This window comes from Oncorhynchus gorbuscha, linkage group LG02 (assembly GCF_021184085.1).
Source record: "Oncorhynchus gorbuscha isolate QuinsamMale2020 ecotype Even-year linkage group LG02, OgorEven_v1.0, whole genome shotgun sequence".
NCBI lineage: Eukaryota > Metazoa > Chordata > Actinopteri > Salmoniformes > Salmonidae > Oncorhynchus > Oncorhynchus gorbuscha.
Genome location: NC_060174.1, coordinates 55,556,528 through 55,700,706, shown reverse-complemented (window position 1 = coordinate 55,700,706; position 144,179 = coordinate 55,556,528). Strand labels below are relative to the sequence as shown.

The window sequence follows — 144,179 nt, the reverse complement described above, 5'->3', positions numbered from 1 at the left end:
ATGAGTTACATGAAACATTGAGGGATTTAAAACGAATGATGTGAAGGGATTATCATAATTATTAGGTTTTGTTGTTGTAGTAAATGTTTGGGTTACGGGGATTTCCCTGAGACAAGATATCTTAAAGGGGTACGCTCACATATGGAACTTTATGAGTTTTTATTTTATGAGTAGATATCTTAACCTCTTGCTCCTACCTGACACGCAGGCGTCCCATCTAGACATCTGGAAATGCAAATGCGCTACGCTAAATGCTAATAGTACTAGTTAAAACTCAAACGTTCATTAAAATACACATGCAGGGTATTGAATTAAAGCTACACTCGTTGTGAATCCAGGCAACTGCTTTTCGGCGAAAGCATGAGAAGCTATTATCTGATAGCATGTAACACCCCAAAAGACCCGCAGGGGACGTAAACAAAATAATTAGCATAGTCGGCGCTACACAAACCGCACAAATAAAATATAAAACATTCATTACCTTTGACCATCTTCTTTGTTGGCACTCCTAGATGTCCCATAATCACTATTGGGTCTTTTTTTTCCGATTAAATCGGTCCATATATAACGTCTTATAACGTAACGTCATTTTTTTAAATTAAAAAAGTCGACGATAAACTTTCACAAAACACTTCGAAATACTTTTGTAATGCAACTTTAGGTATTAGTAAACGTTAATAAGCGATCAAATTGATCACGAGGCGATGTATATTCTATAGGGGTACGTCTGGAAATAATGTCCGGGTAAAGCTCAACCAAAATATCCGGTCCGAGACCTGAAGAAATGGGCTGTCTCTTCTTCGTTTGACCAAGAAACAAAGCCTAGGCAAATGACAAGACTGTTGACATCGTGTGGAAGCTGTAGGAATTGCAATCTCGGCTCCAGGTAATTTACTTTCCCATAGACAATACATGCAAGTGGCGTATTGATATATTTTCCAATTTTCAGTGATCAGATTTTCCTGCGCTTTTCGATGAAACGCACGTTCTGTTACAGTCACAGCCGTGATTTAACCAGTTTTATAAACGTCTGAGTGTTTTCTATCCACACATACTAGTCATATGCATATACTATATTCCTGGCACGAGTAGCAGGGCGCTGAAATGTTGCGCGATTTTTAACAGAATGTTCGAAAAAGTAGAGGGTCGACTTAAGAGGTTAAAGGGGTACGCTCAATATGGAACTTTATGAGTTTTTGTTTTATGAGTAGATATCTTAAAGGGGTACGCTCACATATGGAACTTTATGAGTTTTTGTTTTATGAGTAGATATCTTAAAGGGGTACGCTCACATATGGAACTTTATGAGTTTTTATTTTATGAGTTTTAATTACACAAGTGATTTTTTTATTTTTAAGGATAAAGGGTTCTTTAATATGTCTAATGTAGTATGGAACATGACTCTAAAAGGGTGGTATGGCCTATTGACTTTATCATGGCTATCTTTTGGGGTCTGATCAGCCTCGGGGGAGAGCCATTTGTATAATGAATTGTGGTCAGTTGGGTTACTAATTTTAAGGTAAATTAATTATAATGGAGTTTTAGTTAGGGGTTTAGAATTATTGTTTGAGTCACTGAAGAGAAAGTGTTTCAGGATTCTGTTGTACAATATTAGTTGTGAAGTTTTTGAATTGGCTATTATGGATTTGATATTACAACAGAAAATAATTATATTTATCATTGAGAATAAATAGAGGTGATAAATTACTGTAGATAAGGTATTCCACACTATGCAACATATATTAAATTCATGTTATTGTCAGATAGAATACTGAGGATCCCTGAAGGAAAGAGCTTGTAAGTGTAGGAAGGATTTTTGATATAGTTAGCATTTGTTTAGGCTCTGTTTAACTATTAGGAGTTTTAAAAAATATATTATTACATTTAACAGGAATATAGGACATCTGTGGTGATTATTGTAAGGATTAAGATAGATTGATTAAGGAAATGTAAGGACTTTAGAGATTGCCACTTATAGACATGTTCTTTTTCTTCTAAAATCAATGATTTTAGATAGTCAAACAGTGAGACGCTTAGTGGCATATTGAGAGATAGGAGAGAAAGGAATTACTGCTTAAATCGGTAAATATATATTTAAGAACATATATAAATAGCACAGATACTTTTTAAACTAGATAAGACACTTAACAGAGAATTGATACAGGATTGAGATGAATGGATGCCCAAGGGAGAATTGGACATACATGATAATGTCAGAAAATAAGGATAATTTACTAATCCTACCTAAGTCATTATTTAGGGTATATAAAGTTGTTACCTGGGCAGAGCCAGGTATCAAAGGGGGGTGGGTAAGTTAGTGGCCTATTGGAAAATAAACTAATAATTTTTAAAAAATGTAGCTAACAAATAGGCATAGAAGTTAAAGATATAATCAGATAAAACATTTGAGACACTGTTTGTTAACCAAGCCTGTATGTCCAGGATTTTATGCATTACAGGTGAACAACAGGTGAAGTCACTCAATCCAGTCCCAGAGGCTTGTTGGAGGGACCATACCAAGGACTCCTGGTGACAGCTAGCTGAAAGAGCTACCCGGATTCATATCGCACGGCGGGAGGGTAAGACACTGTGACACTGTCGAACAATAAACAGTGTTCAAGAGGAGAACTGGAATTAACAGAATTCCGGGGGCCATCTCTCGAATGAAGTAATCCTCCCTGTCCTATCACCCCTGTTTTTGTTCATAGAAGTGAAGGTGTGTCTGGCTCTTGCTAGTGATGTGTTCTCGGGGAGAGGGTGGGTCTTCACATGGAAGCTGTTCGTCTGAGCTGTCTTATAGTGGGTGCCATATTCCTGATACAGCACGTCCTACTTGAGTATGCGTAGAGTGGTAATTTGCTCATAGCTCATTTGGAGAGAGAGGGCTATATGAATCCACTCACCCAGTATGGAAGGAGGTGGAGGATAGTGAAGGTGAGAGTTTTTGATTGTAATCCGGAGAGAGGGATGTATTGCATAAAGATACGCCTAACCCTTTAAACAGAAATGAATGAGGATCTAGGGTTGTGGTATGATGGATATGACCAGGTCTTGGTCGACACCCTAGTACGGTTCTGGGTAGAGGAGTTTAGACCAGTATGGTAAAGCTGTTCACGAAAGCAGGAATGCCAGAAAATGACAGTTGCATTGACTTGCACGATTTATATCCACAGGTTCCTTCCTTTACAGTGACCGGAGGAGATTATTACTGTTTGGCCCGGTACAGTACTCTTGGGAAATGATGTCAGGGCGAAGTTTTACCGGCAGATTGGACAGGATTATGCTCCCTTGTAAATTTGGGAATGCCTTTCACACTCATTCAACACCGATACATGAAGTTTAGCCAATGGGAGAAAAGACATCACTGGGTCTCTTGATGAGAAAGTATACATTGATAACATTGGGGTTCCATGGGGGGTGCCAGATGAGTTCAAAGCAAGAAATAAGATCCTAGCAGGATTAGAGTTAAGCATTTCCGGGTGGTCTACTCTCAATAAGAACATGGACTGGATTAATTATATTTATTATAATCAACAACGCTTTAACAATTATACCAGAGATGCTATTAAAGGTTTTGCAGAACAGACTGAAGCAACCAGCCTGATGGCTTGGCAGAATAGAAATGCATTAGATATGTTATTGGCTGAAAAGGGAGAAGTATGCGTGATTATCGGGACCATGTTTGTGCTTACATCCCAAATAACACAGCTCCGGACGAATCAGTGCCCGAAGCCTCAGCTGGTTTGACCACCCTGGCTCACGGTTTGACAGAAAACTCTGGGGTGGATACTTCTCTGACTAATTGGTTTGATAGTATGTGCGGAAAATGGAAAAAATATTATGATCACTGTATTATGGTCTGCATTCACCTGTGTGACTGTTTTAGTTTGATGGGGCTGTTGTCTAATTCCCTGTGTACGAGGCCTTATTTCCAGGACTCTGGAGAAATCGATGACAATAGATGGTGAGGTACCAGTGGATTCCAGGTTCTGACCCGTGGAGTGCTGAATGCATGTCTACAGAACAAGTGGACGAATCTGGATCCTTCATTTGCGGGGAATTTATGTTTGAGGAGACCATTTTTGATGTGTAGGGAGGCTAGGTTGTATCCTGTTTCAATATTAGACCGTTTCGGGTGAGGCGGTAGTTGAAGACCCTGTTCCTCCTAGGGATGTTTGCTCCTGGGAAGGGCCGCATGAGGTTTCTCCGGAGAGGAAAGGTCTCATCTCCCATGGGTCTGGGGTCCCCGGTGCTTTGCTCCAGGAACACAGCTGTCTTCGGAGAGGTCGAGGGTGCCATGTCTTAGGCCATAACCGAAGGCAGAGTTGGCCAGAGTGCCTCCCTCACTTGTCCTCCCATAGCTGCCGACATCCAAGAGGTAATTGGCATCCATATCCGCCAAGAGGACAATGGAGAATGTCCCCTTGTAGTTGTGGAACAGGGAACCGGAATTTGGGGGTGCTTGCAGGACCACATACTTGACATTCACTGTTCCCAGATAATGAGTAAAGTTCCGCCCTTCTTCAAAGTCAGCAGCGATGGGTCTTCAGTCGTCCTTGGTTGGGACAGGCATGAATTCCCACTCACGACGATGCACCCAAACGTGCAGTGCCCTACACGGTAACTGTAGATATCTCCAGTTGCAAGGTATCTGTAGGAATATCGAAGATAATGTCATTATTAGACATTTATACATCACCCGGTCATTGTGGATGTATCACGTTTCAGTGAATACCCAGATGCAGACAGTGTCGAAGTATACAAAGTGTATTACTAGAACAGGGGGCAGGCAAAACGACAGGTCAAGGGCAGACAGACATCAGTAATCCAGGTCAGTCCAAAATGTACAGAACGACAGGCAGTCTCAGGGCAGGGCAGGCAGCGGTCAATAGACCAGGGTAGTGGGACAAGGTACAGGGCGGCAGGCAGGCTCAGGGTCAGGGCAGGCAGGAAGGTCAAAACCAGGAAAACTAGAAAAAATGAATTTTAGAAAAGCAAGGGGGGAAACGCTGGTAGGCTTGACGGACAAAACAAACTGGCAACAGACAAACAGAAAACACAAGTATAAATACAGTGGGGATAATGGGGAAGATTGGCGACACCTGGAGGGGAGTGAATAAAAATCACAAAGACCGGTGAAACAGATCAGTGTGTGACAGGATTACTAAAGTATAATATCTCCTACACCAAATCATGATAACATTGGACAGATAGATGCATGGGCACACACATGAGCATGTATAGCATGTGACAATAGCAGGATCATATCAAGGATAGCATCACAAATTAATGCATAAATACCACAGTAGCATCAGTAACCTCAAAGATGTAATCAATAAATATATTTCATGTAAATTAATCCCATAAAGAATATTTCCAATGTAAATTCGGAAGCATTTTGCGTCACAACGTTATTTGTTATTGTTTTGATCTATTCATATGGGCTATTGTCTCACTCCTTTTTATTGATCAATAGTAACATGTCAGGATTCTAGAATTGATTGACAATATTTACCTTTAACAAATGGTGAGAAGTTCAGCTGGACAAATATCATGTCAAAATGTCATGTCTGCCCTTGCAATGCGAGGTCCCATCCTGGACAGCAGCTCATCGAACTGGGCTTTATCAAGCCTGAAATAGCCCTGGAACATCACATCGTCGAACCGCAGCTCCTGCACCAGATGTTAGTACTCTCCATACTGGATGCGTGGCATCAGATGGGGTGAACCCACATGGAGAGCCATTGCTGCAGGTTCCACCATTGATCAGGTCACAAATTCTAGAATTGATTGACAATATAAAATCCACAATAGCCAGGAGTTTCCTCAGTTTTAAATTGATGATGGAAAGTAAAAATATTTTAAATGACTACTTAAGTAGTTTTTTGGGGTATCTGTACTTTACTTTACTATTTATATTTTTGGTTATTTTTACTTCACTATGTTCCGAAAGAAAAGAATGTACTTTTTACTCCATACATTTTCCACCCAAAGTACATTTTGAATGATTAGCAGGAAAGGAAAATGGTCCAGTTCATGCACTTATCAATTGAACATCCCTGGTCATTTCTACTGCCTCTCATCTGGAGGACTCACTAAACACAAATGATTCGTATGTAAATAATATCTGAGTGTTGGACTGTGCCCCTGGTTATCCCCCCCCCCAAAAGAAACATTGTGCCGCAAGTTTTGCTTAATATAAGGAATTTAAAATTATTTATACTTTTACTTTTGATACTTAAGTATATTTTTGCATTTACATTTAGTTTTTATACTTAACTACGTACATTTAAAACCAAATAATTTTAGACTGTTACTCAAGTAGTATTTTACTGGGTGACTTACTTGAGTACGACAATTGGGTACTTTTTCCACCACTGGTGGATAAAATCACTATTTGTAAGCAAATAGCCTACTCTCCCTCCAAAAATATTTGTAAGGGCTCTCTTCGTAATGAGGATCGGACCAAAGTGCAGCGTGGGAAGTGTGCATGATTTTATTTGATCAGCAAACACTCAAACAAAAATAAGCAAGAGGGAAAAACAAAACAGTTCTGTAAGGTGCATAAAGTATACAGAAAACAACTACCCACAAAACACAGGTGGGAAAAATGTCATGTTTTGTCATATATAGTCATGTCTTGTCCCTGTGCTTTCTCTTCTATTCGTTTCCCCCTGCTGGTCTTATTAGGTTTCTTTCCCTCTCTCTCTATCCCTCTCTCTCTCTATCATTCCGTTCCTGCTCCCAGCTGTTCCTCATTCTCCTAACGACCTCGTTTACTCTTTCACACCTGTCCCCTATTTTGCCCTCTGATTAAGTCTCTATTTCTCTCTCTGTTTCTGCTTCTGTCCTTGTCGGATCCTTGTTTGCTGTTCGCTGTGTACTTGTTCCGTCCTGTCGTGTTTTTGCCTTCATCAGATGCTGCGTGTGAGCAGGTGTCTCTGTCAGCTACGGCCTGCGCCTACCCGAAGGGACCTGCAGTCTGTGGCCGCTAATCCTGTTATTCCCCTCTACAAACTAGAGGATTTCTGTTATCCCCGTTTGGACATTTCCTGTTAAGGATTCAGGATTTGTTATTTTTCTGTTTGGACTTGAATAAACTCTGTTTCTGTTAAGTCGCATTTGGGTCCTCACTCACCTGCATAACAAAAAAGGCTGCCTAAGTATGATTCCCAATCAGAGACAACGAAAGACAGCTGTCCCTGATTGAGAACCATACCTGGCCAAAACATAGAAATAAAGAAACTAGAATGCCCATCCTAGTCAGACCCTGGCCTAACCAAACTAGAGAATAAAAGCCTCTCTATGGCCAGGGCGTGACAATATTTGACAGCCATTTTATTTCTCTATTTCGTTAGGTCAGGGTGTGATGTGGGGTGGGCATTCTATGTTTTGTTTTCTATGTTTCTTTATTTCAATGTTTAGGCCGGGGATGGTTCTCAATCAGGGACAGCTGTCTATCGTTCTCTCTGATTGGGAATCATACTTAGGTAGCCCTTTTCCCTCCTTTAGTGTGGGTAGTTAACTTTGTTTGCTGCACTAAGCTTCACGGTTGTTCAGTTTGTTCTTTGTTTTGTTGGTGTTATTCCGAAATAAAAAGTAATGTATGCTCACCACGCTGCTCGTTGGTCTTCCTTCAATGACAGCCGTGAAAATATTAATATTAGTGGGTAAAATTAATTTGGTGTCAAGGTATCAATTAATGTTATTTTTTTATTTATTTGCCTATCATAGGCAAATAAACAATTAAATACATTTTCTGATTTTTATTAATCATTTAAAAAGCTTAAATGATTATTTACCTGTGAATAAATTCAGGAAATAGAGATGGATTAAAGTATTTATGTAACGATATTCTTCGTCCTCCTCGGACGAGGAGTATGAAATGTCGGACCAATGCGCAGCGTGGTATGTGTTCATGATGATTTATTATAGTGAACACTGAAAAATACAAAATAACAACGTGAAAATAAACGAACACCGAAACAGTCCTGTAAGGTGCGTAAAACAGAAAATAATCACCCACAAAACATAGGTGGGAAAAGGCTACCTTAGTATGATTCTCAATCAAAGACAACGAACGACACCTGCCTCTGATTGAGTACCATACACATAAACATAACATATAAAAAAGAACACAGACTACCCACCCCAACTCACGCCCTGACCAAACTAAAACAAAGACATAACAAAAGAACTAAGGTCAGAACGTGACAATTTACCAGTTTAATAACCAGACCTTCATACAAACTTGCTATGCTCAGTCTTGATGCACAACTGAACTTGCTGCTATATGCTGCTAGCACAACCACAAGCGAGCCACACTGGGCGGATACAGTTTTGCACCCTTCGATGCCCACCATTAGTTTTATACAATGTAATGTTAACATTTTAAAAACTTTTAAACATTTTTTAAAAAACATTTTAAAAAAAACTTTTTTACTTTATTTACTTTTTTTAACCTTTATTTTATGAGGGTGTCCCATTGAGAGTTTTATGTAGCAAGGGAACCATGCATATGACAAGTCCAGCAGCAATTAGACATTCATGTTTGAGACTCAAATACTTAAATTATGTATATTGGCCATTAACCAATATTGTCATCTTGAGTATAGTACCTAAAAGAAATGAGCGCAGCAGCTTCTTAATACAAAATTGTTCTTCATTGTAATGAAAAGTTAGATATTGTCACGCCTTGGTCATTGTATCTTGTGTTTTTGTTATATGTTTGGGTAGGCCAGGGTGTGACATGGGTTTATATGTTGTATTTCGTATTAGGGTTTGTATTAATTGGGAGTGTGTATTATTAGGGGTGTGTCTAGTTAGGCTTGGCTGCCTGAGGCGATTCCTAATTGGAGTCAGCTGATTCTAGTTGTCTCGGATTGGGAACCGTATTTAGGTAGCCTGAGTGCGCGTTGTATTTCGTGGGTGATTGTACCTGTCTTTGTGTTAGTCACCAGATAGGCTGTAATTAGTTTCACTCCTTTGTTGTTTTGTATTCTCAGTTATTTCATGTACAGCATTTTCTTCATTAAATGTCATGAGTAACCTACACGCTGCATTTCGGTCTGACTCTCTTCAAACAGCAGACGAAGTTCATTACAGATATAACCAACAATAGCCAATAATAATGGATTTCCTCAGATATATCCAGTTCTCAGTCTGTAGTGGACCTTCTTCACAAAATCAGCAGCACTGCCAGCACAAAGCGAGAGGGGAATTATACCATTAAAAAAACTATTAGTAAAATACCTCCTGTATAAGTCAAGTTAGACCTAACTGAATCATGAGAAAACAAAAAGATCATTACTTGACAAATTGGAAAGAAATAATACAAAAACTGAGCAAACTGGAATGCTATTTGGCCCTAAACAGAGAGTACACAGTGGCAGAATACCTGGCCACTGTGACTGGCCCAAAATTAAGAAAAGCTTTGACTATGTACAGACTCAGTGGGAACAGCCTTGCTATTGAGAGAGGCTGCCATATTAGAAACACATATTTCCTTCAGATTACACAGACCCACAAAGAATTGGAAAACAAATCACATTTTTATTAGGTGAAATGCCACAGTGATCCATCACAGCAGCAATATTTGTGACCTGTTGCCACAAGAAAAGGGCAACCTGTGAATCACAAACACCATTGTAAACATCAACCCATATTTATCCGTTTATTTATTTTCAGTTTTGTACTTCAACTATTTGCACATTGTTACAACACTGTACATAGCCATAATATAACATTTTAAATGTCTCTATTCATTTGAAACTTTTGTAAATGTAATGTTACTGCTCATTTCTGATTGTTTATTTCATTTTTGTTTATTATCTGTTTCACTTGCTTTGGCAATGTAAACATATGTTTCTCATGCCAATAAAGCCCTTTGAATTGAGTTGAATTGAGAGACAGAGAGCGAGAGAGGCTGCTATTGAGAAAGCATGGGACCATTGTGCAAGTTTTCCAAAAGTTACAGGTTGTTTGCAATTTATGTAGAGGTAGACAGCAATAAATACAATATAACTATGGCTGTGTACCAAATGGAACCCTATTCCCTATATAGTGCACTACTTTGGACCAGGGCCCATAGGGCTCTGGTCAAAAGCAGTGCATTATGTAGGAAATAGGGTGTCATTTGGACACAACTTATCAATGTCCTTGAAGTCATGGCTTAAAACTGCATATTATTATGTTTCACTGGCACACGAGAACAGTTGCATTTAATAATTAATGTTGTACATTTAAAATGAGAAACACAAGGAAATAAACTAGCTCATTAAAGACAATAATGGTTCAAATACCATATTACCGGTATGGTAACTAGTGTCTAGTGCTGCAGCTTAGAGGATTCAAGAGCTCAAAGTTGGTCAGCCAACTGTATTTATATTCTTACAAAACTATGATTATTTTGTTGTGCAAATGTATGGCATTATTAACTGTTTCTTAAAGCACACAGTGAATAATGTATTACAGTTTGTTCACAGACATGTTCAGGGAGTTGAATCACATGTTTGAGGAGACACATTTGCTATGAAAAAAGGACTACTGCTTCCATAAGTAAATTGACATTCTCTGATGTAGAAAGAAGATCTCTTTTTCCCTTATTTTCTGATGACAAGATTGTTTGTTCCTTCCACCATGTTGAAACAAAGGGACCTAGTTCCCTTCTGTATCCTATTAAATGCATGATCCCCCTTGCTAAAAGATACATCAACATGAGAATATCAAATTATTAACAAAAAACTCTTAACTGTGAAATGTGATAATTACTGTGACGTTATGATGACACCATCATAATCTAACAAGGATTTTAATGGCCTTTGGCACATGATGAAATATGATATCAGAATATTTGAAAGGACAATTTATATATCATCTATAACGATATAGTGATCATTATACAAACAGTGTCAAAATGTGATAAATTCAATCAAATGCACACTTGTAGAAAATCTAAGAGGAAAAAGTTGAGGACAGAACAAATTAACATATAAATTTTGGATTTAACACAGGATCTTTCTTTCAATAAAAATATTACTCCCAGACAAAATCCTTTAAAACATACCATTGTGTCGTCTGGAATCAAACGTACACATTTTGTCTTACCCTATCTAAATCACTAATGGTAACATACTGTGTTTCACATTTTCTGAACGGAAAACAATACTACCCACTGGTTTCGGGCAACTTTATTTGACACCCAGCGTCATTATGTCATAACAGCTGTAACACTGTCATGACACATATTTAGACCCGTTGTGACATATATTGCATTATTTTATGGCTGGTTATGACACCTACATAAGGGTGTTTAAAACCCACAAAACCTACCACATAAGGCAAAACATTCCATTACACCATAGCTTACTTGTCAACAGTATGTTTATGTTATAGAACATTTTATGAAACTGATCATATTAAATTATCATTGTTATTGCGCACAAATTGATGTCAGACATCCCTACCCAATGCTCTGTTGCTGATGACAGATGAATACAGGAGCAGATTTCAGGAGCAGGACAAGACACCCTTTTGACTGATGACTGACATAAGAGCATGTACGTGATAGGCCTTTCTGGCTTATATGATTATGATAGTCATAATGCTTCTTCACAGGGTCATAAAGAGTATTTTCTTAGTCCGATTAAAGTGACACAGGGTGGGCATAATGCTTCATTACAGTGTCATAAAGTGTATTTTCTGCAATTTATTTAAAATATGACAGAGAGAGAAAAAAAAGGAAGCTTCTTGGCAGGGAAAAAACAAAAACATTCTTATGTAGGTGTTATAACCAGCCATAAAATAACGCAATATATGTCACAACAGGTGTAACTATATGGGTCATGACAGTATTATGACCATGTTATTACATGTTATGTCAGCTTTTATGACATATGACATGTTTATGACCATGTCATAACATGTTATGATCCTGGGTGTCAAGTAAGTGTTATCCTGGTTTTTCACATCTTCTTCATAGTGCATCTCACTTAGTCTTTTTTCCCTTTCTGGATTTCATAGTTTTTTTCCCTCAATGTCAGTGGTGCTATTTCCAAACAACGTGACCAGCTGATCTTCGTAATTTGCAATGTTTCTCTTCATGATGTCCATGCAGGGGCCCAGCAACCTCTCAAATGCCTGGACGTCCATAACTGGTAAACATAAGAGGAGAGGTGTCAGACACAGGAAGGGATAACTCTAAACAGATTACTTATATCCATTGTAGGTCCTGATCTGACAAAGATCCACATTGACAAAGAATAAGAACAGCCCATGATTGTGTTTGGAAACATTATTAACCCTTAAATCTTTATGTCTTCCATCCTTGTTTCTCCAATTCCTCTCAAACCGAATTGGAGGAGACTCTAATGAGCTTTGAGAAAAATGTAGGATAAGGACAGAGGAGTATATAAGGATTTGAGACACAGCCCACAGATGAAAGGCAGTATACCTAAACATTTAACACTTCCCACAGCAAAAGCTGAAGCAGCTCTGGGTTTGTTCGTGACCAAAGCCAGTTCTCCAAAGTACTGCCCTCTTGAGCATGTGGCTATATCGACCTCCTCATCCTCTTGGTCTTTTTTCGTCTAGAGAGAAGACATAAGAGAGTAACATAAACAACATAATATCCCACAAATGGCCTCCTGAGTGGCGCAGTGGTCTAAGGCACGGCATCGCAGTGCTAGAAGCGTAACTACAGACCCGGGTTCGATCCTGGGCTGTATCACAACCGGCCGTGATCGGGAGTCCCATAGAGCGGCGCACAATTGGCCCAGCATTGTCCGGGTTAGGGGAGGGTTTGGCCGGGGGGGGGGGGTTACTTGGCTTATCTCACTCTAGCAACTCCTTGTAAGGGCCGGGTGCCTGCAGGCTGACCTCGGTTATCAGTTGAACGGTATTTCCCCGACACATTGGTGCGGCTGGCTTCAGGGTTAAGCGGGCAGGTGTTAAGAAGCGCGGTTTGGTGGGTCATGTTTCGGAGGATGCATGACTCGACCTTCACCTCACGAGCCTGTTGGGGAGCTGCAGCGATGAGACAAGGTCGAAATTGGGGGTAAAATCCCCCACATAATTTGTATTTTATTTTAAATATCACACAAATCCATCTTAACTAAATTTCTATGTATGATACATTCAAATCTGTAATATCTTAGACACAAACTTACCCTGCTTCTTTTCATGGTGATTCTAACTTGACCAGATTCAACTATATAAAAACTATCTGCTAGATCACCCTGCAACAGAACATACATTACAGTATTTCAAATAGCAAATAAACAATACATTAGCATGAAAGAAATACTTGCAAGAAGTACAATTACCTGGCATGATCATATAGAATAGAATAGAATAGAATAGAAGATGGAGAAAACAATACCTGAGAGATGATCTGTTCTTCATCGCTGAATGGTTTAGAAGACAGCACATCCACTACTTTCATTCTCTCTGAAAGCTGGGGATAACAGGGAAGGCAAACTTGGTTAAGACTGGTTTGCAGGGATGAGTTTGTTCTATACTTTAAAATACACATAATCTGAATGCTGGGGATAACAGGGCACACACTAATTGGATTGCAGGGACGTGTTTGTACTAATGTGAGAAAGAAAATGCACTTTGCGTTCACAAAAACATATTCTACTGATAAAGACAGAAACACAATAGATCTATACCTCTAGTGATGTAAGGAATGGAAGTGATTCAATGAACTCCTCATAAAGTCTTCTCTTCAACGCGTTGTTCTTCACAATGATCCTCCTGAATGTCAGACGATCCTGAAAACAGACACAGTTGTCAGTATATCTCTAATCATTTATAATGGTAGGATGAAAACAACAAGTCATGTCGATGTCTGGCAATGGTGAATGATATAGTCAAGACAAACAGTCCACAATTCGGGATGGTTTTGTTCAGTGCAGTACTATTTCCACTCCTATGATTCATTTTTCCTTTTAGTCACTGTGTCCAACATAACATTTTCCAGCAGAGGGAGCTGCATCTCTAACCAATGTCAAGATTTTCCCCAAAAAGCTGTAGAAGTGTCCTATTATTATATCAAGCTATTATCATTGGTTGGTTTATCCGTATCCCCATTAGCTTTTACCGAAGCAGCAGCTATTCTTCCTGGGGTCCACACAAAAACATAAAACACGACAAATAACAGAACACCGATACACTCATCGTCACATAAATCTATAATACAACAATATACAAACAATACAGCTAAATAATAATGTATGTGTAGATTGCGTGTTAGAGTGTGATTATGTGTGGGTGGCAGGTAGCCTAGCAGTTAAGAGCGTTGTGCCAGTAACTGAAAGATTGCTGACTCGAATCCCTGAGCCAACTAGGTGAAAAATCTGTCAATGTGCCCTTGAGCAAGGCCCAAGTCGCTCTGGACAAGAGAGTAAGTTAAATGACTAGAATGTGAATGTTTGTGTGTGTGTCATTTCACAGTCCCTATTGTGCCATGAGATTTTGTTTTATACATTTTTTATGGTAATTTTTCTCTTTGTTTGAGTAATTGGGATTGCTCTGTATAATACTGTGGTGGGTGATTCTTCAACCAGTTTTAATCATGGCAGTAACAAAGTGATTTAGAAAGCCATGATGCATCTGCAGCAATAAGCTATCATTCTGAAGACTAAGATGCTTAGTTTATGGCACAGTGTTTCAATTGAAATATATTTAACATTTTGTGTCTGAATTTTGTACATTTTCACCCCAAATTCTCATTAACGAAATGCGTCCGGATTAAATTCTCTGGTCATTTGTTACAATTTTACTGACTTATTTGAATAAAAACACTAAATATGTTGCTGTAGTTTGTCCATAAATCATAAATGTTTTATACTGTCATGTTTGTCATTTATTATCATGTCTTGTCCCTGTGCACCCCATGCTATTCGTTTCCCTCTGCTGGTCTTATTTGGTTCTTTCCCTCCTTCTATCCCTCTCTCTCCCCCTCCCTCTCTCACTCTCTCGCTCTCTCTTCTCTCTATCGTTCCGTTCCTGCTCCCAGCTGTTCCTATTCCCCTAATCATCATTTAGTCTTCCCACACCTGTTCCCGATCCTTTCCCCTGATTAGAGTCCCTATTTATTCCTTTGTGATCCGTTCCTGTCCCGTCGGTTCCTTGTATTGTATTCACCATGCTGTGATTGCGTTTCGCCCTGTCCTGTCGTGTTTTTGCTGTGATTGTGTATCGCCCTGTCCTGTCGTGTTTTTTTTTGCCTTCATCAGATGCTGCGTGTGAGCAGGTGTCTCTGTCGACTACGGCCTGCGCCTACCCGAGTGGCCGCTTCTCCAGTTATTTCCCCTCTACAAGTCTAGAGGATTTCTGTTATTCCCTGTTTGGACTTAAATAAACTCTGTTTCTGTTAAGTCGCTTTTGGGTCCTCTTTCACCTGCATGACAGAAGGAACCGACCAAGGAATGGACCCAGCGACTTCAGACGCTCGTTACACTGCCGTCAGGATCCAAGGAGCCATGCTCGGCAGACACGAGCAGGAATTGTCTGCTGCTCGCCATGCCGTGGAGAACCTGGCCGCTCAGGTTTCCGACCTCTCTGGACAGTTCCAGAGTCTACGTCTCGTGCCACCTGTTACTTCCTGGCCTGCCGAGCCTCCAGAACCTAGGGTTAATAACCCACCTTGCTACTCCGGGCAGCCCACTGAGTGTCGCTCCTTTCTCACGCAGTGTGAGATTGTGTTCTCTCTCCAACCCAACACATACTCTAGAGAGAGAGCTCGGGTTGCTTACGTCATTTCACTCCTTACTGGCCGGGCTCGAGAATGGGGCACAGCTATCTGGGAGGCAAGGGCTGATTGCTCTAACAAATTCCAGAACTTTAAAGAGGAGATGATTCGGGTTTTTGACCGTTCAGTTTTTGGTAGGGAGGCTTCTAGGGCCCTGGCTTCCTTATGCCAAGGTGAACGGTCCATAACGGATTATTCTATTGAGTTTCGCACTCTTGCTGCCTCTAGTGAGTGGAACGAGCCGGCGCTGCTCGCTCGTTTTCTGGAGGGACTCCACGCAGTGGTTAAGGATGAGATTCTCTCCCGGGAGGTTCCATCAGATGTGGATTCTTTGATTGCTCTCGCCATCCGCATAGAACGACGGGTAGATCTTCGTCACCGGGCTCGTGGAAGAGAGCTCGCATCAACGGTGTTTCCCTGCTCCGCATCGCAACCATCTCCCTCCTCTGGCTTTGAGACTGAGCCCATGCAGCTGGGAGGGATTCGCATCTCGAATAAGGAGAGGGAATGGAGGATCACCAACCGCCTGTGCCTCTATTGCGGAGTTGCTGGACATTTTGTTAATTCATGTCCAGTAAGAGGCCAGAGCCCATCAGTAAGCGGAGGGCTACTGGTGAGCGCTACTACTCAGGTCCCTTCATCTAGATCTTGTACTACTATGTCGGTCCATCTACGCTGGACCGGTTCGGGTGCTACATGCAGTGCTTTGATTGACTCTGGGGCTGAGGGTTGTTTCATGGACGAAGCATGGGCTCGGAAACATAACATTCCTTTCAGACCGTTAGACAGGCCTACGCCCATGTTTGCCTTAGATGGTAGTCATCTTCCCAGTATCAAATTTGAGACACTACCTTTAACTCTCACAGTATCTGGTAACCACAGTGAGACTATTTCTTTTTTGATTTTCCGTTCACCGTTTACACCTGTTGTTTTGGGTCATCCCTGGCTTGTATGTCATAATCCTTCTATTAATTGGTCTAGTAATTCTATCCTATCCTGGAACGTTTCTTGTCATGTGAAGTGTTTAATGTCTGCCATCCCTCCCGTTTCTTCTGTCCCTACTTCTCAGGAGGAACCTGGCGATTTGACAGGAGTGCCGGAGGAATATCATGATCTGCGCACGGTCTTCAGTCGGTCCCGAGCCAACTCCCTTCCTCCTCACCGGTCGTATGATTGTAGTATTGATCTCCTTCCGGGGACCACTCCTCCTCGAGGTAGACTATACTCTCTGTCGGCTCCCGAACGTAAGGCTCTCGAGGATTATTTGTCTGTGTCTCTTGACGCCGGTACCATAGTGCCTTCTTCTTCTCCGGCCGGGGCGGGGTTCTTTTTGTTAAAAGAAGGACGGTACTCTGCGCCCCTGCGTGGATTATCGAGGGCTGAATGACATAACGGTTAAGAATCGTTATCCGCTTCCCCTTATGTCATCAGCCTTCGAGATTCTGCAGGGAGCCAGGTGCTTTACTAAGTTGGACCTTCGTAACGCTTACCATCTCGTGCGCATCAGAGAGGGGGACGAGTGGAAAACGGCGTTTAACACTCCGTTAGGGCATTTTGAGTACCGGGTTCTGCCGTTCGGTCTCGCCAATGCGCCAGCTGTTTTTCAGGCATTAGTTAATGATGTTCTGAGAGACATGCTGAACATTTTTGTTTTTGTCTATCTTGACGATATCCTGATTTTTTCTCCGTCACTCGAGATTCATGTTCAGCACGTTCGACGTGTTCTACAGCGCCTTTTAGAGAATTGTCTCTACGTAAAGGCTGAGAAGTGCTCTTTTCATGTCTCCTCCGTTACTTTTCTCGGTTCCGTTATTTCCGCTGAAGGCATTCAGATGGATTCCGCTAAGGTCCAAGCTGTCAGTGATTGGCCCGTTCCAAGGTCACGTGTCGAGTTGCAGCGCTTTTTAGGTTTCGCTAATTTCTATCGGCGTTTCATTCGTAATTTCGGTCAAGTTGCTGCCCCTCTCACAGCTCTTACTTCTGTCAAGACGTGTTTTAAGTGGTCCGGTTCCGCCCAGGGAGCTTTTGATCTTCTAAAAGAACGTTTTACGTCCGCTCCTATCCTCGTTACTCCTGACGTCACTAGACAATTCATTGTCGAGGTTGACGCTTCAGAGGTAGGCGTGGGAGCCATCCTATCCCAGCGCTTCCAGTCTGACGATAAGGTTCATCCTTGCGCTTATTTTTCTCATCGCCTGTCGCCATCTGAGCGCAACTATGATGTGGGTAACCGTGAACTGCTCGCCATCCGCTTAGCCCTAGGCGAATGGCGACAGTGGTTGGAGGGGGCGACCGTTCCTTTTGTCGTTTGGACAGACCATAAGAACCTTGAGTACATCCGTTCTGCCAAACGACTTAATGCCCGTCAAGCTCGTTGGGCGTTGTTTTTCGCTCGTTTCGAGTTTGTGATTTCTTACCGTCCGGGTAGCAAGAACACCAAGCCTGATGCCTTATCCCGTCTGTTTAGTTCTTCTGTGGCTTCTACTGATCCCGAGGGATTCTTCCTTATGGGCGTGTTGTCGGGTTAACAGTCTGGGGAATTGAAAGACAGGTTAAGCAAGCACTCACGCACACTGCGTCGCCGCGCGCTTGTCCTAGTAACCTCCTTTTCGTTCCTGTTTCCACTCGTCTGGCTGTTCTTCAGTGGGCTCACTCTGCCAAGTTAGCTGGTCATCCCGGTGTTCGAGGCACTCTTGCGTCTATTCGCCAGCGCTTTTGGTGGCCGACTCAGGAGCGTGACACGCGCCGTTTCGTGGCTGCTTGTTCGGACTGCGCGCAGACTAAGTCGGGTAACTCTCCTCCTGCCGGTCGTCTCAGACCGCTCCCCATTCCTTCTCGACCATGGTCTCACATTGCCTTAGACTTCATTACCGGTCTGCCTTTGTCTGCGGGGAAGACTGTGATTCTGACGGTTGTCGATAGGTTCTCTAAGGCGGCACATTTCATTCCCCTCGCTAAACTTCCTTCCGCTAAGGAGACGGCACAAATCATTATTGAGAATGTATTCAGAATTCATGGCCTCCCGTTAGACGCCGTTTCAGACAGAGGCCCGCAATTCACGTCACAGTTTTGGAGGGAGTTCTGTCGTTTGATTGGTGCGTCCGTCAGTCTCTCTTCCGGGTTTCATCCCCAGTCTAACGGTCAAGCAGAGAGGGCCAATCAGACGATTGGTCGCATACTACGCAGCCTTTCTTTCAGAAACCCTGCGTCTTGGGCAGAACAGCTCCCTGGGCAGAATACGCTCACAATTCGCTTCCTTCGTCTGCTACCGGGTTATCTCCGTTTCAGAGTAGTCTGGGTTACCAGCCTCCTCTGTTCTCATCCCAGCTTGCCGAGTCCAGCGTTCCCTCCGCTCAAGCGTTTGTCCAACGTTGTGAGCGCACCTGGAGGAGGGTGAGGTCTGCACTTTGCCGTTACAGGGCACAGACGGTGAGAGCTGCCAATAAACGCAGGATTAAGAGTCCAAGGTATTGTTGCGGCCAGAGAGTGTGGCTTTCCACTCGCAACCTTCCTCTTACGACAGCTTCTCGTAAGTTGACTCCGCGGTTCATTGGTCCGTTCCGTGTCTCCCAGGTCGTCAATCCTGTCGCTGTGCGACTGCTTCTTCCGCGACATCTTCGTCGCGTCCATCCTGTCTTCCATGTCTCCTGTGTTAAGCCCTTTCTTCGCACCCCCGTTCGTCTTCCCTCCCCCCTCCCGTCCTTGTCGAGAGCGCACCTATTTACAAGGTACATAAGATCATGGACATGCGTTCTCGGGGACGGGGTCACCAATACCTAGTGGATTGGGAGGGTTACGGTCCTGAGGAGAGGAGTTGGGTTCCGTCTCGGGGCGTGCTGGACCGTTCACTCATCGATGATTTCCTCCGTTGCCGCCAGGATTCCTCCTCGAGTGCGCCAGGAGGCGCTCGGTGAGTGGGGGGTACTGTCATGTTTGTCATTTATTATCATGTCTTGTCCCTGTGCTCCCCATGCTATTCGTTTCCCTCTGCTGGTCTTATTTGGTTCTTTCCCTCCTTCTATCCCTCTCTCTCCCCCTCCCTCTCTCACTCTCTCGCTCTCTCTTCTCTCTATCGTTCCGTTCCTGCTCCCAGCTGTTCCTATTCCCCTAATCATCATTTAGTCTTCCCACACCTGTTCCCGATCCTTTCCCCTGATTAGAGTCCCTATTTATTCCTTTGTGATCCGTTCCTGTCCCGTCGGTTCCTTGTATTGTATTCACCATGCTGTGATTGCGTTTCGCCCTGTCCTGTCGTGTTTTTGCTGTGATTGTGTATCGCCCTGTCCTGTCGTGTTTTTGCCTTCATCAGATGCTGCGTGTGAGCAGGTGTCTCTGTCGACTACGGCCTGCGCCTACCCGAAGCGACCTGCAGTCTGTGGCCGCTTCTCCAGTTATTTCCCCTCTACAAGTCTAGAGGATTTCTGTTATTCCCTGTTTGGACTTAAATAAACTCTGTTTCTGTTAAGTCGCTTTTGGGTCCTCTTTCACCTGCATGACATATACTAGCTGAAGTTTACATTAAACTATAATATTTGTTATGTAAAAACACAATGTCTTTCTCATTACCGTAACATGTTTTTTGATTTGCTGTAAAAACACTAATACATTTTTTTATGGGGTTGTATTCACCCATGATGGATCATCTAGAAGTGTAGTCCTTAGATGAGCACGTTCATTGAATTTCTTCACTTATATGTGGGAATGAGGATCTTATTCTCAAACACCCTCTTTACGACGCTTGACCTTCTCATTACCGAAATGATTAAAGAGCTCAAATTGGGAAAAACTTAAGAGAACCATTACCTTACCAAAAATGGAGGCATGAATGGGCCTCAGTGACTTGTTCAATTGTTCGCTGACTCGTGATGGCTGTCTCCTATTACTTGCAGATTGAGCTAAAGCCCTTCTCATTACCATATAACTTTTCGTCTGTTTCGGTAATGAGAACCTTTTTAATTTCGGTTACGATAATAAGCTAATTCTAATGTATAGTCAATGGGTGTGCTGTGCTGATAACTTAGATCTTTTACCAGGACCACTATTGTATAGATTTTTTTGTAAAACACCAGTTATTTGATTAAGTAGAAGTTGTCAAAAAATATGCGTGTATAAACCCCATTTAATTGACTTAAAGCCACAATCTGGAGTTTGTGTTTCAGCAAAGAGCAACACCCCCACTTAAAGGAGGATATCCCTTATTTTTACATGTGTACTTGTTTGTTTTAGCATTTACCTGTACTGTTGTTTGATATCCCACATATATCGATTAGAAGCATATCGTGTTATTCTATTTGCATATTGGATGCCATTAAATGTATAAATAGATCTAAAATACCTTAGAACAACACATATCCATGTCTTAATACACCAATGTTACCTGTAAAGACCTTGGAGAAATGTAAAAAATACATTTAAAAAGTAGCCTTTTAAACTTTTGAAAATACATACACGTAATTACAGTATTTATACTTATGCTAAAATAAGGGGTATTTTAGTCAATTGCATTAAGATCCGTGATTTTAGTATTATACAAGTAATTTGAGATTAACAAATAACACAGTTTGATGTATTAGGTTACTGAATCTCTAATAGAGGCCAGGACAGTTTTTCAATGGCAATCTATGCAACACTCATTACCAAAACATGCATTTTCATCTACGAAAGCTGCTTTTCATTACCATAATGCACTGATATTTAGGAAATATTCCGTAAAATAAATTGTATACTTTAGTAATTTTGACTTAATCTGATAGTGTGCCTTTTGTTCTTTGTGTACATAAACATAACATGAATACACAAGTAATTATGACAAAAGAAACTAGATTCAGAAAAGGTTATGTGTTTCTGTAATGAGATAAATTACAACATAAATGTGTATAATTAAATGTTTAATATATTTGTTTGCAGTGTTATGCTTAACTCAGGCCTCTTCAATCAGTGAGAAATATTTTAAAAAATGTATTCAAATTATGTTTATATCTTTTTTTCAATAAACACAACAATAAGTATTAATTAAATAGCTAAAGATCCTAATCTTAGTAATCCAAGAGGAATCATGGTTGAAAATGTGTTTCTTTTTTAAAACTATTATTTTGTCAAGTGCCAGTTTCTTGAGAATCACCCATGTGTTCCCGTAAATTGATTTTGGACTTGGGGACTGTGAAGAGACCCCTGGTGGCATGTCTTGTGGGGTGTGTCTGAGCTGAATGTTATTTAATTATGCAGACAATCTGGAATTTTCATCACAGTAATATTTCTCATAAAAACTAAAAGAGAAGATGATAATCTCTTGTCAAACCTCAACCGAGAAAGACTGACATGCATGTTGTTGATGTTAGTTCTGTATGCAGCAAGGCATGCTGCTCTGTTTGAGCCAGATGCAGCGTTGCTTGGTATTTTCTGTTGCTGCACTTCACCATTTTACTGGACAGTAATCAATATTGGACAAGAACAGAGCCTGAACAACTAGTACAGTTGATTTTTGTGTAAATAAAAACGCAGAACATCTTTTTATAGACATACCCCTCCACATCTTCACAACTAATTTGTCAATATGACTTGACCATGATAATTGACCATCCAACGTTATACCTAAGGGTATAGCTTCCTCAACTTGCTCAATGGTCACACCCTTTATGTACAACTCCAGTTGAGTTTTACATCTTAGAGAATGTTTTTAACCAAATACAATGCTATTATGAATTACCCATTCTGATTTTCCCAAGTACTCAATGCCATGGTCTGGTAGCATTTGGGGTTTATCACCTGTACAAGGACTCAAGTGCTGCTAATGTACAGAGTGTAATCCTTACAGCTCAGAGAGGAAAGATTCTTGGAGTCTCTTTGTACAAAACATGGCTTTTCCCTCACTGAGCTTTCTCAGATGTTTATCGATAGCTTAATACATACAGTGCATTCGGTAAGTATTCAGACCCCTTGACTTTTTCCACATTTTGTTACATTACAACACTTATTCTAAAATTGATTAAATTATTTTTTCCCTAATCAATCTACACAGAATACCCCATAATGACAAAGCGAAAACAGGTTTTTAGACATTTGTGCAACTGTATAAACAAATGTGTATGTTATGTATCAAGTAAGTATTCAGACCCTTTGCTGTGAGACTTGAAATTGAGCTCAGGTGCATCCTGTATCCATTGATCATCGTTGAGATGTTTCTAGAACTTGATTGGAGTCCACATGTGGTAACTAAATTGACTGTACATGATTTGGAAAGGCACACACCTACAGTATCTATATAAGGTCTTACTGTTGACAGTGCATGTCAGAGCAAAAACCAAGCCGTGAGTTTGAAGGAATTGTCTGTAGAGTTCCCGAAACAGGATTGTGTCGAGGCACAGATCTGGGGAAGGATACCAAAATATGTCTGCAGCATTGAAGGTCCCCAAGAACACAGTGGCCTCCATCACTCTTAAATGGAACTTTTCCTAGAGCTGGATGGCCACCCGGCCATACTGAGCAATCGGGGGAGAAGGGCATTGGTCCGCGAGGTGACCAGGATCCCAATGGTCACTCTGAGTTCCTCTGTGGAGATAGGAGAACCTTCCAGTAGGACAACCATCTCTGCAGCACTCTACTAATCAGGTCTTTCACTGAGGAAATGGGAAAAGGGGATAGCTAGTCAGTTGTAGAACTCAATGTGAAGCATGGTGGAGGCAACATCATGCTGTGTGGATGTTTTTCAACGGCAGGGACTGGGAGACTAGTCAGGGTTGAAAGAAAAATGAACGGAGCAAAGTACAGAGAGATCCTTGATGAAAAAAAAAATATCTAGTTAACAGAAGAAAGGAAGACAAAATAAGGACAAAAGAAGGACAGAAGAAAAAAGGAAAAGAAAGAGGACAACAAAGTGAAACAGTCAGCACTTCTATTGCAACTTCGTATTTCGTCGTCCTAACGTAGTCTACACTGCTATCTGCCCAGCAGCTAGCCAGCTAGCAAACGTCCACCGTCTACCGAATAGCAGCACTGTAGAAACTATTACACTCAACTGAACGACTTGATTAGTGTAGTGTTAGCTAGCTACATAGTTGTCTTTGCTGTCTTCGTATCCAAGATAATTGTGTAGTTTAGAGCGTGTAGTCTTAGAGTGATTATCTTAATTTACCGAGGTTAGCTAGCCAGCTATTTGTCGTCCTTAACGTAGGAGACACTGCTAGCTAGCCAACAGCTAGCCAACGTCTACTGAATAGAACTTCCGCACTCAACAACCCGGTCGCATTCCGCTTCGCTCCACAGGTAGTATCACATTTTTCATTTCATTTCATTACAGCACAACGGTTTGATTTGTTTGATCGTAGCTAGCTACATAGCTAGCTACATAGCCGTCTGTGTATCAAAGATAATTGTGTAGTCTAGAGCGATTTTCTAGGTTAGCTAGCCAGCTATTGTCGTTCTTTTAACGCAACATAACGTAATCAACAGTGCTAGCTAGCCAGCTAGCCCCCCATAGCAGCACTGTAGAAACTACTACACTCAACGGAACGACTTGATTAGTGTAGTGTCAACAACGCAGCCACTGTCAGCTAGCCTACAAAGTCAACAACGCAGCCACTGCCAGCTAGCCTACTTCAGCAGTACTGTATCATTTTTAATAATTTCAGTCAATAAGATTCTTGCTACGTAAGCTTAACTTTCTGAACATTCGAGACGTGTAGTCCACTTGTCATTCAATCTCCTTGCATTAGCGTAGCCTCTTCTGTAGCCTGTCAACTATGTGTCTGTCTATCCCTGTTCTCTCCTCTCTGCACAGACCATACAAACGCTCCACACCGCGTGGCCGCTGCCACCCTAATCTGGTGGTCCCAGCGCGCACGACCCACGTGGAGTTCCAGGTCTCCGGTAGCCTCTGGAACTGCCGATCTGCAGCCAACAAGGCAGAGTTCATCTCAGCCTATGCCTCCCTCCAGTCCCTCGACTTCTTGGCACTGACAGAAACATGGATCACCACAGATAACACTGCTACTCCTACTGCTCTCTCTTCGTCCGCCCACGTGTTCTCGCACACCCCGAGAGCTTCTGGTCAGCGGGGTGGTGGTATAGGGATCCTTATCTCTCCCATGTGGTCATTCTCTCTTTCTCCCCTTACCCATCTGTCTATCGCCTCCTTTGAATTTCATGCTGTCACAGTTACCAGCCCTTTCAAGCTTAACATCCTTATCATTTATCGCCCTCCAGGTCCCCTCGGAGAGTTCATCAATGAGCTTGATGCCTTGATAAGCTCCTTTCCTGAGGACGGCTCACCTCTCACAGTTCTGGGCGACTTTAACCTCCCCACGTCTACCTTTGACTCATTCCTCTCTGCCTCCTTCTTTCCACTCCTCTCCTCTTTTGACCTCACCCTCTCACCTTCCCCCTACTCACAAGGCAGGCAATACGCTCGACCTCATCTTTACTAGATGCTGTTCTTCCACTAACCTCATTGCAACTCCCCTCCAAGTCTCCGACCACTACCTTGTATCCTTTTCCCTCTCGCTCTCATCCAACACTTCCCACACTGCCCCTACTCGGATGGTATCGCGCCGTCCCAACCTTCGCTCTCTCTCCCCGCTACTCTCTCCTCTTCCATCCTATCATCTCTTCCCTCTGCTCAAACCTTCTCCAACCTATCTCCTGATTCTGCCTCCTCAACCCTCCTCTCCTCCCTTTCTGCATCCTTTGACTCTCTATGTCCCCTATCTTCCAGGCCGGCTCGGTCCTCCCTCCCGCTCCGTGGCTTGACGACTCAATGCGAGCTCACAGAACAGGGCTCCGGAAGGCCGAGCGGAAATGGAGGAAAACTCGCCTCCCTGCGGACCTGGCATCCTTTCACTCCCTCCTCTCTACATTTTCCTCCTCTGTCTCTGCTGCTAAAGCCACTTTCTACCACTCTAAATTCCAAGCATCTGCCTCTAACCCTAGGAAGCTCTTTGCCACATTCTCCTCCCTCCTGAATCCTCCTCCCCCTCCCCCCTCCTCCCTCTCTGCAGATGACTTCGTCAACCATTTTGAAAAGAAGATCGACGACATCCGATCCTCGTTTGCTAAGTCAAACAACACCGCTGGTTCTGCTCACACTGCCCTACCCTGTGCTCTGACCTCTTTCTCCCCTCTCTCTCCAGATGAAATCTCGCGTCTTGTGACGGCCGGCCGCCCAACAACCTGCCCGCTCGACCCTATCCCCTCCTCTCTTCTCCAGACCATTTCCGGAGACCTTCTCCCTTACCTCACCTCGCTCATCAACTTATCCCTGACCGCTGGCTACGTCCCTTCCGTCTTCAAGAGAGCGAGAGTTGCACCCCTTCTGAAAAAACCTACACTCGATCCCTCCGATGTCAACAACTACAGACCAGTATCCCTTCTTTCTTTTCTCTCCAAAACTCTTGAACGTGCCGTCCTTGGTCAGCTCTCCCGCTATCTCTCTCAGAATGACCTTCTTGATCCAAATCAGTCAGGTTTCAAGACTAGTCATTCAACTGAGACTGCTCTTCTCTGTATCACGGAGGCGCTCCGCACCGCTAAAGCTAACTCTCTCTCCTCTGCTCTCATCCTTCTAGACCTATCGGCTGCCTTCGATACTGTGAACCATCAGATTCTCCTCTCCACCCTCTCCGAGTTGGGCATCTCCGGCGCGGCCCACGCTTGGATTGCGTCCTACCTGACAGGTCGCTCCTACCAGGTGGCGTGGCGAGAATCTGTCTCCTCACCACGCGCTCTCACCACTGGTGTCCCCCAGGGCTCTGTTCTAGGCCCTCTCCTATTCTCACTATACACCAAGTCACTTGGCTCTGTCATAACCTCACATGGTCTCTCCTATCATTGCTATGCAGACGACACACAATTAATCTTCTCCTTTCCCCCTTCTGATGACCAGGTGGCGAATCGCATCTCTGCATGTCTGGCAGACATATCAGTGTGGATGACGGATCACCACCTCAAGCTGAACTTCGGCAAGACGGAGCTGCTCTTCCTCCCGGGGAAGGACTGCCCGTTCCATGATCTCGCCATCACGGTTGACAACTCCATTGTGTCCTCCTCCCAGAGCGCTAAGAACCTTGGCGTGATCCTGGACAACAAACTGTCGTTCTCAACTAACATCAAGGCGGTGGCCCGTTCCTGTAGGTTCATGCTCTACAACATCCGCAGAGTACGACCCTGCCTCACACAGGAAGCGCGCAGGTCCTAATCCAGGCACTTGTCATCTCCCGTCTGGATTACTGCAACTCGCTGTTGGCTGGGCTCCCTGCCTGTGCCATTAAACCCCTACAACTCATCCAGAACGCCGCAGCCCGTCTAGTGTTCAACCTTCCCAAGTTCTCTCACGTCACCCCGCTCCTCCGCTCTCTCCACTGGCTTCCAGTTGAAGCTCGCATCCGCTACAAGACCATGGTGCTTGCCTACGGAGCTGTGAGGGGAACGGCACCTCAGTACCTCCAGGCTCTGATCAGGCCCTACACCCAAATAAGGGCACTGCGTTCATCCACCTCTGGCCTGCTCGCCTCCCTACCACTGAGGAAGTACAGTTCCCGCTCAGCTCAGTCAAAACTGTTCGCTGCTCTGGCTCCCCAATGGTGGAACAAACTCCCTCACGACGCCAGGACAGCGGAGTCAATCACCACCTTCCGGAGACACCTGAAACCCCACCTCTTTAAGGAATACCTAGGATAGGATAAAGTAATCCTTCTCACCCCCTCCCCCTTAAAATATTTAGATGCACTATTGTAAAGTGGTTGTTCCACTGGATGTCATAAGGTGAATGCACCAATTTGTAAGTCGCTCTGGATAAGAGCGTCTGCTAAATGACTTAAATGTAATGTAAAAATGTAAAAACCTGCTCCAGAGCGCTCAGGACCTCAGACTGGGTTGAAGGTTCACCTTCCAACAGGACCATGACCCTAAGCACGCCGCCAAGACAACGCAGGAGTGGCCCAGCCAGATCCCGGACATGAACCCGATCAAACATCTCTGGAGAGACCTGAAAATAGCCATGCAGCGACACTCCCCATCCAACCTGACAGAGCTTGAGAGGATTTGCAGAGAAGAATGGAAGTTTGAACAATTACAGGAGTGCCAAGCTTGTAACGTAATAACCAAGAAGATTTGAGGCTGTAATCACTGCCAAAGGTGCTTCAACAAAGTATGAGTAAAGGCTCTGAATACATATGTAAATGGATATATTTAAGTTATTTAGTTTTTATTTCTAAAAACCTGTTTTTGCTTTGTCATTATGGGTATTGTGTGTAGATTGATGAGGGAAACAAATATTTAATCCATTTTAGAAAAAGGCGTAACGTAACAAAATGTGGAAAAAGTCAAGGGGTCTGAATACTTTGCACCACCTTACAGGCATTTTGTCCATGTGATTGATGCAAAATTGACGACTGAGCCATGCTGACAATGACCGTTTCCCAGAAAACTCCCAGACAACTGCTACTGCATCATACAATATGCACTGTACAGTACTGTCGGTTACTGCATGTACTATGAGGAACAGTTTAGGGGGCAGAAAATAATTCACTCACCAAGCACCAGAGAGCCCCGGGCGAGGTGGCTATGATGGTAGCAGCCCTGGGGGTGTTGTACATCAGCGCCAGCTCTCCAAAGCTCCCCCGGTTATCATAGGCTCCCACAATCTTCTCAATGCCATCAACCCTCATGCAGATATCAAATATCCCTCTGAGAGAGGGGGGAGAGAGGACGAGATTTAGAGAGAACAATTTGGATCATATAATAGTCCTTTCAAGACAAAATACAGTGATTAACTGAAATGAAACTATTGCCAAATATACTATGATGTATGGGAGGAACATTTGGGGAGTAACCCCGAAAGGTTGTCAGTCCAACAGTTTAACCATTTACGCCAAGAAGTTCAAACCTCTTGATGAGGTTGTTAGGTGTTAAGGTTACTATAGTATGTCAGGGTTTACCTTTCTATGACATAGAAGTTATCCCCATCGTCATCTTGATCTATGATGTGCTCTCCTACCTCAAAGAACTTCTCAAACATGGCATCAAGTACTTGGGAAAATTGTTCCTGTGGTGTGAGATAACAAACAATAAATAAAAATACAGACTGAAACAAAGACCTGAGGAGTATATCAAACTAGCAGTCTATTCAAATAGAAAACATTGTAGGCCCTAGGTTACACATGACTCATTACACATTGCACAGCATCATACATACAGTACGTAGGATACATGTTTCAACTTGATTCCTCGCTACATGTTGTTACAGTACTTAAACATAATTGGCAAAACAATCCCACAGTGCATCGGGCCATGGCACAAAGCTACTGGCCCCAGGCTACACTCTGTTCTCTTTTCTGTGTATAGCGTGTGTGCGTGTGCGTGTGTAATGAACCATAGCAGATAGTGAATGGAGGGAAAGGGAGACCCACTACAGTACGACGAGGGACTAAAAATATAACATTCTTCATCTTACCGGGTCCAGGTTTTTAAACAGGAGGATATCTCTGCAGGCCTCCTGTAGTCTTTGCCTCTGCTCGTCTGTTTTAGGGTTGGTCACCAGGGAAAGCTATTGTTATATGGAAAGTTATTGACAAAGATATTTTGAAACAACACGTCTTTTGTCCTTCACATCCAATTATCTGTATACTCCACACACTAATACCAATACTCATCTAGTACAACATCCTTTAGAAAACATAGCTGACATTTAACTTGTCATCATTTTTTTTTATCTCCAGAATTCATTTCTTCAACAGTTCCTCTGTAGTCTCTGTAATAGTTTCATGTACAGTACCAATTTTTGAAATGCAGGGCCATCTTACCCTCTGCTCTTTGTCCTCCTCGTCTTCATCAGGGTTGAATGCCTCGGCACACACTGTATGATAGAAGAGGTTATTGAAAGTTACTGCAAGACATTCACATTCACTGAAAATACAATATGCTGACCAGAAACACACATTCTGTTGAAGACATATGTTGCTTGTCAGAAAAGGTTAACAAAAAAATCTAAGAAAAGTAGAAATACAAGATTGTGCACAGAAAGGTGTCACTGTATTTAATCCATTACAGATCCTATAAGCAACTGTCTTCTTCATGGTGGATTTAGAGCCTTTGTGTAAAATGATTTTATTAAACGCAACCTTGTTTTAAAGTATTGGGCCTATAACGAACTTCCTCAAGATGTACGTTGTCTGTGTAAGAGATTCATTAAAGATAATACGAGGTCCATGTTCCAACAAAGGAATATATTGTAAAAATACGTGGATATCCATGACATCTCTGAGAGATTTAGTAATCCTAATAAAATATCACTTTTTAAACAGATCAAAGAGATAAAAAGTGAGTTAACACAACCATAATTGAGCCAGAGTTCAGACCCTACTTGTGACTAACATAAAGCACATACTGTATTTATTATGGGGTGATAATACCTTCATTTTACACTTGAAGTTGACACAATAAAGACTTTTTGATTGAAGATGCCATAGACCTTTTTCAGAGTTTTTCACAGTTCAGCTTCTCTAATACCACACAAAAACAAAGGCACTGTGCCCAAACCTTAAGACTTTAAAGATGGGTGGCCAGGGGGCCTCTCTTTTCACCTTTCTTCTGTCATGAGTGCCCAACAGCTAGCCTGGTCAACCAGACTGAGTGCTACGATCATTGGTGAGCTTAGTGGTCAGTATCGTTGACCGGCCTAGCCAATCAGCTCCTAGATGCCTCCAGTCAACCATCCTCTTACTAACTATCCAGATAACAGCACAGTCACTCCTCTGTCTGTCCGTCTTCATCAATAACCTCAACTTCCCACACAACAGACTAGGATGGATCCTCATATCAACACGGTCCTGCTGCCGCAAGTTTCAACTCACATCATTTTGTGATTGACTTCCTTCCTGGGGTTTGTTAAAGGAAGATCGAGATGACGGTGATAATTCATCTCTATTGTAAGCGAGGCTGGGTAAAATGAAACACAGTGGAGGAAGAGATCGGATTAATGGCCTCGGTGAGTGTTAATACCGACCAGTTACATTATCCAGGGGATTTTCATATCCACAACGACCGGAGACTTTACCTGTCCTACATACTCATTCTTACTCTAATGTTAAACAAAATCAAAATAATATGATAGAATAGAACTAAAAACATTCTGTGATCTTTACTACAGAGTGGACCTAAAAAAGTCTGGAGCCTGACTACCTGTGTAACTTCAGAAAGTATCCTTGAGTAAGAGACATCTCTGTTTTGTAAGTAGACTGCTGACTAAACTAACAGTCCAGACAGAGAAGTACCGTACTGTAGAAAATTGAAGATTCCTGGTAAAGCAAGTCAATTATTGAAATGGTGGTGTGTTGTTATAAGAACAGACACTACAGTGCTGCTGACTAAATCACTGCTGATTTCAGGCTCTCTGGGACTGGGTATTTCACGGTTGAAAAGTTAAAATAGACTACAGCAGAAGCATATCCCTACAGTGGTTTGTCCTTTAAAAGTTGCAGCGTACTGCGCCACAGCTTACTTGGTGCCACAGAATTCTATGGCACGTTATTTAAGTGCCAGACACTAGTACCATTAATGCTAGTTAGTGCTAGTTTGACCACCAGAGTGCATCTTTGAGAAGCATTTGATAGCCTTCAATAAAGGCTGTACTAGAGAATTTAAAACATTTTTTTGTAAGAACATAGTATATGGGAATGATTTTAAGACATTTTTTCTTAATTAATTTGATTAACATTATGGTGTTTCTATTTCTATTCCAAGCTCTGGAATGGAAAATATGACGCTGTACAACGTGACGGTCGGGAGTAGGCTACAGTACTTGGCTATTTGTATAAAGAATCCCTGTGTTGTGTAGGCACGTGGGAGACCGGGGTTCAATTCCCCAACTGTCCTTGTAAATAAGAATTTGTTCTTAACTGACTTGCCTACTTAAATAAAGGTTACACTAAGAGCATAACATTTCTACACCCTAATTGTATAATTGTATTCTATCCAATACCCAAATGGAGATTCAGTGAAAATAAAAATCACATTGATTTATCAAGACCAGTCCCCATGCTTGTCTCAGAGCAGTGCAAAATGGTGCTAAAATAGTTGTAGGCTATTGCTTCAAATCCTATTGCTTCTATCTTCAATATGCTCTTTAAATAAATAAGGCATACATCACTTTTAACAGCACATTACTCAACACTAGTGAGACTCATGTTGCCTACGGTTGGCCTCCAGACCATTTCCGGAGACCTTCTCCCTTACCTCACCTCGCTCATCAACTTATCCCTGACCGCTGGCTACGTCCCTTCCGTCTTCAAGAGAGCGAGAGTTGCACCCCTTCTGAAAAAACCTACACTCGATCCCTCCGATGTCAACAACTACAGACCAGTATCCCTTCTTTCTTTTCTCTCCAAAACTCTTGAACGTGCCGTCCTTGGTCAGCTCTCCCGCTATCTCTCTCAGAATGACCTTCTTGATCCAAATCAGTCAGGTTTCAAGACTAGTCATTCAACTGAGACTGCTCTTCTCTGTATCACGGAGGCGCTCCGCACCGCTAAAGCTAACTCTCTCTCCTCTGCTCTCATCCTTCTAGACCTATCGGCTGCCTTCAATACTGTGAACCATCAGATCCTCCTCTCCACCCTCTCCGAGTTGGGCATCTCCGGCGTGGCCCACGCTTGGATTGCGTCCTACCTGACAGGTCGCTCCTACCAGGTGGCGTGGCGAGAATCTGTCTCCTCACCATGCGCTCTCACCACTGGTGTCCCCCAGGGCTCTGTTCTAGGCCCTCTCCTATTCTCGCTATACACCAAGTCACTTGGCTCTGTCATAACCTCACATGGTCTCTCCTATCATTGCTATGCAGACGACACACAATTAATCTTCTCCTTTCCCCCTTCTGATGACCAGGTGGCGAATCGCATCTCTGCATGTCTGGCAGACATATCAGTGTGGATGACGGATCACCACCTCAAGCTGAACTTCGGCAAGACGGAGCTGCTCTTCCTCCCGGGAAGGACTGCCCGTTCCATGATCTCGCCATCACGGTTGACAACTCCATTGTGTCCTCCTCCCAGAGCGCTAAGAACCTTGGCGTGATCCTGGACAACACCCTGTCGTTCTCAACTAACATCAAGGCGGTGGCCCGTTCCTGTAGGTTCATGCTCTACAACATCCGCAGAGTACGACCCTGCCTCACACAGGAAGCGGCGCAGGTCCTAATCCAGGCACTTGTCATCTCCCGTCTGGATTACTGCAACTCGCTGTTGGCTGGGCTCCCTGCCTGTGCCATTAAACCCCTACAACTCATCCAGAACGTCGCAGCCCGTCTAGTGTTCAACCTTCCCAAGTTCTCTCACGTCACCCCGCTCCTCCGCTCTCTCCACTGGCTTCCAGTTGAAGCTCGCATCCGCTACAAGACCATGGTGCTTGCCTACGGAGCTGTGAGGGGAACGGCACCTCAGTACCTCCAGGCTCTGATCAGGCCCTACACCCAAATAAGGGCACTGCGTTCATCCACCTCTGGCCTGCTCGCCTCCCTACCACTGAGGAAGTACAGTTCCCGCTCAGCCCAGTCAAAACTGTTCGCTGCTCTGGCTCCCCAATGGTGGAACAAACTCCCTCACGACGCCAGGACAGCGGAGTCAATCACCACCTTCCGGAGACACCTGAAACCCCAACTCTTTAAGGAATACCTAGGATAGGATAAAGTAATCCTTCTCACCCCCCCCCCCCCCTTAAAATATGTAGATGCACTATTGTAAAGTGGCTGTTCCACTGGATGTCATAAGGTGAATGCACCAATTTGTAAGTCGCTCTGGATAAGAGCGTCTGCTAAATGACTTAAATGTAAATGTAAATGTATTGAAAAATATGATGTGACTCTCCGCCGATAATTACATATAGAGGATTGGAGGATTCCAAATTAAAAACCAAAAGCCACCTCATGGGTCTCCCGGTGGCGGCCAGCACTTGTATCGAACCTGCATCTGTAGCAACGCATTTTGCACTGTGTGTGCCCCCATCCACTCTGGAGACCCCATCCAGAAAGTATCAAAATACAGAGAGGTGTTGGTAAAGGTATATCATCCTGCTAATAGCCCATAATGGGCTATTATACAGTGGGGCAAATAAGTATTTAGTCAGCCACCAATTGTGCAAGTTCTCCCACTTAAAAAGATGAGAGAGGCCTGTAATTTTCATCATTGGTACACTTCAACTATGACAGACAAAATGAGAAAAAAAAATCCAGAAAATCACACAGTATTGAAAGTGCAGACTGGCACTAAGAACAGCGGGAACGTCTCCCTAGTCAGCCCCATTATTAGTGCAACGCCCCCTAAAGTGTTGCTCTGTGCCACCCAGTGTGGTGGGTTGGCGGTCCACCCCCCCTCCCTCCCCCCCCCTTCCTCCTCCTCCCTTCCCCATGGGCTAGGTCTGTCTTCTGTGCGCAGCTCTTCGGCCCATCCAGTGCCCCCTGCCCTCGTGTCTTGAACCTTGTGTGCTTTCAGGGGATACAGCTTGAGAACTGCAAGGCAATCCCATTGTGCGCCACTCGGGTGCCATGACCAATATGACCCTTATACACTGCTCAAAAAAATAAAGGGAACACTAAAATAACACATCCTAGAAAACCACACTACAGGCGGATCCAACTTTGATGTAATGTCCTTAAAACAAGTCAAAATGAGGCTCAGTAGTGTGTGTGGCCTGCACATGCCTGCATGACCTCCCTACAACGCCTGGGCATGCTCCTGATGAGGTGGTGGATGGTCTCCTGAGGGATCTCCTCCCAGACCTGGACTAAAGCATCCGCCAAGTCCTGGACAGTCTGTGGTGCAACGTGGCATTGGTGGATGGAGCGAGACATGATGTCCCAGATGTGCTCAATTGGATTCAGGTCTGGGGAACGGGCGGGCCAGTCCCTAGCATCAATTCCTTCCTCTTGCAGGAACTGCTGACACACTCCAGCCACATGAGGTCTAGCATTGTCTTGCATTAGGAGGAACCCCGGGCCAACCGCACCAGCATATGGTCTCACAAGGGGTCTGAGGATCTCATCTCGGTACCTAATGGCAGTCAGGCTACCTCTGGCGAGCACATGGAGGGCTGTGCGGCCCATGACTGACCCACCGCCAAACCGGTCATGCTGGAGGATGTTGCAGGCAGCAGAACGTTCTCCACGACGTCTCCAGACTCTGTCACGTCTGTCACATGTGCTCAGTGTGAAACTGCTTTCAGAGCACAGGGCGCCAGTGGCGAATTTGCCAATCTTGGTGTTCTCTGGCAAATGCCAAACGTCCTGCACGGTGTTGGGCTGTAAGCACAACCCCCAGCTGTGGACGTTGGGCCCTCATACCATCCTCATGGAGTCTGTTTCTGACCGTTTGAGCAGACACATGTACATTTGTGGTCTGCTGGAGGTCATTGTGGCTCTGGCAGTGCTCCTCCTGCTCCTCCTTGCACGAAGGCGGAGGAAGCGGTCCTGCTGCTGGGTTGTTGCGCTCCTACGGCCTCCTCCACGTCTCATGATGTACTGGCCTGTCTCCTGGTAGCGCCTCCATGCTCTGGACACTATGCTGACAGACACAGCAAACCTTCTTGCCACAGCTTGCATTGATGTGCCATCCTGGATGAGCTGCACAACCTGAGCCACTTGTGTGGGTTGGAGACTCCGTCACATGCTACCACTAGAGTGAAAGCACTGCCAGCATTCTAAAGTGACCAAAACATCAGCCAAGAAGCATAGGAACTGAGAAGTGGTCTGTGGTTATCACCTGCAGAACCACTCCTTTATTGGGGTGTCTTGCTAATTGCCTATAATTTCCAACTGTTGTCTATTCCATTGGCACAACAGCATGTGAAATGTATTGCTTCCTAAGTGGACAGTTTGATTTCACAAAAGTGTGATTGACTTGGAGTTACATTGTGTTGTTTAAGTGTTCCCTTTATTTTTTTGAGCAGTGTATATTGTCCTGCTAATAACTGTGTTAATAATATATCTGTGAGAATATCCAAGGGGATTTTATATCATTCTAAATTAATAACAATAATAATCGCTTTGTTAAAAAAATATATATAAAAATATATATATTTTGGAGATTATTTTGTTTTCAAATAATGTAAAATGAGTGAGAAAAAGGCCAATCTTGAACATGGGGTGAGACATGGTTACTAATTTGTAAATAAAGCCCGTTTTATATTTATTTATGATTTTAGAGGGAGAGAACCAAATACCTACAGTCATCTCATGGGTCTCCCAGTCGAGGCCAGCACGGGTATTGAACCAGCATCTGTTGCTTGCACTGCTACGTAGTGTCTTAGACCTTTGCGCCACTCAGGCACTGTACAACGTGACTGGTCGGGAGAGGGCTACAATACTACTGTAACAGCAAAATAATCCTAACAAAATAAAATAATAAAAACCTTAGTGTAGCAATAGTTTTAGTAAGTAATACTGAAGTCGTGCACAATTATCAGTTTCTATTTAGGTTTATGTCGCCCATTCATTGTCAGTTAGAGACACAGTAGGACCCAAAAGCATAATCAGTGCTCCAACTCCCCCTTGCGCTGGTCAGGATCAATGAAGTGGTGACGCAGGGTACCGTACTAAACCACAATATTACCTCTAAGTCCCGCAGCATAATAACAAACCTTTAGTGGAGCAACCACTGTACTCATAATGTCCAGGCTTTTGTTCTACCCTAAACACACCAGAAACAACTCAAATAACACACTCACCTGATGCTCTTCTAATAAATCGACTCATCACAGGAGCTGAAAAAAAGTGGAAAAGCGAGGTGATCATATAGGATTATATTGGAATCTGTTGTGGTGAAACTGCCATGTCAGTTTGCAACAACAAATAGAACTTCAAACAACGAACACTGTTTTATTCCCTCAGACATCATTGCATATCATTGCACACGCGATAGAACAGCAGAGTGTGTCCTACGATTTTTTGAAATGACTTTTCTGGAAGCTCATCTTCTCCTTTTCCGAAACAAATCAAAAACAATAACAAATGCGCCTGGGGAGACCATTGGCACTGTTTCACCTTTTGCAGATCTCAGCTTTAAGGCCAAATCAAGAAATATTGCAGTGTATGGTATATACATGTTCTAATCTTTTTATGTTAAACACAGATGTTACCTAATGCTGAATGCATATCCCCTCTTTTTGATAACTTCATCAATATTGCCCATGTGGAGCTAACATGGCAGCCATGGAATCAGTCATAATACTTTTGGTAGAAACCTCAATGTCCAAACTCTCTATTATATATTTGCTTTGCAAAACACCAGGGAAGAAAGCACCCTTTGCTAACCAAAAACTCCTAATAAGGAAGTGATGCTGAGTCCTTTGTGTGTTTTGCTTCTCTGATCAAGAATCTGTCCAATGAAAATCTAACTGTTAAAAGTTCATATTCAATCAAATGTATCTATAAAACCTTTTTACATCAGCCGATGTACAGAAACCTAACATAAAACCCCAATATTCTGTTAACTCATACACAAATAACTCATCCTATACTTTTATTTGCGGCCAAAGCATGAATTGGAGAAAAAAAAAACACTTAAAAAAGCCCTTCTCAAACTTGTATCTCAAACAGACTTTTTTAAAATGCTTTCTGTTGCCTCATAGAGGATGGTTAGCTGGCCAATCAGCGGTCTACTCGCATGAATATTTTTAATGACCGGTATACGCCCACACCATTCTATTGTTGGGGTACGCCTACATCATTCTAACACAGAAAAGCTGCATTTTAATAACACACTTAATTCACATTTTATGGAAGAAAAAACATTTCTCTCATATCGTAATTCATTATAGGTCAAATTTCATAGAAATCTGGAAACACTGGACAGTTACTTTAAATGAGAACAAAATGTAATCTTAGTGAACTACACCTACACATGAAAAATACCAGCCTTGTCTCATAGACTAGACGTAACATAGTAAATGTAAATCCGGGACAATCAAATTAGTATGACGTTTGGTATGTTTCCTAAGACAGAAGGTTACTTTTGGAAAAAACGAAAGGAAAACGAAAGGAGGGTGGTCGGTCGCAGTGGATGGGAGATGTATAATGTGAATGTCTAGCAACCTAAAGGTTGTATGTTTGAATCTCATCATGGACAATTTTAGCTAATTAGCAACAGTGCAACGACCGAATAATTTTTAGCTACTAGTATGTTAGCTAACCCTTCCCCTAACCCTTTAACCTTTTCACAAGTGAGTTCCACCCAGAGTGAGTTTTTTTATGCACGTCATGTCAGAATGCACACACTGTTCCAAAATGTGATTGTTACGCAACCCGTGCAGCCTGCTAATTATCTATAGGCTATTAACTACTTGTCAAATTCAAATGATTTTCAAACAAGTTTTATTTACCTGCCATTTCCTAGTTGCAAAAATTCAAATAGTTTGCCTAATTTCAGTTTTTATGACAAAACAAGAAAGTATAGTGTAGAGAATAATTGAACCATCTAAACCGCTGTGAAATAGTTTCTATAACCCAAAGAATGTGAAATGTCAGAATAATATTTATTTCAGCTTTTATTTCTTTCATCACATTCCCAGGGGGTCAGAAGTTTACATACATTCAATTATTATTTTGTAGCATTGCCTTTAAATTGTTTAACGTGGGTAAAAACTATTCGGTAGCCTTCCACAAGCTTCCCAGAATACGTTGGGTGAATTTTGACCCATTCCTTCTGACAGAGCTGGTGTAACTGAGTCAGGTTTGTAGGCCTCCTTGCTCGCACACGCTTTTTCAGTTCGGCCGACAAATGTTCTAATGGATTGAGGTCAGGGTTTTGTAATGGCCACTCCAATACCTTGACTTTGTTATCCTTAAGCCATTTTGCCACAACTTTGGAAATATGCTTGGGGTCGTTGTCCATTTGGAAGACCCATTTGCGACCAAGCTTTAACTTCCTGACTGATGTCTTGAGATGTTGCTTCAATATATCCAAATAATTTTCCTGCCATCTATTTTGTGAAGTGCACCAGTCCCTCCTGCAGGAAAGCACCCCCACATCATGATGCTGCCACCCCCGTGCTTCACGGTTGGGATGGTGTTCTTCAGCTTGCAAGCAGCCCCCTTTTTCCTCCAAACATAATGATGGTCATTATGGCCAAACAGTTCTATTTTTGTTTACTCAGACCAGAGGACATTTCTCCAAAAAGTATGCTCTTTGTCCTTATGTGCAGTTGCAAACCGTAGTCTGGCTTTTTTATGGTGTTTTTGGAGCAGTGGCTTCTTCCTTGCTAAGAGGCCTTTCAGGTTATATCGATATAGGACTAATTTATATGTGGATATAGATACTTTTGTATCTGTTTCCTCCAGCATCTTCACAAGGTCCTTTGCTGTTGTTCTGGGATTTATTTGCACTTTTTGCACCAAAGTACTTAATCTCTAGGAGACAGAACGCATCTCCTTCCTGAGCAGTATGACAGCTGCGTCATCCAATGGTGTTTATGCTTGCAAACTATTGTTTGTACAGATGAACGTGGTACCTTCAGGCGTTTGGAAATTGCTCGCAAGGATGAACCAGACTTGTAGAGGTCTACAATTTTTTTCCTGAGGTCTTGACTGATTTCTTTTGATTTTCCCTTGATGTTAAGCAAAGAGGCAATGAGTTTGAAGGTAGGCCTTGAAATACATCCACAGGTACACCTCCAATTGATTCAAATTATGTCAGTTAGCCTATCAGAATCTTCTAAAGCCATGACATAATTTTCTGGAATTTTACAAGCTGTTTAAAGGCACAGTCAACTTAGTGTGTGTCAACTTCTGACCCACTGGAATTGTGATACGGTGAATTATAAGTGAAATAATCTGTCTGTAAACAGTTGTTGAAAAAATGACTTGTGTCATGCACAAACTAGATGTCCTAACCGACTTGCCGAAACTATAGTTTGTTAACAAGAAATCTGTGGAGTGGTTGAAAAATGAGTTTTAATGACTCCAACCTAGGTGTATGTTAACTTCGGACTTCAATTGTATTGGCCTAAGGCCAAGACAATAAGAAGACACAGTGGCAGAAACATAACAATCGGAAATCGTTTTTTGGACACCGGTTTGGACAATTTTTTTTACACCTTTATTTAACTAGGCACGTCAGTTAATTAAGAAAACATTCTTATTTTCAATGGGGGTCTAGGAACTGCCTTGTTCAGGGGCAGAACGACAGATTTTTACCTTATCAGCTTGCAACCTTACAGTTAACTAGTCCAACGCTCTAACCACCTGCCTCTCATTGCACTCCACGAGGAGCCTGCTTGTTACGCGAATGCAGTAAGAAGCCAAGGTAAGTTGCTAGCTAGCATTAAACTTATCTTATAAAAAACAATCAATCAATCATAATCACTAGTTAACTACACATCGTTGATGATATTACTAGTTTATCTAGCGTGTCCTGCATTGCATATAATCGATGTGGTGCGCATTCGTGAAAAAGTACTGTCATTGCTCCAACGTGTACCCTAACCATAAACATCAATGCCTTTCTTAAAATCAATACACAAGTATATATATTTTTAAACCTGCATATTTAGTTCATATTTCCTGCTAACATGAATTTATTTTAATTAGGTAAATTGTGTCACTTCTCTTGCAACAGAGTTGCAGCAGTTTGGGATGTTTGGCTCGTTGTGAACTGTGTGAAGACTATTTCTTCCTAACAAAGACAGCCAACTTCGCCAAACGGGGGATGATTTAACAAAAGCGCATTTGCGAAAAAAGCACAGTCGTTGCACGATTGTACCTAACCATAAACACCAATGCCTTTCTTAAAATCAATACAAAGAAGTATATATTTATAAACCTGCATATTTAGCTAAAAGAAATCCAGGTTAGCAGGCAATATTAACCAGGTGAAATTGTGTCACTTCTCTTGTGTTCATTGCACGCAGAGTCAGGGTATATGCAACAGTTTGGGCCGCATGGCTCGCTGCGAACTAGTTTGCCAGAATTTTACGTAATTATGACATAACATTGAAGGTTTGTGGTAGCAGAATCATAATTAGTTAGTTAACATTGATAAATAACATGTTTTATTTACATAATAATGCTTATGTGAGATATTTCTCATTAGGATGTTTTCTTTTGGATAATACTGTTGGCAGTTGCATTTTCCTCTCTTCTCCCAGGGCTTAGTCATTCGGGGCCCAGAGAGGGGAGAGGTCAGGCTTGTCTTCATATGTCAATATATCTGTTAAACCATGTGATGCTATGAAGAATATCAGAAGGGGATAGGACAGAATGCAGCCTTGTCTTCTTATGGGAATGTGTCTGTAACTATTGTATGTCCCCTCTGAGGTTGCCCTTATCTTGATCTAGTATATGACCTAAGAGGCTCACTGTCTTGGTGAGCTTACATTTACATTTACATTTAAGTAATTTAGCAGACGCTCTTATCCAGAGCGACTTACAAATTGGTGCATTCACCTTATGACATCCAGTGGAACAGTCACTTTACAATAGTGCATCTAAATCTTAAAGGGGGGGTGAGAGGGATTACTTATCCTATCCTAGGTATTCCTTAAAGAGGTGGGGTTTCAGGTGTCTCCAGAAGGTGGTGATTGACTCCGCTGTCCTGGCGTCGTGAGGGAGTTTGTTCCACCATTGGGGGTCCAGAGCAGCGAACAGTTTTGACTGGGCTGAGCGGGAGCTGTACTTCCTCAGTGGTAGGGAGGCGAGCAGGCCAGAGGTGGATGAACGCAGTGCCCTTGTTTGGGTGTAGGGCCTGATCAGAGCCTGGAGGTACTGAGGTGCCGTTCCCCTCACAGCTCCGTAGGCAAGCACCATGGTCTTGTAGCGGATGCGAGCTTCAACTGGAAGCCAGTGGAGAGAGCGGAGGAGCGGGGTGACGTGAGAGAACTTGGGAAGGTTGAACACCAGACGGGCTGCGGCGTTCTGGATGAGTTGTAGGGGTTTAATGGCACAGGCAGGGAGCCCAGCCAACAGCGAGTTGCAGTAAGCTTGTCCAGGAGGGGGTGTATTTGAGATGGGCGTATCTAAAATTGACAATTGATATATGCCATTGGATGAGGTAATGGTTTGGTACCATGTTGTACCAAGAATGAGATAGGAACTTTATTTAGGAGACCAAACTGAATGATAATTTATAGCTAATGCTATCCGGCTATGGGATACTCCTCTTTCAAGTAAAATGTTCTTTGTGAACTGTTCCTGAGATCTGTGTTTCGTCATGTGAGTTGAGATGTATGTGTCTTGGCTATAAATGATACTAAGAATTGTTTTGTAAGTGTCACGTTCTGACATTTATTTCCTTTGTTTTGTCATTATTCAGTATGGTCAGGGCGTGAGTTGGAGTGGGCAGTCTATGTTTTGTTTTTCTATGATTTGGGGATTTCAATGTTTCGGCCTAGTATGTTTCTCAATCAGAGGCAGGTGTCATTAGTTGTCTCTGATTGAGAATCATACTTAGGTAGCCTGGGTTTCACTGGGTGTTTGTGGGTGTTTGTTTCCGTGTCTGTGTTTTTCCACCACACGGTACTATTTTGGGTTTCTGGTTCATTCCACGTTTATTGTTTTTGTATTCAGTTGTTCATGTGTACTATGTCTTATTAAAAGAACCATGGCCACGCCGCATATTGGTCCTCTGATCCTTCTCACCTCTCCTCTTCGGAAGAAGAGGAGGAAATCCCTTACAGTAAGCACTCTCAGAGAATTCATTTCTAGACACTGAATTGATCTGAGAGTCACAGGGCTATAGTAAAGCTCATATATAATTAAAAGATGGACTTTATAATATAACTCTGACTTGTGTGTGGTTTGCTCTCTCAATGTTTAGTAATACAGGAAATTACCACGACAGGTTCTATAATGTAACAGCAATATTTAGACTTAGGGATGCCACCCGTTAGATAAAATACGGAACGGTTCCGTATTTCACTGAAATAATAAATGTTTTGTTTTCAAAATGATCGTTTCCGGATTCGACCATATTAATGACCAAAGGCTCGTATTTCTGTGTGTTATTATGTTATAATAAAGTCTATGATTTGATATTTGATAGAGCAGTCTGACTGAGCAGTGGTAGGCGGCAGCAGGCTCGTAAGCATTCATTCAAACAGCATTGTTGTGCGTTTTGCCAGCAGCTCTTCACTGTGCTTCAAACATTGAGCAGTTTATGACTTCAAGCCTATCAACTCCTGAGATTAGGCTGGTGTAACCGGGGTGGGCGCTAATAGCTTTTCAAATGTCACTCGCTCTGAGACTTGGAGTAGTTATTCCCCTTGCAAGGGCCGCGGATTTTGCTTCGAGGGTGGCTGTTGTCGATGTGTTCCTGGTTCGAGCCCAGGTAGGGGCGAGGAGAGGGATGGAAGCTATACTGTTACACTGGCAATACTAAAGTGCCTATAAGAACGTCCAATAGTCAAAGTATATGAATTACAAATGGTATAGAGAGAAATAGTCCTATAAATACTATATTAACTACAACCTAAAACCTCTTACCTTGGAAAATTGAAGTGTCATGTTAAAAGGAACCACCAGCTTTCATATGTTCTCATGTTCTGAGAAAGAACTTAAACGCTTTTTTGCATGGCACATATTGCACTTTTACTTCTTCAACACTTTGTTTTTGCATTATTTAAACCAAATTGAACATGTTTCATTATTTATTTGAGGCTAAATAGATTTTTATTGATGTATTATATTAAGTTAAAATAAGTGTTAATTCAGTATAGTTGTAATTGACATGATTAAATGTTAAAAAGTCGGCAGATTAATTGGTATCAGTTTTTTTTGGTCCTCCAATAATCGGTATCAGCATTGAAAAATCATAATCGGTTGACCTCTACCACAGAGAGTTGGTTCTAAGGAAAACAGGAGCTGCCTCCACTATTCAAGCACCATTTCAACATCATCTAATCACATATGCTTAGTCTGAAACACTGACTAACTAAATAAATACCAAAAACTAGTTAGTCCAATCAACATAATCTAATTACAGTATGATGTGGCTCTCCATGGTATTGAGTTCTGTGTGTTTGTGTGTGTGCGTACATGCGTGCAAGTAGAAAAAGCATGTTGACTCACCCTATTTGTAGAGAAATGCCAATACCATCCTCCTCTTTCACGTTGCCTAAATGGTTTGTGACTGATACAGTACACACTTTTAGTTTTAGTTGTCCTAGGCAACCTGGCATAAAATACTTCCTCGCTAGCCTAACTTCCTTTCATGGGCAACGATACACCAGGCCAGCTAGTTAGAATCACCTTTGGAACTGATTACAGCCGTGAGTCTGAAAGAGCTTTGCACTCCGGGATTGTACCATACAGTATGTGACTCACCACCTGGATTCGGGCTTATGTAGCAAAATGTGAAATTGTGTTTTTTACATTGGATAAAAGTAGAAACTCAGAGCTACAAAATGGTATATTGTACACTGCATTTGAAGAACAATCGGAAAGTAATTCTGCTTTGAAAATTGATCAACTTGTAAACTCACTTTTGAGAAAATCGCCTTTGAATGTTTTGGTATCTCGTGAAGAACTCTTCTTTGTCTACACATATTCAGCATCGTTCACACCCTCTTAAGCTTTAGCAACACCCATCTCTTTTCGCTCTCGGAGCGAACACTTGACGCTCTGGCCAATCATTTGTTTACCTCTGGATAACATGAAAACAGCCTAACCAGCTCTGCTGGCAACAATTTCATTACACTTTTTTGTAGACGTTTACTGACACCGGCCATATTCAACGGGTGTTGTACACACGTCACGTAACATTAGCTAATGAGCCAACCAGCTAACATTAGCTAGTTAAACAACAATGAACAAAGTGCCAACACTGCCTAACATTAGGCTCTAACTAGAAAAACAAACAGCTCTGGGAAACGAATAATAATGTCCGCTAGGGAGCCAGCCAGCTAACATTAGCTAGCTAGCTAACTGTACACTTTAGCTTAAGACATATAGCTAGATGAACAATGACCCTAGCTAGGTAAACAACTAAGGTTATATATGTAACCACGTTATGTGAGCTATATGGATCACTCCAATATATTGATATCACTCCACGGCGGAGGGATACATCCGAGGTGAGAATTTACAGATTTACTACCGTGTACACCTGTGTCATGGCTGGGGTCCGCCCCTATGTATATACCCCATGGCCGCGACACACATTCTCTACATAATTTTTGAGGCACCTCTAGCACAATAGGGGATTGGAGTGATCCATATAGCTCACATAACCATGATTACATAAGTAACATTTGTTATGTTTCACAATTTTGGATCCCTCCAATATATTGGGATACCCCCGGAAGGGGAGACAACGCCCAGAACCGCTGAACCAACCACAGAGGGAGGTGCCACATTTACCCGATAGTACCTAGCAAAGGTACAAGAGGAAGCCCAGCTGGCCACAGCACAGATATCAGCAAGGGGCATTCCTCTCAGAATAGCCCAGGATGCAGCCACACCTCGTTTTGAATGTGCTACCACAGATCCCAGGACTGGCCTGCCAGCCAGGCGGTATGCTGTCGTGATTGTGTCCAGGATCCAGTAAGAGAGCCTCTGCTTTGATAACCCAGTCCCCAGGAATCTCTCATCATAGCAGACAAAGGAGGACATAATGCACACCCCGCATGACTCGGCACAACCTCAATACCAGCGCACCAAGAGCAAAACAACCGCCAGTGCAACTGGTATGCCGCGGTTGTAGCCGATGCCCTTGCACTCTGCATGGTGTACATTATGCCCTCCTGTAGTCCTTACATTGACCATTGGTGCCGTTCAGCAGCCAAGTCCACAGACTGAGGCGGTGCGAGTTCCCCCGGCCTAAGACAGCATGTCGGGTCTCATGGGCAGATGCTAAGGTGTCACAGACAACAGGGATAGGAGAAGGCTGAACCAGGGTTGTCTGGGTCAGTATGGGGCCACCAGCAGGAGACGATGCTACGCCATCCTGGTCCTGTCCAGCACAGCCTGGATTAGGGGAAAAGGGTGGAATGCTCACCATCGTGAGCCAGAACATCCAAGCCCAGAGGCCCTGGTGGCTCCAACATGGAGTACCACATGGGGCAGTGTGTATTGTCCGAGGAGGAAAACAGGTCCACCTGCACCCTCCCGAACTTGTCCCACAGGTGCTGCACCACCTGGGGATGTAGGCTCCAGTCCGAAGCAGTCCGAAGCGAGCAGGCCCTCCCTCGAGAGCATATCCGCTGCCACATTCAGGATGCCAGGTATGTGCCCTCCGCATAGAGACTCTAGACGTCCCTGAGCCCAGAGACGGAGCTCCAGAAGATGGAGGTGGTGGGACCTCAGTCCATCCTGATGGTTGATGTAAGCCCCCATTGTGGTGTTTTCCGTAATCTCACCAGGACGTGTCTTCCCTTCAGATGTGGAAGGAAAGACCACAGGGCCAGCAGTACAGCTCTTAGCTCTAGTGTATTGATGTGCCTGCCGCAACAAGGGGGTGGCCAACAGCCTCTGTCCGACCTGCCCTTGGTCAGCCGATCTGGGAGGCGTCTGTGCTGACCAGCTCCAGGCTGCACATCCTCTGCATCTCCACCCCACTTAAGAAAAAGGAGCAACAGCGCCACCTCAATAATGCCCTGAGGCACTGTGCGGTCACTCGCAGTTGACGGTGGCACTTCGGGTGCAGCTGGTGGGAGTTGAACCACCGTTGAAGAGGCCGGAGATGGAGCAGGCCCAGGGGAATCAGCAACAAGGCTGCCATCAGCAAGCACAACAGGCTTTGGCAGGTTAGAGCGGATACGACCGACGCCTCCCGAAAGTTGTTGAGTCAAGATAAGATCGCCTGAACCCTTCTGGTGGGCAAGCGTGCTCTCATGAGGACGGAGTCTCGTTCCATGTCAATGAAGGCCACCCTCTAGGTGGGCGTCAGACGACTCTTCTTGTCGTTTACAGTAATACCCAGCCCGCCGATGTGGGTAAGGAGCATGTCTCTGTCTGACAGGACCTCGGTCCTGGTCGGGCACAAATCAGCCAATTGTCCAGGTAATTGAGGATCAACAATCCTCGGGACAGAGTCCATGCACTTTGTGCTTGGAGGAATAGGAACCTGATGAGGGAAAAATTACCCAGTACCTCTGCAAAAAACGGGGAAGACCCATGTGTGAAAAGGCCACTCAATGTTGTCTTGGTAAGCAACTCCAGTGTATATTTGGCTTTGTGTTTTAGGTTAATTACATTTACATTACATTTAAGTCATTTAGCAGACGCTCTTATCCAGAGCGACTTACAAATTGTTGTCCTGCTGAAAGGTGAATTTGTCTCCCAGTGTCTGTTGGAAAGCATACTAAACCAGGTTTTCCTGTTACGTCCGTCATTTGTGGTAGAATGACCGGACCAAGGCACAGGGTGGTAAGCATACATCGTTCTTTATTTGGATGAACACCAAAGAAACAACAAAAGACAAAACGAACATAAAGTTCTGCAGGCTATACAGCAACTAACAAAAACAAGATCCCACAAGCTAAATGTGGGAAAAAGGGCTGCCGAAGTATGATCCCCAATCAGAGAAAATGATAGACAGCTGCCTCTGATTGGGAACAACACTCGGCCAAAAACAAAGAAACAGAAAACATAGAATGCCCACCCAAATCACACCCTGACCTAACCAAATAGAGAAATAAAAAGTCTTTTCAAGGATTTTGCCTGTGCTTTGCTCAATTCCTTTTATTTTTATCAACCAAAAAAACTCCTTAGTACTTGCCGATGACAAGCATAACCATAACATGATGCAGCCATCATCATGCTTGAATTTATGAAGAGTGATACTCGGTGATGTGATGTGTTGGATTTGTCCCTCTGTATTCAGGAAATTATTTTCTTTGCCACATTGTTTGCAGTTTTATTTTAGTGCCTTATTGCAAAGAGGACGCAAGTTTTAGAATATTTTTTATTCTGTACATGCTTCCTTCTTTTCACTCTGTCATTTCACTCTGTCATTTAGATTAGTATTGTGGAGTAACTACAATGTTGTTGAACCATCCTCAGCTTTCTCCTATTACAGCCACTCTGTAACTGTTTTAATGTCACCATTGGCCTCATGGTGAAATCCCTGAGTGGTTTCCTTCCTCTCCGGCAACTGAGTTAGGAAGGACGCCTGTATCTGTAGTGACTGGGTGTATTGATACATCATAGAAAGTGTAATTAATAACCTCACCACGCTCACTGTCTTATCCGGTGTCCTGTGTGAATGTATGTATGCTCTCTCTAATTCTCTCTTTCTTTCTCTCTCTCGGAGGACCTGAGCCCTAGGACCATGCCTCAGGACGACCTGGCATGATGACTCCTTGCTGTCCCCAGTCCACCTGGCCGTGCTGCTGCTCCAGTTTCAACTGTACTGCCTGCGGCTATGGAATCCTGACCTGTTCACCGGATGTGCTACCTGTCCAAACCTGCTGTTTTCAACTCTCTAGAGAGAGCAGGAGCGATGGAGATACTCTTAATGATCGGCTATGAAAAGCCAACTGACATTTACTCTTGAGGTGCTGACTTGGTGCACCCTCGACAACTACTGTGATTATTATTATTTGACCATGCTGGTCATTTATGAACATTTGAACATCTTGGCCATGTTCTGTTATAATCTCCACCCGGCACAGCCAGAAGAGGACTGGCCACCCCTCATAGCCTGGTTCCTCTCTAGGTTTCCTCCTAGGTTTTGGCCTTTCTAGGGAGTTTTTCCTAGCCACTGTGCTTCTACACCTGCATTGCTTGCTGTTTGGGGTTTTAGGCTGGTTTTCTGCACATCAGCACTCAGCTGATGTAAGAAGGGCTATATAAATACATTTGATTTGATTCAATGTCTGCTTTTTTTACCCATCTACCAATACTTCTTTGCGAGGCATTGGAAAAACTCCCTGGTCTTTGTGGTTGAATCTGTGTTTGAAATACACTGCTCGACAGCGGGACCTTACATATAGTTGTATATATGGGGTACAGAGATGAGGTAGTCATTCAAAAATCATGTTAAACACTATTATTGCACACAGAGTTGATTCCTGAACTTATTTAGGCTGGCCATAACAAAGGGGTTGAATACTTATTGACTCAAGACATTTCAGCTTTTCATTTGTAATTCATTTGTACACAATTCTAAAAACATAATCCACTTTGACATTATGGGGTATAGTGTTCAGGCCAGTGACACCTTTCTCTGTCCAGTTTCAATTGAAATTGTCCAACATGAACTGCACTCGCTAGCTAACTAGCTTTTATTTCACCTTTATTTAACCAGGTAGGCCAGTTGAGAAGAAGTTCTCATCTACAACTGCAAGCTGGCCAAGATAAAGCAAAGCAATGTGACAAAAACAACACAAAGTTACACATGAATAAATGTACAGTCAATAACATACAGTGGGGCAAAAAAGTATTTAGTCAGCCACCAATTGTGCAAGTTCTCCCACTGAAAAAGATGAGAGAGGCCTGTAATTTTCATCATAGGTACACTTCAACTATGACAGACAAAATGTGATTTTTCTCCAGAAAATCACATTGTAGGATTTGTAATGAATTTATTTGCAAATTATGTTGGAAAATAAGTTTTGGTTAATAACAAAAGTTTATCTCAATACTTTGTTATATACACTTTGTTCGCAATGACAGAGGTCAAACGTTTTCTGTAAGTCTTCACAAGGTTTTCACACACTGTTGCTGGTATTTTGGCCCATTCCTCCATGCAGATCTCCTCTAGAGCAGTGATGTTTTGGGGCTGTTGCTGGGCAACATGGACTTTCAACTCCCTCCAAATATTTTCTATGGGGTTGAGATCTGGAGACTGGCTAGGCCACTCCAGGACCTTGAAATGCTTCTTACGAAGCCACTCCTTCATTGCCCGGGTGGTGTGTTTAGGATCATTGTCATGCTGAAAGACCCAGCCACGTTTCATCCTCAATGCACTTGCTGATGGAATGAGGTTTTCACTCAAAATCTCACGATACATGGCCCCATTCATTCTTTCCTTTACACGGTCGTCCTGGTCCCTTTGCAGAAAAACAGCCCCAAAGCATGATGTTTCCACCCCCATGCTTCACAGCAGGTATGGTGTTCTTTGGATGCAACTCAGCATTCATTGTCCTCCAAACACGACGAGTTGAGTTTTTACCAAAAAGTTATATTTTGTTTTCATCTGACCATATGATATTCTCCCAATCTTATTCTGGATCATCCAAATGCTCTCTAGCAAACTTCAGACGGGCCTGGACATGTACTGGCTTAAGCAGGGGAACACGTCTGGCACTGCAGGATTTGAGTCCCTGGCGGCATAGTGTGTTACTGATGGTAGGCTTTGTTACTTTGGTCCCAGCTCTCTGCAGGTCATTCACTAGGTCCCCCCGTGTGGTTCTGGGATTTTTGCTCACCGTTCTTGTGATCATTTTGATCCCACGGGGTGAGATCTTGCGTGGAGCCCCAGATCGAGGGAGATTATCAGTGGTCTTGTATGTCTTCCATTTCCTAATACTTGCTCCCACATTTGATTTCTTCAAACCAAGCTGCTTACCTATTGCAGATTCAGTCTTCCCAGCCTGGTGCAGGTCTACAATTTTGTTTCTGGTGTCCTTTGACAGCTCTTTGGTCTTGGCCATGGTGGAGTTTGGAGTGTGACTGTTTGAGGTTGTGGACAGGTGTCTTTTATACTGATAACAAGTTCAAACAGGTGCCATTAATACAGGTAACGAGTGGAGGACAGAGGAGCCTCTTACATAAGAGGTTACAAGTCTGTGAGAGCCAGAAATCTTGCTTGTTTGTAGGTGACCAAATACTTATTTTCCACCATAATTTGCAAATAAATAAATAAAAAATCCTACAATGTGATTTTCTGGATTTTTTTCTCATTTTGTCTGTCATAGTTGAAGTGTACCTATGATGAAAATTACAGGCCTCTCTCATCTTTTTAAGTGGGAGAACTTGCACAATTGGTGGCTGACTAAATACTTTTTTGCCCCACTGTAAAAGAAAAATAGAAAGATCTTTGTACAGTGTGTGCAAATGTAGAAGAGTAGGGAGGTAAGCAATACATAGGCCATAGAGGAGAAAATAATTACAATTTAGCATTAATACTGGAGTGACAGATGTGCAGATGATGATGTGCAAGTAGAGATACTGTAGTTAAAAAGAGCAAGAGGGTATGTAATAATATGGGGATGAGGTAGTTGGGTGTGCTATTTACAGATTGGCTTTGTACAGGTACAGTTTTCAGTAAGCGGCTCTGACAGCTGATGCTTAAAGTTAGAGAGGGAGATATAAGACTCCAGCTTCAGAGATTTTTGCATTTCGTTCCAGTCATTGGCAACAGAGAACTGGATGGAAAGGCGGCCAAAGTAACTGTTGGCTTTGGGGATGACCAGTGCAATACACCTGCTGTAGCGCGTGCTACGGGTGTTGCTATGGTGACCAGTGAGCTGAGATAAGGCAGGGTTTACCTAGCGAAGACTTATAGATGACCTAGAGCCAGTGGGTTTGGCGATGGATATGTAGTGAGGGCCAGCCAACGAGAGCATATATATTATTATTAAGTCGCAGTGGTGGGTAGTATATGGGGCTTTGGTGATAAAACAGATGGCACTGTGATAGACTACATCCAGTTTGCTGAGTAGAGTGTTAGGGGCTATGTTGTAAATGACATCGCCAAAGTCAAGGATCGGTAGGATAGTCAGTTTTACGAGGGTATATTTCGTGCCATGAGTGAAGGAGGCTTTGTTGCGAAATAGGAAATGGGGTTGAATACTCTAGCTGATTCTAGGTTTCATTTTGGATTGGAGATACTAAAGTGAGTCTGGAAGGAGAGTTTACAGACTAACCAGACACCTAGGTATTTGTAGTTATTTGTAGGTGTACAAATAGGAAAAAAAATTACGTAGCTTGCTAAATTGTACAGCCAGCATTTTGTCTATAGTGATGCTGTTACAATTACCAAACATTTGAATGAACAAATCATTTTGCATCTGCACCAGAGATGTATTCGTGTGACACGGGCTTAAGAGGTGCAGGAGCTCAAGCAGTAGAAGAATTAGCTGCCAGTACTCCGCTATGGTGGGGTCCTGCCCAAGCCAAGCACTGTATACTATTATATAATGACATGCCATTTAGCAGACACTTTTTTCCACAGCCAGAATCAAACCCACTACCATGGCATTGCAAGAGCCATGCTCTACCAACTGCGCTACAGAGGACCAGCATATATCTACTGAATTAAGTAATGATCCACTGGGCTTGATATATTCCATTCTATTCTTGTCTGTGTTTTATCTGCAATTGTTTAGTCATAGGCCTCTGGCAGCAGCCCTCTGCCTATCCTCCTAGTAGCAGCCATTAAGACTTCTTTCTCAAGCACCATAACCACTGAGGCATGCAATGCTAACCTGTCACATACACTTGTGCTTTTTCCCCCAACTACTTTGCTTTCAGACCTACAGAGGTGTATGCCAACCCCATACTGCTGCGTACAGATGTAGGATTTTAATTGTATCACTTTTTTCATGATGGAAATGTTCCTGCACAGCAGAAAATGCAAACTTGTAGTGCATTCAAGTATAAAAAGGTTTCTAACGTTTGTAATTTCCACTATAAAATGTCAGACTTGATTTGCCCTTAAGAAAAATGTATCAACCCCTCCACAAATTGCCTACTAATTAAAATCCACATAATAATTCCCATTTCCTGTTGCTGCAGGATTATTTTCCTACTGTAGCAAACTGGCTCAATATAAGATCCTACATCTGTATTGACTGTCAAAAAAGGCTGGTCATTTAAACAACCGGTCAAAAGTTTTAGATCACCTACTTATTCAAGGATTTTTCTTTATTTTTACTATTTTATACATTGTACAACAATAGTGAAGACATCAAAACTATTAAATAACACATATGGAATCATGTAGTAACGAAAAAAGTGTTAAACAAATCAAATATTGATCTGGTTGAAAAGCCAAGAGTGTGCAAAGCTGTCATCAAGGTAAAGTGTGGCTATCAAAATATATTTTGATTTGTTTAACACTTTTTTGGTTACTACATAATTCCATATGTGTTATTTCATAGTTTTTATATCTTCACTATTATTCTATAATGTAGAAAATAGTAAAAATAAAGAAAAATCTTTGAATGAGTAGGTGTTCTAAAACTTTTGACCGGTAGTGTATAAATTGAGTTTTTCACTCTATTTTTTATGTAAATTATGACAGAGCGCCACCCTGTTTTGAGCCCCACCTGTTTAGCAAAAACTAAATAAATTGTTGCCTGTTTTGCATGTTATTTTGGCATTAACACGTGTCACATATCATATTACTAACACAGTAACAAAAAAAATATTTAAAAAATAAATATTGATATATTTAGAGTTAATAAAGCCATATACAAAGATGTCTCTTTTTTGATTTCTTGTGTAAGGCAGCTCCAAAATGCAGGTGTTTCAGCCTAATTCAGTGCTTTCTGTGGTGGAAGGGCAGCCAGTGGAAAATACAGAGCGTAGGGGTTGGTAATCTTCTCTAGTTGCGCAGTGATTGGCTCAGTGTTCTGTCACTCATGGGGACACTACGTCACCACAAAACCTACAGGGAGAGCTCGAAAGTTCAAGCCCCCTTGGGTGCTGCCATAGATTTACATTAGAAGTGCCCATCCAAGAAGGCTCAAGTTCATTGGTCACAGATAAAATGACGTCAAATCACGTTATATCTATCGTAGCTTTGATTGGACTGATCATGTAAACGTCATACTTTCACAATCTTAGCTAACAAGCTAGACAAGCAGTTATAATCATGAATCACATCGATAATCTACTGGAAAATCCCCTTTCAAATCATTGTCATATGAAGAAATTATAGATAAAACTTAGCGGTGCTCATCGGCCACTGGACATGAAGATTATACAACAAGTTGGAAATCGCAAATTCAACATTGAGTGGTTTGGAAGGAATCAGAGGCTAACTGCAAGCATTGCAAAGCAATCACTATTTTGCTTCCCCTGCCTGCTATTCGGTGGAGAGGGGGTGTGGTCCAAGTCTGGGTTTAAAGGTCTCTTTTCCAAGCTTAAAAAGGATAAACATTCACACGCAACACCATGGGGCAGAAAAGGTTGAATACATTGGCCATGCTGTCAATCCAGCATGACTTCTGCCATGTTCAACAGGGAAATCCTCAGACTTCAGTGAGTTCAAGACACATGGGAACTCTGAAACAATTTGCTCCGACTAGGAAAATACTTTTTGAACGGTCGGTCATCCAACTCGGAATTCCAAGTTGGGAACTCTGGCCTCTTTCTTGAGCTCTGACCTGAAGATCACTGACGTCATGATTCAGTCTTTTTTTCAGTTGTCATGAAAGCACCATAAATCCCGAGAATGTCAGACTTTGATGACAAAGTTTCATGACAAAATTTGCCCACAAGAAGAGCCGCAGCGCCACCTTCCTGCTCAAGTGAGCACAGCACAACGGTGAGTCCAAAAATGTCTTCTATGCTGCTGCATAAATGACGTAATATGCCAGGGAGATATGTATACTGTAGCTAAGAAAGTAATACTACGTGTATGTTATATAGTAAGCTGTTAGTAGCCCAAGTGTTTCAACCTAATAATTTGGTCCATTTCCCCCTCATAACTTAGCCCTAATGTTCTGACTTTGTGGTGCACATGTAGCCTGTTTCAGAGAAATGTCATCATCGAATGTTGTCTGCTTATATGCCCCCTTTATTTATCCTACAGTTCTGACTTGGTGTACAGGGAGAATACTGCAAGAACGACCCATGTTCTGAATTCTATCACTGTACATTTCGAAAGTGCTGTAACAAATAGTTATTTTGACTCTGTCCGTCTTAGCTCGCTCATTAATGACTTAATCGAAATTACGGATTGCTTCTTATCGGCTCATCGTTCCATTATGCCATAGTTTGTATGTCTCAATTGTCAGTAGAGACCACATTTGTTTAAGCAAGTCAGCAATATCAGCTATGTTTTTAAAAAGGCAGTGAATTAGGCTGAATTAACGGTTTCGCTACCAGACAAGGCTCCGCTGATAGCCAGGTGTAGCAGTGGTAAGGACTTACTCTATGGTGCTAAAAAAGAAAGCTCTGCTGTTGAGACAGCTTTATGTAGGCCTTAGCAGTATGTGGGCACCGTTTGTCACCGTTATAGTGCACTTAATGGATTGTTTAGCATTGTGTTGTGTAGTGGCTTTGCTGGCATGTATCTACAAAAAATATATATGTTTTGCCCCACCAAGATTTACATGCTAAAATCGCCACTACTAAGGTTTATGTGATTTTCATGAGGACTGTGTACTCTATTGTTGCTCTAACTCCCTCTCTAGTAACTTGGCCTATATGCATTGTGTAAGCCTTATGATGTCAAAAGAAATTCTCAGGAATCAGGAAACAGGATAAACTGTTGGCTAGAGATCAAATGCTACAGAGTTGCACTGGATGTTCATTTCGTGTCAATCAGCCTCTATCACCACTGTCCGTATTTGGCGAAGGACAGCCCAGACAGAATCATCATGGCATGGTGTTGTTACAATGTGGAAAACAATTTGAAAGCTCATCACACATCACTGGCTACAGTGGCTACATTTTCTAAGAGGCAAACATGTTGCAATTGTAGAATTTTATTCCATCTCATATACAATGTATTGTGTTCTATTCCATTCCGATATTCCACTGGCTGAATAATATAATAAAAATTGAATACAATTTAATAGAATGGAGCTCAACGTGGTTATTGTTCATATATTAGCCTACCTGTGAATTCCTCGTCGTCACTCTCCTCCTCTCCATTTTCAGAATCAATCTGCATGGCTTCCTCAATGAAATTGACCGCTTTCCCACTGGGTCTCGTGGCCGAATTTTGGTCATTGCCAAACGCGGCTCCTCTAATTTCACTGTCCTTCAGTTGGGTGAAATACTGCAAAGCGAACTCGAGCAAATCTCCCGGCTGATTCCTCAGCACTTCCACGGTAAAGCTCTGCAACAGCTCCGTCAATCCTTCAGGAATTTCTATACTCATTCCTGATGTCAAATCTATGAGAAATACGAATAAAATGTATATCTTTGTGCTTCCAACAAATGAAAGAATTCTGTTTAATTCTACTCTAAACAAAATACAGATTTTTGTTTTACTGAGATATGCGCTTAATTGCCCGGGGAATGTTCTATAATCCCCATGCAATGCAGAGAGTCCTTTCAATGTGCTGAATGAAAATGGCTCTGAATTTTTGGGACTCAGCATCTTCTGCTGCTTCTGGCTACACATGTGACCAAAGAAACCATGGCAACCACCATCCCAGGGATTGCGTATGAGAGCAAGCTGCAGCAATGCAATGGATGGCAAAAACTGCAGTGGCATAATGTTGGAGGCCTAATCAACTCTGCAATTGAGGGCAAAAACTGCAGTGGCATACTATTGTAGGCCTAATCAGATGACAGCCGTTGCATCAATGCTGCTTAATAAATAATACAGTCAAACTTTTTTCATTATGTAAATCAAACATTTTTACTTAATATGTGTGCAACAAAAGTTCAAAATTCACCAATGCCTTGTGCACACCAGTTGCATCAAAGTCCATTAATTTCAATGGGATACAATCCGCACTGCTGCGACTCATCTGCTAGACATCTGCCAGACTAGGCTGCAGTGCGTGCAGTGTATTTTTCCAATGTGTAGGTTGTATTGCCGTGCAGCAGAGATTTGTATATAATGACTAGATGCTCATATCTCCGCCCTAACAATGTGAGTCCTCCCAAAGGCGGGAAGGCAGGTGACAAGTTTAGGTCCAAAATTAACCCATAGGAACGCTTAGGGTTTATTATGAACAGATTTTGGCGAGAGTGAAACCTCCCACTTCACCTCTTCCTCTCTGAGTGGGGTCTTACATGCTGACCCATTATTGCAAAATACATTTAAACATACATGTTATTCAATTATTGCACCCACACTACTCGTGCGCGCCAACGAGCGTATGCATTGCCAAGTGCTAAAAGAGAAGTCAGTTCTATTTGTGACACTGCATAATCCCAAACGGCGTTCCATAGAATGCCGTGCAAGTCCTGCCTCTCCCATCTCCTCATTGGTTTATAGAAGCAGATACACACGTGCCATCTCCTCATTGGTTATACCCACGTGGGTGATTGAAATATGAACTTCAGTCGGTTGGTCGTGATAATACACCTATGAAAGTTAGATGCCAATCGCCATATGAAGTCCAAAGATGAAAAAGCCTGGAAGGAGGAGAGATGATTAGAAACGATTCGGTTGACTGGTTTATGTGTGGATTAATTGTCAGAGTAGAGGACCTTGTGCATTTCAGGTAAACTAACAACTCAACGTTTATATCCCAGGACAAATTAGCTAGCAACTGCAAGTTGGCTAGCTAAATTACCATAACTGTTTAATGCTTTTCGACCTTTCCCCAAATTAATATAATTGGTTCAGAGTTTGTTTTGATATTTCTACCTGCATGTCGTGATCACGTTTGGTGTGGGGGGACAAAATCAATTTGCGCACGATTTGGGTATGGTGTAACAAACTGAAGTAGCACCCAAGAAGGTGCTTACATGTAACTTTCAGCTATGTGTTTCAAATCAAATTCAAATTAAATTTATTTATATAGCCCTTCGTACAACTGCACATTTTTAGTGGCCTTTTATTGTCTCCAGCACAAGGTGCACCTGTGTAATGATCATGCGGTTTAATCAGCTTCTTGATATGCCACACCTGTCAGGTGGATGAATTATCTTGACAAAGGAGATATGCTCACAAACGGGGATGTAAACAAATTTGTGCACAACATTTGAGAAGCTTTTTGTGCGTATGGAACATTTCTGCTGTCTTTTATTTCAGCTCATGAAACATGGGACCAACACTTTACACGTTGCGTTTATATTTGTGTTTAGTATAATGCAAATCACATCAGCTTAAAAAGGGTTAATTAACCAGTTAAATGTAATCTATGTAGTACCCAAAAGTAATTATGTAATGAAAGGGCCATAAACAATAACTAGTAATGCTGCATACTCAAAATGTTTAAATATGACCTTTCTGATAAGAGGTAGTAACTTTTGAGGACATAAGCTCAAGTACACAGTACACATATGATAAAAATATGAAAATGTAAAATGTTTTCTGTTTTTCCTATTCAACAAAAAGCTTGAAAGGACTTGCATATTTTCTAAATATAGCACAATGAAATGATACAATTACTGACTGTCAACTTCCTTATAACTGTAACAAATATTTGTATGTTTAGTGCTAGAGAAAATGTGCATATTTTCTAAAGGTCTCTCTTGACCAAAACGTCTAACTCATCGTCTAACTCAGGGAGTACAGCAGGGGGCTGAGCACGCACCCTTGTGGAGCCCCAGTGTTGAGGATCAGCAAAGTGGAGATGTTGTTTCCTAACTTCACCATCTGGGAGCGGCCTGTCAGGAATTCCAGGACCCAATTGCACAGGGCGGTGTTGAGAACCAGGGCCTCAAGCTTAATGATGAGCTTGGAGGGTACTATGGTGTTGAATGCTGAACTATAGTCAATGAACAATATTCTTACATAGGTATTCCTCTTGTCCAGATGGGATAGGGCAGTGTGATGGCGATTGCATCGTCTGTGGACATATTGGGGCGGTAAGCAAATTGAAGTGGGTCTAGGGTGACACCTAAGGTGATGTTGGCTGCAGGGTAGCCTAGTGGTTAGAGCGTTGGACTAGTCACCGAAAGGTTGCAAGTTCATATCCCTGAGCTGACAAGGTACAAATCTGTCGTTCTGCCCCTGAACAGGCAGTTAACCCACTGTTCCTAGGCAGTCATTGAAAATAAGAATTTGTTCCTAACTGACTTGCCTAGTTAAATAAAGGTAAAATAAATCAAAATGATCCTTGACTAGTCTCTCAAAGCACTTCATGATAACAGAAGTGAGTGTTATGGGGCGATAATCGTTAAGTTACCTTTGCCTTCTTGGGTACAGGAACAATGGTGGCCATCTTGCTGCATGTGGGGACAGCAGACTGGGATAGGGAGAGATTGATGTCTGTAAACACACCAGCCAGCTGGTCTGCGCATGCTCTGAGGACGCCGTCTGGACTGGCATTCTTGCAAGGGTTAACACATTTAAATGTCTCACTCACATGGGCCACGGTGAAGGAGAGCCCACAGTCCTTCGTAGCGGGCCGCGTTGGTGGCACTGTATTATCCTCGAAGCGGGCAAAGAAGGTGTTTAGTTTGTCTGGAAGCAATACATTGGTGTCCGTGACGTGGCTGGTTTTCCTTTTGTAGTCCGTGATTGTCTGGAGACCCTGCCACATACGTCTCGTGTCTGTACCGTTGAATTGCGACTCCACTTTGTCTCTATACTGACATTTTACTTGTTGATTGCCTTGCAGAGGGAATAACCACACTGTTTGTATTCAGCCATATTCCCAGTCACCTATCCATGGTTTCTGGTTAGGGTAGGATATAATAGTCACAGTAGGTACAACATCTCCTATGCACTTCCTTATAAACTCACTCACTGAATCATATTTATAAATAAATACAAATACGTCAATATAATTCCCTGAGGCTACCCGGAACATGTCCCAGTCCGCGTGATCAAAACAATCTTGAAGTGTGGATTCCAATTGGTCAGACCAGCGTTGAATAGTCCTTAGCAAGGGCACATCCTGGTTGAGTTTCTGCCTATAGGAAGGGAGGGGCAAAATAGAGTCGTGGTCAGATTTGCTGAACAGTGGGCGGTTTGCATAAAGTCTAGTGGAGTTCCTTGAGGGCCGTCGTGGTATCGGCTTGTGACAATAACCTAGGAGAATTCCCTTGAGAGATAATATGGTTGGCATTTGATTGTGAGGAATTCTAGATCAGGTGAACAAAAGGACTTGAGTTCGTGAATGTTGTTACAATTACACAATGAGTCGATCATGAAACATACACCTCCACCCTTCTTCCCGGAGAGATGTTTATTCCTGTCGGCGCGACCCACAAAGAATTCAGGTGGCTGTATCGACTCCGACAGCATATCCCTGATGCTTCTCTGGAAAGCAACCCTTGCCCTAATTTCATCTACCTTGTTATCTAGAGACTGGACATTAGCGAGTAATATACTGGAAGCGGTCGGTGGTGTGCGCACCTCCGAAGTCTGAACAGAAGACCGCTCTGTCTACCTCTTCAACGGCGGTGTTGTTTTGGGTCCGCCGGCGGTGTTGTTTTGGTTCAAATGCCCTGGGTTGTTCGGACAAAGGATACGCAAAGTTGTATTCCTGGTCGTGGTGCTGGTAAGTTGACGTCGATCTGATATCGAATAGTTCTTCCTGGCTGTATGTAATAACACTTCAGATTTTGTGGGCTAACAATGTAAGGAAGAATACATAAAACTATTCTGCAAAGTTTCCTAAGGACTAGAAGCAAGGCAGCTCTCTGTTGACTCCATTTCATATTAATCTTGTTCGTCTATGACAAAGGGTTTTGTTTTAAATCTATGAATCATTCTTGATTAATCTATCTGAATTTGCCTCTGCGTTGAAACCACTCTTTCCTGTTGCCCTACGATGTAACGATTGCAGGCATGTGCTGTGATGTAGGGTTGAGCCAGGAGTTAGTTGGACAGTCGGAAGAGCGAATGAAATGGTAGGAGGGACATCCGAGCTTCAAGTGGTTTCAGATTTTATTTTCTACATCACAGTCTGACTAAATACTACTGTATCCGTTAGAACCAGGACAATCACTCAATGCAAGACATTAAGATCTACAGTCCCTTCAAGAGTTCCAAATTAGGCACTATTACAAAAACAATATCCCACATCGCAGGTGGGAAAAAGGACACACTAAGTATGATCCCCAATTAGAGGTAACGATAAACAGCTGCCTCTAATTGGGAACCATACACATACACCAATATAGAAACAATCAAGCTAGAAATCCCCCTAGTCACGATCTGACTTATTACACCATAGAGAACACCGAGTGCTCTCTATGGTCAGGGAAAGGGCGGGAAAGTGGTATTGGAGATTCTGACATTAATTCTCAACTCTAACCCAAGTACTGTGTAACCAGCAATTCCCAGTGAGATTTGTTCCATTTATAGCCGTTCAGTTCTGTGTTTTGGTACCCTATCGTAATAATACAAGTCATATCAGCTTAGGTGTTCATTAAGTCTTTCGGGTGTGAAAAATGGTATGGGAAAGTCTGACATCTCAACTCTAACCCGAGTTCTGTGTAACTAGCAATTCCCGTGGGATTTGTTCCGTGTCAAGCCGTTCAGTTATGCATTTTGGTACCCTATCATAATACAGCCTAAACAGGCGTCATTAACAATATTTGGGGTGTAACATGTTGGGAAAGGTGGTATTTGGCGAGTCTTGCATGAAATCTCAACCCTAACTTGAGGGTTTCAGTACACTGTTTGACCAGTGCCCCTTCCTACCATCAAGGTACAGGACTCGGTCTTTGCCAATAAGAACCAAGAGGGACTCAGCTTTGTGATGGCCTCTAGTAGGCTACTGAGTGAGAAGGGCTGCGTTCTGTTGTACTAGGCCCATCTGCACCACCAACTCCCCTGATGTTCTTCCACATATACTACCCCCAATTCAGTAGTGGTCTTCAGTGCGATGCACTGCTGCAGGTTTTTGTCCTCCATGACTGGGAAAGGCCCAGAATATCCTACATCCACCTCATTAGATCATAACAGGATGGATCGACAGTGATTCATATACATATATATATGCCATTTAGCAGACGCTTTTATCCAAAGCGACTTACAGTCATGTGTGCATACATTCTACGTATGGGTGGTCCCGGGAATCGAATCCACTACCCTGGCGTTACAAGCGCCATGCTCTACCAACTGAGCTACAGAAGGACCATAATACCTGGTTTGCATCCCAACATATTGTGTTCAGCACCCTTTAAGTCTTGAGAATAAAGACAATGACCATACAATTAGGAGTCAAATGTGTGGGCTACTACAGTATGCCTACTGCTACCCACATTTACAGTACATGTTATTCTATCTGGACTTTGGATGAAAGGACAGTTTTAAACATACAGTGTAGTTCAGTTGGTATGAGCAAGACAGAGAATGTGTTAATCATTTTTATTTGGATTTATGGGATAAGACAGTTGTACTAAGGACAGTCATCAATAAAAATCACAAATAGTGGTAAAAACAGTATCAACACATTTGCCTCAATTCAAGCTGATGCAACATGTTATGGTATCCTGTGCCAGAGTGTCAGTTGGCTGGGATTATACACTGCATACAGTTAACCACATATTGAAAGGGGGAATCTCCTTAGGACCTATCAATTGACCAGGAGCATCATTCTGTCCTGGGGATCAAACAAGTCAATATCAACTGCAACACTTACTAAAAATGCAAATACCAATTGTTTTGCAACATCTGTGGTGAGTAACGGCACAATCAGCAATCGGGAATTCGGTTTCACAATAATTTGGGGTAAACAATGTGAAGAAATAATAACAATAATAATAATTGTACTGCACAACATTAACAACCTTAACATTAAAGTATAGTAATAAATTGTTGTGAGATCACGTTACAAATGGGTGCATTATAATTAGCCAAGGTCTATCTCCTGTTTCACGGGGCAAGTTGATGTACAAGAGATTGTGGGTGTTTGAGGATAGTAGCGTGTGGGTGGGATGGTGGTGATGGACTCAGTCATGGATGGCTGGAGAGAAGGAGTTCCAGAGATTTGGTGCAATACTGGAGAAGGCCCTGTCACCAAAGATCTGGAGCTTGATCCTGGAGATGACAAGTGGCCAACTGTGTTAAAATGGAGTGAGCGTGTGGGTAGTGAAGAAGGTCTGGGGGGGTCCAGGTGGGGAAGGGCTTTGTAGGTCAGAAGGAGGATCTTGTATTCAATGCAGTGGGAGACAGGGTACCAGTGGAGTTCTCAGACGACAGGGGTGATGGTGGCAGGTAGCCTAGTGGCTGGAACACTGGGCCAGTAACCTGAAGGTCACTAGTTCTAATAATCCCGAGCCAACAAAGTGAAAAATCTGTCTATGTGCCATTGAGCAAGGCACTTTGAGCAATTAGAGGTTAAGGTCACCATTGATAATGGCAGTCCCTGGCTGTGACCCCACTCTTCGAGGGAGTCTCAGAGTTTGATATGCAAAAAAACATTTCCAATTCACACATGTATCAATAAACACTTGTAGATGTGTGAAATATGATAAATAATATAAGCACCCACCAAATTATGATTCTGTGCTGTCAGGAATTAGTGGGGATGCAGAGTTCTACACCATTTGAAACTTATGGAGAGAGCTAGAGTTGATGCCGGAGAGTAATGAGTTACAGAAGTGGAGTTGGGAGGAGATGAATGCACAGACAGTTTTCTGAAACAATTTTCCCTTCAACTGTCCTCTTTTTATGTCAGATGGTTCAGCACCATCCTCAGAATTGCTTTCATTTTTTGTGTAATTCTCATTTCTAGATAAGGCTTAAAATACAGGATAAAGTCTTGCTGTCACATAGCGCAAAACACAGGGCCCTAATTATAAATAGTACAGTGGGGCAAAAAAGTATTTAGTCACCCACCAATTGTGCAAGTTCTCCCACGTAAAAAGATGAGGGCCTGTAATTTTCATCATAACATTCAACTATGACAGACAAAATGAGAAAAAAAATATCCTGAAAAATCACATTGTAGGATTTTTTATGAATTTATTTGCAAATTATGGTGGAAAATAAGTATTTGGTCACCTACAAACAAGCAAGATTTCTGGCTCTCACAGACCTGTAACTTCTTCTTTAAGAGGCTCCTCTGTCCTCCACTTGTTATCAGTATAAAAAGACACCTGTCCACAACCTCAAACAGTCACACTCCGAACTCCACTATGGCCAAGACCAAAGAGGTGTCAAAAGACACCAGAAACAACATTGTAGACCTGCACCAGGCTGGGAAGAGTGAATCTGCAATAGGTAAGCAGCTTGGTTTGAAGAAATCAACTGTGGGAGCAATTATTAGGAAATAGAAGACATACAGTGCCTTGCGAAAGTATTTGGCCTCCTTGAACTTTGCGAACTTTTGCCACATTTCAGGCTTCAAACAAAGATATAAAACAGTATTTTTTTGTGAAGAATCAACAACAAGTGGGACACAATCATGAAGTGGAACGAAAAAAATTGGGCGTGCAAAATTATTCAGCCCCCTTAAGTTAATACTTTGTAGCGATTGCTGCGATTACAGCTGTAAGTCGCTTGGGGTATGTCTATCAGTTTTGCACATCGAGAGACTGAATTTTTTTTCCCATTCCTCCTTGCAAAACAGCTCGAGCTCAGTGAGGTTGGATGGAGAGCATTTGTGAACAGCAGTTCAGTTCTTTCCACAGATTCTCGATTGGATTCAGGTCTGGACTTTGACTTGGCCATTCTAACACCTGGATATGTTTATTTTTGAACCATTCCATTGTAGATTTTGCTTTATGTTTTGGATCATTGTCTTGTTGGAAGACACATCTCCGTCCCAGTCTCAGGTCTTTTGCAGACTCCATCAGGTTTTCTTCCAGAATAGTCCTGTATTTGTTAGCTGTCAAGAGTCAGTGGAGTAGCTAGCTAGATAGGTTGTGCTAACAAGCGAACTGGTAGTATGAAACATTCAGAACCTTTGTCCAATAATGATGCAGAAAAATTAATCCATGCTTGTGTTACTTCTAGGGTAGACTACTGCAATGCTCTACTTTCCGGCTACCCGGATAAAGCACTAAATAAACTTCAGTTAGTGCTAAATACGGCTGCTAGAATCTTGATTAGAACCAAAAAACATGATCATATTACTCCAGTGCTAGCCTCCCTACACTGGCTTCCTGTCAAGGCAAGGGCTGATTTCCAACATACAAAGCATTACATGGGCTTGCTCCTACCTATCTCTGATTTGGTCCTGCCGTACATACCTACACGTACGCTACGGTCACAAGACGCAGGCCTCCTAATTGTCCCTAGAATTTCAAAGCAAACAGCTGGAGGCAGGGCTTTTTCCTTTCGAGCTCCATTTTTATGGAATGGTCTGCCTACCCATGTAAGAGATGCAAACTCGGTCTCAACCTTTAAGTCTTCACTGAAGACTCATCTCTTCAGTGGGTCATATGATTGAGTGTAGTCTGGCCCAGGAGTGTGAAGGTGAACGGAAAGGCTCTGGAGCAATGAACCGCCCTTGCTGTCTTGCCTGGCCAGTTCCCCCCTCTCCACTGGGATTCTCTGCCTCTAACCCTATTACAGGGGCTGAGTCACTGGCTTACTGGTGCTCTTTCATGCCGTCCCTAGGAGGGGTGCGCCACTTGAGTGGGTTGAGTCACTGACGTGATCTTCCTGTCTGGGTTGGCACCCCCCCCCCCTTGGGTTGTGCCGTGGCGGAGATCTTTGTGGGCTATACTCGGCCAGGATGTTAAATTGGTGGTTGAAGATATCCCTCTAGTGGTGTGGGGGCTGTGCTTTGGCAAAGTGGGTGGGATTATATCCTTCCTGTTTGGCCCTGTCCGGGGGTATCATAGGATGGGGCCAGTGTCTCCTGACCCCTCCTGTCTCAGCCTCCAGTATTTATGCTGCAGTGGTTTGTGTCGGAGGGCTAGGGTCAGTTTGTTATATCTGGAGTACTTCTCCAGTCTTATCCTGTGTGAATTTAAGTGTGCTCTAATTCTCTCTTTCGGAGGACCTGAGCCGTAGGACCATGCCTCAGGACTACCTGGCATGATGACTCCTTGCTGTCCCCAGTCCACCGGCAGTTTCAACTGTTCTGCCTGCGGCTATGGAATCCTGACCTGTTCACCGGACGTGCTACCTGTCCCAGACCTATTATTTGACCATGCTTGGCCATGTTCTGTTATAATCTCCACCCGGCCCAGCCAGAAGAGGACTGGCCACCACTCATAGCCTGGTTCCTCTAGGTTTCGGCCTTCCTAGGGAGTTTTTTCCTAGCCAACGTGCTTCCAACACCTGCATTGCTTGCTATTTGGGGTTTTAGGGTGGGTTTCTGTACAGCACTTTGAGATATCAGCTGATGTACGATGTACGAATTTGATTTGAAGTGAATTAGATTTCTTAATCTTGCGAGATAGCTAAGCTTGATAAAGCACTTAGGGTTGTGTGCATTGTGCTGCACTTTGTACCCCATTTGTTTCATATGAAATATACCGAAGTGACTTTTTCATAGCAGTTTAGGAGACTGAGGTTAAGGTTAGGAGAAATGATCTAACCTGCTATGAAAATCCCTTTGTGACAAGCCCCCCCCCCCCCCGCCTCTTTAGCTAGCGAACTAATGAGCAGGTGCACATTATGAAACTGAACCTAAAAGAAAGTTCCTTCAAGTGCAAAACTCAATCCCTAGACGTAAATGGTCAAGAGTATAGCCTATTCTTATTGCCAGATCTGTTTTGTGTCAGTCACTGCATGTGCTTCTTAAAGAGTGGTGCGCCTCCCGAGTGGTGCAGTGGTCTAAGGCTGTTGGGGAAGCTATTCTTCAGAGCCGTATCACAACCGGCTGTAATCGGGAGTCTCATTGGGAGGCGCACAATTGGCCCAGCGTCGTCTGGGTTAGGGGAGGGTTTGGCCAGGGTAGGCCGTCATTGTAAATAAGAATTTGTTAACTACCTAGTTACTTTTTTTTTTAAACAAAATATAAAAAGTCACTCTTTTCCCAATAAATATTTATTTAATGGGATCAAGTGACAGTATCGATCACATCTTTCATCTTTTCCAAAGACAGCTCAGTGAAATATTAACAAATTTACAATCATGAGGAATGTAACAAAACAAAACCCTTATAAAAAATCAGATCAGGACCTTCCCGAGTGAGTGAAAGGTGGCCAATGGCCATCAATGTCTTGACTTAGCCTGATCTGTTGGGCAAGACCACACAAACCGATCTGGGACCTGGCTAGTCTTTACTGACCATTGGTGTTCTGGGCCAGCTGGTGGTGGTCTTGGCTATCCAGACTGAATCACAGTTTCACTGTCGTAATGACTAATTCATAGATAATGGAGTGAAATGTACAGAATGAAGCTAAATTCGGTCTGAATTTCAAGGCTAGGACTTGGTTGGCCATGGGTAGTCTTGGTTGTGGCTCAGCTCCAGGATACGTCCATCATGACACCCACACTCATTTAATGCTTTATAATTCATCTTTATCTGTTACCTGTATGGGAAAGAGGAAGGAAAAGTTAGTAACAGAACTTAATGTGTGGATACTGGCCTAAACATAGTTGTTGTACTTAGAAACATACCACTTCATCCTCATCTTGAATTTCCTCTTCTTCCTCAGCCTCTGCCGCCTCTTCAGGCTCCTCCTCTGGCTCCTCAACCTGTTCGTTGAGATCTACGTTCATACTGAGCCGCAGCATGCGTTCAATCCTGTCTCCATAGGCCTTGGTGTCTTGAAGCTGGTAGCCTGAACGCAGCGTGGCCGTCTCAAACAACACCATGGCCAGGTCTGAGGCAGTCTGGTCCTCGGCATCAGTCTATGGGGCGAGGAATACAAAATAAGTTATATTTACGGTTCGAGTCATTTAGTAGCAGTGTTGGGGAAGTTATTCTTAAGAGTTTACCAAGCTACCAATTACTTCACACGGAAAGTTTGGCTTAACTAAAGCAAACCTTAAAAAGTAAACTATTTAACTGAAATTCTCTTTGAAAAAAAAAAAGCTGTTTGCTACATCCAAACGACTTCATTTAACCATCATATGTCGATCGGAAATGTCAAGACTACAAATGGTCACTTTGGGGCCATATGTTAACAGAATGTGTAACAACCTAAACACCAAAAACAAAGGGACTAAGTGAGAATTAGGCAGGGCCCGGTTTCCCAGATCGTGATGGAACTTAGGCTCACAAGTGTTTTAAAGATTAATCGTTCCTACAACGGCCCGAAGACGTAACATGCGTTACCCAAAACACCACACAGATAGAAAAGTCAAAGTGAGTCATTGGAGCATGTGTCGATGCTGATAGGTTCGAAAAAAATGGGAGCGCTGCCCTCCGATCTGCTTTCTCCATTCAAATCTTACCTTTACATTATTTCACAATACTGACGAGGGATCAGCTCCTAGATAAACTACCAATATTAAAGTGGCTTATTATAATACTTAATTTTAAAAAATGCACTAAATCCCCGATTTGGCACATGTTCAGCTACACATGAAATATATTGGAGACAAATTACAGACATAGCCCACAACTAGCAAAATAGAACATGAAATGCATTCCAATATGACTGAAATAGGCCTATATTCTAGCGTTTATATTTTAATTCAGCCATCTCAGTTAATTTGAAGAATCTTTTTATAAGTTGGTTGTATTAAGACATTGACAACTTTGTTTTCTTGTCAATTTTGTTCTGAAGTTAAGCAGTCAGAGACATAGTATCACATGGTTTATGTTTGATTACGGGCATTTTCAAGAACGATAATAACGATGATTTTGGGAAACCGCTCTGAGATTTAACGATGCTACTACGAAGGTTCTAACGACCAACTTAGCCTTAAATATGCTTTTGGGAAACTGGGCCCGGGTCTGATGCCGGAGAAAAAAGAAATAGCCTACTTCACAACTTCTTTAGCAGTTTGTAGTTTGCTACACTGTTACATGGAGTGTACATGTACTGAAAACACTACCTAGATACGAATTCTGTTCAACTACCGCCAAGCTACTGCAAAATTAAGTTAAATTACATGTAGTTCACGACTCCAACACTATTAGCAGACACTTGTCTAGGGTGACATCCAGTTAGTGTATTAAACAAAAAAACAGTAATACCTGCCCACAGATCAGACTGACAGCAACATTTACCATTTCAGTTGTCAGTGTCTATCAGTGAGCTCTAAAAGTATTGGGAGAGTGACACGTAAAGGATAAAATTAGGTTAAAGTGCAGACTCCGCTTTAAATTGGAGGCCATCCATATCATTTGAACCATTTAGAAATTACAGTACTTTTTGAACCTAGTCACCATTTTAGGGGACCAAAAAGTATTGGGACAATTTTACTTTAATTAAAGTAGTAAACCATTTAGTATTTGGTCCCATAGGCATAGCACACAATGACAAGATCAACCTTGTGAGTACAAATTTGTTCGATGCTTTGTTTTTTCAGATTGTACCCAAATATAAATTAATGATTAATAATGTATTGTGTAATTTTGGAGTCACTTATTGTAAAGAATATATGTTTCTAAACACTTCTACATGAATGTTGATGCTACTATGATTATGGAAAATCCTGAATGAGTGCGACTCACAAAAACTACCCCATTACAAAAACGTTATCCTCCCCTGTTATTGTAATGGTGAGATGTTAGCATTTCTTTGGGCGTATGATGTATTTAACTTTCTCACCTCATTATTCACGATTCAGTCAGGATTATCCGTAATCATGGTAGCATCCACATTAATGTTGAAGTGTTTAGAAACATCCTATTCACAATAGAAGTGACTCCAAAATGAATACATTTACCATTCACTTCTAATCGGGCACAAAATAAAACAAAAACACATTTGTAGAGTCACAAGCTTAATGTAGTCATTGCATGTTATGAACATGGGACCAAATACTGAATTTGAATCCACACAAGTGAAATTGTTCCAATACTTTTGGTCCCCTAAAATGGAGAGGTGGGGGGGGGGCAATTATGTACAAAAATACCCTCAGATGAATACTGACAGTCTGCACTTTAACCGAGTCATAACATAATTTCAAATCCGAAGTCAACACACAAAAAAGGGTACTGTCCCAATACCTTTGGAGCGCTGTATAGTGGATCAATAATATTGTGTTATATTACAGACATCACTCAACTTTCTCTGGCTTGGACCACATTGGCACCACTCAATAATCAGGTTGAGATGGGAGTATTATGAACACAGCTTCACATGGTTGTGTATGTGATACTTACAGAAATGCGTTTCAGCATTTCCTTGATGAGAGGGTGCTTTGGGTTGATTTCTAATGTTTTCTTCTGGCTTGCATAATAACTGGAAATACAAAGCAGAACACAATATAAAGGAAGAGATCAAGAAGTGTCACAAAACAAAGGGTGGTAATTATAAAGTGAGATCCAGGTTTACCTCAAATATTCATGCAAGTCTCCCATTGACAGATTGAGCTTTTGTGTTACATCAACACCTCAGAATGCTACCTGAAGTGCATAGTGATCACTCACTTTGTGGAGATGTCTTTTCCTGTCTGGTAGGCCTGTGCCTTCATGATCCTCTCCATGTTACCAGACCAGCCGTACTGGCTGGCTACCAGGGCACAGGGAGACTTGGTCAGCCTCTGGGACAGGATGGCCTTCTCAATCTAAAGAAAAAATAAAATTGGCAAATAAGAAAAGGTTTCCCACAATATATGACAAGTAGCCTAGTGGTTAGAGCATTGGGCCAGTAACCAAAAGGTTGCTAGAGCGAATCCCCGAGCTGACAAGGTACAAATCTGTCATCCCACTGAAGGCAGTTAACCCACTGTTCCTAGGCAGTCATTGTATATAGGAAATATACTTAAGACTTGCCTAGTTAAAAAAAAAAAAAAATACAATTAAACATTTCATCCCAAAACATTTAGGGTCACTGGCAGTGAGTCATACGTCGTCTTTGGAAAGTATTCAGACCCCTTGACTTCTTCCACATTGTGTTACGTTACAGCCTTATTCTAAAATGAATTAAATGATTACAAGTCTTCAGTAATCTACACAATATCCCATAATGACAGCAAAAGCAGGTAAAAAGAAAAAAGAAATACCTTCACATAAGTATTCAGACCCTTGGCTATGAGACTCAAAATTGAGCTCAGGTGCATCCTGTTTCCATTGATCCTTGAGCTGTAGCTTCACCTTGGAGTCTACCTGTGGTAAATGCAATTGCTTGGACATGATTTGGAAATGCACACCTGTCTATTTTAAAAAGGTCCTACAGTTGGCAGTGCATGTCAGAGCAAAAACCAAGCCATGAGGTCGAAGGAATTGTCCATAGAGCGCCGAGACAAGATTGTGTCAGATTACAAATATGGGGAACGGTAGCAATACATTTCTGCAGCATTGAAGGTCCCCAAGAACAGTGGCCTGCATTCTTAAATGGAAGAAGTTTGGAACCACCAAAATGCCTAGAGCTGACCGACCAGCCAAACTGAGCAATCGGGGGAGAAGGGGAACATTATGTCAATGTAATATTTCAGTTTTTTAAATTTTTTTTATAAATAAGCAACATTGTCTTAACCTGTTTTTGCTTTGTCATTATGGGGTATTGAATGTAGGTTGAGGAAAAAAACAATGAATACATTTTAGAATAACGCTGTAACCTAACAAAATGAGTAAGTCACAGGGTCTGAATACTTTCCGAGGCACTAACTGCAGTAAAATCCCATGTGACCATTGAGTCACAGTAATGTATTTTTATGCACTCTGGACATCATTTGGTAGTACCCAACCTGCTAACGACCATCCTGTCCTTATGGCCTGGTACTTCGGGCTCTATCGTCCTAACCACCGACGTCAATGCTAATGAAAAATCTAAATGTCTATCCACGAGTCAGAATGTATAGCCTTACGGGCTGCTGTTGGTTCATTGTGCAGGGCGGCTTATGGAGTTAAGCAAAAATTTGTGAATTTGAATAACCTAGCAATTGGGCATTTTTTTTCTTTTCAGTAAGGATGTATCGATCCTGTGCAGGTGTCGTTACACGTGGTCTGCCACTGCGAGGAAGATCAGCTGTCCATCCCGTCTCCCTGTAGCGCCGTTTTAGGCGTCTCACAGTATGGACATCGCAATTTATTGCCCTAGCCACAACTGCAGTCTTCATGCCTCCTTGCAGCATGCTCAAGGCACATTCACACAGATGAGCAGGGACCCTGGGCATCTTTCTTTTGGTGTTTTTCCAGAGTCAGTAGAAAGGCCTCTTTTAGTGTCCTACGTTTTCATAACTGTGACCTTAATTGCCTACCGTCTGTAAGCTGTTAGTGTCTTAATGTCCGTTCCACAGGTGTATGTTCATTCATTGTTCATGGTTCATTGAACAAGCATGGGAAACCGTGTTTAAACCCTTTACAATGAAGATCTGTGAAGTTATTTGGATTTTTACAAATTATCTTTGATTTTCAAAATTAAGCACTAATTTGACATAATATTGAAGACAAAATTAAATTGAGATCGATCTGATTGGTGAAAAGATGATCACTTACCAAAACAGCTGTGCAGCCTGATGCAAGGAACAGAGCACAAGCTTCCCCCCCCCCCCCCCCCAACTTTCTCAATAGTCAATAGTCTAGTCACATCATGCAACCCATATACATTTAGATCAAGTTTGTATCATTCACAACTCAATTCACCGAATAACTGAATCTAGCCTATAGGACCCGTTTCAAATGATCACTTTTCCACTCAACATAGCCACTTCATATGCACACTCCACAGGAGGCTGCTGAGGGAAGAACAGCTCAATATCTGTAATGGAGTGAATAGAATAGTATCAAAAGCATGTATTTGTGGAACGACTGATACCATTCTATTCATTCCATTCCAGCCATTACGATGAGTCCATCCTCCCCACTTAAGGTGCCACTGGTCACATGCACTCCGGAATGTGAAACATATCCCTCCTATTTTATTCCGCTAAGTTCAATTATGTGTGGAGGCCTGGAGATGCTAAACGTATTTATTAGAAGGTAAATTACCGTGAGATCGGCAGTCTATTTCATGACAACCGGCTGACAAAATGGCATGACCGCCACAGCCCTAATCATGACTAAACATTCTGGGAAAATAAAAATAAGAAAAGTTGTCGTCTGAAGTCTGGTCTTTCACATTCATTATCTGCACGTTACCTTGTCCTTGAGGGCGCTGTCCTTCATCCAGGTGGTGAGGGGTTCGTACTCCTTCTCCAGGACCTCCCTGGTCTCCTTGGCCTTGTCGCTCTCGTCAAACTTAATGCCCTCCTTGGCCACATTCTGGAAGCGCTTACCGTCGAACTCTGGCAAGGCCTGGACACAGTACTCATCTACTGGCTCGGTCAGGTAGATTACCTCATAACCCTTCTTCAACAGACTCTCTACAAAGGGAGAAGACTCAGCCTGGGGGAGAGGACATTCCACAAGGGTTAGGAACATTAACCTTGACTATATTACTCCTTACAGAGCTGCAAACAAAGGGCCAAGGGGAAGGAGTAGTGAGCGAATTGGCACCAGCCGAGAGTGGTTGATTCAGATTTTCGGGGATGTGACTTTCTTCCTTACCTTGACCTCGGTTGAAAATATCAGAATTCAAGGTAAGGGAGGAAAAGTCAAGGGAAAATTTAGAGGGTAGTGTTTTAATTCATCCAGTTTATGGTCCACCCTCTACCCACTTGCTTGTAGCTGGTTCTGGCCTTGAAGTACAGTTGGCACCTGTTCTCCTTCATCTGTTATACATACCATTACATCAGAGTCACCTATACCTACAGTACCTCCAAGTACAAAAACCTGTAATTTGGCTCTATACTATACAGATGGGAGTGTTCAAAGTCAAACTCTACCCACCTCCTTGCGGCTGGTTCCGGCCATGAAGTAGATCTTGTCCTGCTTGTCCTTCATCCTCTCTACGTACTGCTCCAGGCTGGCCAGCACCGTGTCGCTGTTGGAGGTCTGGAAACGCAGCAGTTTGGCCAGACGAGTCCTGTTGGAGTGGTCCTCGATCACACCCAGTTTAATGTTGGTGCCAAACTCCTTCCAGAACTTCTCATTGTACTGCTCCTCTGCAATCTTCTTTATCATGTCCAGGGTCTTACGCACCAGCTTCTTACGGATGACCTGGATGGAGGGGAAACGTAAGGGAGGAAGGGGCTTTAATTATGAAGCTCACATCATTCACTACATTGGTTAATGATAAGTAATTATGTTCAAATCATCATCTTCTGTAAGCACCAAAGAGAAGAGATCTGACCGAAACCTGTCAGTTAACAGTCTGAACTTGCTTATTTGAGATTAGAGGCTCACCTTGAGCAACTTGTGCTGCTGCAGGGTTTCTCTTGACACATTCAGTGGCAGATCATCAGAGTCCACCTAACCAAACAATCACATAATCAGAAATCAGAAAAACTGAAGTATTAAATGAACTATCATTCAAATGTACAGCAGGGTCAAATACATTTCTATTCAGGTAATTCAGATCGTAAACTAACATTTTCAATTTCCTTTATTGATCCAAGCCTGCATAGCCCTAGTAGCTACGTCACTCACCACTCCCCTGACAAAGTTCAGGTATTTGGGCATCATGTCATTGAAATCATCAGTGATGAAGACTCTACGGACAAAGAGCTTGATGAAGTCGTTCTTCTTGGTTCCATACTCGTCGAACATGCCCCTGGGGGCAGCAACGGGGACAAACAGGATGGACTTGAAGGTGACCTCACCCTCAGCTGTGAAGTGGATGTGGGAGAGGGGCTCATCTGTGTCCTGGAGGGAAGACTGAAAAATCAATACAATTCGAACACCAATCAAGTGTATTGATTTATAAAGCCTTTTTATATCAGCAGTTGTCAATGATTTACAGTAAACTAAGACAAGACACCAAAGAGAAAAAAATAAAAAAGGCACATTAGCTAAGAAAAACCCAGTGGAAGGAAGAAATGTCAAAAGGAGGTGCAGACTGCATACCTTAGAGAAAGTCTTGTAGAAGGCTTTGTACTCATCCTCCTCTACTTCTTTGGCTGGTCTCGTCCAGATAGGCTTGACGTCGTTCATCAGCTCCCAGTCCCACACGGTCTTCTCAACCTGGACGAAAGGAATGAAGTTGCTTGGGTACTTAAAAAGTCAAGTTGATGGCTTAGGTGTGCTAGTATTGGAATGGATCAAATAAACTGAAGGAGAGTTTAGGGAAACAAAATAAAAACACATTTGTTTTAACCTTCTTGGGCTTGTCCTCCTCTTCCTCCACCTCTACCTCATCCTCAGTGTCATCTTTCTCCACATCGGTGTCCTCGATGGGCTCCTCAACAGTCTCTGTCTGGGTAGGGAGAGAAGGGAACATGGCAAAATGTTATTTCTACAGCTCACTGCTGTAGAACACCATGGGTTGTGCCATTGGCGTTCTACAGCTCACTGCTGTAGAACACCATGGGTTGTGCCATTGGCAACGAACTATGACGCCCTCAATTGTCTCAAATCCATCCTCTCCATCTGCAATGATCTGAAAACAGACCACATGAAAGCCAGTCTAATGATGAGCAACTACCATAATGTTTCTAATCAGTGCAGATGAGAGGACAGGAGACAATGTACAGTAAATTATAGTATAGTCCCACTCCTATACCTTGCTGGCCCAGATGTAGATGGGGAAGTTGATGAACTGTGAGTATTTCTTGACCAGGTTCTTGATGGTTTCCAGCTCCAGGTAGTCTGTAGCCTCCTCCTTCATCACCAACCTGGAAGAGTAAAACAAATGCGAAATGCAAGGCTTTGTACATTGGATTTCATTGTGGGATTTTGTCCCGTGTCATCTCATCTTTCAATGCTATATAAGTAGTTAATTGAAATCATGGCCACAATATGAATACCATCACCTAGTATTCAATACTTAAATACTTGGAGCACTGCCAGATGGGCGGGATATTCACTTTTGGGAGTATGCCATTGGAGCCACTTACGTGATGGTGGTGCCCCTGCCGAGCGTATCCCCGCGAGGGTCCTCAATGACAGAAAACTCATTGGAGTCAGACTCCCAGATGTGCTGTGTGCCGTTGTTGTGCTTTGAAGACACGATCACCTTGTCGGCAACCAAGAAGGTAGAGTAAAAGCCCACGCCGAACTGGCCAATAAGCTCAGAGGTGGACTGGCCCTCGGTTTCAATCTCCGTCATCTTGTTGAGGAACTCGCTGGTGCCCGACTTGGCGATGGTACCCAGGTTCTTGACCAAGTCCTCTTTGGTCATGCCGATGCCCGTGTCAGTGATGTGGAGCATGTTCTTCTCTTTGTCCATCTGGGGAAAAAATTAAGATAAAAGCTCAAGCTCAGAAGTCCTACGAGTATTTATCTTATGATTTCCATGTCTTGTGGAATGGATCAGTCAAAAACATTTACAAAGTAAAGGCGTTTGGCTCTTCCTCAATTCATCTTTACTTGATTCCTTGCATCCACTCCTAAGTCTCAAAACCCAAAACCCACTGGAGAAGGTCTGAAAGGAGGAACTTTGGACATTCTCCAGTACGGAAAGTGAGTTGAGATTGAACCTGTGAGGACCATGAAACACCTTGATCTTGATGGTGAGCTCCTCATTGGCTGCCAGTGCATCCTCGTTGGTCAGAGACATCATTCTGATCTTATCCAGAGCATCAGAGGCGTTGGATATCAACTCTCTCAAGAAGATCTACAACACACAGGAGTAAAGGATGGTTATGGTTGACTTACACCCATTTGCCCCCTTTGTTCGATTAAATCCACAATCTGTATTTAGGGACCGCTCTTTCAAAAGGATAGCCTACACAGTTCATATCAGGCAGGTGTGCCATTAGCAATAAGCATGATTCTATAGGCTTACTGATGTAGCATATCACCTGATATAAAAAGTATTAATCATTGTAATGTGGTTAAATTCAGCCAGAGAGCACCCTTAGATCATGGGAAAAGGCTACACTTGAAATCATCCAAGGTGAATGGCTAAACCCACTACGTTATGAAACCACACACTAATTGCAGAGACTTTGATATTACTGGCCGTAGTTGATTAGGGATGGTCATATGACCTTTGTTCCAAGTACTGACAATTTTTTTGGAGGACTACAAAATAAAAAAACTTATATAAGACATTTTTAGAAAAGCAACATTTCACTACATGCCAACAATGCCTAATTTATCATAACAATGACAGATAACGAATCCTAATTGCCTGAAACTAATATCAACTGGTAATATTGTGAAACCGCAGTGTACCACTTGTAGAAGCCTATGGTTGTGCAATGGCATGGCCTTGTTTTGTAAATTTAACAGACAATCCGCTATTATTTCCCGAGATCACATCCAAGACATTTTTGGTCAAAAAAAAGTTAACCGATTAAAATTGGGTCAGATTAGACCGAAGTGATTCACATCTCATGTCAAGAACAGTTATTCAAAGAGTAATCATTTGAATCAGGGCTCAATTTGAAAGTAGAAAGAAATTTAATGGTTACAAACCAAAATCGGTCTTTCCAATATACAGACGATAGATTAGGTTAATTAAGCCTGTTCTGTTCTGAATTTTCTAAATGGATTAACAATTCTACATTGAACACTATGGGGATGAATTATGACCAGGACATCTGTTTGGTGATTAGGCCTAGGCTTAATTATTCGGATGAAAAATACTGCCTTTATCAAACTAATGTTTCAGCATATTTTCAGTGTGGAACTGGTCTAGTAGGGGATAATAGCCTAGGTTAACCAATTTGAAAATGCCACTAGTAGTTCGCAAAGTAGGGTCGCCACTAACATTAACGTAAACTCGTACAACGCCTTGGTCCGTACAATTGCCCTTATTTTAGCGCCCCAAAAACGTAATACTTCCAGATCAACTGTAATGTCAATACCATTGTAAAGCACAAGTTCTCCCCTTTCCAAGAGATTCAATTACATGACCTAAACACTGCCCGTTTCTGCACAATTCACAATTCAAGCCCCGTCGGGTCTTTAAAAAAATTAAATGGCAGGTGGGGAAGCGAAACTAATGCGTGATAGTGAGAAGGAGAGATGTGTGGGAAAATGGCTTTTTCATGGCGATCTGTCCAACTTATCACCTTATCGCCTCTAAAATGTAAATAAAACACCATAAAGAGTTTATATAATGTGTCATTACATACCTATTTGAAGGTTTGTGTTGAATTTGAGTCGGGTTTTTAGGGCGGTGCTAAAGTGATCTTAGAAGTAAACCGCGGCTTTGAGAATGATGATCGCATTGCAATGATGAAAAAAAATGACTAGGTATCCACTGTCCATTTCTTGGTTTTAAAGGATGAGAGAAGTGCTACACCTGGTGGAAATAGATTGCAAGACAGAAAAAGTTGCTTCATGCGTGCTTGTACGTTTACATCTGGACGTGTCATGTTGTAAAGGATGGTCGGTTTTTTCAAAATTTCTCCAATACTATAGACCCATTACCATGTCGATCAACGCTTGAATAGAAACTAGTTCACACCCCCGATTTTGAAGTCAACAGTCGCTAGTCCGATTAGTTCTTTGTAGCCTCGTTTGAATGTCGCGGTTACGCACATTTGTACGGAATGGGGTGAGTTTACGTTAGTTACCACAGCCACGAAGTCATAAACCCTGTCCATCTCTACAATTTTCTTTTTAAAACCACAGTGTTAACCTTAAGACCAAAGAGCAATTTTTTGTATTTATTCATTTTTGGTGGCTATGGTAACTAGTGACAACTAGCCTAATGCCTCAATCCTCAATCACACCGACAGAGTCATTGACTGTGTTTGAATACCCACACTAACATACAGTACACTATATACTTAGATAATAAACTACATACTGTTAATTCTTTAGTATACTGTAAACAGTATCGTTTCAGTTGAGTATATACTAGAGCGTCGCCTGTCTACGGGAGTTGATGCTGTTAGCATAACTTAACTTATAATACAGTCAGCACTTCTATTGCAACTTCGTATTTCGTCGTCCTAACGTAGTCTACACTGCTATCTGCCCAGCAGCTAGCCAGCTAGCAAACGTCCACCGTCTACCGAATAGCAGCACTGTAGAAACTATTACACTCAACTGAACGACTTGATTAGTGTAGTGTTAGCTAGCTACATAGTTGTCTTTGCTGTCTTTGTATCCAAGATAATTGTGTAGTTTAGAGCGTGTAGTCTTAGAGTGATTATCTTAATTCACAGAGGTTAGCTAGCCAGCTATTTGTCGTCCTTAACGTAGGAGACACTGCTAGCTAGCCAACAGCTAGCCAACGTCTACTGAATAGAACTTCCGCACTCAACAACCCGGTCGCATTCCGCTTCGCTCCACAGGTAGTATCACATTTTTCATTTCATTTCTTTACAGCACAACGGTTTGATTTGTTTGATCGTAGCTAGCTACATAGCTAGCTACATAGCTGTCTGTGTGTCAAAGATAATTGTGTAGTCTAGAGCGATTTTCTAGGTTAGCTAGCCAGCTATTGTCGTTCTTTTAACGCAACGTAACGTAATCAACACTGCTAGCTAGCCAGCTAGCCCCCGAATAGCAGCACTGTAGAAAGTATTACACTCAACGGAACGACTTGATTAGTGTAGTGTCAACAACGCAGCCACTGCCAGCTAGCCTACAAAGTCAACAACGCAGCCACTGCCAGCTAGCCTACTTCAGCAGTACTGTATCATTTTAATCATTTTAGTCAATAAGATTCTTGTTACGTAAGCTTAACTTTCTGAACATTCGAGACGTGTAGTCCACTTGTCATTCCAATCTCCTTGCATTAGCGTAGCCTCTTCTGTAGCCTGTCAACTATGTGTCTGTCTATCCCTGTTCTCTCCTCTCTGCACAGACCATACAAACGCTCCACACCGCGTGGCCGCTGCCACCCTAATCTGGTGGTCCCAGCGCGCACGACCCATGTGGAGTTCCAGGTCTCCGGTAGCCTCTGGAACTGCCGATCTGCAGCCAACAAGGCAGAGTTCATCTCAGCCTATGCCTCCCTCCAGTCCCTCGACTTCTTGGCACTGACAGAAACATGGATCACCACAGATAACACTGCTACTCCTACTGCTCTCTCTTCGTCCGCCCAAGTGTTCTCGCACACCCCGAGAGCTTCTGGTCAGCGGGGTGGTGGCATCGGGATCCTTATCTCTCCCAAGTGGTCATTCTCTCTTTCTCCCCTTACCCATCTGTCTATCGCCTCCTTTGAATTTCATGCTGTCACAGTTACCAGCCCTTTCAAGCTTAACATCCTTATCATTTATCGCCCTCCAGGTCCCCTCGGAGAGTTCATCAATGAGCTTGATGCCTTGATAAGCTCCTTTCCTGAGGACGGCTCACCTCTCACAGTTCTGGGCGACTAACCTCCCCACGTCTACCTTTGACTCATTCCTCTCTGCCTCCTTTCCACTCCTCTCCTCTTTTGACCTCACCCTCTCACCTTCCCCCCCTACTCACAAGGCAGGCAATACGCTTGACCTCATCTTTACTAGATGCTGTTCTTCCACTAACCTTATTGCAACTCCCCTCCAAGTCTCCGACCACTACCTTGTATCCTTTTCCCTCTCGCTCTCATCCAACACTTCCCACACTGCCCCTACTCGGACGGTATCGCGCCGTCCCAACCTTCGCTCTCTCTCTCCCCCGCTACTCTCTCCTCTTCCATCCTATCATCTCTTCCCTCTGCTCAAACCTTCTCCAACCTATCTCCTGATTCTGCCTCCTCAACCCTCCTCTCCTCCCTTTCTGCATCCTTTGACTCTCTATGTCCCCTATCTTCCAGGCCGGCTCAGTCCTCCCCTCCCGCTCCGTGGCTTGACGACTCATTGCGAGCTCACAGAACAAGGCTCCGGGCAGCCGAGCGGAAATGGAGGAAAACTCGCCTCCCTGCGGACCCGGCATCCTTTCACTCCCTCCTCTCTACATTTTCCTCCTCTGTCTCTGCTGCTAAAGCCACTTTCTACCACTCTAAATTCCAAGCATCTGCCTCTAACCCTAGGAAGCTCTTTGCCACCTTCTCCTCCCTCCTGAATCCTCCTCCCCCCCCCTCCTCCCTCTCTGCAGATTTGTGACAGCCGGCCGCCCAACAACCTGCCCGCTCGACCCTATCCCCTCCTCTCTTCTCCAGACCATTTCCGGAGACCTTCTCCCTTACCTCACCTCGCTCATCAACTCATTCCTGACCGCTGGCTACGTCCCTTCCGTCTTCAAGAGAGCGAGAGTTGCACCCCTTCTGAAAAAACCTACACTCGATCCCTCCGATGTTAACAACTACAGACCAGTATCCCTTCTTTCTTTTCTCTCCAAAACTCTTGAACGTGCCGTCCTTGGTCAGCTCTCCCGCTATCTCTCAGAATGACCTTCTTGATCCAAATCAGTCAGGTTTCAAGACTAGTCATTCAACTGAGACTGCTCTTCTCTGTATCACGGAGGCGCTCCGCACTGCTAAAGCTAACTCTCTCTCCTCTGCTCTCATGCTTTTAGACCTATCGGCTGCCTTCGATACTGTGAACCATCAGATCCTCCACCCTCTCCGAGTTGGGCATCTCCGGCGCGGCCCACGCTTGGATTGCGTCCTACCTGACAGGTCGCTCCTACCAGGTGGTGTGGCGAGAATCTGTCTCCTCACCACGCGCTCTCACCACTGGTGTCCCCCAGGGCTCTGTTCTAGGCCCTCTCCTATTCTCGCTATACACCAAGTCACTTGGCTCTGTCATAACCTCACATGGTCTCTCCTATCATTGCTATGCAGACGACACACAATTAATCTTCTCCTTTCCCCCTTCTGATGACCAGGTGGCGAATCGCATCTCTGCATGTCTGGCAGACATATCAGTGTGGATGACGGATCACCACCTCAAGCTGAACTTCGGCAAGACGGAGCTGCTCTTCCTCCCGGGGAAGGACTGCCCGTTCCATGATCTCGCCATCACGGTTGACAACTCCATTGTGTCCTCCTCCCAGAGCGCTAAGAACCTTGGCGTGATCCTGGACAACACCCTGTCGTTCTCAACTAACATAGAGGCGGTGGCCCGTTCCTGTAGGTTCATGCTCTACAACATCCGCAGAGTACGACCCTGCCTCACACAGGAAGCGGCGCAGGTCCTAATCCAGGCACTTGTCATCTCCCGTCTGGATTACTGCAACTCGCTGTTGGCTGGGCTCCCTGCCTGTGCCATTAAACCCCTACAACTCATCCAGAACGCCGCAGCCCGTCTAGTGTTCAACCTTCCCAAGTTCTCTCACGTCACCCCGCTCCTCCGCTCTCTCCACTGGCTTCCAGTTGAAGCTCGCATCCGCTACAAGACCATGGTGCTTGCCTACGGAGCTGTGAGGGGAACGGCACCTCAGTACCTCCAGGCTCTGATCAGGCCCTACACCCAAATAAGGGCACTGCGTTCATCCACCTCTGGCCTGCTCGCCTCCCTACCATTGAGGAAGTACAGTTCCCGCTCAGCCCAGTCAAAACTGTTCGCTGCTCTGGCTCCCCAATGGTGGAACAAACTCCCTCACGACGCCAGGACAGCGGAGTCAATCACCACCTTCCGGAGACACCTGAAACCCCACCTCTTTAAGGAATACTTAGGATAGGATAAAGTAATCCTTCTTACCCCCCCCCCCCTTAAAATATTTAGATGCACTATTGTAAAGTGGCTGTTCCACTGGATGTCATAAGGTGAATGCACCAATTTGTAAGTCGCTCTGGATAAGAGTGTCTGCTAAATGCCTTAAATGTAAAATGTAATAACTTGTTAGCATAACAAATGACTTGCTAATAAACATTTGACAATTTCAGGTGTACGTAAAGTCAATCTGTAGTGCTAGAGCAAGTTCTGGGCATTCGTAAATCCAGAGCGTTTAGCTCTGAGCGTTCAGAGCGCACACTGGAGCGCCCCTGGCCGAGGAGTAGAGTTCAGCAGAGATTCAACTGCAGTCAAGCACCCAAGCTAACTGGCTAATGTTGGCTAGCTACTTCCAGAAACAATGAGAGATCACTGACCATTGTTGGAACACATTTCCCAACTTCAGTCAACCAGCATTTAGAACGTGATAAAACTGCAAGACATGTCGCTTGTGAAGCCCATCACTTTACAGGCATTCATTTCTGTAGGCTCACGGCACAGGCGTGTGTAGAGGGAGCGGTTGGAACACAATTGAGTGTAAAGGAATTTAGGGAGCAGAACTGTGATGTTTGGCTTGTTTTATTGTTTGTGTCCTGCAAATGCACATATTGAATTCTAGAGTCAAAAGAAAAATAACGTGGTCTTCAACACAGACAAAATATAGTTACAGTATTTAGTTGAAGATGGGCCATGAGTGCTCGAACTACAATTGATATGGTGAAAACAATGTCCCAGGCAGGCATAGGCAAAGTCACATCAATACCTTTGTCAGATAACACAAACGAATAATTGGCACTATAGCTAGCAATCATGATGATTTAAGACTCAAACTACATCTTGTGCACTACAAATGGATGTTCGCTGTGAGGGCCGATACGCCCACGCATTGACACTTGTTAGCTACATTTCAGGGGGTGCTATTCAGGAGGACATATTTTTCCATCTCATGATTCCAGAGCATGAAACAGCACATGGGATGTTCAGTGTGCGGTGTCACTATATTGACAAAAAGCAGATTCCAATGGGGGCGGTGTTGCGGTCTATATTCAGAAGCACATTACTGTAAAGCTTAGAGGGGATCTCATTAAATACTGTTGAAGTAATATGGCTACAGGTTCATCTGCCTCACCTAAAACCCATTCTTGTGAGAAGCTGCTATAGACCAAGTTCTAACAGTCAGTATCTGGATTCCACGGGATTCTGCATAGATGGGGCTCCATTGATCACGGGGGCAGTGGGTCGGCCTCTGCACTCTAGTTATTAACACGTCTTCCCCTGCAAGCCTTGTATGATACACCCACTGAGCTACTATAATGGATACAATGAGACCAAATGGCAGCAATAGAGCAGAAATCAGATGACGCAGGTAACGCTTGTCATGCATGTGGAGATATTTCAGAGCATGACAAACTTCTATTTCCCACCGAAGCTTGGTGGTTAGCGAGGGGGAATGTTGGAAAGATTTTTGGAATTGGGGGGGTGGGGGGATTGACTTGTCATCAGTTATGACCCAAAAAAAGTTGGCTAATGAAAAAAGAAAAAAAAGTATCCTTGCTGACGTAGCAGGCATTGCAGGAACTCAACACAAGCATGTAGAGCAAATACAAGAGATGATTAACAAACTGCAAAACCCATTTGAATGTGATCATGGCTCAGTTGATGTGCAGGTTCGATTTCACTTGTAGCTGATCAGCAGTCATGTGACCCATACGTAGAATGTATGCACACATGACTGTAAGTCGCTTTGGATAAAAGCGTCTGCTAAATGGCATATATTATTATTATTATATGTGACCAAATGTTGCAGACAACTTGTCACTATGGAGGAGTTTTGGTTCTTGACTCAAAAGGGAATACTGTGCCATCTCCCTCTGAGCATTAAAACGCATGGTGTGCCGATTCAGTGCTCTTCTCTGCATGAAAAAGCAATGCGTCCAGATTGGATGTGACAGGAGAGATGAGGTGCGCACTGTCGACCACTGACTTCGAGACGCTCCGACGCAACATGCATCAGGCACACCCATCTTAGTGGTTGTGAGATTTGTCTTATGTCAGACTAATTTGCAATTGACCATCATAGACCCACATTAAAAAAGTATGTGGAGTTAAGAATCCAATTTTTTTTTTAAATGTTTGACTACCATAGCCCCAATTATGTAATTTTCTGTCACATGGTTGTCGTCTTGATAATTTACACATCAAAATAAGATTGTGGGCCAAAGTAGTTGGGGAACCCCTGGGTTAGGCTACAGATGGCTGAAACATGGGGTTGCACATCTGCATTTGTTTAGGCTACCCCAATGGGCTGATCATTAGCTTTAAGTGTAGCGGCAAAACCATAATTTTTACTTCGATACCAAAGTCAAATATACAGCACTATTACTGTTTAAGACACTCAAATTTCCATCTGGAGATCTAGGTTACTGGTGTGCAGGCTTTTGATCCAGCTTAACAAGATCTTGTTGAACAGCTGATTTGTAGAATCTGGTGTGTTAGAGCAGGGCTGGAACAAAAGGGTGGAGTGCACACCCAGTGCCTGACAGAGCTCCAGACTAACCCTTTCCCCCGTGCAGTTGGAGGATTACCAGAATCAGGAGGGAATAATCAGGAAGAGAACCCTTCCAATTTTAGGGATGTTTCCATTATCTTTCAAGTCTACAACAGGATAAAGACTGTTCCCCAGTATGTTTCTGCGTGAGTGTTTGTCCACCGCCACCACCACTCACCTCCTTGTTCTTGTAGAGTGAGTTGATGATAAGCTTCATCATGCGGTTGACCTCTGCCTGGAAGACATGCTTCTCAGATTTCTCTCTGATCTCTTTTATCTGAGCTGCGTTCAGCCCGTCCAGCTGGATAGACTCCTCCTCCCTGGAGAAGGAGCAGAAAATTAGTGATATTGAAAGGATTAAGCACTTAAGTCAATGACCACTCATCACATTTCTGTTCCCTAGACAATGCTTTAAACATTGGTGACAAGAATTTGATTTAATGAAGGGCTGATTCACAGTCAGCAATGTAGACCATGGGCATGACTCCTGGAGAGGGTGCGTCAAGCATCTACCACCAGGGGTATTTTTTATTTATTTATCCTTTATTTACCTAGGCAAGTCAGTTAAGAACAAATTCTTATTTACAATGACAGCTGACCCCAGCGAAACCTTCAACTAACCCAAATGACAGGTCCAATTGTGCACCGCCCTATAGGACTCCCGATCACAGCCGGTTGTGATACAGCCCAGGATCAATCCCGGGTCTGTAGTGACACCTAGTTACTTCCGGCGCCAACAGAGATGGCCGTCTCGCTTCGCGTTCCTAGGAAACTATGCAGTTTTTCTTTTTTACGCGTTATTTCTTACATTAGTACCCCAGGTAATCTTAGGTTTCATTACATACAGTCGAGAAGAACTACTGAATATATGATCAGCGTCAACTTACCATCAGTACGACCAAGAATATGATTTTCGCGAAGCGGATCCTGTGTTCTGCCTTTCAACCAGGACAACGGACTAGATCCCAGCCGGCGACCCAAAAAAACGACTCCGTAAAAGAGGGAAACGAGGCGGTCTTCTGGTCAGACTCCGGAAACGGACACATCGTGCACCACTCCCTAGCATTCTTCTCGCCAATGTCCAGTCTCTTGACAACAAGGTTGATGAAATCCGAGCAAGGGCAGCATTCCAGAGGGACATCAGAGACTAACGTTCTTTGCTTCACGGAAACATGGCTCACTGGAGACGCTATCGGAGGCGGTGCAGCCAGCGGGTTTCTCCACGCATCGCGCCGACAGAAACAAACATCTTTCTGGTAAGAAGAGGGGCGGGGGCGTATGCCTTATGGCTAACGAGACGTGGTGTGATCACAGAAACATACAGGAACTCAAATCCTTCTGTTCACCTGATTTAGAATTCCTCACAATCAAATGTCGACCGCATTATCTACCAAGAGAATTCTCTTCGATTATGATCACAGCCGTATATATTCCCCCCCAAGCAGACATCGATGGTTCTGAACGAACTTTATTTGACTCTTTGCTAACTGGAATCCATACATCCTGAGGCTGCATTCATTGTAGCTGGGGATTTTAACAAAGCTAATCTTAAAACAGGACTCCCTAAATTGCATCAGCATATCGATTGCGCAACCAGGGCTGGAAAAACCTTGGATCATTGTTACTCTAACTTCCGCGATGCATATAAGGCCCTGCCCCGCCCTCCTTTCGGAAAAGCTGACCACGACTCCATTTCGCTGATCCCTGCCTGCAGACAAACTAAAACAATAAGCTCCCACGCTGAGGTCTGTCCAACGCAGGTCCGACCAAGCTGATTCCACACTCCATGACTGCTTCCATCACGTGGACTGGGATATGTTTTGTATTGCGTCAGATAACAACATTGACGAATACGCTGATTCGGTGTGCGAGTTCATTAGAACGTGCGTTGAAGATGTCGTTCCCATAGCAACGATTAAAACATTCCCTAACCAGAAACCGTGGATTGATGGCAGCATTCGCGTGAAACTGAAAGCGCGAACCACTGCTTTTAATCAGGGCAAGGTGACTGGTAACATGACCGAATACAAACAGTGCAGCTATTCCCTCCGCTATTCCCTCCGCAAGGCTATCAAACAAGCTAAGCGCAGTATAGAGACAAAGTAGAATCTCAATTCAACGGCTCAGACACAAGAGGTATGTGGCAGGGTCTACAGTCAATCACGGACTACAAGAAGAAAACCAGCCCAGTCACGGACCAGGATGTCTTGCTCACAGGCAGACTAAATAACTTTTTTTGCCCGCTTTGAGGACAATACAGTGCCACTGACACGGCCTGCAACGAAAACATGCGGACTCTCCTTCACTGCAGCAGAGGTGAGTAAAACATTTAAACGTGTTAACCCTCGCAAAAGCTTGTCAGTTTTCTTTCGTTTGGTGCCTAATGAATACAACCCAGCTGTGAGATGCTATGACCTCCCCTATGAATCTAGTTCCTCTCAAGTTTCTTCCTCTGACCTACCTCTGCACCACCTCATCATCTGTTTTGGAACCATCTCTGCTTTTTCCCAGATCATCTTCCACAGTCCCATCAATGTCAAGTCCATCTTCTGCTCTCACAGATGCTGAAATTAGAACAGATTAGTTAGGAAAAGACTTAAGTGAATGGATTTATGTGAAGGGCAACCTATTCAGAGGCTGAATGTGTATCTAGTTACATGTATCTATCTAGTTAGCTGGATTGAAACATAATTGCATGCAATCTATGTAGGGGGGGGTATAATGGGCTATAACTAAACAGCTTTATTATTTAGATGCATTTCCTGTATTCTGGTTAGAACAAACTGAGATAACTAGGATGAACAAGCCAAGACTAGCAGCAAAGAAATACTGTAATCCGAGAGGGTGTAGGGCTATGGGGTTACTAGCTAATCAACTCTAACGCTAGGAAAAGGAACGATATTTGCTTGTACCTGTAAGGACACTTTCAGAAACACGTGTGAAGTGAACGAATCTCCTTGAATCAATTCCACTTAATAAAACGTTAATTCATACAAATAAAAAGCCCAATGATACCCATATCTAGGTAACTATTCGTTTGAATTGCAAGCTTGCATTTTAGCTAGCTAGCCAGCCATCTAGCTTACCTGGCTACAAATGAAGGAACTCGAGTTCAAGAGCTTGATAGCTCATGTGGATGAACACCGTTAATAATACAACATATCCTCAGATACTCACCGAAAGCTAAATGTGCACAAAGCAGCCCAATCAACCAGATCCGCTTCATTTTGTGAAATATGATTGAATGAAGCCCAGCTCTTCAGACAAGCTGTGATCAACACAATCAACAATGCCTTGAAAAGGAAGAATAACAAACTCGCACTCCCACCAACAGCGCTCCATTTAATACCCCCCACCCCACCCCATAACGGACCAATCACAGGACACCACGCACAAACCTCAGCCAATAGCAGCAGGACATTTCACTATCTACAGCACATTTCCTGCCAATAAATGTCTTCCATGTACAATTTAACACGTGTCTTGTAACCATGAGCAAAATAATTATTTTAGCGCTTCCAGTTGAGACAGCAAAGATTATTGCTCAACAGACAATGTCTACGCATGTTGCTCAATCAGTGGTTGTAGATTATAAATTGTATTGTAATGATGATTATTGATCAATGTTCTATTTATTCACTATAATGATGTTTTGTTCACTTAGAGAAGCTCATAGCCTACCAGACATTCATAATGCAAAACATAAGAAACATTTATTCACGCAATAAAAAAAAAGCAGAGGGATAGGATATTTTAGGGACATAAATCTATACATGTGCAGGAGGCATGAGTAGACATGTAAATCCACGGTCAGCTCAGTAGCATCTAGGTGTCTGGGATAACCTGAAATATTTGATATGATTAATGGATAGATAATTGTATCTGCAGTAGACTGTCCGTTATCTGCAGCTTCAACAACCAACCACAAGGTGGTGGTTCAGGAATTTTAAAAAAAATGTAAGTGGTGATAATGCTGTGTGTGTGTGTGTGTGCGTGTGTCTGTGTGTGTGTGTGTTTGTAGCCTATTTTGAAGAACATGAGCTGTATATATCCCTTCAATTACAACCTCTGAATTCTCTGCATGTCATGCTGTGTTCAATATTGTAGAAAACTGAAAATTGGTTAAAATAGCTCTTACACAGCCTGGAGGTGTGTTGGGTCATTATCCTGTTGAAAAACAAATTATGGTTGTTCTAAGGGCAAACCAGATGGATGATGTGGTAGCCATGCTGGTTAAGTGTGCCTTGAATTCTAAATAAATCACTGACAGTGTCACCAGCAAAGCATCCCCACACCATTACAAATCCTCCTCCATGCTTCAACGGTGGGAACTACACATGCGGAGGTCATCCATTCACCTACGCTGTGTCTCACAAAGACACAGCAGTTGGAACCCCCAAACATTGGACTTATCAAGGACAGATTTCCACCGGTCTAATGTCAATTGCTTCTGTTTCTTGGCCCAAGCAAGTCTCTTCTTATTGGTGTCCTTTAGTAGTGGTTTCTTTGCAGCAATTTGACCATGAAGGACCGATTCACAGTCTCCACTAAACAGTGGATGTTGAGATATGTATGTTACTTGAACTCTGTGAAGCATTTATTTGGGCTGCAATTTCTGAGTCTTATAACTCTAAGGAACTTATCCTCTTCAGCAGATGTAACTCTGGGTCATCCTTTCCTGGGGCGGTCCTCATGAGAGCCAGTTTCATCATAGCGCTTGATGGTTTTTGCGACTGCACTTTTCAGTATTGACTGAACTTCATGTCTTAAAGTAAGGATGGACTGTCATTTCTCTTTGATTATTTGAGCTGTTCTTGCCATAATATGGACTTGGTATTTTACCAAATAGGGCTATCTTCTGTCTACCACCCCTACCTTGTCACAACACAACTGACTGGCTCAAACACATTAAGAAGGAGAGAAATTCCACAAATTCATATTTACAAGACACACCTGTTAATTGCAATTCATTCCAGGTGACTACTTCATGAAGCTGTTTGAGAGAATGTCAAGTGTGTGCAAAGCTGTCATCAAGGCAAATTTGAAGAATCTCAAATCTCAAATATATTTTGATGTGTTTAACACTTTTTTGGTTACTACATGATTATATATGTGTTATTTCATAGTTTTGATGTCTTCACTATTATTCTACCATGTAGAAAATAGTAATAATAAAGAAAAACCCTGGAATGAGTAGGAGCGCCAAACTTTTGACTGGTACTGTACGTCTCGTGTCTGAGCCGTTGAATTGCATCTCTGCTTTGTCTCTTTACTGACGTTTTGCATGTTTGATTGCCTTACGGAGGGAATAACTTCACTGTTTGTAGTCAACCGTTTTCCCAGTCACCTTGCCATGGTTAAATGCGGTGGTTCGCTGTGATGCCCCTCAGCCTGCAGTGAATGTCATTCATCAGAGGTATCCTGAGATACTAATAGTAAAGAAGGTAGACTTTGTTGCGGTTATTGCGCAAATGATAAATTAAACTGGACAAACTAAAACTTTATTTTTTAAAATAATAGAAATCATTGTGAAGGTGGCCAAAATATTTTGGGATCTTCAGGACTTCACGGAGGAAACGTTACAGGGAATAATGAATGAAGAGTTTCCCCCCTCTCAGGTTCCTGAGCCTGTGTTGGTATCTGAGTAGACATTTGAATCTTCTTCAAGGAGGAAAGCTTTAATTTTTGTTCCTCCTTCCCCTTCCCCTATTATTCCTGCATTAAAGTTTATCCGTTGTCACCCCATCCAATAGGTGGCGGCACGCACCTCTAACGTTTGTTTGCAAAATGCTATAATACTTTTAAAGAAGAAGACGAAGAATAAGAAGGTCTGTCATTTTGAGTGTTGACCATAGAGAATGTAGAAGCCTCTAAATGGCTAAAAAGCACCATTGAGGGCTTTCACCATTTTCACGTAGTCAACTGGGCGGGACTTCCAACTTCATTGGCTGATCCCTCCTGGTGACCCTGTTGGAATAATGTCCTGGGTCATCAGGAGGTATCAGCCAATCGTGGAGAATAAACTTTATTACTTCACCATGGAGACGGCCTCAATGGCTCTGCCCATGCCGTCGCAGACGCTATAATGACTCAGATTCAAAACTTAGTCCTCTATCTATATCTACGGTGTTGTGAGTCGAACCAAGGAAGTGACGTTGCCACAGAAGAGCATGGACCGATTCGGTTTCTGTATTTACAGAAGAGTGCTCTAACAGAGTGCATTTACGTAGAGACCACGACCTACACGCTGGTTACTGACAAACTGAAGGCGACTAGTCATGACGCCGTTGTCACTGTACTTGTGTAGTCTGTTAAAAAATAATAAGTTGTTAATTTGCTACAACTACATACATACTCACGGAACACCACTTCACCTCGTCGATCGGGTGGCGCGGAAGACTCGACTCGCTCGGTTATTGGATATGAATTTCCGTGCAGTGTTCCGTGGTAGGGTCACTGGGAAGGTTTTGGCGCAACAATCCGGTGCCAAAATCTATAGGGAGGCTACTATGTGTACCAGTTCCGCAAGTGGCCAGGACATGACCAACTGGTTGTGGTCTATTTACAACGAAACCAAAAAACAGACCGACGGTAGGGCATGCATTTGTTGAATTCAATGAAAACAAGTGTGGTTTAGGATGCAAAACAACATTGTCCAATAACTCATTACTCTGTAGCATATTCCTTTGAAAGACTCGGTGTAACTTGCACTTAGCTAGCTACTGTACCAGGGATGTCATGTCAATAATAAGTACTTATTGTATGCCAGTTATTGTACCAGTTAAAAACGGGTACCTAATAATAATAATATATGCCATTTAGCAGACGCTTTTATCCAAAGCGACTTACAGTCATGTGTGCATACATTCTACGTATGGGTGGTCCCGGGAATCGAACCCCCTACCCTGGCGTTACAAGCGCCATGCTCTACCAACTGAGCTACAGAAGGACCACTAATTATTGTAGCTACCACTTACAAGTATTTATTATTGTACCAGAGACACTGGGCATTTCACCTGCTGGTGACCACTGTCAATGGCACAATGTCAAAGGCATCCTGAACTGTTGTTGACTGACTGAATGGACATAGACTGTGACACTGGCATGTTGTTTTACACTGTGATTGCTTGCTCTCCCTCCCGTAGTCTCTGGAATACAGGCTTTTGAGACCCAGCAAATGGGCAGTGGACTCATCGTGTACAACATAGAAGGGGCCAGCGGTCACCAAGCTCTTGAAAACCCTTCTCTGTATGTTGGGTTTTTAGCAGTTACATTCACCCACATTTGGCTCCATGTGAACTACATTTCCAACTATGTGTTTTAAAGTTTAGAAAAGTAAATGATTATCACTTTCAAACCGGTTTTGCACAGATCCACAAGCTGTGTGCCACCGGTTGACTAACTACACCTCCCCAGTTACGCATACACACACAGGTGTTTGGAGCACACTATATAGTGTCTTCCGTAAACAAGCGATGTAACATGGAGATATGGCCATATGGGCACACTAACCCTAACCATATAAATGTCTTCACCCTATTTCTTCCTTCTATTTTAGCCTTGATTCCAGTGATATCTAAGAACAGTGTGAACCCCAACACTATCTTTGCCAATAATGAGATGAGTCTGCACGATATAGAGATCTATGGGTTTGACTATGACTACACCCTGGCTTTCTACTCCAGACACCTCCACACCCTCATCTTCAACATCGCACGGGACATCCTCATCCAGGAGCACAGGGTACGTAGTCTGTTCCTCCAGTCTAGGCTGGACTCAGATCTGTAGCAGAGGGATCTTTCATGTGACAGGGATGCAGAGGAACAGTAGTCTGATCCCGGATCTGTTAATGCTCTCTTGACAACACTTATGTTAATTGTCATACCAAGTTTGTGCCATATTGCCAATTGCTCACTGGGGCCAAGGTTGGCTTGACAATGAATGGCAAGATAGCACAAACTGATCTGGGACCAGAGTCTGTTCCTCTAGCATGGTGTCCCAGATATGTTTGTGCTGTCTTATCAGTAGGACTTGGCAAGACAGCAGATACAAAATAGCCAAATGTTATGGTCATTGTCATGCCAAATCTATTTGTGCTGTGTAGCCATCTCCTACAGTCATTGTCATGCCAAACTGCCTCTGGCATGACAATAACCATATGTGACTTGTTTCAGGAAACTAGGCATATGGCTCGCGTCACTACTTCGCAGGAGAGCCATTTGAATGCGTTTTTTGGCAGAAATGCCGTTCGAACATGTGAACTTTCATGTGCCTTAATAACAAACATGTATGCCTTCTGTAAATACGAATTAATTGTTAAATTACGACCCTAGTTGGTTTAGCCACAGAAAAAGAGCAACCTTCCCACTAGCCATGATTGGCTGATATAACGAGTGGCCTGGACATGCCTGCCATGTAGCACCCTTCTGCCTATTTGAGCTGGTCATGTGTGGGTAATCCTGTCTGACGTGGCTTTTAAAAACATATATTGCACAGTAGAACTGCATAAGTGTTGCTCTCCACTTTCTGGAGGACCGAGTTTTGAAATCAGTGGAATTAGAGTATGATAGCTAAGGAGATAAAGAAAACGCCTGTCTCTGGATTACATCTTCAAACTAAGGGCAACCATGGCATCCGTGGCAGAGAGGGAAGTGTCCATTCATGTATATGGATAAGATAGTCTAGCTGGCTACATTTTCAGATATTACACGTTTCTGATTTTGTCAGTGGTTTTCATTTCAAGTTAGTTAGCTAGCTGGCTGGCTGGCTGGCTCGCTAGCTAACGTATATGATCTGTGTAGCAATATTATTTGTATTTCAGAGCCATTTGCTTTGCTAGTTATAGACTGTTAGCTAGCTAGCTAACATTGAACCTGTTTGGTTAGCTACCTGCAGATTCATGCAGGGTAGTAACGTCATGATTTGGAATTAGGGTTCATTGTTTAGCTAGCTAGCAACAAGTCTTAACAAAAGACTCCGCTATGCAGTAGAATGTTAATGATCTCACTGCAACAACTGTTGATAGACTTAGCCAGAGTGAATTTACCAGATATCTACTTCAATTTCAGAGCACTCTCATCTGAGTGTACCAGAGCACAGAATAACTGACAAATATACGAACGCTTGCCACCCTTTGAATATGGCCGGTGCCAGTAAACGTTGGCAAAAAAGCTTGAATTGTTGCCAGCAGCACAGTTGCAGTCACCAACGCTCTGGATAGCATAAAAACTGCCTAACGAGCTCTGCTATGGCGAGTTAAATGGTCAGTGAGCTCTTCTCTTATTTGTGTCTGGAAGTAGCTAGCCAACATTAGCCAGTTAGCTTGGGTGCTTGACTGCTGTTAGGATAGAGCGCTCAGATCAACCCTTAAAGAGATTGGTGGGGCTAAAGCTTAAGCGGATGTGAACAATGCTGAATGGGTGTAGACAAAGAAGAGCTCTCCTGTAGGTGTACCAAAACATTCAAAGGACATTTTCTCAAAAGTGAGGTTATAAGTTTATCAACTTTCAAAGCAGAATTACCTTCCCATTGTTCCTTAACTGTAGTGTATGATATACCATTGTGTAGCTCTGAGTCTCTACTTTTATCCAATGTAAAAAATAAAATAAAAAAACACTATTTCATATTTTGCCACATAAAACTGAATTTAGCCGGTTGGTCACATATGAGTTGGTAAGAAGACAGAAACAGCTTTTCTAGTCCTTGGCATGCCAGATCATAGGAGTTTACAAGACAGCATTAACAAATCTGACCAGGTTTCTTTTTCTCTGCTTTTCCTCTGCTCTTTCATGTGATGATGAAATCTGCTCCAGATACATAATAATCATAGAAACAGAAAGCTATTTTATTAGGCTATGTAATTCTGTTGTACTTGACAGACCACAGTCAGGCCGGGTTTTGTTTGTAACCGTGACAATTCTCCCCCTCCATTTGATTCAACACTCACAATTTTTCTTCCATAGTGAGATATTCTATTTGGTGTCAGTGTCACCCTATTCAAGTTGACAAATATTTTTTTTGTAGTCGTGGGAAATTCTCTGAAGTCTCTTGCCTTTCAATTCCTTTCAAGGTCTTCTATGATGAGTTTTTCTTCAATGATTGAATGACACTGACATTAACTTTTTCAGTAGACTCTGCACACTTCTCAATTAGTTGATATGAGACATTTGTGTTCCACTCAAAGCTCTGAGAACATCTATTTTCCTTCCTCTTTAGTACCCCGAGGGCCTGCGTGAGTACGAGTACATCCCAAACTTTGTTGTCAGGGGACTGCACTATGATGTCCAAAAGGTGAGCATGGTTGATATGTATAATGAGCAACTGGGCATTTTTATACATGACTCTGGTGGGATGTTAATTACTTAACTCACAGACCAGACCTGTGTGGAAGCACCTGTTTTCAATATGTACTATATATACACAAAAGTATGTGGACAACCTTTTCAAATGAGTGGATTCAGCTATTTCAGCTACACCTGTTGCTGGCAGGTGTATAAAAGTGAGCACATAGCCATGCAATCTCCATAGACACACATTGGCAGTAGAATGGCCTTACTGAATAGCTCAGTGACTTTCAACATAGGATGCCATCTTTCCAACAAGAAAGATGTTCTGCCCTGCTAGAGCTGCCCCAGTCAACTGTAAGTGCTGTTATTGCTGTTACTGTTATTGAAACGTCTAGGAGCAACAACAGCTCAGCCAGTGAACTGGAAGGCCACACAAGTTCACAGAGTGGGGCAGTCGAATGCTGAAGCGGGTAGCGCATAAATCGTCTGTCCTCGAATGCAACACTCACTACCAAGTTCCAAACTATCTGGAAGCAACATCAGCACTGACTGTTCGTCGGGACCTTCATGAAATGGGTTTCCATGGCCGAGCAGTGCCACACAAGCCTAAGATCACCATGCGCAATGCCAAGCATATCCTTAATTTTTCCAGTTATCTGTAGCTGTTATAAGGCTTTATATCACTGCTTGTGTGAATATTACATTTCTGATTGGCTGACAAGTGCCAATATTTTTCTAATTTGTGTTGATCAATTATTTGTTCCAGGCATTACTGATGAAGATAGATGCCTTTCACTACATCCAGTTGGGAACAGTATACAGGTATGTACTATCACAGTTTACAATCAATACCTTTACATTCAACACTCTTTTGGATTTAAACATATGGATGGAGTGGCATATTGGAAGTGTATGATAGTACAAACTTGTATTTTTATTTTTTATTTTACCAGGTAGGCCAGTTGAGAACAAGTTCTCATTTACAACTGCGACCTGGCCAAGATAAAGCAAAGCAGTGCGACAAAAAACAACACAGAGTTACACATGGGATAAGCAAAAGTACAGTCAGTAACACTATAGAAAAATATATATACAGTGTGTGCAAATGGAGCAAGGAGATAAGGCAATAAATAGGCCATAGTAGCGAAGTAATAACAATTAACAAATTAACACTGGAGTGATTGATGTGCAAGTAGAAATACTAGTGTGCGGAAGAGCAAAAAAGTAAATAAAAACAATATGGGGATGAGGTAGGTAGTTGGATGGGCTACTTACAGATGGGCTATGTACAGCTGCAGCGATCGGTAAGCTGCTCAGATAGCTGATGCTTAAAGTTAGTGAGGGAGATATGTCTCCAACTTCAGCCAATCATTTTTCATTTTATTTTTTGCAATTTGTTCCAGTCATTGGCAGCAGAGAACTGGAAGGAAAGGTGGTCAAAGGAGACGTTGGCATTGGGGATGACCAGTGAGATATACCTGTTACGGCTGGGTGTTATGGTGACCAGTGAGCTGAGATAAGGAGGGGCTTTACCTAGCAAAGACTTCTAGATTGGGCCGGCAGGGTAGCCTAGTGGTTAGAGCGTTGGACTAGTAACAGCAAGGTTGCAAGTTCAAATCCCCCGAGCTGACAAGGTACAAATCTGTCGTTCTGCCCCTGAACAGGCAGTTAACCCACTGTTCCTAGGCTGTCATTGAAAATAAGAATTTGTTCTTAACTGACTTGCCTAGTAAAATAAAGGTGAATTTTTTTTTTTAAATAGATGACCTGGAGCCAGTGGGTCTGGCGACGAATATGTAGCGAGGGCAAGCTGACGAGAGCGTACAGGTCACAGTGGTGGGTGGTATATGGGGCTTTGGTGACAAAACGGATGGCACTGTGATAGACTGCATCCAGTTTGCTGAGTAGAATTTTGGAGGCTATTTTGTATACGACATCATCAAGGATCGGTAGGTTAGTCAGCTTTACGAGGGTATATTTGGCACCATGAGTGAAGGATGCTTTGTTGCGAAATAGGAAGCCAAATTCTAGATTTGATTTTGGATTGGAGATGCTTAATGTGAGTCTGGAAGTGTTCTCTTGTCACATGTAGGGGTCTTCACCCGGTGCCAGACAAGGAGGTGATTGCCATGTACGACGGCTGCCACGTTCCTCTGGAGAATATGAGTGACTTTTATGGCAAGGTAGGGCTCATCTCCTCTGCCCTTCTACATTCACTATATACAGATCAGCCTAATTTACCGTGATAAACTTACCCTTTTACATTTTGCAGCAAGGCCACTCTGTTTATCCCAGTCACTGTGGTCATGAACTTTTTTCACCACTATGATACTGTAGTATTATGTTTCTACCCTGTGGAGCCCAATTATAGGTAATTAGTCAACCCAGAAGCAAATCTTACATGTGCTTGCTAACTATATACAAAATGTACTTCTGTGGGCAGAGGTTAGGGATACACTTCTCTTTTGCATATCCTAGTAACACCTCACTTTACTAGTGTCTTGTCCTATCTGATCTTTAATAATCTCCCCTCTATCCTCCATAGAGTTCCCATGGCCACACTATGAAACAGTTCATGGATATCTTCTCCCTTCCAGAGATGAACCTACTGTGCTGTGTTAATGACTACTTTATGAAGCACAACATCGACTACGAGCCTGTCCACCTCTACAAAGACGTCAAGGTAAAGAGACCAGAACAGTGGTGTTCCAAAGACACCTTCTTTGGACTGGAACTGCAGCCGATGGGTGAAACCTCATAGGGAGAGGCAGATTCCCAGACACAGGTTAAGCCTAGTTCTGGACTAGTTAGAATCATGTTCAATGGAGAATCTCCTTTCAAATTGGCTTGTAGACCAGTTACTGTTCAAAAAGGTTTTAATGAAATAAAGATCAGAAAATGGTCTGAAATGTTACCTGATGGTGGAGCTCTAAACATGCGCAAATTCCCATAGGAATTTTAAGGGCAGAGCTTCTGCCTTCATTTTTCATCTTACAGGAATTATATACTACTGTACATGTGTGGAGCAAGCGGAAGGCTATACCTATCCTTTGATGTAAATAACCCCTGTTTGATTCCCAGGTCGTCCACTAGATAGCAGTTGTTTTTGGTTCGGGTAGTCAGTCACTGTGCCAAAAACGGCTGAACGGATCTTCAAGCCGACACCTTAAAATGACTGTAGCAATCAGGGCTTTGAAGCTATAGTTAATTTAAAATAAGACACAGGCAGATGAGGGAATTTCTTACTTCTTGTCCCATTCAAGGATTTGTACGACATTGCCAGCAGTAAGATTTGAGTTCGATTTCCAAAAGACAAGAACTGTAGCTTTTCAAATGATATCACTTTTCTTTTTTCTGGTACCAGGTCCAAAACAACCACTCAGAGTTGAATAGGTTAAAACAGCTACAGAGTTCAATGGCTGTGAAGGAAGAAAACTGAGGATCGATCAACATTGTAGTTACTCCACAATTATGACTTAAATGACAGCGTGAAAAGAAGATTACAAAAATTCCTAAACAAGTCACTAAAGTAATACTGCAAATTAACATGGGGCTCCCGAGTGGCGCAGCAATCTAAGGCACTGCATCTCAGAACAAGAGTTCGAATCTAGGCTGTATCACACCGGCCATGATTGGGAGTCCCATAGGTGCAGTGCACAATTAGCCCAGCGTCGTCCGGGTTTGGCTGGGGTAGGCCGTCATTGTAAATAAGAATTTGTTCTTAACTGACTTGCCTAGTTAAATCAAATAAAATAAACACTTTTTGGCTTAAACGCAAAGCCTTAATTATGTTTGGGTCAAATACAACACAACTGAGTAACTGTCTCCATATTTTCAAGCATGGTGGTGGATGCATCATGTTTTTGATATGTTATTCATTTATTTCACCTTCATTTAACCAGGTAGGCAAGTTGAGAACAAGTTCTCATTTACAATTGCGACCTGGCCAAGATATAGCAAAGCAGTTCAACACATACAACAACAGAGTTACACATGGAGTAAAACAAACATACAGTAGAAAAATAAGTCTATATACAATGTGAGCAAATGAGGTGAGATAAGGGAGGTAAAGGCCATGGTGGCGAAGTAAAAACAATATAGCAAGCAAAACACTGGAATGGTAGATTTGCAGTGGAAGAAGGTGCAAAGTAGAGAGAAATAATGGGGTGCAAAGGAGCAAAATAAATAAATACAGTAGGGGAAGAGGTAGGTGTTTGGGCTAAATTAAAGATGGGCTATGTACAGGTGCAGTAATCTGTGAGCTGCTCTGATAGCTGGTGCTTAAAGCTAGTAAGGGAGATAAGTGTTTCCAGTTTCAGAGATTTTTGTAGTTCGTTCCAGTCATTGGCAGTAGAGATCTGAAAGGAGAGGCTTGTTATGCTTGTAATCGTTAAGGACTAGGGAGTTTTCAGGATTTTAAAAAACTAAATGGAGCCCAGCACAGGCAAATTCTAGAGGAAACTGAGATTTTGCGGAATAAGATCAGGGTGCTTTGTGAGGATTAAGCAACAAGTGGCTAATCTGCCTTTGCCTTCCATCCTGCTAGCTGGAAAATTTATTTTTCGCTGGAAAATAAATGGGACGAACTGAAAGCACGTATATCCTACCAACGGGACATGAACTATAATATCTTCTGTTTCACAGAGTCATAGCTGACTCTTAAAGACTACAAAGGGAGCTAAACAACTTGTATGCTCGCTTCGAGGCAAGTAACACTGAAAACATGCATGAGAGCATCGGTTGTTCCGAACGACTGTGTGAACACACTCTCCGCAGCTGATGTGAGTAAGACCTTTTAAACAGGTCAACATTTCTCAAGGCCGCAGCGCCAGACGGATTACCAGGATGTGCACTGAACAACTGGCAAGTGTCTTTACTGACATTTTCAACCTCTCCCTGTCCGAGTCTGTAATACCAATGTGTTTCAAGCAGACCACCATAGTCCCTGTGCCCAATAACTCTTAAGGTAACCTGCCTAAATGACTACTGACCCATAGCACTCACATCTGTAGCCATGAAAACCATGCTTTGAAAGGCTAGACCCACTCCAATTTGCATAGCATCCCAACCGATCCACAGATGATGCAATCTCTATTGCACTTCACACTGCCCTTTCACACCCAGACAAAAGGAACACCTATGTGAGAATGCTATTCAGCTCAGCGTTCAACACCATAGTTAAACACCATAGTGCCCTCAAAGCTCATCACTAAGTTAAGGACCCTGGGACTTAACACCTCCATCTGCAACCGGATCCTGGATGTCCTGACGGGCTGCCCCCAGGTGGTAAGGGTAGGCAACAACACATCCGCCACGCTGATCCTCAACGCGGGGGCCCCTCATGGGTGCATTCTCAGTCCCCTCCTGTACTCCCTGTTCACTCATGACTGCATGGCCAGGGATGACACCAACACCATCATTGTTTGCTGATAACATAACAGTGGTAGGCCTGATCACCGACAACAATGAGACAGCCTATAGGGAGGAGGGTCAGAGACCTGACCATGTGGTGCCAGGACAACAACCTCTCCCAACCTCCCCCTGATTGTGGACTACAGGAAAAGGAGGACCGAGCACGCTTCCTTTCTCATCGATGGGGCTGTAGTGGAGCAGGTTGAGAACTTCAAGTTCTTTGGTGTCCACATCACCAACAAACTAACATGGTACAAGCACACCAAGACAGTCGTGAAGAGGGCACGACAAAACCTGTTCTCCCACAGGAGACTAAAAAAGATTTGGCATGGGTCCTCAGATCCTCAAATGTTTTACGGCTGCACCACTGCCTGGTATGGCATCTGCTCGGCCTCCGACCGCAAGGCACTACATCTGGTAATGCGTACGGCCTAGTACATCACCGGGGTCAAGATTCCTGCCAACAAGGATCTCTACACCAGGCGGTGTCAGAGGAAGGCCCTATAAATTGTCAAAGACTCCAACCACCCTATTCGTAGACTGTTCTCTCTGCTATCGCACGGCAAGCGGTACCGAAGTGCCAAGTCTAGTTCCAAGAGGCTTCTAAACAGCTTCTACCCCCAAGCCATAAGACTCCTGTACAGCTAGTCAAATGGCTACCCAGACTATTTGCATTGTCCCCCCCCCACTTCTATGTTGCTGCTGCTACTCTGTTATTATCTATGCATGTACATATTACGTCGATACCGGTGCCCCCTGTATATAGCCCGCAATTGTTATTTACTGCTGCTCTTTAATTATTTGTTATTCTAATCTCTTTTTTTGGGGGGGGGGCTATTTTCTTAACTGCATTGTTGGTTAAAGGCTTGTAAGTAAGCATTTCACTGTAAGGTCTACACTTGTTGTATTCGGCACGTGAGACAACGTTTGATTTGATTGTCTGCTTTCCACCAGACACTGGGAAATTAATTCACCTTTCAGCAGGACAATCTACACTGAAGTTGCTTACCAAGAAGTTGCTTACCAAGAAGACAGTGAATGTTCCTGTGTCCGAGTACAGTTTTGACTTAAATCTGCTTGAAAATCTATGGCAAGACCTGCAAATGGTTGTCTAGCAATGTGCAACTAATGTGACAGAATTGAACAATTTTGAAAATAATAATTGGCAAATCCAGGTGTTAGATTTGACTTATCCAGAAATATTCACAGCTGTAATCACAGCCATAGATGCTCTACAAGGTTTTGACTCAGGGGTGTGAATACTTATACTACCAGGTAAAAGTTTGGATACACCTACTCGTTCCAGGTTTTTATTTCCTTATTTTTAATATTTTCTATATTGTAGAATAATAGTGAAGACATCAAAACTATAAAATAACACATGGAATCATGTTGTAACCAAAAGTGTTAAAGAAATGAAAATATATTTGAGATTCTTCAAAGTAGCCACGCTTTGCCTTGACAGCTTTGCACACTCTTGGCATTCTCTCAACCAGCTTCATGATGTAGTCACCTGGAATGCATTTCAATTCACAGGTGTGCCTTGTTAATTTGTGGAATTTCTTTCCTTAATGCCAGTTGTGTTGTGACATGGTAGGGGTGGTAGACAGAAGATAGCCCTATTTGGTTAAAAGACCAAGTCCATATTATGGCAAGAACCGCTCAAATAAGCAAAGAGAAACAACAGTCCATCATTACTTTAAGGCATGAAGGTCAGTAAATACGGAACATTTCAAGAACTTTGAAAGTTTCTTCAAGTGCAATCGCAAAAATCATCAAGCGCTATGATAAAACTGGCTCTCATGAGGACCGCCACAGGAAAGGAAGATCGAGTTACCACAGGCACACCTCACCATCAACTGTTCAGGGGAGCCTGTGTGAATCAGACCTTCATGGTCAAATTGCTGCAAAGAAACCACTATTAAAGGACAGCAATAATAAGAAACTTGCTTGGGCCAAGAAACACAAGCAATGGACATTAGACCGGTGGTAGTCCAAATTTGAGATTTTTGGTTCCGACTGCCATGTTTTTGTGAGACGCAGAGTGGGTGAACGAATTATCTCTGTGTGTGTAGTTCCCACTGAAGCATGGAAGAGGATTTGTGACGGTGTGGGGGTGTTTTGCTGTTGACGCAAGCAGTAAAATTTAATTTAAAAAACAGATTAACTTTATTGAACAGTGGGGACTGTGAAGTAACAGAAACATTGGCACAGACACATGCATACACACACACACAATAACATGCACACTATACAGTGGGGCAAAAAAGTATTTAGTCAGCCACCAATTGTGCAAGTTCTCCCACTTAAAGATGAGGCCTGTAATTTTCATCATAGGTACACTTCAACTATGACAGACAAAGTGAGAAAAAAAAATCCAGAAAATTACATTGTAGGATTTTTATGAATTTATTTGCAAATTATGGTGGAAAATAAGTATTTGGTCAATAACAAAAGTTTCTCAATACTTTGTTATATACCCTTTGTTGGCAATGACAGAGGTCAAACGTTTTCTGTAAGTCTTCACAAGGTTTTTACACACTGTTGCTGGTATTTTGGCCCATTCCTCCATGCAGATCTCAAAATCAAATCAAAATTTATTTGTCACATACACATGGTTAGCAGATGTTAATGCGAGTGTAGCGAAATGCTTGTGCTTCTAGTTCCGACAATGCAGTGATAACCAACCAAATTATGAAATTTTAATTCCAAATTACAACATTTTCAGACAAGATAGAACTACCAAAAGGGGCGGTGTTGCAATCTACTGCAAATATAGCCTGCAGAGTTCTGTCCTACTATCCAGGTCTGTACCCAAACAATTTGAACTTCTACTTTAAAAAATCCACCTCTCTAAAAACAAGTCTCTCACCATTTCTGCCTGCTATAGACCACCCTCTGCCCCCAACTGTGTTCTGGACACCATATGTGAACTGATTGCCCCACATCTATCTTCAGAGCTCGTGCTGCTAGGCGACCTAAACTGGAACATGCTTAACACCCCAGCCATCCTACAATCTAAGCTTGATGCCCTCAATTTCACACAAATTCTCAATAAACTGACCAGATACCTCCCCAAAGCCTTAAACATGGGCACCCTCATAGATATCATCCAAACCAACTTGCCCTCTAAATAGACCTCTGCTGTCTTCAACCAAGATCTCAGCGATCACTGCCTCATTGCCTGCATCCGTAATGGGTCAGTGGTCAAACAACCTCCACTCATCACAGCAGGCCTTTCTAATCGACCTGGCCGGGGTATCCTGGAAGGATATTGATCTCATCCCGTCAGTAGAGGATGCCTGGTTATTAAAAATAAAAAAAATGCCTTCCTTACCATCTTAAATAAGCATGCCCCATTCAAGAAATTTAGAACCAGGAACAGATATAGCCCTTGTTTCTCCCCAGACCTGACTGCCCTTAACCAACACAAAAACATCCAATGGCGTTCTGCATTAGCATCGAACAGCCCCCGTGATATGCAGCTTTTCAGGCAAGCTAGAAACCAATATACACAGGCAGTTAGAAAAGCCAAGGCTAGCTTTTTCAAGCAGAAATTTGCTTCCTGCAACACAAACTCAAAGAAGTTCTGGGACACTGTAAAGTCCATAGAGAATTAGAACACCTCCCAGCTGCCCACTGTACTGAAGATAGGAAACACTGTAACCACTGATAAATCCAGCATTTTTCTACGGCTGGCCATGCTTTCCACCTGGCTACCCCTACCCCAGTCAACAGCACTGCACCCCCCACAGCAACTCGCCCAAGCCTTCCCCATTTCTCCTTCTCCCAAATCCAGTCAGCTGATGTTCTGAAAGAGCTGCAAAATCTGGACCCCTGCAAATCAGCCGGGCTAGACAATCTGGACAATCACTTCTCAAATGATTGCCTCGCCTGGTTCACCAACTGCTTCTCTGATAGAGTTCAGTGTGTCAAATTTGAGGGTCTGTTGTCTGGACCTCTGTAAGTCTCTATGGGTGTGCCACAGGGTTCAATTCTTGGACCGACTCTCTTTGTATACATCAATGATGTCGCTCTTGCTGCTGGTGAGTCTCTGATCCACCTCTACGCAGACGACACCATTCTGTATACTTCTGGCCCTTCTTTGGACACTGTGTTAACAACTCTCCAGGCAAGCTTCAATGCCATACAACTCAGTGGCCTCCAATTGCTCTTAAATACAAGTAAAACTAAATGCATACTCTTCAACCGATCGCTACCTGCCCGCCTGTCCAACATCACTAGTCTGGAAGGCTCTGACTTAGAATACGTGGACAACTACAAATACCTAGGTGTCTTGTTAGACTGTAAACTCTCCTTCCAGATCCACATCAAACATCTCCAATCCAAAGTTAAATCTAGAATTGGCTTCCTATTTCGCAACAAAGCATCCTTCACTCATGCTGCCAAACATAGCCTTGTAAAACTGACCATCCTACCAATCCTCGACTTCGGCAATGTCTGTTATGCAGCTGAGTGAGGACCCAAAAGCGACTTAACAGAAACTGAGTTTATTAAAGTCCAAACAGAGAAAACATAATCCTCAATCCTTTACAGGAAATGTCCAAACAGGGAAAACATAAATCCTCTTTAGTTGTTAAGGAGAATTGCAGGATAAGCGGCAACAGACTGCAGGTCCCTTCGGGTAGGCGCGGGCCGTAGCGGACAGAGACACCTGCTCACACGCAGCATCTGATGAAAAGGCAAAACACGACAGGACGGAACAAGGACACAGCAAACAAGAATCCGACAAGGACAGAGGCAGAAACCGAGAGAGAAATAGAGACCTAATCAGAGGGCAAAATAGGGGACAGGTGTGAGAGAGTAAACGAGGTCGTTAGGAGAATGAGGAACAGCTGGGAGCAGGAACGGAACGATAGAGAGAGAGAGGGATAGAGAGAGAGAAAGAAACCTAATAAGACCAGCAGGAGGAAACGAAGAGAAGAGAAAGCACAAAGACAAGACAATACATGACAATACATGACAATGTCATTTACAAAATAGCCTCCAATACCCTACTCAACAAATTGGATGCAGTCTATCACAGTGCCATCCGTTTTGTCACCAAAGCCCCATATACCACCCACCATTGCAACCTGTATGCTCTCGTTGGCTAGGCCTCGCTTCATACTCATCGCCAAACCCACTGGCTCCATGTCATCTACAAGACCCTGCTAGGTAAAGTCCCCCCTTATCTCAGCTCGCTGGTCACCATAGCATCACTCACCTGTAGCACGCGCTCCAGCAGGTATATCTCTCTGGTCACCCCCCAAAATCAATTCTTTCTTTGGCCGCCTCTCCTTTCAGTTCTCTGCTGCCAATGACTGGAACAAACTGCAAAAGTCTCTGAAACTGGAAACACTTATCTCCCTCACTAGCTTTAAGCACCAGCTGTCAGAGCAGCTCACAGATTACTGCACCCGTACATAGCGCATCTATAATTTTGCCCAAACAACTACCTCTTTCCATACTGTATTTATTTTATTTATTTATTTATTTTGCTCCTTTGCACCCCATTATTTTTATTTCTACTTTGCATATTCTTCCACTGCAAATCTACCATTCCAGTGTTTTACTTGCTATGTTGTATTTACTTTGCCACCATGGCCTTTTTTTTGCCTTTACCTCCCTTATCTCACCTCATTTGCTCACATCGTATATAGACTTTTTTCTACTGTATTATTGACTGTATGTTTGTTTTACTCCATGTGTAACTCTGTGTTGTTGTATGTGTCGAACTGCTTTGCTTTGTCTTGGCCAGGTCGCAATTGTAAATGATAACTTGTTCTCAACTTGCCTACCTGGTGTGTGGTGCAACGTGGCGTTGGTGGATGGAGCGAGACATAATGTCCCAGATGTGCTCAATTGGATTCAGGTCTGGGGAATGGGCGGGCCAGTCCATAGCATCAATGTCTTCCTCTTGTCTTCCAATGTCTTCCTCTTGCAGGAACTGCTGACACACTCCAGCCACATGAGGTCTAGCATTGTCTTGCATTAGGAGGAACCCAGGGCCAACCGCACCAGCATATGGTCTCACAAGGGGTCTGAGGATCTCATCTCGGTACCTAATGGCAGTCAGGCTACCTCTGGCGAGCACATGGAGGGCTGTGCGGCCCCCCCAAAGAAATGCCACCCCACACCATGACTGACCCACCGCCAGACCGGTCATGCTGGAAGATGTTGCAGGCAGCAGAATGTTCTCCACGGCGTCTCCAGACTGTCACTTCTGTCACATGTGCTCAGTGTGAACCTGCTTTCATCTGTGAAGAGCACAGGGCGCCAGTGGCGAATTTGCCAATCTTGGTGTTCTCTGGCAAATGCCATACGTCCTGCACGGTGTTGGGCTGAAAGCACAACCCCCACCTGCGGACGTCGGGCCCTCATACCACCCTCATGGAGTCTGTTTCTGACCATTTGAGCAGACACATGCACATTTGTGGCCTGCTGGAGGTCATTTTGCAGGGCTCTGGCAGTGCTCCTCCTTGGACAAAGGTGGAGGTAGCGGTCCTGCTGTTGGGTTGTTGCCCTCCTACTGCTTCCTCCACATCTCCTGATGTACTGGCCTGTCTCCTGGTATCGCCTCCATGCTCTGGACAATACGCTGACAGACACAGCAAACCTTCTTGCCACAGCTCGCATTGATGTGCCATCCTGGATGAGCTGCGCTACCTGAGCCACTTGTGTGGGTTGTAGACTCCGTCTCATGCTACCACTAGAGTGAAAGCATCGCCAGTATTCAAAAGTGACCAAAACATCAGCCAGGAAGCATAGGAACTGAGAAGTGGTCTGTGGTCACCACCTGCAGAACCACTCCTTTATTGGGGGTGTCTTGCTAATTGCCTATAATTTCCACCTGTTGTCTATTCCATTTGCACAACAGCATGTGAAATTTATTGTCAATCAGTGTTGCTTCCTAAGTGGACAGTTTGATTTCACAGAAGTGTGATTTGACTTGGAGTTACATTGTGTTGTTTAAATGTTCCCTTTTTTTTGAGCAGTGTATTTACGTCGGTAGCCATGAAGTGCTTTGAAAGGCTGGTCATGGCTCACATCAACGCCATCATCCCGGAAACCCTAGACCCACTCCAATTCACGTTCCGCCCCAACAGATCCACAGACAACGCAATCTCAGTTGCACTGCACACTGCCCTTTGCCACAAAAGGAACACTTATGTGAGAATACTGTTTATTTTCTACAGGTCAGCGTTTACAGGTCACCGTTGTGCCCACAAAGCTCATCACTAAGCTAAGGACCCTGGGACTAAACACCTCCCTCTGCAACTGCATCCTGGACTTCCTGACAGGCCATATCCAGGTGGTAAGGGTAGGCAACAACATCTGCCACGCTAATCCTGAACACTGGGGCCCCTCATGTACTCCCTGTTCACCCACGACTGCGTGGCCAAACACGACTCCCAAGACCATCGTTAAGTTTGCTGACCACACAACAGTGGTATGCCTGATCACCGACAATGATGACACAGCCTACAGGGATGAGGTCAGAGACTTGGCAGTGTGGTGCCAGGACATCAACCTCTCCCTCAATGTGAGCAAGACAAAGGCTGATTGTGATCTACAGGAAAAGTTGGGCCTAACAGGCCCCCATTCTCATTGACGGATTTGTAGTGGAGAGGGTGAAGAGTTTCAAGTTCCTTGGTGTCCACATCACCAACGAACTATCATGGCCCAAACGCACCAAGACAGTCGTGAAGAGAGCACGACAACGCCTTCTCCCCCACAGGAGACTGAAACAATTTACATGGGTCCCCAGATCCTCAAAGTTCTGCAGCTGCACCATCAAGAGCATCCTGACCGGTTGCATCACTGCCTGGTTTGGCAACTGCTCGGCATCTGACGCTACAGAGTGTAGTGCCAAGCTTCCTGCCATTCAGGACCTACATACTAGGCGGTGTCTGAGGAAAGCCCAAAAAATTGTCAACGACTCCAGTCACCCAATTCATAGACTGTTCTCTCTGCTACCGCATGGCAAGCGGTACTGGGGCGCCAAGTCTAGGACCAAAAATCTCCTTAACAGCTGTAATATGTGTGTTGTGGAGAAATGACCAGGCAATAAGTAGATGGGAGTACAGTTAGTTTCCTTTAGTCAAAAAACTTGTGCTCTCCAGCCCCCGGCCCAATAGTGCGCATGTGCATTTCCAATTAGGTGTAGTAACAGAACACAGCTGTAATACATTACTGTTTAGTAACAGCATAGTAACTAATATAAACAGCTGTAGATCACAAATACTACAACAGCTTCTACCCCCTAGCCATAAGACTGCTGAACAATTTATCAAATGGCCACCCAGACTATTTACATTGACACCCCTTCCCCATATGAGTATTATCGATGCATAGTCACTTTACCCATACCTACATTTAAAAATGACCTCGATTAACCTGTATCCCCGCACAAATTGTTAACAGAATTACCCCAAAATCTGTAACAAAAAGACTGCAACTGAATTAGTAGGCACAAACCACAGTTTGGTCACCTGATACTAGCCTCCCTTCCACTGGCATACTGTTATGTTCAGCTCAATGTTTTTTGTTTTGCTTTCTGTCACATGGTGGTCAAAGCAAGAGTGTGAAAACAGTCTGGACAACCTCTCCCTCTCTCTCTTCTCCCTCTCCAGTTAATGTCACCTTTCCCGGCTCTTACTGACACCAACCCATGAGCCCCTTTTAAATTCCATTTCCTCTAATCAGCCCTCTCACCCACTGAGCACTGACTGTCACCAGACGTCCGTTGAAAAGTAATTGAAATTTAGTCCAGATGTGAAACATTGACTGGTTCAGATGTTTATACACCACAGTAAAGAAAAGTAAAGTAGTTTAGTGCAGTAGAGCTCACTATAATTTACTGTACTGAACTATACTCTACTGTGCTATACTGAACTCTACTTTACTGTGCTGTATGTACTGTGATGTCCAAACTTGTGAAACATAGATGTCTATGATTAGTACAGGTATGGTCCAGCCCAGAGCAACCAAATTTGGTCTTGTTTGGGTGCGGAGCTCATTAGAATTAATACTCAAACATGCAAAAGAGGATATATTTTTCTACCTTTTGTGTACCTATTCGGGATATATCACCATGAAGAGAATGATATGCATTTCTGTATTGTACAGATCAGGGACCCATGATGTCATTCTGTTACCGGGTGTTAATCCACTTCTCTTACTGTAGCTCAATAATCAAAATAGATTTTTGGTCATATCATAAACTGCAGGAGATTTTACCATCATTCTGTTACCAAACTTTCCAACTGCACTGTTCTTCGAGTAAATGTGTTTTTGTAAAATGTTGTATGGTTTGTTGAACTTTATTTCTGTCCCTCTCACTGTTTGTAAAGTGCTGTATTTTGTGAAAAAGATTCCTCCTGCCACAAAATACTACCATTGTAACATCTCATCCTCTCTTTGTGTTGACAGGCAGCGATAGGAGATGTCCATGTGAAGGGTATTATGTATCGAGCTGTAGAGGCAGATATGGGTAAGGATAACAACGATCTCTGCGTTGTTCTCTAAAATAGTTACTTTATGATCATTGGAAAGAGGGGAGTGTATGCTCTGATTGGGGCAACGCAGTCTGTTATGTTATATGTGGTATCTTTACAAATTATCTCAGGTGTTTGTGCTAATGTATATGAATGTCTGTGAGAATGTGAGGAGAGTTCTACATCAAGTTCATTGCCATTGCTCGTATCTTCAAAGAGATTACTATGAAGTAGTATTATTGTAGTTCCTAGAAAGAATGTATTTTCTGTAGACAATAGCAATCGTCTGACAGTGTAGATCAGTTTTACTATATTTCACCACCCCCTATATCTTTCTCTCTCTCTCTCTCTCTCTCTCTCTCTCTCTCTCTCTCTCTCTCTCTCTCTCTCTCTCTCTCTCTCTCTCTCTCTCTCTCTCTCTCTCTCTCTCTCTCTCTCTCTCTCTCTCTCTCTCTCTCTCTCTCTCTCTCTCTCTCTCTCTCTCTCTCTCTCTCTCTCTCTCTCTCTCTCTCTCTCTCTCTCTCTCTCTCTCTCTCTCTCTCTCTCTCTCTCTCTCTCTCTCTGTAGAGAACTATATTTCCTATGGGGAACAGACTCACGCTGTGTTGAAGAAGCTCTATGAGGATGGCAAGAAGATGTTCCTCATCACCAACAGCCCCTTTGACTTTGTGTGAGTGTCAACTGTCAACCTGTGTTCAGGCGTCTTGTGGTCCTGTGTGGCTCAGTCGGTAAGACTTTGGCACTAGCAAACGGCAGTGTTGTGGGTTCAAGTTCTGAAGATATCACATGCAATACAAAAAAATGTATCACTGTACTGTAAGTTACTCTGAGATTTCCGTCAGTACTGAGCTAGGCTTTACAACCACAACATTTGTTAGATTCACAGGGAGGCTTGACTCAAATCCACTGGTCTAAATCAAAGAGCTTCCATCACCTACTCATGTCATGGTTACAGGAATGTTAGCTACATTCTTGTGAGCTACATTCAGTCCTTACTGTGATGAAATGGCAACGGCTTGAAACGAGACTGATTTAAAAAATGGAACAAACGGTTGATGAACTACCCTCATGAGTGTGCAGATATGTTTGATACTGGCAGAGTGTGCTGTGTGTTCTATATTCTGTTGTGGACTGTGTGAATTCTAATATAACATCTAATATGTGAATTCCCAGGGACCGGGGAATGAACTACATCGTGGGGAAGGACTGGAGAGATTTGTTTGATATTGTCATTGTGCAGGCCGACAAACCAGGCTTTTTCAACGACAGGAGGAAGTAAGTATTGGAACTATATAAAGACCTTTAAACTTCTTATGTCCCTTTTGGTCTCCACAGGGTACCTACATAAAGACTTCATGTCACATTCATAAGCAGTACATAAGCGTTCCATAAATGGTTATGTCAGCAACCGCAAGTTGAAGTCCTCATGAAAGTAAGTACTCTTCAATTAAAGTGTTAGCGAGTTTCTACCTCTGTCCCATCCTAGGCCCTTCAGACGAGTAACAGATAAAGGGGTGCTGCATTGGGACAGGATTCACAAGCTGGAGAAGGGGAAGATCTATAAACAGGTACAGGACAATTCAATGTAGCTATTGAATGTGAGTTTAAACTCCTTTGTGGGGTCTGGAATTATTTCATTTTTCTTTGATACAGGTATGTGTTTGTTTCAGGGAAACCTATATGAGTACCTGAGACTCACTGGTTGGAGGGGGTCCAAGGTGCTGTACTTTGGAGATCACATTTACAGTGACCTGGCTGTAAGTGCTACAACAAGCAGTCATTCAAAGTGACAACATTTCCACATACAGTACAAATACAATGTACGTCATCAAAGTAACTGGTTATTTGCGGTGTTATGCGTCTCCCCGTAGGACCTGACTCTGAAGCACGGCTGGAGGACAGGAGCCATCATCCCAGAGCTGAGGAAGGAGATCAAGATCATGAACACTGAGCAATACGTCCACATGATGACCTGGTTACAGGGCCTGACTGGACTCATAGAGCACATGCAGGTAGGTGGGGGCGGGGAGAGGTGTGTGTGGGGTGTGTTGAATACGGAGTACATCCACCTAATGACCTGGCTACAGTTACTTTTGGATTACTTTTGCCTTAAAATATCCCCCTCCCCCCCAGAGGATGTTGGGGCCACTATTTCAACATAGTTTTCTGTCCAATAGATGAAATGCACATTTAGCTTCCACCTGCAAAGAATGACGAGGGCTGTTTATACAGTGCCTTGCGAAAGTATTCGGCCCCCTTGAACTTTGCGACCTTTTGCCACATTTCAGGCTTCAAACATAAAGATATAAAACTGTATTTTTTTGTGAAGAATCAACAACAAGTGGGACACAATCATGAAGTGGAACGACATTTATTGGATATTTCAAACTTTTTTAACAAATCAAAAACTGAAAAATTGGGTGTGCAAAATTATTCAGCCCCTTCACTTTCAGTGCAGCAAACTCTCTCCAGAAGTTCAGTGAGGATCTCTGAATGATCCAATGTTGACCTAAATGACTAATGATGATAAATACAATCCACCTGTGTGTAATCAAGTCTCCGTATAAATGCACCTGCACTGTGATAGTCTCAGAGTTCTGTTAAAAGCGCAGAGAGCATCATGAAGAACAAGGAACACACCAGGCAGGTCCGGGATACTGTTGTGAAGAAGTTTAAAGCCGGATTTGGATACAAAAAGATTTCCCAAGCTTTAAACATCCCAAGGAGCACTGTGCAAGCGATAATATTGAAATGGAAGGAGTATCAGACCACTGCAAATCTACCAAGACCTGGCCGTCCCTCTAAACTTTCAGCTCATACAAGGAGAAGACTGATCAGAGATGCAGCCAAGAGGCCCATGATCACTCTGGATGAACTGCAGAGATCTACAGCTGAGGTGGGAGACTCTGGCCATAGGACAACAATCAGTCGTATATTGCACAAATCTGGCCTTTATGGAAGAGTGGCAAGAAGATATCCATTTCTTAAAGATATCCATAAAAAGTGTCGTTTAAAGTTTGCCACAAGCCACCTGGGAGACACACCAAACATGTGGAAGAAGGTGCTCTGGTCAGATGAAACCAAAATTGAACTTTTTGGCAACAATGCAAAACGTTATGTTTGGCGTAAAAGCAACACAGCTCATCACCCAGAACACACCATCCCCACTGTCAAACATGGTGGTGGCAGCATCATGGTTTGGGCCTGCTTTTCTTCAGCAGGGACAGTGAAGATGATTAAAATTGATGGGAAGATGGATGGAGCCAAATGCAGGACCATTCTAGAAGAAAACCTGATGGAGTCTGCAAAAGACCTGAGACTGGGACGGAGATTTGTCTTCCAACAAGACAATGATCCAAAACATAAAGCAAAATCTACAATGGAACGGTTCAAAAATAAACATATCCAGGTGTTAGAATGGCCAAGTCAAAGTCCAGACCTGAATCCAATCGAGAATCTGTGGAAAGAACTGAAAACTGCTGTTCACAAATACTCTCCATCCAACGTCACTGAGCTCAAGCTGTTTTGCAAGGAGGAATGGGAAAAACTGATATAGACATACCCCAAGCGACTTACAGCTGTAATCGCAGCAAAAGGTGGCGCTACAAAGTATTAACTTAAGGGGACTGAATAATTTTGCACGCCCAATTTTTCAGTTTTTGATTTGTTAAAAAAGTTTGAAATATCCAATAAATGTCGTTCCACTTCATGATTGTGTCCCACTTGTTGTTGATTCTTCACAAAAAAATACAGTTTTATATCTTTATGTTTGAAGCCTGAAATGTGGCAAAAGGTCGCAAAGTTCAAGGGGGCCGAATACTTTCGCAAGGCACTGTACATATTCACGAATATGGGAATTTCCACGTGGAGTTGATAAACATCAACAAATAGGGTACTGACAGTTGTCAGTGTAGCTAGCTAGCATGCTAACGTTTTCTAGCTAGCTAGCTATCTTGCTAACCTTCTCCCTAGCTAATATTATGTTTGTTTTTTTACTACGCCATATTCAAAAGATTAGCCAACTGGCCCTATGGCTGGTCCTGGAGCTGAATCTGACATAAAAATTGATTTAGGCCATCCCTGGCGAAGTTCACCCTATCTTTTTCCAAGATGGCGTAGCAGTGCAGACGTGGTTTGTCGTCCTCATGTAATTTTTGTATTTTTCGTCTTTTTTTTTTCAATTTATTTTCAATCTCAATATACCTTCCGGTAACCCGCCTCACTCAATGTGATATGGATCCGATATTTTTTTAGACCTTATAGCCAGAAACACCATCAAAAGCTAACCAGCTAATTAGCTACTAGCTATTTGGTCATTGTCAGCCACTGCTAGCGGCCTTTACCTTCTGCAGAGACACCAACTGTTTTTTAGCCTGGATAATACTTGCCAGCCTACCAATATTGGACTGTTCTCTCCACTACAATGCTGGATTCCTGCCGTAAACACTGGACCATTACTCCTGATCATCACCGCTAGCTAGCTGCCACCAAGTGACCCAGCCCCGAAGCTAGCCCTGAGCCAGGTCCACCTCCCAACCTACTCAGTGATCACTCGGCTACACAGCTGATGCCTCCCGGACTCTACCCCAACACAGCTAGAATCCACTACTCCACCGGATCCTTGCCGTAAGCTCTGGACCTTTGCATCAGATCATCGCTGCTAGCTAGCTGCTTCCGAGTGGCTATAGTGGCTAACACCCCTGCCCTGAAGCTAGCACCAGTTAGCCGTGAGCCAGGCAATGACTACAACTACAATACCTCTCTCACCATCTGGCCTGGACCCTTTGTCGACACGGCGCCCCGCCATACCACCATGACTGGTCTGCCGATGTAACTCCATCCGCTGTGCCCTCAACCGGCCTTTGCCGGACGTCGGAGCAGATGCTTCTACTTACCCCAGCCTGCTAACTTTAAGCCCTCGTGCTAGCGTAGTAACGACTTCCCTGCGGCTTCCCTGTTCCATCTATTGCTGTTCACTGGACCCTATGATCACCGGGCTACATAGCTGATGCCTGCTGGACTGTTCATTAATCACGGTACTCCATTTAGTTTATTTTTTGTTTATCTGTCGGCCCCAGCGTCAAACTCAGGCCCTGTGTGTAGTTAACCGAACCTCCCTGCCCATTCATCGCCATTTTACCTGTTGTTGTCTTAGCTGTTGTCTTACCCGTTGTCGTCTTAGCTAGCTCTCCCAATCACCACCTGTGATTGCTTTTTGCCTTGTCTCTCTCAAATGTCAATATGTCTTGTATACTGTTGTTTAGGATAGTTACCATTGTCCCACTCAACATACAACAGATAACTCCTTTGTCCCACCTCCCACACATGCTGTGACCTCACCCAGCATAACTAGTGTGTCCAGAGATGCAACCTCTCTTATCATCACTCAGTGCCTGGGTTTATCTCCACTGTACCCGCACCCAACCATACCCATGTCTGCGCATTATGCCCTGAATCTATTCTACCACGCCCAGAAATCTGCTCCTTTTATTCTCTGTCCCCAACGCACTAGATGACCAGTTCGTATAGCCTTTAGCTATACCCTGATCCTACTCCTCCTCTGTTCCTCGGGTGATGTGGAAGTTAACCCAGGCCCTGCGTGTCCACAGGCACTCTCATTTGCTGACTTCTGTAACCGAAAAATACTTGGTTTCATGCATGTTAACATCACAAGCCTCCTCCCTAAGTTTGTTTTACTCACTGCTTTAGCACACTCCGCCAACCCTGATGTACTTGCCGTGTCTGAATCCTGGAAGGCCACCAAAATTTGGGAGATTTCCATCCCCGACTATAACATTTTCCGTCAAGATAGAACTGCCAAAGGGGGAGGAGTTGCAATCTACTCCAGAGATAGCCTGCAAAGTTCTGTCATACATTCCAGGTCTATGCTCAAACAGTTTGACCTTGTAATTTTAAAAATTAATCTCTCCAGAAATAAGTCTCTCACTGTTGCCGCCTTTTATAGACCCCCGTCAGCTCCCAGCTATGCCCTGGACACCATATGTGAATTGATTGTCCCCCCATCTATCTTCAGAGTTCGTTCTGTTAGGTGACCTAAACTGGGATATGCTTAACACCCCGGGAGTCCTACAATCTAAGCTAGATGCCCTCAATCTCACACAAATTATCAAGGAACCCACCAGAGGTACACCTCTAAATCTGTAAACATGGGCACCCTCATAGATATTATCCTGACCAACTTGCCCTCCAAATACAATCAGGTTCTCAGCGATCACTGCCTCATTGCCTGCATCCGCTATGGGTCTGCGGTCAAATGACCACCCCAAACGCTCCCTAAAACACATCTACGAGCAGGTCTCCACCTCTATGCAGACGACACCATTCTGTATACATCTGGCCCTTCTTTGGACACTATGTTAACTAACCTCCAAACGCGCTTCAATGCTATACAACACTCCTTCCGTGGCCTCCAACTGCTCTAAAATGCTAGTAAAACCAAATATATGCTTTCCAACCGTTCACTGCCTGCACTCGCCCGCCCGACTAGCATCACTACTCTGGACGGTTCTGACTTAGAATATGTGGACAACTACAAATACCTAGGTGTCTGGCTGGACTGTAAACTCCTTCCAGACTCATATTAAACATCTCCAATCCAAAGTTACATCTAGAATTGGCTTCCTATTTCGCAACAAAGCCTCCTTCACTCACGCCGCCAAACATACCCTCGTAAAACTGACTATCCTACCGATCCTCGACTTCGGCGATGTCATTTACAAAATAGCTTCCAATACTCTACTCAAAAAACTAGATGCAGTCTATCACAGTGCCATCTGTTTTGTCACCAAAGCCCCTTATACCACCCACCACTGCGACCTGTATGCTCTAGTTGGCTGGCACTCGCTACATATTCATCGCCAGACCCACTGGCTCTATGTCATCTATAATTCTATGCTAGGTAAAGCTCTGCCTTATCTCAGCTTACTGGTCACCATAACAACACCCACCCGTATCTCATTGGTCATCCCCAAAGCCAACACCTCCTTTGGCCTCCTTTCCTTCCAGTTCTCTGCTGCCACGAATTGCAAAAATCTGCTGAGACTTATATTTCCCTCACTAACTTTAAACATCAGCTATCTGAGCAGCTAACCAATCGCTGCAGCTCTACATAGCCCATCTGTAAATAGCCCACCCAATCTACCTACCGTATCCCCATATTGTTTTTATTTACTTTTCTGCTCTTTTGCACACCAGTATTTCTACTTGCACATCATCATCTGCTCATCTATCACGCCAGTGTTCATTTGCTAAATTGTAATTACTTCGCTACTATGGCTTATTTATTGCCTTACCTCCTCACACCATTTGCACACACTGTATATAGACTTGTTTACGCTTGTTTATTCCATGTGTAACTCTGTGTTGTTGTCTGTGTCGCACTGCTTTGCTTTATCTTGGCCAGGTCGCAGTTGTAAATGAGAACTTGTTCTCAACTAGCTTACCTGGTTAAATAAAGGTAAAATTATTTGTTTTTAATTTAAAATATCTTTGACTTTTTGTATTTTTTCACAAACATCCTTTCTGAATTCAAAAGTAATCCAATAATTAATAATCTAGTTTTTTTTAAGTATCTATAATCTGATTACAATATTTTTGCTGGTAATGTACTGATTACACTTAGTTTGTAATCAGTTACTCCCCAACCCTGTCCCTACTTCCCAGCTCCACAGATATATATTCTCAGTATGTATGTAAACAGTTACACAGTATGTCTTCTTCTCCCTCCGTTCCAGGTCCACAGAGACCCAGCGTCGCAATCTGTTGTCCAGGAATGGATCAAAGAGAGAGAAGCCATGAGGTACCATGGGGAATTACTTTTAATGTGTATGAACCTTTCAAGAGAAGCATTATGTAATTTGTAATGAGTCCTCTTATTTGTTCAAAGTCTAGAAGTTATGCTATAGATATTTTGATAATACTTTCTTTGAAAGGCACCTTTAGTACATAAGGAATTCATAACACATTTATAATCTACATAAGAATTCCATATGAATGTAGCTACCCTTCAAATAAAGTCTTAACGATATTTTCCTTGACATGCAATGCAAATGAACACTGTCACTTGATAACATATCTTACGTGTTTTATCATACAACAGATCGCAGACTAAGGACATCTTCAACAGCCAGTTTGGGAGTCTCTTTCGAACGTACCACAACCCCACCTACTTCTCCCGCCGCTTGTCTCGTTTCGCTGACATCTACATGGCCTCCCTCAGCTGTCTGCTGAACTATGACTTCCAGCACACCTTCTTCCCTCGCCGGACCCCCCTGCAGCACGAGTCACCCTTCTGGCCCGAACAGACCAGCGCCGGAGCCCTGAAGATGCCCTTCATACCCCACAGGACCACCACTGAAGAGTAGAGGGAGGTAGGGATCAGTGTAACACCCCATCCGGACCTGCTCAAAGTAGAGGGGGACGGGTTTCATTGCGACACACTCCGCCCGGACCTGGTCTGGACACAGAGCTCTCTGTGGGCCCTATTCAGAGTTGAGATTAGTGTGCACAACTCAGTTTTGCGCCGATCATTCATTCCTTCGTGTAAATTGGAGACTGCCACAAAATTGTAAGTTAAGTGCGTTGTCTTCAAGTCAGAATACTGTCCTGAGATGGGTTCTGGACATGGCTGACTTGGACTTCAACCGTTCATTACATATTTAGGGCATGTGGACTGTAACCTAAAGGCCATTCACTAGATACTGTACATACTCTATCTCATATGCTGGCTTTTTCACAATAACTTATATTGCTGCTCCTCTTTAAAATCTTGTCACGACATCTCACTATTACACGTGTAGGTTTCATCTATCTATAAAGATTTAGGACGTTAGATAATATACAGTAAGTATATACCCTCTTTAATAGTTCTGCAATGTTTCAATGCAATTCTATTGTCATTAAGAGAACCACTAACAGTAGAGTTGCTTAGTATAACAAACACAAAGTATTAAGTTTGATGAATGTGCTTGACAGACATACAGTATGTAACCAAATGGACATTTACTTAGATCAGCAAACTTTCACTTTCATCCAAACAAGGTCAAAATATGTCATTGTGATCTCTAATTTCTTAGTAAATATGTGTGGGTGTGAGAGAGAGCGCAAGAGAGTATAATTGTCCGTACAGAGTGAATAGCGTTTATTTTATAGCAGTCTTTAAAGACGTCGGGCCAAGACATGATATGTGCATTATCTGTAACATTCATGGTAATCATATATTTATGTAAATGTATGATATGCACTTGTATAGTTAGTTACCTGTGTATTAAGATGCTGTTGGCCTTTTTAACTATATACAGTATCTGTAAAAAGTTGGTTATAAAGGGGTAATAAGGGATGACCACCTAAAGCAGGTGGTCTCTGAACCTGTAAGCACAGAGAAACACAGACTCCTGATATTATCTAGCACAGGAGTTTTGTGTGATGTTGAATTGTTTGAAATGATGACTTGACATTTTCAAAGACATGCCTTACGCGTCTGTCACTAGAACTGCACTGTAGATCATATATTAGTGATGCTTTAGTTTAGAATATATATATTATTCCCTGGTAATAAGGGAGATAGGCCTACCCTAAAATCATATTTTTCACAAAGGCTTTATTGTTATTAGTAGTCCTTACTAGTTCAGGTACTAGCCACATTAATAGCACTCCGACACAACCGACATAACTGTCAGTTTATTTTTCATAGAAAAGGGTAATATGCTGTATTTCATTGACAAATGTTTCATCGTCCAGTGTTGCGTGGCTATCTTTTTGTTTGTTTTCTTAAACATTGTGCTTTAAAAAGTATAAAATGTAAAAGTGTGTTTAAATCATTTACTTTGCATTAAAATGTTCAGATATTAGATTTATTTGTTTTTGGGGGAAACGAACAAGAAAATGACATTGTTTATGATCATCGATGAGGCTTAATGTTTTAGAAATCTATTGTTTGATATATACAGTGTGGTCTGAAATGATTGACATCCTTGATAAAGATGAGTAAAAATGACTTCATAAAATAAGTTATTAAATTCAAATACTGAGCTATACTGAACAAAAATATACATGCAACAATTTCAAACTGAGTTACATAAGGAAATCCGTCAATTGAAATAAATTTCTTAGGACCTAATCCATGGATTTCACATGACTGGGAAAACAGATATGCATCTGTTGGTCTCATAACTTTTTTGTAAATGTAGGGGCTTGGATCAGAAAACCAGTCAGTATCTGGAGTGACCACCATTTGCCTCATGCAGCGCAACACATTTCCTTCGCAATGAGTTGATGTCACGCCTTGGTCATTGTATTTTGTGTTTTTGTTATATGTTTGGGTAGGCCAGGGTGTGACATGGGTTTATATATGTTGTGTTTCGTATTGGGGTTTGTAGTAATTGGGATTGTGTATGATTAGGGGTGTGTCTAGTTAGGCTTGGCTGCCTGGGGCGATTCTCAATCAGAGTCAGGTGCTTGTCGTTGTCTCTGTTTAGACAGCCTGACTTTTGCGTTGTATTTTGTGGGTGATTGTTCCTGTCTTAGTGTTGTAGTCACCAGATAGGCTGTAATAGGTTTCACGTTTCGTTTGTTGTTTTCATATACAGTTATTTCATGTACCGCGATTATTTTCATTAAAGTCATGAGTAACCTACACGCTGCATTTCGGTCTGACTCTCTTCATACAACAGACGAACGACGTTACAGAATCACCCACCACTCACAGACCGAGCAGCGTGTGAACTGGCAGGATCTGAAGGAGGACGTTATGGACAGCAGAAGCATGGAGTATACGATGTGGGAAGAAATCGACAGGTGGGCGGCCGACCCAGAGCGAGTGCAGGAGCCCGCCTGGGATTCGCTTCAGCAGTGCGAAGAGGGCTACAGGGGAATCGAGTCAAAGAAAAAGACACGCCGGAGAAAACGGAGAGGCGCTGGTTTAAACAGGCAGCGACAGCTGGAGCAGCAAAGGGAGGATTAATTATTTGGAGAATGGACATGGGAAGACGTGTTGGATGGTAAAGGTTGTTACACTTGGGAGGAGATATTGGCCGGAAGAGATCGCCTCCCATGGGAACAGGTGGAGGCACTAAGGAGAGCAGAGGCAGCGGGAGATAGGAGCCGACGATACGAGGGAACACGGTTGGCAAGGAAACCGGAAAAGCAGCCCAAAAAAATTATTGGGGGGGAGCTAGAAGGGAGAATAGTTATGCCAGGTAGGAGACCTGCGCATACTCCCTGTGCTCACCGTTGGGCTAGAGAGACCAGGCAGGCACCGTGTTATGCTATGGAGCGCACAGTGTTTTCAGTGCGGGAGCATAGCCCGGTGCGGCACATACCATTTCTTCCTATTGGCCGGGCTAGAGTGGGCATCGAGCCAGGTAAGCTTGGGCAGGCTCGGTGCTCAAGAGCTCCAGTGCGCCTGCACGGTCCGGTTTATCCAGAGCCACCTCTACACACCAGTCTTCCGGTAGCAGCTCCCCGCACCAGGCTTCCTGTGCGTGTCCTAGATCCAGTACCTCCAGTTCCAGCACCACGCACCAGGCCTCCAGTGCGCCTCGCCTGTTCAGCGCAGCCAGCGCTTTTCTCCTCTCCTGCGCTGTTGGAGTCTCCCGCCTGTTTAGCGCAGCCAGAGCTTTTCTCCTCTCCTGCGCTATCGGAGTCTCCCGCCTGTTTAGCGCAGCCAGAGCCTTTCTCCTCTCCTGCGCTGCCGGAGTCTCCTGTCTGTCCAGCGCCGCCAGTGCTCCCAGTCTGCCCAGCGCCGCCAGTGCTCCCAGTCTGCCCAGCGCCGCCAGTGCTCCCAGTCTGCCCAGCGCCGCCAGTGCTCCCAGTCTGCCCAGCGCCGCCAGTGCTCCCAGTCTGCCCAGTGCTCCCAGTCTGCCCAGCTCCGCCAGTGCTCCCAGTTTGCCCAGCTCTGCCAGTGCTCCCAGTCTGCCCAGCGCCGCCAGTGCTCCCAGTCTGCCCAGTGCCCCCAGTCTGCCCAGCGCCGCCAGTCTGCCCAGCGCCGCCAGTCTGCCCAGCGTCGCCAGTCTGCCAGGATCCGCAGAAGTGCCAGTCTGCCAGGATCCGCAGAAGTGCCAGTCTGCCAAGATCCGCCAGAAGTGCCAGTCTGCCAAGATCCGCCAGAAGTGCCAGTCTGCCAAGATCCGCCAGAAGTGCCAGTCTGCCAAGATCCGCCAGAAGTGCCAGTCTGCCAAGATCCGCCAGTCTGCCAAGATCCGCCAGTCTGCCAAGATCCGCCAGAAGTGCCAGTCTGCCAAGATCTTCTAGATCGGCCAGACAACCTGAATCATCCAGTTCCACCAGCCAGCCAGGATTTACCGGAGCCTACTACCTGCCTGAGCTTCCTCTCAGTACTGAGCTTCCTCTCAGTACTGAGCTTCCTCTCAGTACTGAGCTTCCTCTCAGTACTGAGCTTCCTCTCAGTACCGGGCTTCCCCTCAGTACCGGGCTTCCCCTCAGTACCGGGCTTCCCCTCAGTACCGGGCTTCCCCTCAGTCCTGGGCTGCTTCGGTCCCGAGCTGCCCCTCTGTCCTGAGCTGCCCCTCTGTCCTGAGCTGCCCCTCTGTCCTGAGCTGCCCCTCTGTCCTGAGCTGCCCCTCAGTCCCGAGCTGCCCCTCTGTCCCGAGCTGCCCCTCTGTCCCGAGCTGCCCCTCTGTCCCGAGCTGCCCCTCAGTTTTGTGGGGATCAGGGTGAGGACTATTAGGCCATGGTCGGCGGAGAAGGTGGATTATCCCAGGACGCGAAGGGGAGGAACTAGGACATTTATGGAGTGGGGTCCACGTCCCGAGCCAGAACCGCCACCATGGACAGACGCCCACCCGGACCCTCCCTATGCTCTTGAGGTGCGTCCCGGAGTCCGCACCTTAGGGGGGGTTCTGTCATGCCTTGGTCATTGTATTTTGTGTTTTTGTTATATGTTTGGGTAGGCCAAGGTGTGACATGGGTTTATATATGTTGTGTTTCGTATTGGGGTTTGTAGTAATTGGGATTGTGTATGATTAGGGGTGTAGTTAGGCTTGGCTGCCTGGGGCGATTCTCAATCAGAGTCAGGTGCTTGTCGTTGTCTCTGATTGAGAGCCGTATTTAGACAGCCTGACTTTCGCGTTGTATTTTGTGGGTGATTGTTCCTGTCTTAGTGTTGTAGTCACCAGATAGGCTGTAATAGGTTTCACGTTTCGTTTGTTGTTTTCATATACGGTTATTTCATGTACCGCGATTATTTTCATTAAAGTCATGAGTAACCTACACGCTGCATTTCGGTCTGACTCTCTTCATACAACAGACGAACGACGTTACAGTTGATCAGGCTGTTGATTGTGACCTGTGTAATGTTGTCCCACTCCTCTTGAATGGCTGTGCGGAGTTTGTGGATACTGTCGGGAAATGGAACACGCTGTCATACACGTCGATCCTGAGTATCCCAAACATGTTCAATGGGTGACATGTCTGAGTATGCAGGCCAGAACTGGGACATTTTCAGCTTCCAGGAATTGTGTACAGATCCTTGTGACATGGGGCCTTGCATCATCTTGCTGAAACATGTGGTGATGGTGGCAGATGAATGGCACGATGGGCCTCAGGATCTCATCACAGTATCTTTGAGCATTTGAATTGCCATCGATAAAATGCTATTGTGCTTGTTGTCTATAGCTTATGCCTGCTCATACCATAACCCCTCCCCCACCATGGGGCATTCTGTTCACAATGTTGACATCGGCACACATCTTGCCCACACGACGCCATACACATGGTCTGTGGTTGTGAGGCCGGTTGGAGGTTCTGGCAAATTCTCTAAAATGACATTGGAGGTGGGTTATGGTAGAGAAATAAAAATTTTATTATCTGGCAACAGCTCTGGTGGACATTCCTGCAGACAGCAATGCAATTGCACCTGTGTAATGATCATGCTGTTTAATCCACTTCTTGATTTGCCACACCTGTCAGGTGGATGGATTATCTTGGCAAAGGAGAAACGTTCACTAACGGATGTAAACAAATTTGTGTACAAAATTTGAGAGAAATAAGCGTTTTGTGTTTATGGAAAATTCCTGGGATCTTTAATTTAAGCTCATGAAACAAACACTTAGTTTTTTTTGTGCATATTGTATGCTAAAAACAATTGCTCAGAAAGATTTTGTTTATCAAGTTAAACATTCTCTCAAAGTTAGGGGTCAAAATTAGTAAGACCCCTGTTTTCAATACCTCCCCTTGCGAGGATAACGACACTGAGCCTTTTTCTAAAATGTTTAATGAGTTGGAAAACACATTTGGACAGATCTTAGACCATTCCTCCATACAGAATCCTCCCAGATCATAGATATCTGTTGTCTGCGCTGATGGACTACCCTCTTCAGTTTAAACCACAGGTTTTCAATTGGTTTCAAGTCTGGCGAGTCATAGGAAAATGTTGATTTTTGTGTCCAATGAACCATTTCTTTGTGGATTTTGAGGTGTGCTTGGTGTTGTTGTTTTGATGGAAGATCCACTTGCGGCTAAGTTTTAACCTCCTAGTAGAGGCAAACTATAAGGGCACAAGGCGAGACCCAGATGCAGACACGTTAGATGGTTTGAGTCTTTGATATTTATTATATCCGCAAGGGGTAGGCAAGAGTGGTCGTGGACAGGCAAAAAGTCAAAACCAGTTCAGAGTTTAGGAGGTACAGTGCATGCAGGCTCGAGGTCGGCACGCAGAATGGTCAGGGCGGCAGGTACAGAGTCCAGAAAACAGGCAGGGGTCAAAACCGGGAGGACTAGTAAAGGACAATAGAAAAGGCAGGAGCACGGGAAAAACATGCTTGTTGACTTGGAACATACAAGACTAACTGGCATAGAGGGACAGGAAACACAGGGATAAATACACCAGGTATAACAAGCAACACCTGGAGGGGGTGGAGACAATAACAAGGACAGGTGAAACTGATCAGGGTTTTACACAACCAGGTTTTTGGCTAAAATATCCTGGTACTGGATAAAGTTCATGATGCCTTTGACCTTAACTAGGGCCCCAGGACAAGTGGAAGCAAACTATTCCCATAAAATCAACCATAACATCATCCACCACCATATTTTACAGGAGGTATGGGGTTCTTTTCTGCTCATGCATTCTCATTTCGACACCAAACCCACCACTGGAGTGTGGCCCAAGAGCTCTATTTTCATGTCATGGCCCCTAGTTAATTCTCAATGAGAATTTACTGTGCCTTCAGAAAGTATTCACACCCCTTGACTTTTTCTACATTTTGTTGTGTTACAGCCTGAATTTAAAATTAATTACATTGAGATTTTTTGTCACTGGCCTAGAATTATTAAGTAAGCATTTTGCACCAAACGTAACACTTTGTATTCAGGACAAAAAGTGAATTGCTGTGACACATCTTTTGCAGTATTACTTCGTGCCTTGTTGCACACAGGAGACATGTTTTGGAATATATTACTCTGTACAGGCATATTCATTTTCACTCCGTCATTTAGATTAGTATTGTGGAGTAACTTAATGTGTTGATGATCCATCCTCTATTTTCGCCTATTACAGCTATTAAACGTTAAATCATGGAGTAACCAAAAAAGTGTAAAACAAATCTAAATATTTTATATTTGAGATTCTTCAAATAGCCACCCTTTGCCTTGATGACAGATTTGAACACTCCTGGCGTTCTCTCAACCAGCTTCATGTGTTAGTCACCTGGAATGGATTTCAATTAACAGGTGTGCCTTGTTAAAAGTTTGGAATTTCTTTCCTTCTTAAAATGGCTTTGAGCCGATCAGTTGTGTTGTGACAAGGTAGGGGTGGTATACAGAATATAGCCCTATTTGGTAAAAGACCAAGTCCATATTATGGCAAGTTCATATACAGGTCTTGAAAATGCAAGTTTAATTTGATCGACTTAACTCAATGTGTTGAATTAATTTCATGGGGGTTTATTCAGATCTTTCTAGTTTTGTGGTTGTGAATCCAGGGCCCATATTCATAAAACATCTCAGAGTAGGAGTGCAGATCTAGGATCATTTTTGCCTGCTAGATCATATTGCTGTATCAATGGAGCCTGGGGATGAGGTCAAGTACATAGACAAGGTTTAGCTCTGTAGTCTATAGTTCAGGACCCCAGGAGGGAAAGCAACTGTGTTCTACTGTATGCTCACAAGTATGTGAATGATGCTAGCACTGTCCTGTTTCTCTTCATCTAGCTGAATAGAAGCTCCACGAGAACAAGTTTTAAAACCTTTTTGTCATAGAAAATGAAACATTTGTGTTTCTTATTGGACAATTCCATGTAGTTACTCCCTTTTTCAGTCTGTTTTCTTCCGGTAGATACCTAATGAACACAACCCTGTTGTGCGGTGTTGTCGTCGTCTTTTTTGTCTTTCTATTCCTCTCCTTCCTCCTCTTCCCCAGCTGAACCATAGTGTGGAGTTGCAGGGAGGGCATCCCAGCCTAGAGGAGAATGAATGGCGGTGAGGATGGTACTGGCCATGATCGGGGCCTTCTTTTTCTGATGGCTTCCCTACACGGCCCTGTCTGTGGTGGTGGACTCAGAGCTCCACATCCCTCCACTGTTGGCTGTCATGCCTTTGTACTTCGCCAAGCCCAGTCCTGTCAACAACCCTATCATCTATTTCCTAAGTAACACGCAGCTATGTGTAGGAGTGCCAGAATAAAGTGAGGACACAGCACATCAATTGAGTTTGTAGATTATTGAAGGAGACTGCTAAATCAGGTCCTTGTGGTCGTAATTCAATTAGGATACAGATTTACATTCAAATGTTGGTTATTAAGTAGATTAGACTCCGTATCAAGATAAACTTGGTATGTCTTGTGTATTGAAGTGTATAAATTGTCTTAAAGTTCTTTACCACAATTCTGTATGTAGTATCTAACAGTTGGTGTCTGTCTGTACTCCCTGTAGTTCTGCGATGCCACTCTAGAGGTCCTCTCCTGTGGGCTCTACATCGCTCATGGCCTGGCAACCGACACCCTCACCATGCACTCAATGACCCTGATAAGCACCGTGGGCACAGGTAGCCGAGGGATCAGCGCCCACAGCAAGGTTTTACCGCTGTGAATCCTCTCTCCTTTGTCTCCTCCATCACTCCACCGGAAACAGAAACAGGCACCTTAGAAGTATCACGTTGGTCTGGGTACATCCGAGTCCCGGCCCCATCAAGGGGGATAGGAGAGAATAGCTTCCTCCTCATCCTCAGGCCACTTAAATTTGTCCCCGTACAAGTCCACTTCAGTCAGTATCAGCAAGATCTCAAGCCACATAAAGTAGTCCCAACCCTGCAATTCCACATCAGTCATCAGCCAAGGCCGCCTCCTCAATGCCACCAACATTGGAATGACTAAAGGACTAAGTCTTACAGTAAGTGTCCAGTGAAAATCTAACTTTTAAAAGTTCATATTCTGTTAACTGATACCCAAAGAATGTGGTTGACCCATCCCATACTCATGTGGCCAAAGCATAAATGGGAGAAAAAACACGTTTAAAAAAAAACATACCTCAATCTTGTATCTCAAACATTTAAAAAATCAGCATGAATATTTTTAATGAACGATATAGGATATATGCCCACACCATTTCAACACAGAAAAACTGTTTTTTTAACATAGTTAATTACCATTGTTTGTAAGGAAAACAATTTCACACGTAGAAAATGGGATCGTGAATTATGTTTGATGTAAATTCCTCTTTGAAAATTATTTTTGATCCTACAGATGTAGGAGCTTAATTTGACCTACAGTTCCAGTCAAACGTTTGGATACACCTACTCATTCAATGGTTTTTCATAATTAAAAAAATGTTTTACATTGTAGAATAACAGTGAAGACATCAAAACTATGAAATAACACATTTGGAATCATGTAGTAAAGTAGCCACTCTTGGCATTCTCAACCAGCTTCATGAGGTAGTCACATGGAATGCATTTCAATTAACAGGTGTGCCTTGTTAAAAGTTAATTGTGGAAGTTATTTAACTTCTTATGGCTGGGGGGTAGTATTGAGTAGCTCGGATGAATAAGGTGCCCAGAGTAAATTGCCTGCTACTCAGGCCCAGAAGTTAAGATAGGCATATTATCAGTGGATTTGGATAGAAAACAGTCTGAAGTTTCTAAAACTGTTTGAACGATGTCTGTGAGTATAACACAACTCATATGGCAGGCAACAACCTGAGATAAAATCCAACCTGGAAGTGGGAAATCTAAGGTTTGTAGGTTTAAGTCTTTGGCTATCCAATAAACAGTGTCAAATTTGGTCTGATTGCACTTCCTAAGGCTTCCACTAGATGTCAGCAGTCTTTAGAACCTTGTTTCAGACTTCTACTCTGAAGGGGGAGTGATTAAGAGCTGTTTGACTAAGAGGTCTGGCAGAATGTCATGAGCTGCTAGAGTCTCCCGCCTGTCCAGAGCTGCTAGAGTCTCCCGCCTGTCCAGAGCTGCTAGAGTCTCCCGCCTGTCCAGAGCTGCTAGAGTCTCCCGCCTGTCCAGAGCTGCGAGAGTCTCCCGCCTGTCCAGAGCTGCTAGTCTCCCGCCTGTCCAGAGCTGCTAGTCTCCCGCCTGTCCAGTGCTGCTAGTCTCCCGCCTGTCCAGAGCTGCTAGAGTCTCCCGCCTGTCCAGAGCTGCGAGAGTCTCCCGCCTTTCTTTGACGGAAGAAAGCCGTCACAGTTACGAAAAAAGCATACCATGAAATAATCTAAAATGGCGCTAAGACGTAACAATATTTCTCCGCCATGTTTGAGTCAACAGCAATACGAAATTACATCATAAATATTCCCTTACCTTTGATGATCTTTCATCAGAATGCAGTGCAAGGAGTCCTAGTTCCACAATAAATATTTGTTTTGTTCCATAATGTCCATTACTAGTGTCCAATTAGCTGCATTTGCTAGCACGGTTAGTTCACATGTCCAAAATCTGGTGCTGGTCCAGGCGAACCCAGACAAACTTCAAAAAGTTATATTCTAGGTCGAGTAAACTGGTCAAACTAAGTAGAGAATCAATCTTCAGGATGTTATTTTCACATATATCCAATAACGTTCCAACATTCATTTTTGTCTACAGAGTAATGCAACGCAAGGCTATATCAACAGTAATATGCGCAACCAGGAACTGGCATTCTGACAGACCACTAACTCATTCCCCTCCCGTCCGGTCCCACATCACACTAGAGGCTTCATTCCACGTTCTACTGACTGTTGACATCTAGTGGAAGGCGTAGGAAGTGCGAACAGATCCATATCTTGTTTGGATGTGAATATGCGATGACTTGAAATTCAATCAGCCCCAGAATTTCCACTTCCTATTTGGAAGTTTGCCTGCCCTATGTAGGGCAGGCAAACTTTCTCTGACAAAGATAGTAGCTACTAACAATTGGATACCACGAAATTGGGGAAAAAAGAGGGTAAAATAAAAAAAAACACATTTATGATGAGTATTTCTGTAAATTGATGTCGCTCTCTGCAAAATCACCGGATGTTTTGGAAGCAAAACATTACAGAACAGCGCGCCAATGTAAACTGAGATTTTTGGATATAAATATGAACTTTATCGAACAAAACATACATGTATTGTGTTACATGAAGTCCTATGAGTGTCATCTGATGAAGATCATCAAATGTTAGTGATTAATTTCATCTCTATTTCTGCTTTTTGTGACTCCTCTCTTTGGCTGGAAAAATGGCTGTGTTTTTCTGTGACTTGGCGCTGACCTAACATAACCATGGTATGCTTTCTTCGTAAAACCTTTTTGAAATCGGACACTGTGGTGGGATTAACAACAACTGTATCTTTAAAATGGTGTATAATGCTTGTATGTTTGAGGAATTTTAATTATGAGATTTCTGTTTGAATTTGGCGCCCTGCACTTTTACTGGCTGTTGTCAAATGATCCCGTTAACGGGATTTCAGCCGTAAGATGTTAATGCGTTAGAGCCAGTCAGTTGTGTTGTGACAAGTTAGGGGTGGTATACAGAATATATCCCTATTTGGTAAAAGACCAAGTCCATATTAAGGCAAGAACACCTCAAATAAGCAAAGAGAAACATTTCTCGAACTTTGAAAGTTTCTTCCAGTCTAGTCGCAAAAACCATCAAGCACTATGATGAAACTAGCACAGCCCAGTGCGGGCTATTCCACCTCGCCGCACTGGCCTGGTTACGGGGAGCATTCAACCAGGTAAGATTGGGCAGCACCGACGGTCCGGTCTACCCAGTGCCACCTCTGCACCAGCCCTCCGGTGGCAGCCCCCCGCACCAGGCTGTCTCTCCGTCTTCTGCCTACAGGTGTTCCCGCCTGTCCAGCGCTGCTAGAGCCTTCCTCCTCTCCAGCGCCGCCAGAGTCTCCCGTCTGTCCTGAGCCTGCTGAGCTGTAGTCGATGAATCATCAGACACCGGCTTTAACCAACACCAGTTGAGATCACCAATCAAGATCATTTCACTATAAAGAAGTTTAGACATAAGGTGTGTCAAAGAATAAAATTAATCACCGAGAGCACAGGAGGGTCTATAACAGCCAATCACAGTTATAGAGAGACCCTTTGAAACCTCAATATTCAAAGCAAGAAATTCCAACTGTTTACATACAGCTTCAGACTTTGCCACACTTATAGGGAATTTAGCTTTTACATATATAGCCACACCCCCACCTTTCTTAACCCGATCAATGCGATAAACATTGTAACCACAAAAACAGACTTGCTGAGCCAGGTTTCAGAAAAACACAATTACATCAGCATCAGTTGATTTAGCCCATCAATTTTTGACAACAGGATGTACATTTAAATGAAAAATACCAAAACCAGAGCTTGATTTAAAATCAGGGTGTTTGGAGACATTGCATATCAGGGCCAGGGTTAGGTTGCACGTTACCTGATATCAACAAAAGAAAAATAACTAGGCACCTCGGTTTAATAACTTTTGTACGGCTTCTCTTTTTTAAGAGACCTACCGCAAGCCAATTCTAGAAGTGAGTGTCCAGACAATACAAAACAGTCATTTAAAACCATTAGACCTTGGTAGTGACACAAATTCGTACTGTTCACATCATGCCACAAATACATCGGCAATTGGACTAGTGAAAAAGAGCGAGTTCCTGCAGACAAAATGTCTAATGGACGGGAGAGCACATTGTCAGATGTACTCACCCCACAGCAATGTTCGTTTTCTCCAGAGTTCAGTAAAGGCAGTGCACTAAGCAATACCACGAAAATGGTCATTTTCTCTGACAAATGTTTTTTTTTTAAATAGAGGCCAACGAAGGGGAGAGAAGGACAGCTGTATGCATGAGTCTGGATGTGCGTATTTAGGGCGGCAGGGTAGCCTAGTGGTTTAGAGCATTAGACTAGTAGCCGCAAGGTTGCAAGTTCAAACCCCCGAGCTGACAAGGTAAGGTACAATTCTTTCGTTCTGCCCCTGAACAGGCCTTCATTGAAAATAAGAATTTGTTCTTAACTGATTTGCCTAGTTAAATAAAGGTACAAAATATATATTTTTTAAATTGCGTGTGAGTAGGGTGTTGAGGTCGTAGGTACAACTGGAAGCATTTCCGTTGTCAAATGTCTGTTTAATGTGAGAAACAAAATGGAAAAACACCTGTTAGACCATTACAATGCGCACTGTCATGCAACAAGACAATGAAGTGATACGTGCCATGGAGACTTATAACGGATACTTTCCAAACACCAAAAGATCCCACGCTGAGCGATACTGTTTACTACACTATTGTGCATACAATCCAAGTCATACGTTTATTGTCATTCATAATCTTATTTTTAACCGAATATCTTTGCAGAGGTGTTCCTTGTGTCAATTCAGAGCTTGGAAATATTGGAATAATGTGCTTAAGAGGACTCTCAAGGCGCACAACAGGATAACACAACCACCACATTTTCAATTGACAATCAATGCTTAAATGGATGTGGTCGATAGATTAGTATAGGTGTAGCAGTGTGATGTTGTTCCTCTAGATTATGCACCAAATTGCACACAAGGACCAATTCAAATAGGCCAGGTCAAGAGGGGATGTTAATAATTTGATAATAATAATTATTCAGTGTATTTTTTTTATTGAATTACAGCTGCATAGCTAATGTTTTTATTTTGGTGTGGCCCTTCGCGTGTTTACTGCATTTCCATACCCCCTTATTTTTCCCTTTTGCCTGCCCTTCGGCTTGAAAGGTATCCGAAATTGTTCAATATAAAACCGTGGTAATGTTACACAATGTACTGTTATGCTACCATAAATTTGTTACAATGTGGATAATATAAAGATGTATGTTAACAAGGTTCACAAAGCTCGCTAACTGGGGTATCTATTGTAACTTGTGAGTACTTGGGACAGTGTTTGAGTGAGTGTCCGTGTGCTTGCGCAGGTGCCTGAGAGCTTGGACTGCGCCAAGGGTTAAACATAATGTGTGTTGTCTCTTCGTGTGCAGGGCAAATAAAAAATTCTTAAACTAGCAGACCTCCAGTTGTGGCAGCGTCCTAATTAAAAGTACACAACGCAGAACGAACCACGCAACATAGGCATATATAAATAATGTATTTAACTTGTAAACCAAGATTGGATTAGTTGGTCTAAGCAACATGCACCTGGATAAACGCGTCATGAATCGGGAAAGGCTCCTATATCCTCATATACACATTATGACATAATAAAGAGTTTAATCGTTCACGAAATAAAGACATAGAAGCATACCCAATTATACAGGTTCTACACATTCCATTTCTCCATGGTAATATAATGTAAACATTCTATTTTGCGCCAAACATCGCCTACAACTCAATTCTAAGTGCAGCATATTGGACGACTCCACAGTCATTGATCATTCGCGACTTTAAGTCATTCCTGTTATCTCTAGAGTATCCCGTATATCTATAGCGCTGCATTCTTCCCCATCTTACCATGGATAGGGTTTGGTGCATTCCGGAGTTCACTTATGGTCCCACAAAGGTAATCTTAGGAGAAATTTATTGTAGCATACTGTAAATGCCTGTGCATAATGTGCATAACAGAACATCATTATTTTCATTATCTTCAAAGGAATTCTGTAGAAGCAGCCTTTATTTTCAGACTCTGCAGGCCTGCTGGGAGGAAACATATTACAATAAACAGGTAAGATTCATCCCACAAAAACATAAACAACAGAAAGAGAGTTGTATTTCAAGACAGTTTAGAGAAGGTGGTCATAAGAGTTCTTAATATCACTTTCAAATTGTGGGGCATGAGAAGTTGTGAAATGTTGCGAGAGGCCCTTCTGAAAGCACATGATATGCTATTTCGTGGCACGGTCTCACACCTTACCTCATCTTGCAGAAGAAGCTCATGGTCCACTATCTGCTGCTCCAGAGTCAAGGCCAGGTCCCGCCCCATGTCACTACAGAGCACATGAGCAACTGGCTGGTGTCTCAGGGCAAAAAATCCCTTAGGGAGAGGTGAGTACCACGTCAGCACTCACCTTCACTGCCATTCCCTGCCACCAGCAGCACTCCAGGAGATGTGGGTAAAATAAACAACACAAAAATCAGAAACCAGGAAAGTTGAATTGCTCTGTGTTTTATTTGAAGGGTGTGGAAGGAAACCCTGGAGGAGGGAAACGACTTCGCTCAGCTGGTAAGAGAATGAGAGTTAGAGACATACTACAAGTTAGTGAGCCTTTCAACAACGAGTTAGCACAGCAGAATAAATCTGTTGTGAAATTACACTAATGGGACTTCCTGTTTCATACTGCAGGCCTGGGATGTAAACACTTGCCTAAAAATGATGAACATAGAGCACGAGGCTTTCTGCAAGCTCCGCCGCTCCATGCACCCCACCTCGCCAGCTGACATGTGAGATCCATGTACTGCCCTGCATATGACTTGATCCATTTATCTACACATCTGGAACTACGCAGAAACAGACTAAGACAGTGTTCTAAGTGAGTACATTGCACATCGTTTAGCTTTATTTTATCCTTATTGTTGATTTCAGCGATCCTAAGGTCCACAGCATTGTGGAGAGAGCTGTGAGGAGCATTCTGGGCGAGCAGTCCAATGAGCCCCGTAGCAACCTGCTCAGCCCATCTCAGGTGGTGGTGGAGGTGGTGCCCAGGCTCCTCCTCGCCCTGTGGCTTCAGCCTGAGGAAGGCCATTCAGAGCACCCAATTCTTATAAGTGGGATGGCCGTGGGAATGGTGGCGGCCGTAGTGGAGAAGCTCTCCTGCATGTTAAAGGACCCTTCCCCTCACATCCCTTTCTCCCGGGCTGCTGCTTTTGACTCTGTGCGGTCGATCCTCGGGAGAATCAGTCAGTCCTTCTCCACCGATGACCTGCAGAGCCCTTTTTATATGAGCTCTGTCTGTGCCTTTGTGGCGGACGAGGTGCAGAGCTGCTTCCAGCCCCCTGCAGCCACCCTACCAGTCCCCCCTGTCCTCGTGGTGGGCGATTCCACCACATTACCAGCTGACATCCAAGCAGGTGAGTAGCAATGATAGAGAGCACTCTGACAGATGCCTGTTCTGATGACATCTTGGTGCCTTGTAGTAGTAGAGCTCATCAGGATTGTTGTTGTCACCCATAACACAGACCCGGCTTCTTCCCACCTAGAGGTTGTAGACATCACCCCTAACACAGAGGCAGATCAGGCTTCTTCCCACCTGGAGGTTTTGAACCATACCCCAAAAACAGAGGCAGACATGGCTTGTTCCCACCTGGAGGTTGTGGACATCACCCCTAACACAGAGGCAGATCCGGCTTCTTTCCACCTGAATGTTGTGGACATCACCAGTAACACAGAGGCAGACCCGGGTTCTTCCCACATGAATGTTGTGGACATCACCCCTAATACAGAGCCCATCTCTTCCCTCTTGGAGGTTGTGGACATCACCCCTAACACAGAGGCAGATCCGGCTTCTTTCCACCTGAATGTTGTGGACATCACCAGTAACACAGAGGTAGACCCGGGTTCTTCCCACATGAATGTTGTGGACATCACCCCTAATACAGAGCCCATCTCTTCCCTCTTGGAGGTTGTGGACATCACCCCTAACACAGAGGCAGATCCGGCTTCTTTCCACCTGAATGTTGTGGACATCACCAGTAACACAGAGGCAGACCCGGGTTCTTCCCACATGAATGTTGTGGACATCACCCCTAATACAGAGCCCATCTCTTCCCTCTTGGAGGTTGTGGACATCGCCCCTAACACAGAGGCAGATCCGGCTTCTTTCCACCTGAATGTTGTGGACATCACCAGTAACACAGAGGTAGACCCGGGTTCTTCCCACATGAATGTTGTGGACATCACCCCTAATACAGAGCCCATCTCTTCCCTCTTGGAGGTTATGGACGTCACACCTGAAGAAAGGACTCTCACGATGGCCGTCTTCGCCACTCTGCCAGCTGACATCCAAGCAGGTGAGTAATACTTAGAGAGCACTCTGACAGGTGCCGTTTGTCATGACATCTTAGTAGAACCTTTCAACTGGCCAGTGATTAGAAACTACGGTTTGCATTTGTTTTCATTCGGTTCCTCTTTTTTTCCCTTTCCAGAGGATGTTGCTGTGTTCATCCCGGATGTCACCAAGGACGTGACACTGGATGTTCCATGCAGTGCTAGGAAAGGGGCAGTCCGGCGATTATTTTGCAGGCTTTGGAGGGCAGTGTGCTGCTTCGCCTGCCACAAGGAAGAGGAGGAACAATATTAATTATTCATCACACCTGCAGAAATGGGATTGAACCATAGACCATTAAATTATAAAATTATAATTGGACTCAAGTCTGCTTTTCTTCTGTTTACTACTTCATTTCAGAACATTTCTATAAACTGCAAGTGTGGAGTAGGTTGTGTAAATAAGTGGGAAACAATTGTAATGCTTTTAATAATTTACTTGTACATTTAAAAACAAACGTATTATTTGACAACAACAAAAACAGAGGGCGCTCAACCAACGTTGAGTTGAGGTGCAACCAAAAATTTGAATCATCATAGAAAAGGAAAAAGCCCAACACTTGCTCACTATAAAAAAAATGCATTGTTTTATTCAGGCAAGGTTAAAAGATTAACGTTTCGGCCTAGTCTCTGACGATATGCAAGTTGCGTTTGCCCAGGAAAAGGGTGACCCAGACACACACTGGTTCTTGAGGGTTGAAGACAGTGAAAAATGATCATTCAGTAAATGGGACTTTTCAATTCTTGAATAAAAATCTTTAATGAACATGAATTTAAATACAATTGACTTGAGGATCAGAGCAGGCTGACTGGCTAGCCCTGAAGGCCCTCTGCCTCTACCTCTGTGTGGTTCATCTCAACCAAGAGGTTGTGTGGGTTGTCTTTCTCTCTGTGGGTGTGAATCACTATGACTTCTCCCTCTGCCTGCCATTTGACTGATCAGAAGCCTTAAGCTCTTTCTTGCTCACATGAACAGGAGGAATGGCGTCTGGGGTAACCTCCTCCTCTATCTAATGCCTTTTCCACCTCCTCTTTCTGACTGTGTTTGACTGAGGTCACTCGTTCTCTCTCCCTGGGTGTTGGATAGTTCCTAGTCCTCTGTGTCTGATGGTGGAGGGAGTTAACCTGTTCCGGCTCCCTCTAAGGGTGTGCACCATAATCTCTTTCGGTGTGTTGAGGGGTTCAGTGGTTTTGGAGGGAGTCTGAATTTCGATCTCTAGCGATGACTGTGGGGTCTGTCCCGTTGTGGTGTCCCCCTCCCTCCTAAGGAGGAGCAACTGAGACATGTGATGAGGCCAAGAAAGATCTCTGCAAGGACAGTTTAGGATCACAACATCACAACACTGCTGCTCATTCATTTTCAAACACACCTCAGATTACGGACACAAACATGGACCTATTGTTCTTAAGGCGTTTAATACAGTCTTTTATCTCAATTTCAGATAACTCATCATCACAAAAATCCCTGAAATCATTATCTTCTTAGCAATGTTTGCAACACGTCATGCTCTATCAACTGAGCTACGAAGGAGCACGTCGACGTCATTAGAATGATGACAAGCAATTTTAACGGTTTCTAAAGGGAATCATAGAATTCCAAACTCATTTCTATGGCAACACAGTTGTCAATTTTGTAAACAATAATTTTCGAACATGTGTTGCCAAGAAACATCTAACCGATGTTCTATGGAATGTTTTCTGTGCGAAAACAACAACTTCAGTTTGCTGCTGAAAACAAACTTCTTTGATTTTTGAGACATTTACATGAGAACAATCGACTGGAAAATGCCTGGGTGCTTTTCAAGACTGGCGGAGAGAGTGCGTGGACGTCGGCGGCCTACTGCGTCGACAGGTTGTTCAAATTCATTTGTGGCTTGTTTTTCTTGTCTTTTTCCGTTTTGCAGGGTTCGTGATCGTCGACAGGTGGACAGCGACAGCGACTTCGAAGAAGGTATGTGGAGTTTAAAACTCTTATTTTACTACATTTAACAATGTCATTATAATTTGCGAAATGTTGTGTATTTCTATCATTCAAACTTGGCAAAAATGCTTGTGCTAGATATTTTGTAGCTAGCTACAAAACATGAACTTTAGTAACTGTTGCTAAGCGATCGACTTTTGCTACCTAGCTAGCTAGTATTAGCAATCTTGCTATGTTTTATGTCCTAACAATAGTTTATTTTATATTCCAATGTTCCTCATTTTAGAAACAACTGTCCTGGATGAGGTCCAGTTGGATGTGCCACACACACACACACACACACAGTCACATCACGGTTACAATGTTTACTGTTTCCAACATGGATGTATTGTAATGTGCAGAACAATGCTTGGTGGTTAAAGCTTGGAGAACTTTCCAGTTCATCAGCCCCATCATCACCTACATGCGTGGGGGATCCCAGGGGCGGCAGGGTAGCCTAGTGGTTAGAGCGTTGGACTAGTAACCGAAAGTGTTGCAAGTTCCAATCCCCGAGCTGACAAGGTACAAATCTGTTGTTCTGCCACTGAACAGGCAGTTAACCCACTATTCCTAGGCAGTCATTGAAAATAAGAATCTGTTCTTTAACCTGTTGCGACGAGCAATCCCGTATCCGGGAGCGTAATTATAGCCTCACGCTCATTACCATAACGCAACGTTAACTATTCATGAAAATCGCAAGTGAAATGAAATAAATATATTGGCTCCCAAGCTTAGCCTTTTGTTAACACCACTGTCATCTCAGATTTTCAAAAAAATGCTTTTCAACCATAGCTACACAAGCATTTGTGTAAGAGTATTGATAGCTAGCATAGCATTAAGCCTAGCATTCAGCAGGCAACATTTTCACAAAAACAAGTAAAGCATTCAAATAAAATAATTTACCTTTGAATAACTTCAGATGTTTTCAATGAGGAGACTCTCAGTTAGATAGCAAATGTTCAGTTTTTCCAAAAATATTATTTGTGTAGGAGAAATCGCTCCATTTTGTTCATCACGTTTGGCTAAGAAATAGTTTCGACGGAGGACACCGAGTGGACACCTGGTAAATGTAGTCTCTTATGGTCAATTTTCCAATAATATGCCTACAAATACGTCACAATGCTGCAGACACCTTGGGGAAAAGACAGAAAGTGTAGGCTCATTCCTTGCGCATTCACAGCCATATAAGGAGACATTGGAACACAGCGCCTCAAATCTGGCTCACTTCCTGTATGAAATTTCATCTTGGTTTCGCCTGTAGCATTAGTTCTGTGGCACTCACAGACAATATCTTTGCAGTTCTGGAAACGTCAGAGTGTTTTCCTTCCAAAGCTGTCAATTATATGCATAGTCGAGCATCTTTTCGTGACAAAATATCTTGTTTAAAACGGGAATGTTTTTCATCCAAAAATTAAAATAGCGCCCCCTATATCCAAGAAGTTAAGTACCACCGCATATGTTCAATTGGTCGGATTACCAGAATATAGTTAATTTCCCCCCACCTTCTGATGTTCCCAGAATCTTTATGTTAACCTTTATGTTAATCTTTAACATTTCACATCAGTAGGGTAGAGAGAGGAAAAAGGGGGGAATAGGTATTTATGACTGTCATAAACCTACCCCCAGGCCAACGTCATGACAGGACAAAACGCACACCACGACAAGAGAGACAACACAACACTACATAAAGAGAGACCTAAGACAACATAGCAAGGCAGCAACACAACATGACAACAACATGGTAGCAACACAAAACATGGTACAAACATTATTGGGCACAGACAACAGCACAAAGGGCAAGAAGGTAGAGACAACACAGCACGCAAAGCAGCCACAACTGTCAGTAAGAGTGTCCATGATTGAGTCTTTGAATGAAGAGATTGAGATAAAACTGTCCAGTTTGAGTGCTTGTTGCAGCTCGTTCCAGTCGCTATCTGCAGCGAACTGAAAAGACGAGCGCCCCAGGGATGTGTGTGCTTTGGGGACCTTTAACGGAATGTGACTGGCAGAATGGGTGTTATATCTGGTGGATGAGGGCTGCAGTAGATATCTCAGATAGAGGGAGTGAGGCCTAAGAGGGTTTTATAAATAAGCATCAACCAGTGGGTCTTGCAACGGGTATACAGAGATGACCAGTTTACAGAGGAGTATAGAGTGCAGTGATGTGTCCTATAAGGAGGATTGGTGGCAAATCTGATGGCTGAATGGTAAAGAACATCTAGCCGCTCAACAGCACACTTACCTGCCGATCTATAACCCATCTCCATAATCTAGCATGGTTAGGAGGGTCATCTGAATCAGGATAAGTTTGGCAGCTGGGGTGAAAGAGGAGCGATTACGATAGAGCAAACCAAGTCTAGATTTAACTTTAGCCTGCAGCTTTGATATGTGCTGGGAAAAGGACAGTGTACCGTCTAGACATACTCCCAAGTACTTGTATGAGGTGACTAACTCAAAATCTAAACCCTCAGTGGTAGTAATCACACCTGTGGGAGAGGGGCATTCTTCTTACTAAACCATATGACCTTTGTTTTGGAGGTGTTCAGAAGAAACTTAGGGGCAGAGAAAGCTTGTAGGACACTAAAAAACCTTTGTTGTAGAGTGTTTAACACAAAATCCGGGGAGGGGCCAGCTAAGTTCAAGACTGTATCATCTGCATATAAATGGATGAGAGAGCTTCCTACTGCCTGAGCTGATGTAAATTGAGAAGAGCATGGGGCCTAGGATCGAGCCTTGCGGTACTCCCTTGGTGACAGGCAGTGGCTGAGACAGCAGATTTTCTGACTTTATACTCTGGACTCTTTGACCAACATCCCTCTGGAATGTTTCTGACACCTTGTAGAATCTATGGCCCTGAAGAATTCAGACTGCTCTGGAGGCAAAGGGGGGTCCAACCCGGTACTAGATGGGTGTACCTAATAAACTGTCCAGTGAGTGTAGTTCAGGAGTTATTCGGATTAAGGGGGTCATCTACTTTAAAAACTTAGGGCTAGGCGTCCCCTAGCAGGACAACTTCCGGTGAAAATGGAGGGCGCGCAACACAAATAAATAATCATAACTATGGATATTAAACATTTAGGTACATGCAAGTGTCTTATATAGGTTGAAAGCTTAAATTCTTGTTAATCTAACTGCACTGTCCAATTTACAGTAGGCTTTACAGCGAAGCATGCGATTGTTTGAGGACGGCACCCCACATCAAAATATTTTTCCACCAGCACAGGTTTCATAAATTCAAATATGATTAAATATTCACTTACTTTTTGTAAAACTTTCTCTGATTTGTCATCCAAAGGGTTCCTGCAATAACATGTAGTGTTGTTTTGTTAGATAAAATCCTTCTTTATATCCCAAAAAGTCTGTTTAGTTGGCGCCATCGAAGAATTCCGGTTGGTTTTTCTTTGGATTTGTAACGGTTGTGTTCCTCTGACGAGGAGGAGTAGTAGGAAGGATCGGAGGACCAATGCGCAGCATGGTAAGTGTTAATGATATATATTATAACTCAAAACACTAAAGAATAAAACAACAAAGAGAACAAAATGAAACCGAAACTGTTCTGTCTGGTGCAAACACAAAACAGAAAAGAATCACCCACAACTCAAGGGTGAAAACAGGCTACCTAAGTATGGTTCTCAATCAGGGACAACGATTGACAGCTGCCTCTGATTAAGAACCATACCAGGCCAAACACAGAAATCCCAAATAATAGAAAAAAGAACATAGACTGCCCACCCCAACTCACGCCCTGACCATATTAAAACAAAGACAAAACAAAGGATACCATATCTGTTGTGTTATAGTCTCCTACATTAGTTTAACATTTCTACAAACTTCAAAGTGTTGTCTTTCCAATGGTACCAATTATATGCATATCTTGGCTTCAGGGCCTGAGCAAGAGGCAGTTTACTTTGGGCACGTCAGTCAGGCGGAAATTAAGAAAAAGGACCCTAAAGCCTCTCCGGGATACGCAACCCGCTAGCGGGACAATAGTTGACAACATCCGTTGAAATAGGAGCGAGCCAAATTCAACATACAAAATCGTAATATTAAACATTCATGAAAATACAAGTGTCCGAAATCATTTAAAAGCTTAACTTCTTGTTAATCCAACCGCGTTGTCAGATTTCAAAAATGCTTTACGGCGAAGACTTACAGAAAACGTTTGACCTCTGTCATTGCCAACACAGGGTATATAACAAAGTATTGAGATAAACTTTTGTTATTGACCAAATACTTATTTTCCACCATAATTTGCAAATAAATTCATAAAACATCCTACAATGTGATTTTCCGGATTTTTTTTCTCATTTTGTCTGTCATAGTTGAAGTGTACCTATGATAGAATTACAGGCCTCTCATCTTTTTAAGTGGGAGAACTTGCACAATTGGTTGCTGACTAAATACTTTTTTGCCCCACTGTACAGTGTACAGTATTTGAAACACTGCCTATTTTGCAGGTTTTCCTAATTACAAAGCATGTAGAGGTCTGTAATTTACTGTGAGAGACAGAATCTAAAACAAAAATCCAGAATATCACATTGTATGATTTTTAAGTAATTAATTAGCATTTTATTGCATGACATAAGTATTTCCTCACCACGCGCTCTCACCACTGGTGTCCCCCAGGGCTCTGTTCTAGGCCCTCTCCTATTCTCGCTATACACCAAGTCACTTGGCTCTGTCATAACCTCACATGGTCTCTCCTATCATTGCTATGCAGACGACACACAATTAATCTTCTCCTTTCCCCCTTCTGATGACCAGGTGGCGAATCGCATCTCTGCATGTCTGGCAGACATATCAGTGTGGATGACGGATCACCACCTCATGCTGAACTTCGGCAAGACGGAGCTGCTCTTCCTCCCGGGGAAGGACTGCCCGTTCCATGATCTCGCCATCACGGTTGACAACTCCATTGTGTCCTCCTCCCAGAGCGCTAAGAACCTTGGCGTGATCCTGGACAACAAACTGTCGTTCTCAACTAACATCAAGGCGGTGGCCCGTTCCTGTAGGTTCATGCTCTACAACATCCGCAGAGTACGACCCTGCCTCACACAGGAAGCGGCGCAGGTCCTAATCCAGGCACTTGTCATCTCCCGTCTGGATTACTGCAACTCGCTGTTGGCTGGGCTCCCTGCCTGTGCCATTAAACCCCTACAACTCATCCAGAACGCCGCAGCCCGACTAGTGTTCAACCTTCCCAAGTTCTCTCACGTCACCCCGCTCCTCCGCTCTCTCCACTGGCTTCCAGTTGAAGCTCGCATCCGCTACAAGACCATGGTGCTTGCCTACGGAGCTGTGAGGGGAACGGCACCTCAGTACCTCCAGGCTCTGATCAGGCCCTACACCCAAATAAGGGCACTGCGTTCATCCACCTCTGGCCTGCTCGCCTCCCTACCACTGAGGAAGTACAGTTCCCGCTCAGCTCAGTCAAAACTGTTCGCTGCTCTGGCTCCCCAATGGTGGAACAAACTCCCTCATGACGCCAGGACAGCGGAGTCAATCACCACCTTCCGGAGACACCTGAAACCCCACCTCTTTAAGGAATACCTAGGATAGGATAAAGTAATCCTTCTCACCCCCTCCCCCCTTAAAATATTTAGATGCACTATTGTAAAGTGGTTGTTCCACTGGATGTCATAAGGTGAATGCACCAATTTGTAAGTCGCTCTGGATAAGAGCGTCTGCTAAATGACTTAAATGTAAATGTAAATGTATTTGATCACCTACCAACAAGTAAGAATTCCGGCTCTCACAGACCTGTTAGTTTTTCTTTAAGAAACCCCCCTGTTCTCCGCTCATTACCTGTATTAACTGCACCTGTTTGAACTCGTTACCTGTATAAAAGACACCTGTCCACACACTCATTCAAACAGACTTCAACCTCTCCACAATGGCCAAGACCAGAGAGCTGTGTAAGGACATTAGGGATAAAATTGTAGACCTGCACAAGGCTGGGATTGGCTTCAGGACAATAGGCAAGCAGCTTGGTGAGAAGGCAACAACTGTTGGCGCAATTATTAGAAAATGGAAGAAGTTCAAGATGACGGTCAATCACCCTCGGTCTGGGGCTCCATGCAAGATCTCACCTCGTGGGGCATCAATGATCATGAGGAAGGTGAGGGATCAGCGCAGAACTACACGGCAGGACCTGGTCAATGACCTGAAGAGAGCTGGGACCACAGTCTCAAAGAAAACCATTAGTAACACACTACACCGTCATGGATTAAAATCCTGCAGCGCACGAAAGGTCCCCCTGCTCAAGCCAGCGCATGTCCAGGCCCGTCTGAAGTTTGCCAATGACCATCTGTATGATCCAGAGGAGGAATGGGAGAAGGTCATGTGGTCTGATGAGACACAAATAGAGCTTTTTGGTCTAAACTCTACTCACCGTATTTGGAGGAAGAAGAAGGATGAGTACAAACCCAAGAATACCATCCCAACCGTGAAGCATGGAGGTGGAAACATCATTCTTTGGGGATGCTTTTCTGCAAAGGGGACAGGACGACTGCACCGTATTGAGGGGAGGATGGATGGGGCCATGTATCGCGAGATCTTGGCCAACAACCTCCTTCCCTCAGTAAGAGCATTGAAGATGGGTTGTGGATGGGTCTTCCAGCATGACAACGACCCGAAACACATAGCCAGGGCAACTAAGCAGTGGCTCCTTAAGAAGCATCTCAAGGTCCCGGAGTGGCCTAGCCAGTCTCCAGACCTGAACCCTCCCTCTTTGGAGGGAGCTGAAAGTCCCTATTGCCCAGCGACAGCCCCGAAACCTGAAGGATCTGGAGAAGGTCTGTATGGAGGAGTGGGACAAAATCCCTGCTGCAGTGTGTGCAAACCTGGTCAAAAACTACAGGAAACTAATGATCTCTGTAATTGCAAACAAAGGTTTCTGTACCAAATATTAAGTTCTGCTTTTCTGATGTATCAAATACTTACGTCATGCAATAACATGAAAATTAATTACTTAAAAATCATACAATGTGATTTTCTGGATTTTTGTTTTAGATTCAGTCTCTCGCAGTTGAAGTGTACCTATGATACAAATGACAGACATCTACATGTAAGTAGGAAAATCT

At 43.3% G+C, this 144,179-nt stretch overlaps 4 protein-coding genes across 5 annotated transcripts; 2 read left to right on the top strand and 2 right to left on the bottom strand.

The window, feature by feature from the left end:
• Nucleotides 1-9,655: 9,655 nt before the first annotated feature.
• On the bottom strand, nt 9,656-55,893 carry LOC124004867 (cAMP-dependent protein kinase type II-beta regulatory subunit-like). Its single transcript, XM_046313697.1, has 11 exons — nt 55,458-55,893; nt 36,458-36,493; nt 29,548-29,600; nt 29,199-29,291; nt 28,684-28,790; nt 28,279-28,432; nt 13,671-13,772; nt 13,379-13,453; nt 13,167-13,235; nt 12,452-12,587; nt 9,656-12,152 (listed from the first exon to the last, which is right to left on the bottom strand). The coding sequence occupies exons 1-11, from the start codon at nt 55,720-55,722 to the stop codon at nt 12,016-12,018; spliced, it is 1,227 nt and encodes a 408-aa protein (XP_046169653.1). The 5' UTR covers nt 55,723-55,893; the 3' UTR covers nt 9,656-12,015.
• A 10,460-nt stretch (nt 55,894-66,353) lies between these two features.
• On the bottom strand, nt 66,354-88,837 carry LOC124004857 (endoplasmin-like). Its single transcript, XM_046313690.1, has 16 exons — nt 87,692-88,837; nt 86,976-87,078; nt 84,693-84,834; nt 75,924-76,040; nt 75,322-75,653; nt 74,988-75,099; nt 74,583-74,681; nt 74,333-74,449; nt 73,916-74,131; nt 73,673-73,738; nt 73,217-73,486; nt 72,527-72,772; nt 69,875-70,011; nt 69,608-69,686; nt 66,946-67,179; nt 66,354-66,857 (listed from the first exon to the last, which is right to left on the bottom strand). The coding sequence occupies exons 1-16, from the start codon at nt 87,738-87,740 to the stop codon at nt 66,834-66,836; spliced, it is 2,343 nt and encodes a 780-aa protein (XP_046169646.1). The 5' UTR covers nt 87,741-88,837; the 3' UTR covers nt 66,354-66,833.
• A 1,739-nt stretch (nt 88,838-90,576) lies between these two features.
• On the top strand, nt 90,577-127,562 carry LOC124004843 (5'-nucleotidase domain-containing protein 3-like). Of its 2 annotated transcripts, XM_046313682.1 has the most exons (15): nt 90,577-91,105; nt 92,073-92,257; nt 94,730-94,804; nt 95,567-95,622; nt 96,893-96,983; nt 97,346-97,483; nt 109,648-109,708; nt 110,280-110,382; nt 110,886-110,987; nt 111,199-111,280; nt 111,383-111,469; nt 111,584-111,724; nt 117,467-117,531; nt 117,832-118,102; nt 126,620-127,562. In XM_046313682.1, exons 1-14 carry the CDS (start codon nt 90,793-90,795, stop codon nt 118,094-118,096), a joined length of 1,764 nt encoding a protein of 587 aa, XP_046169638.1. In that variant the 5' UTR covers nt 90,577-90,792; the 3' UTR covers nt 118,097-118,102; nt 126,620-127,562. The 2 variants fall into 2 exon arrangements, with proteins under 2 accessions (XP_046169638.1, XP_046169631.1); XM_046313675.1 differs by lacking the exon at nt 126,620-127,562 and having other exon boundaries at nt 90,578-91,105; nt 117,832-119,727.
• A 5,124-nt stretch (nt 127,563-132,686) lies between these two features.
• On the top strand, nt 132,687-135,393 carry LOC123990404. Its single transcript, XM_046290960.1, has 7 exons — nt 132,687-132,821; nt 133,023-133,141; nt 133,274-133,319; nt 133,440-133,537; nt 133,680-134,164; nt 134,273-135,103; nt 135,239-135,393. Exons 1-7 carry the CDS (start codon nt 132,696-132,698, stop codon nt 135,391-135,393), a joined length of 1,860 nt encoding a protein of 619 aa, XP_046146916.1. The 5' UTR covers nt 132,687-132,695.
• Nucleotides 135,394-144,179: the final 8,786 nt, after the last annotated feature.

Coding starts and splice junctions, on each gene's coding strand:
- LOC124004843 (XM_046313682.1), top strand. CDS start 90,793: ATGACGCCGTTGTCACTGTACTTGTGTAGTCTGTTAAAAAATAATAAG. Junction 91,106..92,072: donor AACCAAAAAACAGACCGACG/GTAGGGCATGCA, acceptor CTTCTATTTTAG/CCTTGATTCCAGTGATATCT. Junction 95,623..96,892: donor CAGTTGGGAACAGTATACAG/GTATGTACTATC, acceptor TGTCACATGTAG/GGGTCTTCACCCGGTGCCAG.
- LOC124004857 (XM_046313690.1), bottom strand. CDS start 87,740: ATGAAGCGGATCTGGTTGATTGGGCTGCTTTGTGCACATTTAGCTTTC. Junction 73,739..73,915: donor TGAACTTTGTCAGGGGAGTG/GTGAGTGACGTA, acceptor TTGTTTGGTTAG/GTGGACTCTGATGATCTGCC. Junction 66,858..66,945: donor TTCAAGATGAGGATGAAGTG/GTATGTTTCTAA, acceptor TTTCCCATACAG/GTAACAGATAAAGATGAATT.
- LOC123990404 (XM_046290960.1), top strand. CDS start 132,696: ATGCCTGTGCATAATGTGCATAACAGAACATCATTATTTTCATTATCT. Junction 133,142..133,273: donor AAAAAATCCCTTAGGGAGAG/GTGAGTACCACG, acceptor TTTTATTTGAAG/GGTGTGGAAGGAAACCCTGG. Junction 134,165..134,272: donor ACCAGCTGACATCCAAGCAG/GTGAGTAGCAAT, acceptor CCCATAACACAG/ACCCGGCTTCTTCCCACCTA.
- LOC124004867 (XM_046313697.1), bottom strand. CDS start 55,722: ATGAGTATAGAAATTCCTGAAGGATTGACGGAGCTGTTGCAGAGCTTT. Junction 28,433..28,683: donor AACTTCTATGTCATAGAAAG/GTAAACCCTGAC, acceptor CCCCTCTCTCAG/AGGGATATTTGATATCTGCA. Junction 13,236..13,378: donor AAGAACAGATCATCTCTCAG/GTATTGTTTTCT, acceptor GTTCTGTTGCAG/GGTGATCTAGCAGATAGTTT.